The sequence below is a fragment of the Arachis ipaensis genome, chromosome B3 (assembly GCF_059453495.1).
Source record: "Arachis ipaensis isolate K30076 ecotype BB chromosome B3, ASM5945349v1, whole genome shotgun sequence".
Lineage (NCBI taxonomy): Eukaryota > Viridiplantae > Streptophyta > Magnoliopsida > Fabales > Fabaceae > Arachis > Arachis ipaensis.
In genome coordinates, this window is record NC_142438.1 from 4,132,443 (window position 1) to 4,276,621 (window position 144,179).

Below are 144,179 nucleotides of genomic sequence, written 5' to 3' on the forward strand. Positions count from 1 at the left end.
AAGAGTAAGGTATATTTTGTAACAAAAAAACACCTATAAAGCACAAAAATTTATTTCTTATATAAATTAGGGTTTAGCTAAATGTTAAAACTATTATTAGTGAAAATTTTTATATTTTTTATTTTAATAAATACATTAGAAATTAAATTATAAAAAGTTTTTAATTATTAACTTTAATATGTGTATTAATAATAAGAGTTTTGCTAATAAATACATAACAAAATTTTAACTTATTAAAATTATTATTATTAGTAATTTTTAAATTTGTTTTTTTTAATAAATACATCGAGAATTTTCACTTTATATTTTTTATGGAAAATATTCAATTAATAATCTTAATAAGTATCTTAAAAGCATTGATTAACAAAATCCTGATGATAATAATATACTTTTGTAAAAAAAAAAATAGTCTCTTTTGCTTTTAAAACTTATGTTTGTTTGAATGTATTAATTTTCCAATAATTTAAAAAAAATAAAGACACTTATTTTAAAAACGAATAAATAACTATAATTTTGTAGAAATAAGGTAAAATTGTGGTATGGGTATATACTTCCTCGAAACCTTGCACTCTAGCAACAAAATAGCATTTAACTTTGTGATTATGTGAATATAAATTTGATCAAATAAAGTAATTGGGGGTGGCCACGGGAAATTTCCATTTTGATTAATTAAAACAAAAGTTTAACACACATATGTCCTAAAAAGTATATATTAGTTAAATTCTTAAAGCAAACATTTCACTTGCAATCAGATAATTAATGATTAACTTTTTTTATTTTTTCTAATAGTTCGTCATTCACTTAAGAATAAACTGTTGATCACGGAAATTAATGATTAATATATTGGATGTACTATTTTTATTTTTATATTATTGACAAAATTATATTACCGTAATTTTTGTCTGGTAGGTGAATGACATATTTTCTTTGATTTTTTGAGATAGACTCATAGACATATATTTAATTTCATGAAAAAATTATAATAGATTTAACCAACACAAGTAAATAAATAAATGTGAACACCCAAGACTATTCCATGCAGGATTAAAAAGAATAAAAATTTTATTAAAATCTATGTATAGTGTATAATCAACCTATCTAAAATGTCAACAAAATTCACTTGTTAAAAATTAAAAACCTTAAAAAATCTCATAAATATAAAGTATATTATTTACTACTTTATTCCACTTTCAGTATAAGTTAAATTTCTTTGAAAAACCTAATAAAAATTTTAAATTTTGATACATTAATAATATAAATAATGTTATATAATCATTTAATTAAATGTATATATTTAAATAATTTTTAAATAATAATTTAAAAATTAATTACTTTTACTACTATAATAATATTGATCGATAATATACATAAAATTTTTGGAAAAATTTTAAATATACCGGAAACATCAATGTTCTAGTTATTTTAACCGTTGATTTTAGTTAATATATATTATATATATTTTTTATAATTTAGATCAACAATTAAAATAACCGGAACACTAATATTTTCGATACACTTAAAACTCTTCCAAAATTTTTATACTATCAACACATAAAAATTTAATTCTATAAAAGAAAAGAGAAATCTTATCAACCTTATTATAGCCAGAAGTAACCTATATCATAAATTAAGCAAACCGTTGAATATTTGACTGTTGTTACATGTGTTAGTTGAATCTAAGGCCCAGGGTTGTTAGGAGTAAGTTCATTGGGATAATATTGTGTCACAAGCTTTGTATTAATATGGGGAAATTGTGTCACTAAATTCCATCAACCATGTGAGAAGCAAATCTATAATAATTATGTACCAAATCATTGAAAGTTGTCATGAAACTATTCATCTTAAAAATTTAAATAGAAGACAATATTAATAATTATATCTCTAATAAAAGGTTTTTTTAGTTTGTTTAATTTGTACATAATTTTTTTTTATTTGTCTTATGCTATTTTTTTTTTTTTGAGATTCACCAAAAATCAAAATCTTGAACTTTCAAACACAAATCTAATATTATATTATAAAACTACTCATTCTAAAATATTAAATCGATAAAAAAATGAGGAGTGCTAGGGGCCAGCAACTTTTGTGTTTTGTAACAATCAATTGGCTATCAATAGTATTTTTAATGGTGTGAGATTAAATCCAATTGTGTAAAATCATTCAATTTTCTTTTGATGGTTAAATATTGACCAACTTTTTAAAAAATTACTGGCCCAAAACTTTCCAAAAAAAATAACATTAATAATTATATCTTTAACAAAAATAAAATACCCATCAAAGAATCCAATGACCCACTCCTCTCCACATACTCTACCCTAATTGCCATAGAATATGTTTTTTTTTCCTTCAATTAAACTTATTCAATAACGATATAATATATAATATATTGATATGTTTACATACACTTTATGTATTTATTCATTTTCTATTACATTATTATTATTTTATTTATTATTTTTCAAAATAATAATTTCATGCATTTTTATCACGTATATCAAATCAATACAGATTTGTTAACCAAATTAAAGATAAATGAAAGATGATTTATAGCTCAACATATATGAAATCTGACTATATAAGTTAAATAAAATTGAATACACATACACCTCTACTTGGAATATAACAAGGTTTCAAGTTTGATATAAAACAAGACTTTTATTTTCATTTTAGTTCTCAACTTTTATAAGTTGAAGTTCCAACTTAGTTGTTTCTTTAAATAGTGCTAGGTGAATAAACTATTATTGAACCAAATTTTTAATTTAGTGTAAAAATTCTAAAAAATAGGATCAATATTTTTTGTTTTTTTTTTTTTGTTTCTCTCCTTACTTTTCTCTTCTCAATACGTATTTTTTCCTCTTTCAACACATTTCTTATTATTTCCTTCATATTTTTTTAAATAGCGAATTTCCATATTTTATTGTAAAAATTTATATGGTTTTTTCTCTAAAAAAAATTGTGTTTCTATTATTTAAGTAAAAAATCAATCATTTTTAAACGAATGGTTACAAAGTGGCTAATTTTTTTTATATTAGATTATTATCAATAATTTTTATTAATATTATGATATTTTAGTGTAATACAATGATATAGAAAATTGTAAGATAAAAAATAGTGAGTGACAATTTTAAATAAGACAGAAAATAAAAAAAAAATCAAAAATCGTGAATCACACTTTTAAATTAGACAGAAAAAATCAGAAATCGTGAGTTACAATTTTAATTTTTTAAATTAAAAAAATATAATTTATAAAATTGCGAATTACGATTTTTTTTGTTATACAAATCATGAGTACAAATTTAAGTTATTACACCAATTTAAACTCATATCAATGTATTACACAATTTTATCTATCCTATAAAAAATAATTAGCATTGCAGAGTGTTAGATCTTTCTCTAGCCTGACATTCACAGATGCCGGGTTCTGATTCTCTTGCAGCTTCAATTTCTTTGAAAATATACTCTTGTAGTCTTATATTATAAGAAAAGTTTTAAGTGTACTGAAAATATAGAAAAGTTTTAAGTGTACTGAAAATATTGGTGTTTCAATTATTTTAATCATTGATCTAAATTATAAAAAATACATATAATATATATTAATTAAAATCAATGACTAAAACACCAATATTTTTTGGTACACTTAAAATTTTTCCTATATATTCTATTCTACTAAGTACTATCCACTTGCCCTTTTTTCACACTAATAATAATAATTTTAACAAAACAACAAATTGCTCCCCTAAAGGTTGCAAACCATGCAGACACCAAAGCCTACACGATGTCATTAGGATATATTAATTAGGATACATATTAATAGATATTATTGTTTACTAATTTATATTTTTATTAATAAAATGTATATAACAGTAGCAAATATGATGACATTAATTAAGATGGTAACTATTTTAAGTTTAAACTAAAAAAATTATGGATTTAAATTTTAGACATTATAATATATATTTTATAGATTATATATAATAAAAAATTTTAAAATTAAAGATATTATACATCAAACCTCTCTCATATTTTTATTATATGTCATGATGCTATTTTTTTTAGTTTAAGTCGATAGTATCATGATAAAGTATCAAAACTCTATATTCAAATGATTTAGAATTCAATCCTCTGTGAACCTTAAAAAAAAAAAAATAGCATAAAATGAAAAAAAAAAGGAAGCAAATCTAAATCGCTTGTTTGAGAATGAGTATTAAATGTATAATCATTTATATTGTTTTCTTCTATTATCTTAAACTTTTGAAAGAAGTAACAGTATATGACATTATGTGTGCGTCTGTGCCTTCGTGCGTGCGTGCCTGTGTCTGTGCGTGTGTCTGTTAGGGGGTTCGAATCCTACGCATGTAACGATTCATTGGCTAACAATAAACTTTTAAATGGACGGTTGAGAGATACTGTGAGAAACCAATATATATTCAGAGAGAGAGAGAAAGAGAAGTACCCAAGTAAATAATATGTTCAACTAAAAGATGTTAGTGTGTGAAAATTTTCCTTTCAACTTTTATATATCACACGTGGGAAGTAAAATAAATAATATAGCACATTACTATTTTATTTTATTCAACAAACTATATTTTTTTTAGGGTTGTACATTGTTCGACTCGATTCGAAGGTCTAATTCCGAATATTTTAGAGGCTAATTTAGTATGATTTTATCGGGTCTAAAGTCTGATAATTACCTCAAAAATAGATCCAATAATTATTTATGGTCGGATCCGGGTCAATGTGAATCCGGCTTTATTTGACCCATGTGCATTCTAGGAGGATTAAAAAATGTATATATGTTTTAAATTAATTCTAATATGATGTTATATTAATTATGGCTTATTATTTTATTTTTAATCACACTTAATTGAATTAGAAAATAGATCAAAAAAGCACGAAATTAGAATTTATAGACAAATTCAAGTTCAAATATGGATATCAATTTCTCGATAATAATTTGTTGACATCAAGGTTATTAAGACCCGAACTTTATCAATTTCGATCCGGTTTTAGTATGATCCAAGAGTTGTATGATTTTATCATATTTAAGGTCGAGTAACGATCTTAAAAATAGACCCGATCATTATTTAAGACCGGATTCAGATCAATATGAATCCGGATTCATCCGGTCATGTACACCCGTATTTTCTTTAATCATTCTCGTAAAAAAAAAAAAAAAAAACCCTAATTTCAGTGACAACAATGATGGTAATGTTGATCATATATATAGGATAAGATGGGTTGTGATTAGGCCTCCAAATTAATTATAACATGATAGTTAATTATTGTTATAGTCTTGTAAATTAATTGCCATGTGGAAAAAGTAAAGATACTAAGCAAAAATGTTCATAGTACAAAAATGGAGATTTTGGTAATATTTTGCTTTCAAGGTAGTGGCTATGTATATAGCTGAAGCATTAAGGCTACTAAATTTTCCATATCATAGAAAATGGTCAAATTTATGTGATGGACAATAATAACCCCTAACGTTCAAAGTATAGCATCTAGATTCTAGCTAGCTAGAACAATAATGCCATGTGCTAACATACTTTAATGTTGTATAATGTTGTTCTCTTAATTACTGATTGTGTTTTGTCCATTGTCTTCAAGCCATAGAATGAATGAACGAAGCAGATTAATTAAGTATGGACCTAAATTCTAAGGTAATAAAAAAAGAAAAGTACTAAAGAAGGCCAAAGGAATGATTCTGAAAACTCTTGCTTTATGTTCTAAAATCAATCTCTTAACTTTGACATTTTAACAAGTCCTCATTGACAAAGATGTGATAGTAAACCTAATTTTCTCTTCAATTTTTTCCCACCTAATGTCAAGTGATAAAATAACACTTTGGAAGCTACCAAAAAGGATGCATCCCTAAGTATTATAAACTATTTTTTTCTCCCATTTTCAAGTCTAATACTGGTGAATTAGACAACAACCAAATTAAATATGTTGAATTCCACCTTAATAAATATTATCATAATAAATATTATCAAGGAATTTTCAGGTAAAACTAAAGTTTATCATTTTTGTGTTTTGAAATAAGAAGACATGAAATAAAATTTAATTTATTTAAAATAAATGCATATATTAACCTTTTAACAAAATATATATTATGTATTTCTCAAGATTGAAGTTTTTTTTTTTACGGTATCTCCCAACCCATTAGGTTAAGGACTAATCCGTCGCGAATCGAAACTTCATTTAAGGGTTTGTCGCTGGTCAAAGAATTGCTACATGCACAAGGTAGAATTTAAATTCTCAACACTTATTTAAACAGACTAATAAACTAACTATTAGACCAACTTAACTTGATTTAAGATTGAAATAAATATTGAAGTATTCTACGTAACTATTTATTTATTCAAGTATTTTATATATTTCGTTGGACTAATGAGGAAATATGAGTAATGGGTTGGGCCGATATGGGCCTAAGTGTTTTATTGCTGCTCATATTGAAGTTACTTTCTCACCACCTTTTACCATATATATGATTCCTCCTAAGTACTAAATATAGATGTTACCGTTAGAAGTGTATATGGGTCGGATAAAATCGAGTTTATTCTAATTTAGATTTGGTTTTAAATTTATACCGAGTCTATTTTTTAGATCTTAGTCCAACTCTAGATCCGATGAAATTTATATACATTCGGACCACAGTTATACAAGGTAAAAACTAGATAAAAATCGAGCCTTTAATTATAATTCTATATATCTTTGTATCTCTTTTCTAGTTATTAAACTACTCTTCCACCTTAACCCATGATAACAATAAAGAAGTCTCGTGGCCCACAAATTCAGCCTAACAGAATACATAAATTCAATTACAATTTTAGTCTTTATTATCTTATCTTATCTTTTCTTTATCTTATCTTTAGTTGTTCTTATCTTATCTTTATTTGCTTTTATCTTTCTTAGACCAATGCTCTATATATATTTAGTTTTACCTTCATATACAATTCAATTCAATACAATTCAATCAACAATTAATAAAAGTTTGCATTCTTTTCTTTTCCTATTCTTTTACAATTTTATCATGGTATCAGAGCCTGGTTCAGGTATAGGATCTACCATTTCACTTTGAAGAATACCAGGTGGGTTACCATCTCTATCCACTGCATAGTTGTAACAGCATCCAAATTGGATAGTTTGACGTCCCTTCCCCCTCATCCACTTTTGAGGAGCCGAAAATGTCCGATCTTTCAGTTCCCCTTTCCTTCCCATCTCCTGCAGGGAAGCAACATAATTGACTATCCTTTTTTGTTCAGCAGCACTAAAAATACCCGTGTGGAGTTCGAGCCCTTCAAGGATGTTAACAAACTTTCCATTAACTCTCTTAAAGCACATGAAATCCTTCTTACGCCTCACATTCATGAACTTAATGTATTCTCTTTGCTCCCTAGGCAAAGTAGGCTTCTCCGGGGTAGCTTTAGCCACTTCTTCAAGGTTTGAGTTAGAAGTTGGCACAGCTGTACTGCCATTGATGGTTTCATGCTCTTCTTCACCAAACTCATCTTCTTGAGCCATATCAGCCCTCTAAAGATCAATCTTGTTGCATTTTACACGCTTATTTTTTTTATTTTTTATTTTTTATTTATTTTTTATTTTTTGAATATCGCTGCTCAAGTGCAGCATCTCCCTTTATATTTTTGTCGTTGGCAGCTCAAGCTTACCGCACGATTTTTTGAAGATCGTTGCTCAAGCGCAGCATCTCCTTTTATATTTTTGCCGCCGGCAGCTCAAGCTCCGCCGCACGCATCTTCCTCTGCGTCACCACGTCAAACGCGCTTTTCTCAACAATTTTATCGGAACTTATCCACGGGGGCGTATTAAACTACTCTTTCACCTTAACCCATGACAACAATAAAGAAGTCTCGTGACCCACAAATTCAGCCTAACAGAATACATAAATTCAATTACAATTTTAGTCTTGCTTTTATCTTTCTTAGGCCAATGCTCTATATATATTTAGTTTTACCTTCATATACAATTCAATTCAATACAATTCAATCAATAATTAATAAAAATTTGCATTCTTTTCTTTTTCTATTCTTTTACAATTTTATCACTAGTTTCACAATTATTTTTTATTAAAAATAAATAGATTAATTTATAATTAATATTACACAATATTAGTTAGAAAATACAAATTCAAGACAAAACGTATTATCTTCTTAAATGCTAGTATGAAAAAAAGCTCCAAATCTCCAACAAATTATTTCATATAATGAAATTCATTTAGAAAAATATAATAAATACTAATCAAATTTTAAAATTAAAGCATAATCATAAATCAATACTAATAACACCAAATATGTAAGTCATATACAAATAATACAAATATTATGTATTAGTCTAAAATATTGACTTCTTAAACACAAAACAATAATTTTAAAATATGTATCCTCACCGGACCATGCTGAGTAATCCGAACTATGGTCCGATTAGATTGAAGTATTTTTTTCGAGCATTATTTTTGTTTTTAAATCAAACCCAAACCACTTCGAATTTAGACTAATATGTACAAAAATAATTCAGACTCAAACCAAATTTTCAGACTGAACCGAACCGTATACACCCCTAATTACCACTAATAACTAGCCTTTTTCATTTTGCCACATTTTCAAGTTACTTCATTATCCCTACTTACAGCAAGAAGGTTAATTCATGATTGAGACTCTCTGCCTTCCAAGACAATTAACTTGGATAATGCGATGAGTGCCTTCCGTCCCCAACCAACACCATAAAATCCGTATTATATTTGGTAACAATCCAATAATTAGGATCAATTATTTTTCCGTAATTTTTTTTAAAATTATTACTTTACTCTTATATTCATTATCATTTTTTCTCCTTTCCAACACCACAATTTCACTTTTGACCACCATCGACCATTCTAAATACTAAATCTTAAATTTTAGATATTAAATTCTAAACTCTAAATTTTAAATTCTCTAAAAAATGAAGATTAAAAAAAAATAATTTTACAATAAAAAATCAACTAATAGTAGTATCAAAAATTCATTCCCATATATTTTGTTTATAAAATATGGGAATAATAAAAGCCATATAACTTAAATATCATGCAAGATTAGTTTATACTTGTATGTATATTATTAATGTATGTAATGTAATATCACCTAAGTTCGTGAGAGTACAGTGTAATTTTCCCTAAAATTTATATTTAGACATCTAATGATATTATATATATATATTGGTTGCCCACGGTATTCCCCAACCCGACAGGTCAATAACTAATCCGTCGCGGATTTGAGTTCCATTTAAGGGTCTGCTGCTGGCCAATGGGTTGTTGCATGCACAAGACGGGATTCAAAATCCCGACACTTGCTTAAGCGGACGAGTAAGCTGACCACTCGACCAACCCAAGTTGGTTATCTAATGATTTTATTTTTGGTATACTAAATGGGGCTGGATGCCCAAAATTACATTACAGAAATATATCATATCATATCATCACTAATTTTTTGTTTTAATTATTTGTTGGCCCATCTATCTGTTCTTCCTGGTTGAAAGCCCATCGATATTGTTGGGTCCAAATATTTGACACCAGACTTACTGTATAGAACGGCCCTATTTTCTGACCCGTTGGGTCGCTTCTGTAGGTTCGCTCGACAAAAGAGAAATCAAAAGTCATGGCCAAAAAAAAAAAAGGACATGTTAAAAAATGTCAAAGTGATTGTTTTTTTAAGGCAAAAAATTCTTCATTCTACCGTAGAGATGAAGATAATTAACAAATGGGTATTTAATAACTAATTTTTTATATATATGCACAACATTTTTTTTTTCTTAGTTCTCACCATACAAAATTATCTTAGACTCTCGTCGTGACTGATAATAGTGATTTAAAAAAATGTTAGAAGGTTAAGATTTTAATTGGGAATTAATTAGTAATTGATCGTATCTTGAGCTTTTAGATGAATGAAATGAGTTGTAACACTTTATTTGTAGTTAGGGACGGACATACGGGGGCGAGTGGAGGCCTCAGCCCCCAACTTTTTTAAAAAAAGATTAATAGTAATAAGTTATTAAGTATAATTTAATTTTTTAAAAAATTTATTTAGTATTTAATCTAATATAAATAAAAGTCCAACCTAATCTAAATATTAATGATTTATAATATCTAAAAAAATAAGTAACAATATTAAAAAAATCTGAAAATATATTATTACTAATATTTTTAATTAAATAAATTTTTTTAAATCCCATAAAGTGGATTTTTTTTTCTTCTTGTGAGTGTCCTTGATTCATTTGGTATTAATTCTCTCTATTTCAACTATTACAACTGAGAGATCTTTTTCAGCGATGAATATTGTGAAAAATAACTCATAAACAAAATGAAATATTAATTTCTTGCTAACTGTCTTTTAATTATATTGAAAAAAAAGTTGCTGAAAAATTTGACACAAATTCTATTATCAATAAATTTTATAATACAAAAAATCGACCACTTCGTTAATAAAAAGTACATACATATTTTTTGTACTTTAAAATATATTCTCTATCGATATATTTTTGTAATACATTTTACATTATATAATTTTTTGTATAATTTTTTAATATTATATATATTATTGGTCCTTCCAGAATAATATTTTTTGATCCATCCCTGTTTATAGTGTGTTTCGTTTATTACAATTTTGAAATTTCAATTTTTAATTAATTGACATCTAAATATTGATTTTACAAAATCACTTTTATAATAATTAACCATAAGCATATATTTATACATATCAAATTAAATTTTAATAACTAAATGAATTCTAAAAAAATAGAAGCAAACAGGTAAATAATTGGTGAAACATACATATCATAGAATAATAAGGGCAATATACAATTATTTTGTAAAATGATAGCCCCAATAATCAAAGAAGCATGCATAGAGGTTTAGAGGTTTTGCATGCAACGAATCCTTAGCTGAAAAGCGTGCTTCTGAAATTTTGTGAAGGAAAGTGATAAATAAATATTTAAAAATTTATATTTTGGATAGATTAATTTATAAAAAAATATTAATAAAATCGTTTATGATCATAAATGTGAATAAATTAATTTAAATTAAATTTTTTTATTATAATTATAGAAATTAATTTAAAGATAATATATTCATATCTGTTATTTTAAAAGACTTTATTAGTATTTTTTAAAGACCAATTTATTCAAAATTTGAATTTTTAAGAATTTATTTATCATTTTACTCAATGCGATATGAAGCATATTTTCCATGTCATGTCAGCTGAGGGTGTTTTTGACTCAACATTCCACTTTTCACATGCAATGGTATCTATCTTATGAATGGTAATTTGAAGGCTAACTGTCTCATTGAGAAGATTGACTTGACCCTCATCTCCTTGCATTTAATCTTGAATGTCATAATAACAATGAAATCTGTTTCATTAGGGGAGGGTCATATCTATCTTCTTCTCTTTATTTTACATGAGAAAAAAAAAAGGAGGGGATAGTGTATGTGTTAAATCATAAATGACATGAATTTTTGTATTTTAAAAAAAAATTATATTAGCCGATCCATCATAAAATTTAAGTTATATAATATTCGATTATTTAAGTATTTTATAGAAAATTTAGTACACTGCTAATAAATTATTGAGTGAATACCACATTCGGCCTCTGACAATTATCTCGAAAGGACAACGAGGCCTTCAAGAAAAAAAAAACACCCATTCCGGTTCTTGATTTTTTTTGGACTGATTAGTCCATGTGCAAAAAAAAAATAACATTGACTTTTTTTTTTTTGCACAGAAACCTCGTTATCCTTTCGATGTAATTTTCAGGGACCGGATTGAATTTTTTTTGTCAAGGACCTCGTTGTCTTTCGAAGTAATTGTCAATGGCTATTTTGGATTTTTCTCTAAATTATTTCATAAAATATAACACTAAAACTTTGTTGATCAAAAATCAAAGTTGATATAATAAATAAAAAAATATTATTGTATAATTTATATATTATTTAATAATATTGGAAAAGACAAATATATGGAATTGAACTTATTATTACTTATGAGAAGGAATTGTAATGTGGTAGCTTGTCAAGATGTTGATATCATTATACATCGCATTTACATTTGTGCACATACCACATCTTTGTTCTTCGTAATCATTTCTCAACCGTCCACCAATTATTCATATCTACTACTTACTTTGCTCCACTTTAAATGTTTTCCAACTTAAAACATTCAACCATTAACGTGTCATGGCATATATCATATGGTTAAAACCTAAAAGGGTGAAAAAAAAAAAAAAACAGTTGAAGGGGTTTTGAAGCCCCCAATTAAAAAATGAATTATCAAATTAAACATTTAGACATTTTTTTGGTGAAGAGTAAAATTAGCTGAAAAATATTAGGAGTATAAAATTCAGTTAAAAAGGTTTTTTTTTTTATTAGAAGTTAGTTACAAGTTAGAAGGTTAATTAGGTCCAGTTTAAAAAAATAACTTAATTAAACTACTTTTGAAAAAATAATTTAAGCAATAAATAATTATATTAAAAGTAACTTATAAATAAGTTATTTTGTATTTGGGTTTTTAGTTTTAAAAGTGCTTATTTTATAAAAATGTGATAAAAAAGTAGTAGTATTACGAGAGAAGTCATTTTTCTCCTAAATAGCTTCTTAGAAAGCTGCAGTTTGATTTTAAAAATTGCACAAAATATTAATACTATCACTTTTTATAAGTCAAAAGTTCAAAAAAATTACTTTTGAAGTTTTTCAAACGGGCCCTTAGTCTATTAGAGTAGTTGTTAAACTCAGCAGCATTGATATATAAGAATTATTTAGTTAATAATATTAAGACAATATAACATTCTTTCAATTTTTTTCCTTTCTCTATTTTTATTTTTCTCTCTTTTTTGTATCATCTTCATCACTTTAACAAAAAAAAAATGAAGATTTTTACTAAATTTAGAATAATAAATTTTTATTGGTGAATTTAATTTTTTTTACTGTAAACAAAACAAATAATCTTCGTTCTTCGTCAAATTTTCACTCTTCATGTTAACATTACCCTATAGATAATAGTATACTAAAGAAATCAAACTTAAATAATATGCCACTACAAGAAATTACTATCGAAAACAATTATCAATTTTCAAGCAAAATAGGTTGCTAAATCCTTAACGAGTGATTTAATGTGTTGTTCAAACTTTGATTGTTAAATTACACTTAGCGACTAATTTAGAAACCAATTCGTTAGAGATTGGTTTGTAGGAACCAACCGTTTTTAGCCTAAATTTTATGTTAGTTACTAAATTGGTCATTAAATTTATTATTAATATTCAATTTAACGACTAAAAGTTTTTCAAAATGTCTCCAAAACCTAATTTTTCGTCTTAATCTCTAATTTCTTATTTAACAACTTTAAAAAATGACTTAGCAACAAATTTCATTTTATCGTAAGAAAAAATTGATCGGTCCATATCCAAAAATTTCTTATATTGTGTTATATAATAGAAACATACCTATTAAAGTTAGTGAAATTCACAACAATGCTAGGAACCAAGAGGATACCAATCAAAAACCAACCAAATGTTTTTTGGTGAATCCAAAACCTCTACGTGAATGGTGTTTATGCTAAGCATTAGGATGTTTCTTCTACTAAGTATCAGAATATTTCTTTTCATACTAAATGGACATTTTTTTATATATTTTATAAATTTTTTTATATACTAAGAATCGGGATTGTTGAAAGTTCCGTGATTTCTGCCCCTATTTCTCCAACGTATCATTCAGAATTTTAATTTGGGATGAGAAGCAATTAATATCAAATATTATAAATTAAAAACAAATAAAATTAATTAAATATAATTATAAATTAATTAAATTATTTATTTTTTGGCTAATCACCTCTTGATTCCATATACTTTTCCAAAATAAAATGGTTTTTGTATCCAATTTTCACTTTTCTTTGATCCATCACTTTCTATCCATCTATCTCAATAATTATTGGAATAGACGTTGAATTGAACCTATTAATAGTGACAAAGGTATCTCACTATCTTGTGTTTTATTTTATATGTATCTATCTTATACTACATCATGATATGATGATAACGCATTAATAACTATATATCAAATAAAATATCATCCTATAAGAACTTGACATACATGAATCGTTCATGTGCATCATTATTATTCATTCCACATGGAGAATTTTATAATACGCTTTTACTCTTTCATGTGTGCAATTGATGCTACTGTTTGTTGTTTAAGAAATTTCTGTCCCCACATGAATTGAAAGATTAAAGTTGAAACAATTAGGTCTTGTTTCAAGGTATTTTTTGGGAGGTCAAACATTAATCCGTCGTGTTACTGAACTTCATTTAAAAATTTATCACTAACTAATAAGTTATTGCATACACAAGACTTACTTAAACAGACTAATAAACTAACCACTGTACTAATCTAATTTGGTTATTAGATCTTCTTTCTTTCTTTATATTTTTGGATTTTTTTTTTTCTATTTCTTCATTGGGTAGCGTGTGAAGCGGAAGAGATATGGTATGTAAAAGTACAAAGTGAAGATTCATTCACATTTGTTATTTTATTAGTAGGATTTTTTAATCTAATTGTTAGTAACAAATTTAAAATGTTTAGAACTTAGTATACTAGACATTTGTTAGTAAAAAATTGTTTGTCCTCTAAAATTTGTATAAAATTGTAAATTATACGCTAGTATACGTTAAGTCCTCCATTATGTTACATCCTAAGAGTAATAATGTTAATTAAATTAAAATCAATAAGGTTTTTTTTTTTACGAAAATATTTAATAATAAAAAAATATTATTCAAAAACAGTTAACTTTTATTTTATTTAATATTTATTAATTATTATAATAATTAATAAATACTAAATAAAATAAGTTCTGACTTTTTTTTGTTTCTTTCTATAATATTACTGTTTTTGTGATATCATCATGTGTTGTAATCTATTTCTCTAAATTAAAACACATTATTTTGGTACAAATCAAGACATTGAAGAAGTAAGTTAATATCGTATATATCTAAATGTAATTATGCAAAGATAGTAACCAAATAAATTTTAGAGTCTTGCTAATATATAACTAAATCCTCTATATTAAAGGGGATTTTGCATTAGAATTAATGTTAATTATAGTGGTATTAATGTATATGAAATGACAAGGCATGACACATTCAAATCCCAAATAATTTTGTCAATTAAAGAGGGTAACTCTACGAGGGAATCACGGAATCCTCCATAACCATTTCTTAGCTTCATGACTTCATTATTAGATAATAATAGCACCACCACTCACTTATAGAAGGAGCCTTTTTTTTTTCTTTCGATTTTAGTTTGTCTTATATTAAATTATGTTTTATAATAAAAATTAAATTTTAGATCTTTTAATTATAAAAATTTTGATATTAAGTTATAAACTACTTCAAAGATTAAACTGATATATATATATATATATATATATGAATGATGTTACACTCTCTAAAATTGACAAGTGAGGTGGATAGATAGCATGTTCTTTGTTTTCTCTAAAAGGGTGAGCACCCTCATTTTAATAATAAATATAAATATTTGCTATTATTAAAAAGAGTGCGTATTCACTCTTTGATTTGCTATTTAATAATAAATACAAATAAAAAATTTATTATATGCATATTTATATTTTTTAAATTATAATGTGAAATGATAAATTAAATTTTTTTATTTATGATATTATTTAAATAGTATATACCATTAATTATTTGTTTTGTAATTATTTTTTAGATAAATATTAGTTTTACTATTTGTTTTTATATTCAATGTAAACCGCTATAGCCTCTAACAGTTTACGCACGAAGCCCTATGTACATAAACCGCTACAGGCTCTAGCGGTTTCTGTGCTGCCACATTTGAACGTAATCCGCGATTGACAGTAACGGATTATGTGTTTATGTAAACAGCTACTGACAGTAGCGGTTTCTATAGATATATGAAACAATGTATTTGCGTCTTCATTTTGAAAATAATGTAATTGCGTAATTTTAAATGTGTAACAATTTATTTATGTAAATTGCCCGAATATATATATATATATATATATATATATATATATATATATATATATATTAAAAATAAAAAATTATAGTAAATATTGAATAAAAGAAAATTATACTGTTATCCAACTATATTTTGGCATACTACCAAATATATTTAAGTCTCACATTCGAACTTAAGATAGAGGTCATACAAATAAAAAATATATCTAATTTTTTGGTAATGTAAAAAATAATATAATATATAATATGATACCTTTCCCAAAACAATGCTCCAATTAAATTATCCTCTAATTTTTAACAAGTTAATTAAATATTGAATTTATTTTTTGTCCGTTGACAATATTAAATAATGGATTTGAACATTTTTCTTATTTCATACATTTTATGCATTAGACACAGCTGTGATTTAATCATGCATAAATTTTGGTATGCTTTAAAATAGATTTAATGTGTATGTAAACATGTATGTATATTTTATAACCAATTTAGGTTGGTCAAGTGGTCAGTTCACTCGTCCACTTAAACAAGTGTTAAGGATTTGAATCTCGCTTTGTACATGTAGTATTTTATCATATATTCTTTTAATTTTTATAAAGGTAACTAAATAAATCCCTCTAAAATGTAATAGTATCAACTATCAAGCACACTAGTAGTAGTTTCAAACATAGATCTTTCGGTAAAAAAAAAAATATTTCTATTCTCAAAAAACTCGATCATAAAACTATTAACTAAAGAATCAAAATAATTTTTACATTGATAAATTCCTTTAAGTAACAACATTATTATATGGTGTGTCAATCTATATCAGAGTCCGTGGCCACAGCAAAAAAGGGTCAAAGAATTATGATAACATTGGAGAAACTGTTTGCAACTGCTGAAAAATAAAGAGGCCACAAAGGCACAAACCAATACAAATACATTAAAAAAAAAAAAAAAAAAGAAGAGAGAGAGAGAGAGATGGTTATGGGTTTATTTAGTTGTGTTGATTGCATTGGCATCACTTCAACTTTCCAAACAAGCATAAACCCCACCTCTATTCTTCATTAGTAAAAAGTTCGACTTTCCATGTAAGCATAACCCCACCTCGTTTATCGCATCTTGAGTTGATCCAGTTATTTATCCGCTTAAATAAGTATCAAAAATTCGAATTTCATCTTATACATGTAACAACTCATTCAATAGTGACAGACTCTTAAATAAAATTTAGATTCATAATAAATTAATTATTTGTCTGCTGAATTAAAAAATACCGTAAACAACTACAAACATACCAAATTATTGCATGCACTATTATATATTATTAAATATTAGTGTATTAATAGACACAACAATTCAGCATTTTATTTATTAAATTTGAATCATATCAATAAACGTGACCTTAGGTTATAATTTAAGGTACTTGGATAAAATTATCATCATCATTATTATTAATAAGTTACTATAACTTAAAAAAAAAATGAGTTAGACAGCTTTTAATTCTATATATATATTATAATATTACAATACTCACGCACACTATATTCACACATTCAATGTTAAAAAGTTTTTATTCACTATAGACTTTAACCAAATCTCGAATCATAATGCACCTATTGCAGAGTAAAAATTATAACCACTAAACTACGATGTTGTATAAGTTGCTACAACTCGAACCGTTGTTAACAGATATATCATATATGTGCTTTTTTTTCTATTCAGATTTCTGGCCTTTACAACTTAACACCTTAACTTGAGTCCAATAGGGTTTGGGGGGTTAGACTCTTAAAGATGATTTTGAGATTTTATGTGTATGAAATTAGTTTTGAAGGACGAAAAATGCTTCAAACATGAATATTTATAGGTGAATAACTTGATAAGATTGGATCATATAGATTTTAATACACTATTTAAAATAGAAACTAAATAATTTTAATTCAACTCTGGAAATTAATTCAATACATGAAGATATTTTACATTTATAAATTACCTAGAAGTAATATTCTTAAAAGGTATAAGACTTTAGCTAATGAGGTATAACTCAAATGACATTATAGTCTTTTCATTTTCACCTAAAAGTCTCAAGTTTGAGTTTTACTCTTAATTTAAAAAAAAAATTTAAGACTTTAATATTAAAAAAAAAACTTTTATTGATTATTAATTATTAATTTTACAAGTATTTAAATCCCCCAATATTCATTCAACTAGTACCTTAGAGAATTAGGTGTCCAAAATCATTAATTATCATGATAGTTGCATATCAAAGAAAAAATCTAATATTATATTTATCGTGAGAATATTTTATTAATAAATATACGGTAACCATAACTATTAAAAATTCTCAAAGTGAGTCCGTTCAACAATTATATCTCTATAATTTAATAAAAAAAATCTATTAATCTTCACCCAACAAAAATAATAATAATAATAATAATAATAATAATAATAATAATAATAATAATTATTATTATTATTATTATTATTATTATTATTATTATTATTATTATTATTATTATTATTATTATTATTAATCTATTCAAATCATTACTAATGTCCTAATTTTAATAATTTTACGATTAAGAATAATTTAAATAAAAATATTTAAAAAATATATATCTCATTATTATTACGATCTTTATCGTAATTATTCGTCTTTAATTTTTAATTGAAGACATGATCATAAATTACGAAAATTTATTCTATAATAATAATAATAATAATAATAATAATAATAATAATTTATGATAGTATTTTATGGTACATATACACTTATTTCCGACAAATGCAAGGTCTCTTCCGAATTCCAAATCATTTCTATTATTCTACTATAGCCTATATACTCTATAGTCAAAGTAGTAATATTATTGCCAGCAAACTTTTGAACTAGGTAGCTAGCTATAGAGGATCCAAAATTCAACCTATATAAACTAACTGCATGTTCTTGGGTTGGATCAATTCTTATTATTGACCAACCAAAACAAGGACGTTTCATAACTTAGTTACCTTTTCTTGCTACCAATCTTTGATTCAAGTCCTCTTGTAGCTGTTGATTTTGGTCACTTTCTTCTCATCAACATCACAACGCATGCTACATTTTGAAATGGACAATTCAAATTGAACCTACTATGAAGGAAGATCCTAGGTCCCCACACACCCATGCTTCCTTAAGTCATGTATCTTCTCAATCATCTTGACGAAAAACCTAACATTCAATATGTAAATAATAAAGCTTTGTTTTGGGCATCAATTTGTCGCTTTTTAATTTGAATATGAAGGTAATAATGGGGTTGGACTGGGATATGAAGAACACAGATGTTTCACATCCGTGTGGTGTTAGAGTAACAGAATTCGGATTATGCGAGTTTTTCTATGGTAAACGGACGGTCTGAGTTGTTAAAGACAAAGAACACGGAGGGTCTGATTTCCTTCTTCCGAAATTCAAATTTTCCCAATTTCAAATCGGACCATCCGATTTGTTCTGTAAAATTTTTAAATTAAACAACTCGCAGAGTCCGAATTCTACATCCTGACACTCACAAAAAGCTGTCCCACAGATTTGTCTTGTATCCCATGAATCTATATCCGGGCACATCACATACAAGGCTTCCATAACCATAAAATTGAGCCTCAATTTGTAACAAGATTGAAAAAAAAAAATATAAGACCCTAAATTGTACAAATATTTGGTTATGGTTAGACAACTGTTTTTTGTGTGTCTATGGATGCTTAGACTCATATAGGATCATACATTTGCTCATACCCAAAAAAGAGTGCAAATCCATTTTGTTAATAGAGATACACCCAAAAATAGAAATATTTCACATCACCATTTTTAGTAGCCCAAGTTAAGGTATAATACCAAAACTAGCAAAATAGAGCCCAATAGCTTTTAAGGATAGAAAATAACTCGAGTTGGTCGAATAATTAACCTATTCGTTCACTTAAATTAGTATTAAAAAAATCCTATTTTAAATACAGAATAATTTATCGATTAGACTAATCATTGACTTGTTGAATTAAAAGATACAAAAAAAAAAAAAAGATTAAAGGATAGGAGTTAAAAGCTAAGGTACTTCATTTCTTTATTTATTTTAATTTTTGCTTGTCATGTTTTATGAGGGATAACTCCCAAAGTTTTTATTAATAATAATGAAAGAATGATAATTGCTAGGTATTAAATATTAAGAGGTTAATTAGCCACACGGATTAATTTCATGAAATTTATGTTTGGCAACCATCATCTGTTAAATTTATTTTAGAGCTGAAATGAATTTAAATAAGTCTAATATTTGCATGTAAAAAAATATTTTCCAGTGCACATTATTGCACGTTTTCCTTAAAGGGTAAAAAGAAGGAGATATTTAGATTTTAGGTAAACTACTCTATTCCAATGTTATTTAACTTTAAAACTGAATTATAGGGGCATAAACAATAAAAAGAAACTCTTGATTTCAACTCTCTCTTTATATACAGACACCGCATACTGAATAACTATTATTATAAAAAAAGATGCCAAATAAAAAAAGTTCTATTGATGATATTTGAGATAATTTGCTCAACATTTTATTATCATCACTTGGTCAAACATAGGTATTGAACTAATAATTTATTTTAAGTTTAATTATTTGGTCGGTTTTTATACTTTACTAAATTTTTAATTAAATTTTTATATTTTTTAATTAGGTTCATATACTATATTAGATTTCATAATTAAGTCTTTATTTTAATAAAAATGTTAAAACTAATAGAATATTCTTTTAAATTATATAAAATATTCAATCAAATGTTAGATATATTCGTTTTGTTTAACAGAATATTTTATTAATTTCAACATTTTTATCATGACAAAAGCCTAATTACAAAATCTAATATATATAGTACAGTATAAGAATTCAATTAAATTAAATATATAAATTTAATTAAAAATTTAATAAAATTATAAATACATATAGAAATAATTAAATATTTATGTCACTCACGACACTATAATTATGACCTCAAACATAACAAACATAGGCATTGAACTAAACATATACAATTATATTATATTATATATAATTATATTATTTTATATGATCCTAACTCAGCTTCAATTAGGAATCCACGAAAACAAGCTAGTTAAAAATAATTCGTATCAAGGTAATGATTAAAAGGAGAAAGAAATTACCTGGTTCAATTAATGAAATAATTTTTTCAAATGCAAGTGTGTCTTCTATATTGTCACATGGAGTGTCAGGAGTGGAGAAAGTGGTGGTGGGGTCTTACCACGGTTGGGTTAGATTAGATAACACTTATATATCTTAAAATATTTTAATTTTGTAATTATATTTTTTTCATATAAAAAATATTAAAATTAATAAAATATTTCTTTTAAAAAATATATTATCAAATATTTAATTAAATTTTTAATTATAGATACTTTTAATTTGTAAAAAAATATTTTATTAATTTTAATATTTTTTATATTAACAAAAATTTAATTATAAAATTAAAAATAATTTAAACACATAGCTAAAAAAAATATAAAGATTTAATTATAAATTTGATAAAATTATAAAAATTAACTGATTAATTTTTTTTTCTAAAATACTCTCTTTTTTTCGTCAATTTTCGTCAAATTCATTGAAAAATTAAAAGACAAAAAGAAAAAAACATAAATTTCCACAGATAAATAAATAAGCCAACTATTAGTATTAGAAATACATGACTACTCGCATAAAAATGTTTTGTTTCGAAGATAATGATTAATGTGTTGACATGTATCATAGTAAATAATTTATTGTCTTTATGTAAATACATCTTTACGTAGTCACCAAAAAAAAAAAATACATCTTTACGTGAATAAATATCTTATAGATTTTTGTATTTTTTAGAGTAAGTCTTGTGATTAAGAGTGTTGAAGAATTTCGACTATATATGTGGCAATATATCTGTATAAAATAATAAACATAGCAAGTAAAAAAAAGCGTTAGAATGGTGGTTTTTATGGTTTACTTTAGGAACTATATTAAAAATAGCATACAAAACTTGAAATTTAAAATTATCACAAAATTAAAATATAAAAAAGAAAATAAACAAACATGTTTGAATTCAATAAAATCCCCTTAAAATTCGAAAAGACGTCTAAACTCTTTTGAAAATTTTCGGAAAATAATTACAAATTGCACTACCAACAATGATATATCATGAGTGTAAAAACAGGACGAGTAAAGTATATTTTTTATCTTTAAAATTTGTTAAAAATTTTAAAAATATTTTTAAATTTTATTTTATTTTAATTTTATTTTAAAAATTTTCGATTTGCATCAAATATATCTTGATATTTAAATTTTAAAAAATTTAAAATTAATTCAATAATAACTTTATAAAAATAATTTTTAATATAAATAAATCAGACATAATTATTATATATTATTGTTAGATTTATTTAAATTTTTTTTTTAAATTTAACTATTAAAAATAATATATTTAATGTAAATCGAAATTTTTTTAAAATATCCGATCGGATTCAATATATAGCCGGGTTTTAAGCTGGATTTCCATATGCATTACCGACTAATACTACTGTTTACAAACTGTACTTACCATTTTTTAAATAAAACCAAACTATGACAAACTGAAATGGGAAATTATTCTTTCTTAATTTGTCGTTTCTGTTTTCTGTATACATATTATATATAGTGGTCGCTAGAACTATTCCAGTCACAATTTCACAAAAGACAAAATGATGCAAATGAAAAATCCCCTTTATGCTTATATATCTTTGACCATTTTTGGGGAAATTATTTCATTAAAAAAAATTAGAGATAATATTTTTTATTGATATTAATATTTTAATTTAATATTATATTTTTATATTATTAGAATTTAAAATTTAAAATTAATATTTATGATTCAAAATTGATTAATGCCATAATGTTTTTAATATTATGTATAAAAATATATTTATTGACTAAATATTAGTCTCAAATAATAAATTTTATTAGTTAGATAGCATTGCACCTGCTTGAATTAAATCTCGTGATTATATATTTTTGATCTTTTAATCATGTTTGTATTTTTTTCTCACGGTATTTTTAAGATTGACAGGTTCAAAAATAATTCACTGCGGATCAAAATTTTATTTAAAGATTTATCGTTGTTGAATGAGTTATTGCATACACATAAAATTCAAACTTTTGACACTAGACCAACTCAATGTTATCATGTTTATATTTGTATATAAAGGGTATATTATATATAGCCTAATGTAAATTAAAACCCATATATAAACACAAAAGAAATTAACATAATTAGATAGTGTTTACAACTTATATATATATATATATATATATATATATATATATATATATATGTGTGCAAATATTTGATAAACAAAATTAGTCAAAAGTAGTAAAATTTATTTTATTTAATATTTATTAATTATTACAATAATTAATGAATGTTAAATAAGATAAGTTATAATTTTTTTTGTTTTTCTAATAGTATCGATACATATAATGCAAGAAACAAAAAAATTGAATTTGTCTTATTTACTATTCATCAATTATAGTAATAATTAATAAATATTAAATAAGACAAATTCTAACTATTTTTTATCTTTTTCTATTATCAAATATTTTTGTTATTATACGTAAAGAAAAACATAATAAATTAATTTTTTGTTATCATCCCAGTTCCTATTTATGGTCCACCTGTCATAAAAAGTAACTCCATATCAGCTTTTGCGTTATAAACAGTAAATAGGAACTCAAAGCATCTCTCTCTTCTCTATTAGGAGGAACTAACTTTAGTCCCTGTTGTGGTCCCACTTAATTAATTAATTAAAATAATTAAAAGTAATGTAATTAATTTTTTTGAATAATGTAATTTAAATTTATAAATTTAAAAATAATTCATTATTAAAAATATTAATATTAAATAAATTCATATATAACAATAATACACAATATATAGAGGGGTTAAATATGGAAGAAAATGGAAAATATGGTGTTTGTGAATTTTGATTTTGCCGTTGGAATATAGGAAATTGATTATTATAAGGAGCTTGAAAATTGAAATTAGAAAGATTTTGTGGATTTGGATTTTGAAATGTATTCGGTAGTGTGAAGTTTTGATTTGGAACTTTGAGAGTTTGAGGTTTGAGATGGTTGGGTATTTGGAATTTGAGAAAAGTTTTGTAAGTAATTGAAGAAAGAGTTGAGTTGGTTTGGATCCATTTTTTCGAACAAAAAATAATATTAGCAGAACTTTGATTTCGTAAATTTGGAAGAAGATGAAGAAGAGTAGTAGAAAGTGTGAGAATAGAAGTGTATCTAACTGGTATATATAGAGTAACAAAATATTAATTTATTAATAATAACAGTAACATAGTAACAGCTAGTTTCCAACGACTAATTTTGTAATGGCTAGTTTTACAACGGCTAATTTAATATAATAATATAAATAATATTCAATATTAATTATAACATAAATAATTAATATAAATCATTAATTAAATAAAAATTCAATTATTTAATTTAATTAATTATTATAATTATTAATAAATTAACTACCATTTAATTATTATTTAAATAATTAATATAAATTATTAACTAAATAAAAATATAATTATTTAATATAATTAATTAAAATTTTATATAATTATTTATTTAAATAATAACTTGCCAAATGACAAGTTATTATTTGTTACTTCCAGTTTCTATTAAGAGAGACTTTACTCTATTGAGCTTTGTGCAAGGACCTATTTCATTTTGCTCCAAAGGGAAGAACTCAGAAAAAATTGCATAGGCACTCCCCATTGGAGTTGCTCTAAGCAAACGGATGGTCGTGGAAGCCAAATAAGATATCATCATTATTCTATTTCTACTAACAAGTTGATTATACATGGCTATTATTTCCCAATTATATTAAGCATCATTCCAAATCATAGCTATAAAAATAAAAGAGAATCAGTTTGACTCGAACAGAATTATAAACTTTGTGAAAATCAATGAATCGACCGGTTCGATACAAACCGCATAAAAAAAACCGGCGAGTTCAAGATGCATCTACACAGTTTAATTTTGTGTGTCTATGGGTTAGTTTACTTTAATTAACACTTTACGCGTAACTCATTCACATGCATGCAATATTTGGATGACCTACACAACTGTGTACATTAATTCTTCGTATAATTATTTTTATGTAAAGTTATTAATTAAAATTATTAAATAATAATTTAATTAAACATATCAAATCATCTAATAATTCTTAATTAAAAACAACCTTAAAACAATCTAAAATTCTAACCTAGTTTTTATATATGACTGGAAATCTGGAATAGTGTGAAGCACCGGAATACACAAAAGACAAATTAGCAAAGCAGTAACATATATCAGAGGAGTCATCTCCCATTTCCCATTTCAATTTGTCTTAATTTGTTTTTATTTAAGTCATGGATACGCCTTGCAAAACAGAATTTGTCGGTAAATCCCGTAATTAAGCCCACTTTGAAAACAAAATTCTGATTATTAACAATAGTGACGGTGATTACATAGGGTCTAAAATGTGATATCTGATTAAGGGAAATTAAAATGGTTAAAGGTAGTGTATGTTTATTTTTAGGTGAAATATAAAAATAAGGTGAAAACTCAGGTGCATTGAATTTTACATGAAGTTGATAGTTGAAAGCTGTTAGATGATTTGATTGATTTGACTAAATTTTTATCTCTCAGTTATCAACTTCACGTGAAATCGATTAGACCTGAGTTTTCATCTTAATTTTTATATTTCTGTAAATCATATATATATATATATATATAACCAAAAAGAGTCCGAGTCCGACAGATGAAACAAGAGAGAAGGAAGGAAGCTAAGTCAACTCTTCAATTTTGCTATAAAGAAGATGACGTCATGTTCCACGTTCCTTACCCCACACCTCTTTCTCCCCTTTTCCCTCAATAATAAATAATTTTTAGAAAATTTTTATTTTTGTTTGTTTCTGCATCTATTATGCACTACACTACTATACACTGAGCACTGAATATGTAGCGAGTACTCATATATAATAGCTTTCATATTCATTCACTCACTCACTCTTCTTTCTCTTTCCTTTCTAATTTGGAGTAATAATCAATCATTGAATCCCCCACGCGCCATGTATACACACAATAATAACTGTAACGGCACATTCTGTTACGCCAATAACGACGACCATTTCCATCACATGATAACGGCAATGCATTCGTCGCCGTCGAGCGGAGCCGCATCTCATCAATGGCAATTGATGATGACGAACCAGTCGGAAGCGAGCATGAGCGCAAGCAGCGGGTGTAGCACGCCGAGTTCGTTGGCGAGTTGCGGTGACACCACTAGTCAGCGCGTGAGCGCCACGAAGATGCACAAGAGCGTGAGTAGCCACTCGCTGTTCTTGCAGAATAACAATAGCAGTGGGGTCCACCAAAACCGTAATCAGTTGTATCCATCCTTCTCTGCTCTTTTCTGCGAGTTTCTTAATTCCGATGACGCTCCCGTTCGCAGGGTTTACAGCACCGGTGATCTTCAGGTACTTTCATCTTAATTCTCAACTCATTCAAACACTATAGCTAATGCGTGAACATGTGTTGTGTTAAGCAGGATAAATAATTTAATTATTTTTAATTATTATCTTTATGTCTTTGTATTATTACTATTGTATTAAAGAGTTCAGATTTGATAAACTGTGGAAACTCAGTCACCTGAAATTACCAATTGAGAATTGTTAGATAATAATTTAGTTAAATCTATTTAATTATTCAACAATTCTCAATTATTATTTGAGGAATGTTAGGGGACCAGTAATTTGTGTGATTTGTAGCCATCAAATAGCCATCAAGATAGTTTTAATAGTGTGAGATTGGTGTAAGATTTTATCCAATGATTCACTTTTCTTTACTGGTTACATGATAGCCAGAATTTAACAAAGTTGCTGGCCCCTAGACTATTTTTATATGAAGTTAATTGTATCTAAATTTTTATCTTAATATATTTATAACATAAATTTTTTTACACAATCATCCAATTATATTCATTCTCTTAATGAAATCTCGTTATATAATTGGATGCACATCTCTGTCATTTTATTAAAAGTTAAATTCTTATATTAATAGATCTTTTGTGTAATAATAATAATATAAATTTAGTGTTAGTTAAGATGATAAATAGTATATGCATAACTAAATTCTATTTATTTGTTTGAACATTTTGAAGAAATTAATTAATGGAAAAAAAATGCAACATTATTGTTATATGATGAGCAGGAAGATACTTCACTATCAAGTGAGAGTAGTATGATAATAGAAGCAATGAGCAGAGCCAGTCCCTATAGTCCTGAAGAGAAGAAGATAAGAATTGAGAGATACAGAATCAAGAGAAACCAGAGGAACTTCAACAAGAAAATCAAGGTTATTATTACCTTAATTAACACTTTAATTTATTACTATTATTGATGAGTCTCAAAAACATAAATATATATGTTCCATCAGAATCTATCAATGACTTTACTAAAAAACCAAAATAATTAAAATTTGAGACTGACTTGGACTAATTTAATATAAACAGGGTTTTTGTGGGGCTAACTTATCATTAGTATTTTTCTACAATAACATAAACTCCAATTTGATTATTTTTTCTTCCATCATATCATGCTAAAATCATAAGAGAATTGAAATGGAAGGAAAACAGTGAAAGTTTGAAAAATTTTCATATTCATAATGCACAGTAGAGCCATCTATCCCTGCCGCCAAAAACATATCTTAAGATTACAGATACATGGTTCTGATTTAATTTAATTCAAAGTGTTAGTGACTCATATATAGTGCATTGGTATTACAGCAAAACCTTAAATTTGTCACATTTGAAGCATCATACTTTTCTGGCAAATTATTTGTCTTCTTCTATGATATCATAGCATTACTATTAAATCAGTGGAAATTAAGGATCAATTCACCATATTGCACAAATTACTGTACCACTATAACACCACTAGGTAGAAATGTGTTACATATTTTGCAATTTTTGTTTTATTTTATTTCGTATACTGAGTCGACACACACTTCATTTAAATTGTTCTTTTCTGGAAATCGAATCAAGTATGCTTGTAGAAAAACATTGGCGGATAGCCGGCCGCGAATCAGAGGACGATTTGCGAAGAATGATGAAATTGTGAGAAACCCTCCATCACTTGAATGGTGCCAATTTGGTGCTGCTGGGGAGGAAAAAGATGAAGAAGATGAGAATAATTGGGTCAATTTATTTGATTCCTTAGACCCTGCAAATGTTGCTGCTCATCATCATCAAGAGCAACAAGATAGTTCCCCTTTCAGTGTATTCTACTAAAATATTTGAATTTGCATGTCAATGAAGAATCACTATAATTATTTGTTTTCTATTTCCTCCCTTTTTTTTCTTTCTTTCTTTGTTAAAGAGTGTTATTGTTGTGGTGTGAGCCTATAAACAAATTAGGTAATGTAAATATGGTTTATTTGAATCATGATGTGACCATGTGCAATTCTAGACTTGATATAATGTAGGATGAAGTTTTAATTTTCAATGCTTTTTGTTATATCTCTTTATAGATGACTAGCTAGGCCTCCATCATGATCATCATCAGTAGCAATGTTATTGTAATATTATTGGATTAAAGAAATTTAACAACATTGTTTGCCTCTTGGGGGTTTAATTTTATATGTGAAGTATTTATAATGTTATCTTATCGACTTATCCTATTTATTTTGTTCAATGAATTTGTGGGAGCTGAATAGGGGCGGAGCCTCTCACAAAGAAAGGGGGTAATGACTCCTCCCAAATCTCAATTTTTTTTTTTATAATTATATATAAATTTTAATTTAGTCTCTTTTAAAATATTTATTTTACTTATTTATATGTAGGTATAAAAAGGTTTAGAGGGATAGGAGTAAGGTAATTGGGGATTGGTGATCATCACTTGATTTAGGGTAGATGCTACCTTTTTTGAAGTGAAATTGGATATGATTTTATTCACCACTAGACCTAGATCATTTGGGTTAAAAGCATGTGATAGAGCTTCTTTATTTTATTTATCATTTAATTTTACTACTAACTAACATGAGATATAAAAGAGAGTTTTGTATATACATGGTGCATGCTATCATGGAAAGAAAATAGTAAGAAAAAAAAAATAATTTGTGTTTATCAGTAGTTGGATAATTATTACGTAAGGTGTGTCATTTTATTTTTTTTAATATTTTAAAATAAAATTAAATATTTTTTATTTTTTGCACATCAATTTTTTTATCGTAGAAATATATATATATATATATATATATATATATATATAATATTTTTCTTTATCTTTTAGTTTAGACACATTAAATGGGTGAATTCACCTTATTTATTGTATCTAATTTCACTTAAATTTTGTAATAAAATGGACAAATTAAAGTGTGTGAAATAGTGAATATTTCAAAACAATTTCCTTATTCTAAAAGCAAATTATTATTTAAGATGGTGAATGCCCACTTTCCTAATAAATCAATCAAGTCAAGAATCAAAATTAAGTCATTTCTTAACAATATATAATAATATTTGACATTATAAAGAATGCCAACTTTTTATCAGAAATAAATACATAGTGCAGAAAAGAGTGAGGTGGAGAAAGCTAAGCCAAGTAGTCCTTCCAGATTTTTTGAGCTTGAGAGATAAATGTAAAATTTTATGGTATTAGCGAGTAAAGAAAAATTCTCACTATTATATGGTCAATAATATTTATCATTTCACAATTTGGTTTGTGATTATATTATTTTTCATATTTATTAATTTATTATTAATTTGTAAAATAGTTAATATTTAAATGTTAAATGATTTGTCATGTTTACATATAATTTAGATGGATTTGACATTGGCCAATTTATCAACATCGAAATTTATTTAAACGTTTAATTTCATAAAAAATATTTTAATAGAATGAAGTAATATAAATGATTATATTTTTAATATTGTATCTAAAATCTTTCAAGTTTCCAGAAATATCTCAAATCTATTGGTTGCTTTTTTGTTATAGCGGGTAGGGCAACCTGTGAAATATTTTATTGCAAACTTTATAGTTTGCTTTCTTTATAAATGATTAATTTAAATTCAAAAGCCGCTATGTTTTCAACTTTTCAATAATCATTGAATATGGAGACATTGATTGGCGCTAAGGTTTTGAACCCTTTGTTCTTTAAAGGTTATAAATATAACAATATTAATTTAATTACTAAATAATATAATATAGGGTCTAAGCCTCTAAGATAAGAAACATACATACAAATAAAGGTGGGGTGAGGCTCTATTAATCTTTGTCAGCCGGCGCTGTGTTAGCCACTATAGGTTTATGGGAGCCATTTTAAAATCGGAAAATGAAAAATAATGGGACAAACCACTGAAATAAGTCAAGGTGATCAAAAAATTATACGAATAAGTCAAATAAAAAATTAGTTCATGAATCAACTAGTTCACATTTTTATATAGTTCGAATCACCCTAATTCAAATTTCATTTACATGTACTGATTCGAATTACCTACACATGTACACACCCACTAATTCGAATCACGATGATTCGAATTACACACAGATACGTGCACATAATAATTCGAAACACACACATAATAATTATTACTCGAGAAATATATCTGTCCAATTCGAATTACTATGTGCACGTGTCTGTGTGTAATTCGAATCACTCTAATTCGAATTAGTGTGGGTGTAATTCGAATCAAGTTGATTCAAATTAGTGGATATGTGCGTGTGTAGGTAATTCGAATCAGTATGATTCGAATTGCATGTGGATGGAGTTCGAATTAGAGTGATTCAAACTATATAAAAATGTGAATTGGTTGATTCATGAACTAATTTTTGATTTGGCTTATTCGTATAATTTTTTTATTCTCTTGGCTTAAATAAGTGATTTGTCCAAAATAATGGCTAAATTAAATTAACCAAATATCTCATTACATATTTTTTAAGACAAACTTTTTTAAATGTTTGTTTATATAAGAATCTTTTTAAATAATTGATAATATAAAGTTCAAATTTAAAGGTGCTGATAAACATAATTATGATTTGGATCCTTTAATTTTGGTTTATATAGCAATAATATAAATATTGCACATTAAGATTGTGTTTGTGAATTTTGGTATATATAAACAATCACTTTGCTCCTCGAAAGATTTAATTTTTTGATAAAATGACCTAGAAAAAAATACTTTGACCTTTCAAAAATTATCTTATAGTGTGATAAAATGTACAATTATTTTATTTATAAGTGAGAAACAACTCATACATTATGATCATATTTTTAGGAAGATTTGATTAATCATTTAAAAGTTATTTAGAAAAATTGAGAAAAAAAAAATCGATTTTTAGATCCATTTAATTTTCAGTTTTATTCTCTTTACCATTTTTGTAAAAAAGATCAACTAAAAAAAGTTATCTAATATAAAATTATAAAAATTAGAAGATGGAAGAATCTATTTTTTGTGGTCAAATTTGTAAAATACCTTATCAGAATTTGATATCTAATTTTTTTTTTACAGCATGTCATTCTATATTTCATATATTTTGTAGAGCAAAAATTTTTGAAAACCAATATGTCATTTGTTTCATTCGATGTATATGTGATAAAAAAAAAGTTTTTTTAGGTCAAAATAGTAATTTATTAAAGTTTATAATATAATTCATTTTCTCTTTTCTTCATTTTTTCTCTTTCAAAACTCTATTGCACAAAAGAGCTAGCAAAATCTCTCATTAGTGACAAAATTTGAAGTTTATTAGAACTCACTTTTACCACTCACCACAAAAACTTATTCACTCATATATGTCTGAAGATGATCATTCTCAAGGAATATCCTTATTCCTTCCCCACACTGTTAATTCTAAATCTTGGAACCCCACATTCTCAACTAGCAACAATAAATAAATATTATATTATATTATATTATACAACTATGTCATATATATATACAAAAAATTAGTTATCATAATCTGTCATTAGTATAAAATATATATTAAAATATAAATATATATTAAAAATAAATTAAATTATATATATATATTTATACACAAATATATTAATGACTAATTTTAGTAGTTGATTTTAGTATATAAATAATATTTTTTAATTTTATATGTGTCTGCAGATAATGGATACCATGATACTCAGCTGCAATTTATGAATAATAATGCAACGCCTAGAATGTTGGAAAAGGCTTTATTTCTCAGTCATCATGATGATGAACATCCAAGATAGAGTTGTTAATTAACGCAATAACAAATGCTAATAAATAAATAATAAAAGATTGATAGGAAGAATTAGACTAGAGAGGGACCGCTTCCAAAAGTAGAACAAAGAATTACATGCCTAGCTGCTACTACTACTAATAATAAAGCACAAATTAATGTTATATATGTTGTATAAGCAAAAAGGATGAAAGTGAGATGATATGGTGATAACAATAATAATAACAAAGAATTTCATAGGCACATGGCAAGCAGTACCATTACATTATTATTCTTCTTCTTATATAAAAATGTTAGACAATTAAATTTTTTTTCTAATCGAATTTAACAGGTCAAATTTATATATGTGTATTTTTTTTTTATATTTTTTTATTTTAATTGTCATTATTATAATTATGGTTATTATCACTATTTCTTTTTTTTTATCTTTTTTTTTTCTCTTTTTTTTATCATTTTTTTTGTTTGATTTTTTTTTACTCTTTTATTATCATCATCATCATTATCGTTATTATCATCTTTTTCTTTTTAGTTAAATATCACACAATTAGTTTAACAATAACAAAAAGTATACTATACACAAATTTTTGGTTAATAACACAAAAAATCTGTTAAAAATGACATTGAAATTTTAATAAATAGTACAAGAAATCTTTAAACAACCATAGATCTAAATTCTTAATTCACTCAACCAATAAAATACATTCAAATGTGTTTTAAAACAAAAAATACAATAATTTGTTACAAATGACATAGGAATGACTATAATCTTATATATGAATTCAATACCACTTAATTAGTTCAATGATAAAAAAAATTGATTATAAAATGTTTTATGTTATAGTTAAAAAATTTCAATGTTAAAATTAAGAAATTTATTGTGCCATATTAAAAAATAAATTATACAAATTCAAAACTCTCTTCTTCTTGATCGTGATCTTTTTTTTGTTGTTTCACATTCTCATAATTCTTTTTTTTTATTCTCTTAACAATAACCTGTGTCATGGTCGGTGTCAAAATTAAGAAACTTCATGTATCGCAGTTTAAAAGTTTCGGCATTATTTATAATAAATTTTACACAATTCAAAACTCTTCTTCAAGAATCTTCTTCTTCTAATCTTCTTCTTCTTATACATTCTCGTGATTTTTCTTATTTTACCCGTTTAACAAGAATCTATGTAAAAGTTAAAAAATTTTGGTATCAAAATTAAGAAATCTTATGTGTCACATTAAACAAATTTCGGTGCTACTTTTCTAGATTACTTATGCTCAATTTAAAATTTTTCATCCTCTTCGTCCTCTTCTTCTTCATTATTATTATTATCATATTATTCTTCTTATTCTTTTTATGTTACCGATTCATAATTATTCTTGTTTTATCCACTTAATAAGAATTAAAAAATATAAAAAAATACTGTGCAATAATCAGAAGAGGAGGAGAAAAAAAAAAAGAACTGTTGTAACAAAAGAACGATAATGAAAAAGAATCATACAAAAAAAAGAATATAAAAAATAAGAAGTGCGTGATTCACATACACGTTGTATGAATAATTTTGGTTAAATTTGCTAATTTAATTGACAAAAATACTTAAATATATAGCAGGACTATTTTTTATAATTTTCCAATACAACAATTTTTTTTCATTTTATATCTAGATGAAAAATTAGCCCCATTTTTTTTGTAAAAATATCAACTAATTATATGTATAAAAAAATCAACTACCTTAGAGAAATATAAACTTGGCGTTAATTTTTTGTTTCGCTATGCTACTATAAAAGAATAGTTGATTCGACTCTGGCAAATTTGATCAATTTTTGTGATTGAAAAATGTGTGTAATAATATGTATAAATATATATAAATATCGATTATAATATGTATATATTAAAACTAGTCATCAAAATTTGCCACAAATATAAAATATATGTTAAAATATAAATATATATTAAATAAATTAAAACACATATATATTCATATATAAATACATTAGTAACTGATTTTAATGATTAATTTTAATATACGAATAATATTTTTGTATAAATATATAATGATTGGGTAATTAATTTTTGTATTCGTTAATAATTTTTTTACAACAAATATAACATCCTAACAATATATGTCCGTATCTTCTTAAATAATAAATTCTCTTAAGCATCCTCATCACTACTATGAAAAATAAGCAAGTATGAAATCTAGAGGAATGACTGTTTTTGGGTCAACAATAACAGGGGAATGCTAGCTAGGCATGTTTTTTTTTTTCCTTGGAATGCTAAGCATGCTATGCTGGAGAACAATCACGGAGTTTGTTCAATATTGTTTTGGGCTGTTATTTTTGTTGACTGATTGTGTTCCGAAACATGTTTTTGGACCACTATTCGGTTGTTCTACGATCATTTTTTCCTAGTATATACATATATAAATTTTTTCTTTACCTTGTATATACATATACATACATAAATTTGATAGAAATACCATCACTTTTTATTAAGAAAAAATATAGGGTACTAATATATTATTTGTCAACTTATTACTAACAATAATTAATTATTATATTTTAAATATATGTATAAAGAGACACATTCAGAAAATACATATATAAAGACACTTTCATTAAACACAGTCATAAAAAAAATATTTTTATTAGACACATCGACAAAAACACTCTCATTAAACACAATCATAAACAAGAGTTGGCAGAAGTTGGCGGCAGAATGCTATTGGTAACATAGGAGAATTGTTTTATTAATATTAGCCAACTTTTTGTACCAATATTTTATTTCAATCTCGTCAAATATAACAATAAAAGATACGAACGGCATGAACAACATTTTGAAAATCAGAATTATATCTAGAGAAAGTTTAGGGGACAACACTTTTGTTAAAATCTGACCAGCACTTAACCATTAAGGGAAAAATAATTAATCCTACACTATTAGATCTCATCTCACACCATTAAAAATATTGATGATGGCTAATTGATGGCTAAACATCACAAATTCTGCTGTCTCTTATCACTCCTCATATATCTAATTAATTCAAAAGTTAGGTTTTTAAATTAAAATTAATTTTTCTATTTTAACTTATTGTTTAGATTTCAAAAAACCATTGTTTTCTTATATTTTTTCATTTTCTTTTTATACTATTATAATTTAGAATTTAAAATTTTAAAAATATTTAGGAGACAATAAAAATCAATCCAAAGTTATTTGATTTTGTATTGATTAACTGTAATAAATGAATAACATTAAATGTAATACATGTGTGATTATAAATGTTGCATATATATATATAGATGTTAAATTAAATTAAATAATTTATTATTATTATTTGCTTAACATTACCATATGATTTAGGATTTATAATTGAATATTTAGAATTTATATTCAATTAAGTATTGATAAAAAAATAATAAATTTTATTGGTTATGTATCATTGTTAATAAGCATTTTGGTTGGTTTCCTTTCTTAACTTCATTTGAATTGTAAATTTATTTAACAAAGAAGTAACTTGACAATTAATAGCTGAAGAATGAATTAACAGCATTTTTCTTAATAATTGCTGTATCCCAATAATAAAATGGAATATGAGGCATTTCATATTTGATTAGGAACATTCAACTCATATAAGAGTGGATTATTAGGAAATGTAAGAAAGTGTAAGGAAGTACATGTATTATCAAGATTTAGACCAAGTCAAAATCTATTTAAGTTGTTGTGAATTAGTTTGTTACATGTATTTTGAAGAGGAAGTACAAAAATTGTTTTTATGAAAAGTATATGGCTATATGCTAAGTCAAGACGTTTACACAAGTCATATACATAATTATTTATAGGAAAAGTATGTGGAACCAAAAGGGAATCAGCCAAAAACTAAACAAAATCATGTTAATTTAAATTAATAATTAATTTTAAATTTTTTAAATTCAAAATTAAAAAAATTTAAAATTAATTAAGTAAACCTAATTAAAATCTATAAAGCCTTTCTCTTCTCTCACATTAACCTACCCACCTCCACACACAAACCTCTCTCTCTCTCACCAATGTTGCTGGAGGTGCCGCCACGTCCAGGCCTGATCTCATCTGGCTCTCCCATGAATCCTCCTGATCTCATCTGGCTCTCCCATGAATCCTCGTTGAGATGCCTTAACCTTTTCGGCGAAAGTGTCCCAGTCCATCTGATGCCGCTCCACGAACAAAGTGCTAAGCCTCTTGGCATTTGGTCTGATAGTTCTTTTGTGACCCATATACCTCCTTCGACCGGCAAGAATCTTGGCCATGTTGCCATTGTTGTTAGTGACAAATACATTGCTTTCATCGCACACAATGTAGTCAATAGCAAGGCGGGTTTTTTTTTTTTTAAATGAAATAAGACTTTGTTGATGTTGAATAAAACAAAGGATACAAAATTAAACAATTTTATTTTCTGCAAATTATACGATTATAGAATTATAAAAAAACATCCATTTAATATGGAAAAAAAACATCCTAATACTTAACAAAAGAAACATCCAATTATATTTTAGCAAAAATAATTAAATATCTATAAAATTAAAAAAATATGAAATTTTTATCCCATTTGCAATACAAAAAAATTCGAAAAATATATAAAATAACATCCATTTAGCATGAAAAAGAAACATTCTGATACTTAGCAGAAGAAACATCCATATATATTAATTCGTAAAGATTTTGAATTCACCCAAAGTTATTTGGCTGATTTTTGGCTAATACCCTTTTGGTTCCCTAGCATTGCTCTTATTTATAGGGAGAATTAACACATGCAAAGTGTCATGTACTCCCAATAAAAAACCAATATTCACTCTAATTAAAAAACACCTTTAACACATTTGCTCGAACATTACCAAAACATAATCACTCAAAAGTAGCTGCTAATCCTGAGTTCGTTGTTTACCTTCCAACATGAGAATTAGGTGATGATCTTCTGCAACTACTACTTTCTCTCTGTTCGTTTTTCTTATTTTTTGTGTTCTTTCTTGGTTCCCAGGTAGTTAGGATCTGAGGTTTCTCTCGCTCGAAACCTTACAGTAGGAGTGAGCGCTAGTATTCCCATTCCGATAGCAAGACATTTCTTCATCTCTGTTAGTTTGAACCCCTTGGTGTTTCATATTGATTCAGCGTTAGATGTTGACTTGGTCTAAATCTTGATAATACATGTATTCTCTTGCAGGAAACAAGTACCACTGACGATTTTCTTAGTTATTATTTATTAATTAGTTCTTAGCACCCAAATGATTTAGAGAAATTTAACTTTAGCTTATCTTGCTTATGGTAATTTTTTTTGGATTTCTCAATTTCCCATAATTTACTTCACAAAAAGTATAGTTGAAGGCATAAGAGAAATACGGTAACACAACTTTGCTTTCATTATCAACATAATCCACTCCAAAGCCCCACAAAACCATATACATAAACATAGTAAGGATGTGTTGTTAACTTGTTACTAATTGAGCAAAATATGCTTGGTAGACTTGGTCTTTTTTTACTTTATAAATCTACGAAGTGCCTCAATTCCAAAAAACATACTAAGAAATGCAGGAAATGCAAAACTTATAAAGACGTGTAGAATATATATTTGAAAGTCATCGCCCTTCAGATTTCACCAGCTGTGAGAACACCTTACTCATAGAAACACCAGAAAGATCATTAAGGCTTGGAAATTCAAATTGAGCGGCCGAAACGCTTTCTTCGCGGCTAAAATTGTTGATCTGGGGCGAGAGATCGCCGATCATGTTGGTGCTATTTTCTTCCGGATCACCTTGAAAAACAGCCTCCTGAAGTTGGAGAGCATACTCTAGATTCCACAAGACATCTCCTATAGAAGGCCTATCAACACCGAATTCAGCTAGGCATTTCTCGGCTGTTTCGCCAAACTTCCTGAGAGAATCCGGTCTTATTTTCCCGGTCAATGTAGGATCTATGATCTGTTCCAACTGACCTTTTTTCTGCCACTTCAACGCCCATTCTGCCAAGTTCACCATTTCCCTCGATAGGGAAGGGTCTATGACCGGTCTTGCACAAAGAACTTCAAAGAGTACCACCCCAAATGAATATACATCTGACTTCTCAGTTAGTTGTTGTCTTCGGAAATACTCCGGATCAAGGTATCCAAAGCTCCCCTTGACAGCTGTGCTAACATGAGTCTGGTCAATTTCCGGACCAGTTTTTGATAGCCCGAAATCAGCTACTTTCGCCATAAGGTTCTCATCAAGTAGGATGTTTGCAGACTTCACATCGCGGTGAATTACCGCCTTTGCATAGCCGGTATGAAGATAATGAAGTCCCCGAGCAGCTCCTATGCATATCTCAAGCCTCTCTTTCCAACTCAAGCTTGGAAGACCGGAACCATACAAATGACTCTTAAGAGTTCCCTTCTCCATATATTCATAAATCAATATCATTTCATTCATTTCATCACAATATCCAATCAGTGACACCAAATGTCGATGCCTGAATTGAGACAACATTTCGATTTCAGTCCTAAACTCGGCTACACCCTGTTGCGACCGAGGATTCCCTCTCTTAACTGCAACTTTAGTTCCATCACTCAATTCTCCCTTGTATACTTTGCCAAAACCACCTATGCCGATAACCAAATTCTCATCAAAACTGTTTGTAGCTTCCTGAACAGCCAAGAAAGGAATGCGGTAGCCACAATTTGTGGCCGCACTTGCTGTTGTGCCATTAGAATATTTACTTCCTATGGTGTGAGAAGTTCCATCATTGACAGATATTGGAATCCATGTTTTTGAATGTCTTTGCTGTGCCAACTTCCTCCTTTTCATGTATATTACAAATAAAACTCCAATCAAGACAATCACACTACATGCCCCGAGAATCGAACCAACTATCACCCCAACTTTCTTAGAATTCGAACCAGAACCACTTGTTACAGGCACCATTGTAGCTGTACTAAGACTGTTCATAGAGTTGTTCATTTTCATGATTTCCAGCCCATTCAATATGGCATTAGGATACTCTGTATTTGTCAGTGATGGACCGATACTCACACGAATTCGGTTGCTAACAGTTGGGAGAGTAACCAAATCCTTAAAATATGGAGCAGCCAAAACATTATTAGTTTCTGTACTGAGATCAAGATCCTTGGCAGCATAAGAAGAGTCAATGTAAACATTGAAATAGAGTTCATTAAGACTTCTACTGATTACATCACAGAAATGAAGCCTAAGAAAGTACTCAAATCCAGGATCCACATCAAACTGCCATGTCACATTGAAAATAAACCGGGGATCGTACATCGAATTCATCTGTCTAAGAGTACCATAGACAACTGGTGGAGCAGTGTTTTCGGTTGGCCCACCTTCTGTGTACTTAACAGCAGCAATGTTTGAATTACTAGTTGCAAGGTTTGAGTTTATAAGGAAGCTCTGATCCGGAACCCAAATTCGTTGAAGGGTGTCATTGTCGGCAGAGACTTTGGGACCACCCATGTTAACCCTGTAAACAGTCTCTAATGCTTGTGAATACAACCCATAATAAGGTGCTAATGATGGTTTTAAGGTGTAAGCATCATCAACAATGAGGTCATCTGGAACTGAAACAACTTCAATTGCATTGACAAAGGCTATTGAGTTGTTTGATGGCATGAAAGTGATCACAAATGTGTCTGAGCTCACATTCAAAGAGAACTCCTTCATAACAGGATTCTTCTGGACACTGAAGTTACCAAGAAGTATAGTATCTTGTCCGATAACAGCAAAATTTGCAGTACTCAATTTGTACTTTCCAAAATCAAATGGAAAGAAATAAAGCCTGATCCAATGTCTCCCCTTTTGGTTAATAGGGAACGTGTACTCAGAGGATCCGACGAAAATCCTCGCCGTCCTATAGAGAGGGGAATCACCATTTAAATTCAAGGTATTAGCAAGAATGTCTTGATTGGTGGAAACCAAATTCTTAAAAAAGCTATCTGCTGCGAAATTTCGACTACCTACTGTAGTATTGGAAGGTGATCCACAGTCTATAAGGTAATTATCTATAGGCACAAACTTTCCAGCAGAACAAAATAAGGGCAAGATTGACAAGGCACATGTTAATAAACCAAGTTCTCTAAAACTCCACATCATAGTATCCAGTTAGGAATTCAAACAAAACCCCAGTTTTTCAAGTTGCAGCCTTGTAATTTAATCCTAGGAAGAACACTTCATTCACACTGGTACATGCAATAATAGAAACAAATGAAAAAGAATAATAAGGTTCTAGTTTCTAAACTACTAAACTAATCTGAAACTGCAATAGTAAGTAGAGTGAAAGATGGCACCTTTAAATTTAACGGCTTTCAGCTCCTCCATGGTGATGATGATGATGAACACAAGGCAGATAGCACAGAAGGCACAAATCTGGAGTACTCTTTTGTTATTTATTTTGAAAAGGATTGAAAGTGGAAATGGTAAAGAGAGAAGATCACGATCACAATCACAATCACAATCACAAGCATGTTCAACAAGAATCTATATATGAGAGGACAAGCTGGTATGGAAAAAGAAACTTAACACTGACAACCTTAACTTTTCCCTTTCATAAATATGGTACTAGTACTAGATTCTTCTATGCACTCAATTTATTTATTATTTTATTTTTAAACAAGCAGAGGGGAAAAAAAAAAACAAAAAGCAAAACTGCAAGAGAGTTCTGAAGAACATGGTCAAAGGGTTGGTGGTACAAAATTGAAATCAAATACTACCAGCTAAGACTACTTCTGAGGTGATTTTGTGTGAAGAAATATCAACAAATTAAATAAAATAAAAGAAGAGGAAAGAGAGAGAAATGCAATAAGGTAAGATAGGTGAGTTGGTAATAATGATATCTGGCTGGGAAAGCAATAAAAGATGTGTTACTGCTAAGTTTTGTAACTTGTTATACAATGAACATATATAAACGTTTCATTTTCATATCTTCGGTTGTTTTTGGACTTTGGTTTACAGTTTTGCACTTTGCAGCCTTTGACCAGAAAAAAGAAAATAAAATAAAAATACAAATCCTAATTTAAAATTTAACCTTTTAAACTTTTTATTTTAATTTTAAAAATTTTAAATAGGTTCAATATTATTTTACAGTTAAATTTAATACGAACAATTAACATATTTAAGAGTCAATATAACATTCGATTTTAGTATATAAAGAAAATCAGATTATTAATTATCACTAATATAAAAGTTATTTCGTTAATTATTCGAATTAAATTTAACGATAAGACAATATTAAATTTATTTAAAAAATTTTAAAACTAAAATAAAATATTTAAAATATTAAAAACCAAATTAAAATTTAATCGAAATATTGAACCACCAAAATATTACTTTACTCTTTATTTATAAAGGAGGTTGGTAAGTAAAATATTAACATTCTTCAGATGTTGTAAAAGAATGAATCCAATGAAGTTACCATATAATTATAAATGAATGTGTAACTAATGTTTAAAATAATGCATATATAAAAATATATAAATATTCTTTAAGACTTATGATCATTATTATAAAAGTGAATTTCATCAGTATGTCTGGTTGAGATGCATATATAAGTATTACTAAAAAATTAAAGTTATATTTTTTTATATTTTAAATAATAAAAAAATTAAAAATTATTATATGCAATGTGTACTAAGATTAATTATTATATATATTTATGTATAAATATATATATGTATTTTAATTTATTTTTAATATATATTTTATATTAATAACTAATTTTAATAATTAATATAAATATATACACCTAATATAATTAAAAAACATTAACTTTGGTAATATTTTTTGGAACGCCATAACACATACTAAAATGCACGTATTGTAAAAGTCGAAGATTACAAAGATAAGCAATTCTTATTCGAAGGAGATAAGGTAAGGTGATATTTTTATTGGAAAATGTCGTGGCATGCAACAATTATATTATATGTCGTATAGGGAAAGCAACATTTTTTTTAAAATAATTGGATTGCATATGGTTTTCTGAAGCGCAATTAATTTTTTCCCTTTAATTCTGAACCAAACATTCGTAAATATATATTTTTTAACAAATTTGTTCTGAATTCTGATCATTCCACTATCACTATTATGAGAAAGCTAATGGAAATAGTTTCTACCCAGTTTTTTTAACACTTGACAAAATTCAGTGTGATTTCTTATTTTTTATTTTATTTTTTATCTTTAATTTTATAAGTGAGATCAAAAATAAATAAAAAAGATAATAATAAATAGTTAAATTAAACATTACACACTATCCAGTTTTTTTTTCACTGAAAAGGATCTACCCCGAAAACTAATAAACAAATAAATAAAAATATTGGTTGCAATGCCATTGGTGAGTAGTGGACCATAGTAGAAGCATGCATGCTATAATAATGCCATTTGTTCAGGGCAAAGAAATAACGAAAGATAAGCATGAGATTCTAAGATAGTGATGACACTTTTTAATTAAATATCGTATGGCCACTTTCATGCATTTTCCAAATATATAATTGATAATTAATCTGTCTTCACTCCACATCAGTTCTCACATTGTTTTAATGTTTTCAGTAGCCTGGAAAAAAAATTGTTTTTTTTTTTTTTTTTTCATTAAGATTAGATCACATCGGATCAGATAACATGTGTGTTTCGACTTTTATAGACTTTAGGCCAATAGTTATTATGTTAAGGGTTTGGTTAATAATGAATTTTTTGAGAGTTATTAAAAAAAATACTAAAAAATAATTCTATGATGAAAAAGTTGTGTGAAAAGAATAAAGAAGAGTATGTAAATTAATTTTAAAAATTAATAAAAAAATATTTTTTTAGTTAAATATATATCTATCTATTTATGAAAATAATTTTTTATCTGTTCATAATTTTTTCTCTTCATCATAACATACACCAACGCTAAAAGCCTAAAAGTTAAAAATAATTGAAATATTTTCATTCGTTATTGCAGAACATAAAAAATGAGGTGTATGCTTGGCAAGAGCTAAAAGTAGATTGTGGATTACCCTACAATGCTATACCTTCTTGGACAAATTGTTATTTTATTTCTGAAAATTTTGAAATCGTTATTGGGTATTATAATCAAAATAAAGGAAATATTTCTCATCATTATGTATAATCTTAAATATATCGTATGTTATTGTATATACACTGCAGTTATTGTAAACAAAATAAATGTATTGAAAATTTAATTTTTTTGTGTTTCTAATAAAAATGTTTTTAATTTATAACTTTAACATATTTATAGGATACAAGATAAATATTTTTGTTCGTTTTGTATAAATAGGTTAATGACTAATCTGTTATAAAATTCATGAGTTATTATATATATAAGATAATATTCAAACTTCCTAATAATTGTTTGAAGGTGAAAACTCAGGTGCAGTCGACTTCACGTGAAGTTGATAGCCGAAAGGCGATGCATTGAAGATGCTCCTGGTCGAGTTAGTTTTTTTTTTGGTCAGGTTCCAGGCTAACAAAAAGTCCAGACCACAGAAAACCAGAACTCCCAACCCTATGCACGACCCAATTTTGGACCCGGCGCTGGATGCATCCTCCTTCCCCAAACTTTTGAATCTTATCTTCATGCCATTCGTTCCCTGTATCTACTCGCCGGAGCTTTCACTTGGGTCTTCAACATCGTCACTACTATTGAGTCTTCACTATCATCACTACTACTATGTCCCCCTCGAACTCGCGCTGTTTGAAATGCCAAGCCAAAGACGGGAAGCGCGCCTTCACTTGGACTTCGGCAGATGTCATCCTCTCCGGGTAAGTTGCCGCCGGCTCAGTAAGAGTTAGTTTCCTGGTTGTGTTGTCCTGATAGCTGGTATGTTGTAATTCATATGTGGCAGTCACTCTTATTCATCTCTGATTAGCGACACTAGGGGAGGTGTAGCTGGATCTCCATCTTCTTCAGCCGTTTAAAGGACCTCCAGCCAGCAGAGGAATCGTGTCCTCAATAATGACGCCTTCATCGCACCAAGACAGCAAACCAAAAAAATTCTGAAGTTGATTCACAGCTCTAATCCATCTTCTCCCGCAAGTCTGATTCTTGCTACTTCCAAGGATGCCATGATGCAAGATTGGTTCAGAGTCTTTAGATATTTAGTGCCGACACTTCAGGTGTCATATTACTATCTTCTCACTATCTGCAGAGCTTGAAAATTGTGTTGAAAATGTTGCTGCTCAGTCATGGCCTGTTTATAAGTAATACGTGCTTCTCTTCTTGCAATCCCTCTTATTTCCACCGGTTGGTCCCAGGTCCAATTTCGATTCAGTCTGCCATTTATTGCAAGGCTTGCCACTTGGTGTGCTAGTTGATTGCTCTCCCTATGTGTCCACGTAAAACCGCTATTTGATATACCCTCCATCAGGACATAGATATCCCTCAAAATCGGATCTATCTCACCGATAGTTTCTTTCACTTTCACTGCTTGGATGAGAGGTAAACTATCCGATTCAAATAGGATATTTTTCAATTGTAAATTTTTTGCTAGAATAAGAGCACTCCTTAATGCCATTGATTCCACTGATAGACTTGATGTTGCTCTAACTATTTCAGCTGATCCTGCTACCACCTTTCCTTCATTATCTCTAATTACAACAGCTATTGCACCCTTTCCGGATTCCTTCCTGAAAGCTCCATCAACATTTGCTTTGAGCCTGTCTCCTATTGGCGGCCTCCAGGTAACCCTTCTTCTATACAGATTTCTATTTTCAATGCTATTTCTTTTGTTTGTGAATGGCTGCTTCTGTTCATCTATTTTATTTGCCTCTACAAATTTTGTTTCCGAAATTCTCGCCTTTGTAATCGTTGCCATTGGTTCTATGTTGCTATTCCAAAAAATTGCACAGTTTCTAGATTTCCAAATTTCCCAGCTTAGGTATCCCAATTTGCTTATCATAGTTTCTTTCGATTCTTTACCTTCCTTGTTAATTTGCCTCATGTTCTCTAGTAACCATTCTCCATATGAAGTAACATTTTTCTGGTGTTGGGATACATTGACTTTGAGCTCCAAACCACACAGCCCTCATCCAGGGACATAGTAATAGTGCATGCTCCGTTGTTTCTACTTCAGTTCCACAAATTTGACATATAGGGCTTCTTATGATTCTCTTCTTATAAAGGTTGTAGTTTACTGGAATTATATCATGTGTAGTCCTCCAAGCAAACATTTTGATTTTTTTTGGGACTCGCATTCCCCAGATTCCTCTCCAAAGTTCCTTCAAATCTGTACTTGATGATGCTGAACCTGTTTCATGTTCTCTTTTCTCCATCTTAGCCGCATAATAGCCTGTCTTCACTGTGTATGTTCCATCATATCTGTAGGGCCATATTATTCGATCTTCTTTATTGATCAAGCTTATAGGTGTATTCATAATCATATCTCCTATGTTTTGTGGAAAAATTTGTCTGATCTTGTTTTCATTCCATCCTCCACTTTCCTCCATTAAATCATTCACTCTTTCCACCGTTGTGTTTATGGCTGCTTGAATTCTGGTCATTCCCATAATCCAGTTATCCTCCCTTACTTTAATTGATTTGCCTTGTCCGATACTCCATCTTCCTTTCCTTCTTAGAAAGTCTCTTCCTTGTATTATGCTTTTTCAGGCCCAAGATGCTCCTTTCCCCTCCTTCGCTTCCCAAAAATCTATTTCTGAAAAGTATATACTCTTCAGTATTTTAACCCAAGTGGCATCAGGATTCCCGTTAATCTGTTTCTAACTTTGCATATCCCTGAACCCCAAGCCTCCCTCCTCTTTGCTCATGCTGATTTTTGTCCAACTCCTCCAATGCACCCCTTTTTCCTTTTCGGAGCTTGCCCACCAGAATTTTGCTATTCTTGCACAAATCCTCTGACAGAAATTCTTCGGCAACATCACAACATTCATAACATATGCTGGAATGACTTGTATCACAGACTTAATCAAGATTTCTTTACCCGCCTGATTTAGTAATTTTTCTTTCCAGCCTTCTAACTTGTTCATCACCTTCTCCTCTATCCATGTCAGTGCTTTATTTTTGGATCTTCCCCACTGTGCCGGTAGCCCAAGATATTTTTCTGGTTCCTCCCAGGTAGGCATTCCTAATATCTCTTCAATATTTACCCTTGTTTGTATAGGAACTTGGCTTCCGAATATAATCCCCGATTTCTCCAAGTTTATCATCTGTCCCGATGCCTTCGTGTACTGATTCAAAATTTGTATGATTTGATAAAGTTCATCTTCTCTTACTTCAGCCAAAACTATACAATCATCTGCGAACAAAAGGTGTGTAATGGCAGGTGCATTAGGTGCTGCCTTGAAACCTGTAATTTCTCCTTTGCTGTATGCCTCTTCCATGAGAATGGTAAAAACTTCAGCTGCTAATATGAAAAGATACGGAGATAGTGGGTCGCCCTGCCTGAGGCCCCTCTGTGAATTAATGACCTTGCTGAGGTTTCCATTTACTTTAATCATGTAAGAGGCACTTTTTACACATTCCATAGCAATATTGACCCATCTATGATCAAAGCCCAAAGCTTGCAACACCATTTCCAAAAAATCCCACTCTAGTCTATCATATGCCTTATTCATATCTAACTTGACTGCTAGACTTTGTGATCCTCCTTTCCCCTTTTTTCCAAGGCTGTGGAACACTTCTTGCACGATCAAAATATTATCTTGAATGTATCTTCTACCGACAAATGCACTTTGTATTGGAGAGATTATCTTGTCTAGTATCTTTCTCAGCCTAATTACAATTACCTTTGTTATGATCTTGTAGACAAAGTTGCAGCAACTTATTGGTCTCAACTGACCCAAATTTTCAGGCTGTTTGATTTTCGGTATAAGCACAACTGTAGTTTCTCCCATTTCCTTTGGCATTGTTCCGGTTGTAAAAACCTCTTTCACCACGACGATAACTTCCTTATGAATTACATCCCAATGCTTTTGAAAAAAGAGTCCATTTAAACCATCTGGACTTGGAGCCTTTAGGCTACCCATCGAAAATGCCGCTTCTTTAATTTCTGCATCAGTGATGTCCCGTAGTAGCTCCTCGTTCATTTGTTGAGTTACTCTCCTCGGAATCTTCCTTATGATTTCTTCGAAATTCCTTCCACCTGTTGTTGTGAAGAGATTTGTGAAATGTTCTTCAATTAAAGACATTATCTCCTCGTTTCCACAGATCCACTGTCCCTCTTGGTTTTTTAATCTTTCAATTCTGTTACGATCTCTTCTTTGTATTGTTGAAGCATGAAAGAATGAAGTATTTTTATCACCCCACGTCAACCATTTGATTCTGGATCATTGGCCCCATTACTTTTCCTCCCTCCTCCATAAGTCTTCAATTTTTTTCTTCAGTTATAATACATTGCTGAACTTCCTCAGTTAGGTCTCTTTCCTGAAGCTGCTTTAGCTCTTCCTTCAGCCCATTAATCTTCCTATCTGCTCTTCTAAAAGTTTTTTTGCTCCATTTGCTCAATTCAATTTTGTAATTCTTTATTTTGCCTGAAAGATCTTCCCATTTTCCTTGTTGATTTTCATTATTATTCCATCCTTTTTTGATAATTTCCTTGCATTCTTCATGGTTTTCCCAATAAACCTCATACTTGAACTGCTTGGAGCTTTTTCCCTTTGGCTTTAGCTGTAGAAGGATCAGACAATGGTCTGAGCTAATTGCCGGTAGAGCAGTTCACGTAGGATTCTGATATATCATACGCCAAGCCCAGTTTGCCAAGACTCTATCTAACCTCTCTCTGGTGACAAATCCATTCCTCGGGTTGCCGAACCAAATGAATCTACCACCCTTTAAGTCTACATCCATCAGTTCGTTATAATTAATAAACTTTCTAAATTCCTCTATTTGACTTCGAGGCTTTGGGTGCAATCCTATTTTCTCTTCTTGTTCTAAAATATCATTAAAATCTCCTATAAATATTTGTGGATCATCTGTTGACCTATTATGTGCTGACAATTCCTTCCATTAAGCCTTTCTATGTTGAAATTTTGGGTTCCCATACAGAAAACAGCAGCTCCAGTCATAGTTATTATCTTTTTTTATTTTAGCTTTTATATAATAATTAGACCATGCATAAACATTAACATCAATATTTTTATTCCACAAAAGACATAGACCACCGGACAAGCCCTGGGGTTCGATGCAAAAGTGTTTCTCAAAATGTAACTTCCTTTTAAGTTTCATAATTCTACCTTCCATGGCCCTTGTTTCTATCAAGAACAAAATATCTGGTTTAAATTTTCTACAGAGGTTCTGAGCCTCTAAGGTTGTCGCAGGGGCTGCAACCCCGCGACAATTCCAACTTATAACACTCATAGCTCTAGGTGGGGCATGTGTTGGCCCGTCTCCTCAGCCATATCAAAAAAAAAGTTGCTGTGATCACCTCTGATAGTCAGTTCTCTGGTGCTTCTCCCTTCGGTCTTGTACTCAACTTTGCCCCTTTTGCTTCTCGTTATCATGGTCTGCTATTCCATCTCTGTCTCATCTGAATCCAGAATTATGAGCCTCTCTATCGAATCCCTTTTCCTTTTAATGTTTAATTTGTATTGCATCTTGTTTGCCAATTCAATTTCCCAGTTTTCTGTACTCTCCCTACCGTGTTGCTGCTTTTGCTCTTCATCATCTTCACTAGCCAACTCCACCAAGTAGAAGCTTCCCTTACCATCTCTATGGACTTGTGTTTTCCTGGCTTTCTTCTTTCCCATTTCCTCCATATTATGTTTTCTATAATTCCATATGCTTTCACTTTGTGTCTCCTTCCTAGTTCCCGCTACTGTGACTTCCATATGCTCAATCATCCTCTGTTCTATATTGGCTTCATTTCTCTTCCCAAATTTCTCCCTTAATAACTCCCTGATTGTCTTGGCCCCTTTTATTTCGGTAGCTTTTTCTTGTTGCATTATTTCTTTACTCCCATACCCAGTATACGTTGGCAGCCTTGTATTACCCTTGCTTGGGCCTTTAGTGCATGAGTAGCTTTTTTCTTCTTCATAATCTGTATTGCTTGGACATTTTTTAGTGGGCTCTCCTTCTTGAAATAATTTTATGCCTCCTAAGTCTTGTCCTGCCTTCTTTGGGCCAGACCCATTTTTGTCTATACTCCACTTGGCCTCTTTGCCTCTTTGTTGCTGTGTAGCTTTACCCAATATCCCCATCTGTCTCTGATCTTCTTTCCCTTGATTTCCTCCATTAGTCAGCTGATTTTTTGGGATTTCTCCCACCTGCTCCGCTCCTTTCATTCCTACTTTTTCTCTACTTTCCTGACTTCCAGAATTTTTCTCTCCCTTATTCTCAGTATTTTTTGCCTGGTCAATACCTACTCCACTGGCTGCAGACTCCTGTAGCTCTACCACATGCATGTTGTATTCTGTTCTTCCACGCGCCTCCCTTCCTTTCTCTATTTCTCCTTCATTGCACTGTTCCTCCTCCTTCTCCGTTACAACATATATTGCTTTTGCTTGACTGACCCCATTCCTGCTGTGTATTTAGGCATATCTGAGTTCCATGAGGCCGTCACCCTTTCCTTGTTGCACTCTTTTCTTCCATGCCCTAAGACTCCACAGTTCAAGCAGTATGAATCTTGCAATCTTTCGTATTTGAAGTGAATCCTAGCATCAGAAAGATTATCCCTTCTCATCCAAAATTCAGTAGGTAATGCCTTCGTCACTTCCATGGCCACTATCACTCTGAGAAAAGACCTTGCCAAAATATTATTTTTGATCGGATCCTCCACCTCCTCCACTATCCCCATTCTCTCACCTATAAATTTGCCTGTTTCAACATTCATGTATTCCAAAGGCAAGCCATGAATCTGTACCCAGAATTCTAGAAAGCTATGATCCACTTCATGTATTGACTCATTTTGTGTCCACAGTTTTAGATTAATCAGATAGCCCCTTACACTCCATGGCCCCCTTTTAAGATCTGTTGCCCTCTTCTTTTGTCTTCAATGCTTATTAACACTTTATTTCGTGCCACTTCAGAGATGAATAATCCTTTCAGGTTTCTCCATATTCCCATTAAAGCATTCTTGATTGTCTTGAAATTAATCTTTTTATCTGTTATGACTTTTTCAACTATGTTGATGCACTCCGGCTTGAAACCTTTTTGCTCTTCCTGTCTGATTGTTATTATTTTTCCATCTATAGAGTCACTGATGAACAATGCCATACTAGCTGAATTTAACTCTGCTGATGCTCTTGTCTTCGAAGCTGTGCTAAGCTGATGGTCTTGTGTGTGGATGTTGCGGAATGTAGATATATTGTTATGTGTGTAGGTTCTGTATGTGTTGTTTTGTGTTGATAAAACAGGTTCTAGTTCATAATGGTTGTTTTGTGTTTTGTGATACATAATCTCTCTTACAGAGAACTCCTGCTTGTACCAACTCTCTCCAGTTGAGAGAAATTTGCTCTCCAGTTGAGAGAAAAATTTCTGGTCGAGTTAGTTTTGTTGTTGTTGGGAGATAGCTTTATTTTGGGCCAAGTTAGTCAATTGCTGTTTAGTGAACTATCATTTTGCACAAATAAGCCTCCTTTAGTGTGATAAACTGACAATGGATCAAGTTATGGTCTCTCCGTCCTTTCATCATTCCTGAGAGTTCTGAGTGGGCTTTCAACATATGTTGTCATGAAATTATTTATATACAAAAAGAATAGGAAGAAGATATTTTATTATAAGAGCCATGACCCATCACCCATGAGCAAAGCTACAAAGCCTCACGGTCCAAAAATAGAGAAATTGTTAGGTTTGCTATATTCGGTAAGGATTGTCTCCCAAAAAGAAAAAGTATGGATTTTTTTTTTAAGGGAAAGGTTCAAGACCAAAAAAAAAAAGGGCAAAGGTTTTATACCTTAATCATTATGGTTAAACAAATTGTATAGACCACCAAAATATCCAAGAAATATGCTCCACTATATCAGGTACGCTTAGCATTTTTATTTGTGGTAGATTTTTGTTTTTTGAATTTTGTAAAAAAAAAAATAAATAAGAGGTGAAAACAGAATTCATAAAATAAAACAAAAATTTATAAAACAAAAAATACAGAAAATAAAAACAAAAACTAAATACACTCTAATATCTCTTATTTCTTCCACCACTCGTCATTGACTCTGCCACCACCGTAGGTCCGCAGCCATGAACATCGTCTCAACCACCACCACCATCTCGATCTCCTATAATGATAAGTTCTATCTAAAATAAACCCCCAAATCTTTTCTTTCTACAAAGAAAAACACATTTGAAGAAACCGTTTTTTTTTCTCTGGGAAAGCTCTAACTATTGAAAAAATACACTCGTGTAGGTATTTGCATACGTGTATTATAATTTTTTTTTTAAATTAAGAGTGAGACTCGAATTCAAAAAATCTAAGTGAAAATAGAGAGATTATGTCATTTAAATTATGACTCGTTGGCATATTTGTATTATAACTTAGAGATGAGCTCTTTGTATAATATATATTATATGATAATGAGGTAAATATCAAATCGGTATCCGAAAGATTTTAACGCTGACAAAATGGTACTTGACTTTTGTTATTAACAAAATAATCCTTAAAAGATTTTAAAAGTTGACAAGTGTGTCCCCGAGCTCGCCGGAGCAAATCTCCAGCAAGCACAATCTTGACGTGGCCACCGTATTTTGGTGACCTGGCAAACCACCCCCAAAGTCCCCTCCCAACGCACACTCCCTCCCCTTCCCTCTCCCTCCCCGTCGTAACCCCATCCCCAACACACACTTCTCCCCCATCGCAGCCCCCGCCCCATCACAACCCCCCTCCAACGTACACTCTCTCCTTCCTCCCTCAACACCACCATTCGCAGCACCAACAACCTTAACATCAATAGCAATAACAACCTCCACCACTCCCCCTCCCCAATGCACACTACCCCTCCCTCCCTCAACCCCACCACTCACAGCAACAACAATCTCAACATCAACAGCAACAGCAATCTCCACTACTCCACATTTCCCAACGCACACTCCTCTCTCTCTCCTCAACACCATCACTTGCAGCAACAATAACCTCAACATCAATAGAATTGTCCCAGATCATGAATTGTCCCAACTTTTTAGATTAATTTATAATTCAAAAATATTAATAACAATAAAACTCAGAGAAAGCAAACAAATTCATGTACAATAATCAAAATAAAATAAAGCTTAATACAGACACCACCGAAGCAAGAAGTAAATTTAGACAAGGTCAGAAGAAGAACACCAGAAACAGAGGAGGCAGGGCAGCAACTGGGGGCGAGCAGCAAGCAGATACGAGCAGCAACTGGCGGTGAGCAGCGAGCAGAGGTGATGGAGACGAGGCCGACGAAGAAGACAGACGACGCTGGCATACGCAGAAGACTCGACGACGAGATAGCGACAGTGCGGTGTCGGTGACACTAGTTCTGTAAGACTGAGAAGGTTGAGCTCCACTACCGTTTTGGAGGAGAGTGAGTTGAGAGTGTGAGACAATGCATTGGGAATGGGGAATTAGGGTTCAAAGGGGCAAGGGAAGGGAATTAGAGCTTAGAAACTGAGATTTTGGATTAGGGAGGAAAAAAGTGCATTGGAGACGGGAGATTAGGGTTAGGGAGGGAGGAGGGGGAGGAGAAGGATTAGGGTTGGAGAGGATTTTTGTCATGTCATCAAAACGTAGTGGCCATGTCAGCATTGTATTTGTCGGAGATGTACTCCGGCGAACTTGCGGGTACGCTTATCAAATTTTAAAATCTTTCAAGAGCTATTTTGTTAATAACAAAAATCAAGTACTATTTTATTAGTGTCAAAATCTTTCGAATACCGATTTGATATTTACCTCTACGATAATATATGAGTATATGTTTCTTAAAAAATTCAATACTACCATAATGGCACTGAACGACACTATAATTTTAAAGCAAAATTTGACTTTCTAAAAATGGTTCTTCTATAAAATTAAAGGTAAAGTTAATATAGTATTCAACAAACGCTATTAGTATTAACATTTAACAATAACTTAAAACAAAATATTAAGTCATAAACATTTAATATTTCACACAATTTAATACGTAAAATATTTTTAAAACAGTTAAAAATAACGTTAATAGGAATAACAAATACTTGTTTCTTTCACCAAATCATCATACTTTTAAGTAAAAAATAAATCAATACAAATACATTATTTATAATTTTGATTAAATTTTTTAACAATCATTCTAAACGTGTACAAAAAAATAGACACCAAATTAATTCTTACCATAAAAATACATATTAAAAATGAGTTAAATAATATATATTTATGAATCTCGCTAGAGAGCCAATGAAAAATCTTGATAATGTGTACAATGGGTTGATTATTTAGTTTAATAAAAATGAATAATAACTTCAAAAATTCTCATTTAATTATTTCACATCAAATTTCAAATTTCAAATTCTCCAATTTCAAATTTTAAATTTTTAAAAAATTCCGTTAGTCATTTCACCGATAATCATCTCATTTCACCGTCGCTACCACACGCCACTCACCCTTAGTAAAAATAGCCATCCACTTAAGGACCTAATGAATTGAACATCTAACATATTTCAATTATATATAACTAAACCAAATCCAAGCAAAATAATCATCTATATAAAAATTAAAATAACTATCCGCATACCTACTAAAATGACCATCATAAATTGATCATTCAAATAGAAGAAGAAGATGATGAATAAACAGACGAAACAACTATTGGGGTGAAACATAGTTTTAAAAGACTAGGCATGACGAAAGCGGCACTGTTGTGAAGCATAGGGCTCAAATCTCAAAGAAGCTAACCATGCTTGGATCCGAAGAAGAAGAGCATGGTATCATCGATGAGAAGAGGCTTGAAGGAATGGGAGAAAGTGAATTCGGTTCGGAAGAGAGAAGCGCGAAAAAGCGGCAACAACGTTAGGCTGAGCGTCGGAGGGCGAGACGCGTGGAGCTGACCAGCAGAGGTGAGGACAGTGTCGGTGGGAGGATGCGGTGGCGTCGGTATAGCAAGTGATGCGAGGTGAGGATCAGAAAAGATGACTGTGAGTTTTGAACGTGTATATGAAGTTACAGTAAGATTAGGAATAACCGTGAATAGATTTAAATACTAATTCTAATTTTTCAAATTTTAAAATTTAAAATTAAATAATTTATTAATAATTTAATTTTTAATTATAATTTTATCTGTTTTTAATTTATTGTACACATTGTACACAATTAATATTGATTACCAATACTTTTTTTATATTTATACATGAATATATAGTAATTAATTTAATAACAAATTTTTAGTTTGCATATTGTATTTTTGTTTTTTCAATTAGATTAAATTTATTTAGCAATTCTAATTGGATTTAATTGAATTTGAATAACTCCATGGAATCTCACAAGTCTCAACTCTCAAGTGGCATAAACTTTTCAAAAATGAGGCCCAAGGTGTTGGTGACTTGGCGGAGAATCCTCACCAGCAGTTAATACTTAATTATATATATAACTTGAATATATATTATATATTATATATAATTTTATTTTTCCCCCTTCGTTTTTCCACTTATCACAGAAATTCGCAAACGCTTGTCTCTGTCTTCACAAACCCAAACTCAAACCCAAACCCAACCCGAAGCTTTTATCTCTCTATCTTGTTTTCTCTTCTTCCTTTCTCTCTCTTTCTCTCTCGCTCATACCTATCGCTTTCTATCTTTCTCTCTGGTTTTCGATTTAGGGCTCACGAACTCGCTCTTTGACTCAGAACCTTCTTGCAGCTCCGATCTGCTCCTTGAGGTATCGCCGAGTCGACTCGTTCGCAGCTTCGATCTACTGTGCTCTCTCTTACAACTCCTTCATTTCATTCTCTTAGAAGTTAGATCTTCGCGTTTGCGCTACTCATCATTTTTACTGTTTTAGATCTTACGGTTCCAGTGCTTAAGCTTCGAATTTAATTTTCTGCTATTAATGCTAATTCTTGTTCGTGCAACTGAAGCTATTTGTCGTCAATTGAACTGTCGTTTGGTTTATTTTTGTTTTCAATTTAAGATGTGAGATGATAGAGGAATCTGCAATTTGGATGATGTCTGATTAATGTGCATTTGGAAGTGTGTTTTTAGCTTGCGAGCTTGGTTTAAGTGTTTTAGGTTAGGAATCTGGCGGATTTTCTTGGTTTTAATGTGTGTTCATTCAACACTGTCATTTCTTTTATGTATTGTTACTTTTCAGTGTTGCCACGTGTTTGGTTAAGTCATTGTTCTTGATTCTTTATTTTCTAGTATGACAGTCCTGTGTTGATAATTAGTTTTAAGTTTTAACTGTGGTTTCTGCTTCAGTAAGTTATTGGTGTCTCCTATGGACAAATATAGAGTTTGCTCATTCTTACGAGTTATTGTTTTTATCCTCTATAGGTTGTGTTGATTTGTTGCAAGGAAAACGCTCTTCAGGTTGGTGTTCAAGGGGGAGGACTCAGGAAAGGGATGACTTATAGTTTGGCCTGTTGAAATTCGAGCAATGTCAGGGCTACTTAATGTATTCCCTTATACCTTGAAATGCTTCCCATTTTGTTCTTTGTCATTTGGAGAAGATTTTCAATTTTTGTTCTTTCCCTTTTTATTACTTTGCATTGTCATGGCTACCAGATCTTTTTACTATAATTTTCTCGGATAGTTTGAATAACTGCTTGTTTGGTTGCATTAGGAAAACTAGGGTTTTTCTATTAGGAATTGACCAGACAGACTATTAGCTGGCTTATACTGGGGATTAACTTCTGTTACTTAATGAGTGTTAGAACTTAGTCGCTTTCTTGTATGCATGTTGTTTAGCTTGAAGGTGCTTAAATTCCAGTCTAGTACAGTTTCCCTAGGATGTTGGTTCCCATGTCTTGATTTTATTCCTTTTACTACATGTCTATCACAAAAGTAAATTTTAACTGAGATTTCCTTGCAGTCTTCTCTGAACGGTTCTGCTTCAAATCTTCCAGATGGTGCTGGGAGGTCTTTTGCTACTTCATTCTCTGGTCAGTCTGGTGCAGCCTCCCCTGTCTTTCATCATACTGGTGGGGAGCTTTTGCTGGCATTAATTCATTTTCTCGTCCCATTTAGTTGTATAATTGCTAGGTTCTTGGTGCAGGATCCCTTCAAGGACTGCACAATATTCATGGGAGCTTTAATGTACCCAACATGCCTGGTACACTCACATCAAGAAACTCAACAATAAATAGTGTCCCATCCGGTGGTGTTCAGCAACAAACAGGTAGCCTTTCTAGTGGAAGGTTTGGTTCCAACAATCTGCCTGTTGCATTATCTCAGGTATTTGTTATGTCATCTGTTTGTTTCTTTACACTATAGATTGGTAGAGTAGTTAATAGAATATTGTGCATAATATCAACTCTTCTTCCTATCATCCTTTTCCTACTGTTACATAATTTATCAGGGGTTCATTTATCTCAATTAAATTTTGCAGCTATCTCATGGAAGTGCCCATGGACACTCGGGAGTTGCCAATAGAGGAGGTATAAATGTTGTAGGAAACCCTGGATTTAGTAGTAGCACAAATGGAGTTGGAGGTTCTATTCCTGGGATTCTTCCAACATCCGCTGCAATTGGTAACCGAAATGCTGTTCCAGGATTGGGAGTATCCCAAATTTTGGGAAATGCAGGTCCTCGAATCACAAGTTCTGTGGGAAACATGGTTGGAGGGGGGAACCTTGGAAGGACTGGTGGAGGATTGTCTGTACCTGGTCTCACATCCCGTCATTTGAGTGCAAACAGTGGATCTGCTGGCTTAGGAGTACAGGGACAGAATCGATTGATGAGTGGTGTGCTTCCACAAGGTACGTATTTTTATGGATGTCCATTATAATGGTGTTGAAGCAATACTTATCCACAAAGATGTTCTCATGCAGTGACCCCTGTCCCCTAATTGCATTTGCTTTGTGCATGATGAGTGTCCAAGTGCAGCCATATAGAAGATGACTTTATTTTCTGTTTGCATTGGTTCAGCTTGTCCAACTAGTTGGCCTTCTTCTATGCAACCACATTGTTCGCTTCCACATGTTGAAAACTGTTAAAGAACTGCTGGTTGTTTTAGATTTGTATATAATATGCTTGATGAAATCATTTATATTTGTTTTTATGCATGTTGAATGCATAAATATTTTTCCTATGATTGATACTCATTTGAGCTTACCATAGGTTTTGAAGTATTTCTTTAGTGGTGACAAGAGCTTCTTGATTCAGGATCTCCGCAGGTGATTTCAATGCTAGGGAACTCTTATCCCAATGCTGGTGGTCCACTTTCACAAAGCCATGTTATGGGTATGTTGAATGATGTAAACTCGAGTGATAATTCTCCTTTTGACATGAATGACTTCCCTCAACTGACTAGTCGACCTAGTTCTGCTGGAGGGCCTCAAGGACAATTGGGTATGCAAACGAAAATTTTCCTTTGCATTTGAGACATTTGTCCACTTTCTTTTATGATGATTTATTGTACAAACATGTCTCAGGTTCTTTACGGAAGCAGGGTCTTAGTCCCATCGTTCAACAAAACCAAGAGTTTAGTATTCAAAATGAAGATTTCCCAGCTTTGCCAGGATTCAAAGGTGTAGTAACTGGAGAAGATATGTGACCTGATTGGCTGTTGTGCATTTCTTTCTAGCAATTTTGGCTGTTTTATGTTATCAAATAGTTTTTTTGTATAGTTGCATTATGATTTGTTGTTTAAAGAGTCTCTTCTTAGAGAGTTGAGTTATAGACTGAATTATGCACTTTCTCTTTTGAAAAGTTTGATGGATTTACGTGCATATCTACCTTAGTTCCTTTGGTGCTTGGTTTTATTGCTTTGTTTATTATATTCTGACATTATAAGTCGTGTAAGGTGTTAAATAAGCATATGGTTTCCTGGTTTGTATCTCATCAAGTGATTAAATGATCGGTTATAGATCTAGTGAGGATGCTAAAATGTCTCGTAAATGACAACTTAGTGATTCTCCTTAAGACGAATTCGTGATGCCACACTGTTGGAGCTTTGATTGCTTTGATTAAATGACAACTTAGTGATTCTCCTTATTTTTGGTTACCTTAGTTCGCAGATCTTTAATTCAGTAACCATATTATATTATTTATTTTTACAGGTGGCAATGCTGATTATGCTATGGATATGCACCAGAAAGAACAGCTTCATGACAATGCTGTACCAATGATGCAATCTCAACATTTCCCGGTGAGTTGCATGTTTAAAGACTAAGAAATCTTTATATATATATATATATATTCCTCACTTATTATTCTATCCTTGTAATATGCAGATGGGGAGGTCTGCTGGTTTTAGCTTGGGGGGAACATATTCATCACATCGTACACAACAGCAACAACAACATGCTCCTTCGGTGAGTAGTGGTGGTGTCTCATTTTCATCTGTAAACAACCAGGATCTTCTCCATCTACATGGATCAGATATTTTTCCATCTACACATTCAACTTATCATTCGCAGGTCTGCATGCTCTCTAAATTGCTGTTGTAATGAATAAGCCTCGTTCTTTCTCTAGTTTGCTTGACTTTAATATTCATTCTGAAGCAAGATTTCAGCCATCCTAACCACTTCTGGATTGGTTCTAGGCAAGTGGACCTCCTGGGATTGGATTAAGGCCACTAAATTCTCCAAATACAGTCTCTAGTATGGGTCAGTATGACCAGATCCTCCAGCAGTATCAACAGCACCAGAATCAGTCGCAGTTCCGCCTTCAAATGTCAGCCGTAAATCAGTCGTTTCGGGATCAGGGCATGAAAGCTATGCAAACTGCACAATCCACACCAGATCCATTTGGTTTGCTTGGCTTGTTAAGTGTGATCAGGATGAGTGATCCAGACTTGACATCTCTTGCACTTGGAATTGATCTTACTACACTTGGATTAAATTTGAATTCATCGGAAAATCTACACAAGACGTTTGGGTCTCCATGGTCTGATGAACCTGCAAAGGGTGATCCAGAGTTTAATGTGCCACAATGTTATTACGCAAAGCAGCCCCCTGCTTTACATGTGAGGTTTTTAAATTATGCTATTGAATCGATTTCTTTATTTGCAAATCCTTCATTAGGCTTACTGCTTATTGCATGATGCAGCAAGGTTACTTTTCAAAGTTTTCGGTGGAAACATTGTTTTACATATTCTACAGGTTTGCAATTACATCTTACTCGGTTTCTAATTGGCTTGCTTAGTATTATAATTAACCACTTTTTTTTCTTGGTTGCAGCATGCCCAAAGACGAAGCACAATTATATGCTGCAAATGAGCTGTATGCACATACCCTCCAATTCATCCTTTTTTTGTTATTTATATTTTATTTTCTGTGGTTAGGGCTTATTTCCCAATTATGTTGGGATTGTTACAATTTGGGAGCAATTAATGGTTAATTCAGTCAATACTTGCTAACCTTTCTTTGTTAATCAGTCACGGAGTTTGAGTATTCCTACTGCAAAACGTATATTGGCAGGAACTCCTGAATTAAAATCTAAATTGTTTTCCTCTGATCAATAATTTCTAACAAGGTAGGTGGTTGTTGCTTTCAGGCACAATAGAGGTTGGTATTATCACAAAGAGAATCGTTTCTGGTTTATAAGAGTTCCCAACATGGAGCCCCTTGTTAAAACGAACACATACGAGAGAGGATCTTATCACTGTTTCGATCCAAACACATTTGAAACTGTTCGCAAGGTTAGCTTTATACATAATAGTATTCGTAGTGTTCTTAAAACTATTTCTCGTGTTCCAATGTTTAATTGTTTTCCTTTTATCCCTGGCCTCTAATGAAAAAAAAATCCTTGCAGGATAACTTTGTTCTACATTATGAAATGTTGGAAAAGAGACCGCCTCTACCACAGCATTGAGTAGGAATCAGAACCTTTATTGTAGAGTTTCAACTGTAAATTTTCATTCTGGATTTTAATTCCTCAGAAAGTCATTAGCATAAGTATTCCTTTAGTTTGGGCTTTCTCGTACTATATGTCGCTTGAGTGATCCAAGCATTTCATCTTTAACTGCCCCAATTTGAACAAAAGAATTATGATACATAGGTATTTCGATAACCTAGTTATCTGACGGATTTTGTCTGCCCCCTAGCTCCAATGCACAGAAAAGAAAAGCACCTTTGTCAATATTTGATATGGTTCCTAGGAATTATGCTTCAGAGTTCACAGCTAGCTGAATAATGATTTAATTAATCTTAACTTGTTAGGATATCTCAATCTGACCAGTCAAAGACTAATCTGTTGCGAATTAGAATTTCATTTAAGAGTTTGTTTTTGGCCAATGATTTGTGTGTACAAAGTGGAAGTTGATTATAGGATTGTTTAATTTTGCAAATTTACGCTCCCATTGCATGACATAATTTGCCCTTTCCCCTGTTCGATTGTAGTTGGGTTTACATCATACTCATCGGAGTGGTAAAAGTATTTATTTCATTTCGGATTATATAGCTCTTTCGGCTTTCATATTAAATCAATTAGAATATTGCTTGATATTTTAAGTGATCTAATCCATAACAAATGGGTATGAAAAATTGTCTTTAGGTTCCAAATTATTTGGTAGTATATCAATGAGGCTCTGGCTCAGAATATCTAAAGTTTGTTAAGCAGAAATTTAAGTATGGAAAACACCCGAGTATCGAACTTTATGCGGGATGAATTAGTAAAAATGATCTTTGTACTGTCTAAAATAAAATTGTAAAAATTCTCTAGTCTACACAATTGTCATAAGCTTTCACTTAAGGAACTAGACATCACTGAATAATTGTTGTGTGAAATGCATCCCTGCTTGATTGAGGTGTGATATGTTATTTATGAAGATTGTTGTGTGTTGGTCAAAACTAAGCTTTTGAGATCCCACATTTGACTCTCCAGAAGTTCCCTTTTACTCAAAATTCTATCAGATGCACAATCGTCTTCCTATAAAACATGGGGGCGAAAACATGGTAATTTACAATGTATACATTTTCCAATTATTCAGTGATATTGAAATTAGGTGATCATAATATTAAAAGAAAAACGAATATTTTGCTTCTTCATGATTGCCGGCATGGTCGGCTTTTCAGAGTAAAGTTAACTGAGTAAGTGGTTTCTGTTTCTACTTTTTAAAGATAAAAGATTCTATTAAAAACGTTTGTGCAAAGAGTTCATTAAAAGGATGAAAACTAGAATTCTTATCTAGCTTTTTTGAAATGTCGATGAAAATTTAAGTTTTTTCCTAACAAGCAGGACATTTGTTAAGAAACCAAGAATGCAAAGGTTTTTACTTATTACAGATAAAAATTTATATACATATATTATTCTACGAAATTTAAAATCTTAACCTTTTCAATAAAAAAAATTTCCTCCCTTAGTTTACTTACTAATTTGAACTAAGTTCATTTAGTGGGGACAACTATTTTAAATGAACTCAGCCAATAGATGTACAAAATGCAACATGCAAGCAAGCTTGATAAGTAATACTCACATCACCAGGTGCAGCTGATAACAGTGCTAAGAGAGTCACTGTAGCAGCTTGATAATCCGTCAATACCTTGTGTGCTGACTCATCGAGCTTATCCTGAAAGGTTTTAAGACGTGAAAAAATAAATCTCCGAAGACTTTTGAAATATGATAATGTAAAATATTATATGATTGCATGAAATACAGTCCTGCCAAAGGTGCCAAAATTTGTCTATATTACCATCATAGATACAATCATACAATCTAAATAAGCCTAAAATATTCATATTCAGTGTGATGTTAACCCACAGAGAGAGAACATACCTTCAATTGGGAAATAGCAACAGAGATCGCCCTTCCAGGGGCTTGAAGAGCTTTATGGTAAACCTGTACAAAAGTGGAAGAAAACAGTAAGGAGATGGGAGGCTTCAGAAAGAGAGAGGGGGTGTGGAAGCAACCAAAGTTACCTGGATATAAAGTAATGACACAACTTTTGGCAGAAGGGATACAGGGTCAGTCTCAGCAGAAACTTGGGATGTTAATTCCTGATATTCAATAACAAAAGTTAATGGTAGGCCAACTCTGATAAATATTTTCCCCTGATTGGAAATTTGTTCCTCAGGACTTAAATTAGAATTTTCCTTTGAGCTGAAAAGAACTTATTCATAAATATTTTGGGTAATTTTCAGTTGATCTACCAATCTGATATTTAATACATTACCAGTGTTATTGACAGTATATTTGTGAATCTAGTAGCTTCAAACAAATTCTGATAAAGCTTTATGCGGGTGAAAGCATAAATACCTTACGATATGAATGTAAAAGTGTTCTTTCGAGTTTCTTGTCGAGTCTTTTCAAAGGCAATGCACTGAGGGAAAAAAAGAATATTCAAGATCAAATCACATTGCAAGGCTTGAATCACTACAGAAGCACTGGAGGTCAAATCATTCCTGAAGCTCAACAAAATAATAGACACATTACCTCTCTTCAGTTACTGCTCTAAATGCGTCCATGAATACTTCAACATTCTGTTTTGAACATTCAAATTCAACTTCTAATTATACTGTTCACAAATCAGAGAGGATAATAGTTTTGATGCTTAAGAAAAACGATATTTTCACCCAACTGGTTGCAACTGTAAATTGAAAAATGGTTGACAATGAATTACATAAACCTTAACAACAAGATTTGTTGCAAAATTAGAAATGCCAACCTTTCCCTCCAATGCTTCTACAACAGCAAGAGCCTTATTTGCAAGAGGTCTAGGAAAACTCTTGGACTACAAAAGGAAATAATAAACAAAATGTAAGTACTCATTCTATGGCTCCTGCTAATGCTCAGCAGCAAACACAATACCAATACAGACGTTGATGCAAATAACATCTTATTCTTACAATTGCAACTCTGTCTCCAGGACTAACTGAAATAGATTCAGAACTTGGAGCCTCCTGAACCTCAACACCATTCTTCAATTTGTTGTGTTCATCCTGCAGATGATGAATCTATTGCTTTAGACCATATTAAACCCTCAAGATATATATTACGTTTACAAACAGTTCATTGTGTAGAATTACCAGATCATGAAGAAGCATATCCACCATAGGAGCTGCTACTGTTCTTAGTAAATGCCTATGTAAAACAACCTGCCATCATTTACATGTCAATTTGCACATTTCAACAATGAAAACAGAAGAATTGAACTTCTAAAAAACATAACAGAACTTACAGAAGTTGATTGATCATCTTCAAACAATTCCAAGGCTTTTTCATAGAGCTGCATGTTTAAGAAAGACTGCCACCAGGGAAACACAGAAAAAACAATTAAGATAGTAAACTGTATGTATAAAAGACCACAGAAGTTGTGTTTGTGCCACTTTAGCAAACCTCATCAAGTTTCTTCTGCAAATTATCAAGCAATCGTTTCATTCTGTCTGCATTTTCTGTTAGTAATGCCTTCCTTTTCTCCATCCAAGAACTGATTATTGTAGGCCTTAATTTGTTAGCCAAAGGCTCAAGAATTGTTTCAGGATCATCTAGACCTGTCAAATTTATAGCACTGCATTTGAGAATACAGAATAACTTGTATAGGAAGAAAGGAAAGATTTGAAGTCAGAATCAACAGACCTTGTTCTTCAAACTCGGGAAACAGGGTAGTAATTTTCTGCACGATCCATTCTTCTGAGGGACTACTAAGATGGTCGTCCTTCATTTTAACTGATTCTTTCCTTGAACCTGACTTTGAATCTGATGTTTGTGACGATGTATCCTTGCTCTTTCTCTGGTTTTTCTTAGATTTTGTGGATGCCTGTTCCTGGTTATCTGGACCACTTTCAGATAGATTTGCTGCTGCATTTCCAGTGGCTTTCCCCTTTTTTTTCTTGGACCCTTTATCAGAATGCTTGTTGGCCCCAGCATCACTTGCCATTTCATTGGACTCGTTCAACCTTCCTGAATCGTATCCTTTTGCTTCATTGGTTACTTGTAGATCATCAGACATCTTAGAGCCAAAAGACCCTGAAACGCCTAATGTCTCCAACTCTTTCACCACGCGATCACATATGTCCTATAGAAAGGAAAAAATGGCACCAGGAAACCAATGAGAAAAATAGCAGCAGATAGTGATCTTTTATTCATCAGTACCTTTTTATTACTTATATTAATCACCATACCTTCATAAAGCTGCTGCTTAATACATAAAATTCTCCAAAAATGTGCGCTTTATTAGACTGCAAGGTAAATTATGTTTATCAACAGATGAGGGGAGCATAAATTTTACGATGTAGATTGTAATCAAACTCAAATATTACCTTGAGAGCCAATTGAACAGATTGACAGAGGGACAGCATTTTAGCTGCATCTTGAGGTGTGAAAGATGAGGGCAACAAGGAAAGAGAATCACTCCTGCGACACTGTTATGTCAGGACACAAGGAACAAACATGACTTGCTATAAAGGTACACAAGGAACATAATAAGGACCTTACCAACTACCACGTTCAATAGCATCCTCAGTAGCAGCATCTAACATGTCAATCATAGATTGGTGAACAAATGTTGTGACTAGAGGTTTTCCTTCAGGATATCTGGACTAAATTGGATTGCACAAACTTAGACTTCATCACATAAGCTAGGCAAACAAATGGTATAATATAAGATATTCATGTAACATATGTTATATCCTATACACTGCATGGTATTTTTAGATTCAGATAAAATCTTTAAAAATACGAAAACAAAAATATTTTCATAAATAAAATAAAATAACAAACTACGAGCAACATGATAATTAATTCAAAAGAACTTCAATTTGTGAAGATAAATAAAGAATGACATGTGTCAGTCTTTAAGGGACAGCAGACTAAGAGATTAAGGCACTATAAAGAGTGTATACTTTAACTCAATAAACAGGAGTGGGTGCATGATCATTGTATTCTTTATTTGGAAAAAAGAATTGAAATGGTGACAAGTTGCTTACCTGCAAGAACTGAATGGGCTGTGGGATTCCAAGTTTGTGCAGAACCTCATAGCTGATAAAAGAATTCTAAAGCATGCAATGAAAGGCAGCACAACATGAACGATAAAGACAAAGAATACAACTGGAAAAGATTATACAGCCATCTAGCTCAGATGATGTACTATAAATATAAAAAAGATTGAATATGGTCAACAAAACAGAGTAATGAGAAGTGAGTCATACCTGTGAAAAAAATGAATCCACAGATTCCTTCTGAGCAATGGCAAACACCTGTAATGTGATGTAAGAAGTGAAAACCATAATAAATTCCCTTAACGTTTGAAAGAGGAACTAAGTTATTAGCACCAACGTAGATAGCAGAGCAATTTAATACTACCACGTTGGACACTGTCAATCAGAGGATTAAGAGTAAAAACTGGAAATGCAATACATCAAAAGAATTTAAAAATGCTTCCAATTGTTGCCAACCAAACATTGAGAGAAGGATCATCAAGGGTTCAACCAAAACAAAGGCCCAAGAAAGAAACCATAAAACCTTAATCTAGACATCACTTTGACAATGCATAATCGATTGAAACATGTCACTTACAGCTGGTGTCCAATGTACTCCTGCACGAACTGATCCTTGAATCTCGCCTTCCTTCACAAGTCCATTAAACAAAGATTGGAAGAAAGATCCATCAACCGCCACACCACCGGTTCCGCCCATTTCCTGCAGTAACTGCTGCAATGAGCTCCACAACACCGTCAAATTTGTTGGCACTGTGATTCCCCTTGCTGCCCCCCGAACCATTGCATTCATGCGGGCCACATAGGCGGGAGTATACAATTGCCCTCCCTCAAGCCTTCCTTTCACCTGTCCCAAAGATCAACAACACTCATAAAATATAACTCCGATGTCATTCCAAAGGTTACATAACACATGAGAAACACTAGGGGAACTTGTCAAAACAGCTCCAATGCCATTCCAATTTCCAAAGTTAACACAACATGAAACACTCACTGATCTAATCAAAACAGCTCCAATGCAGTTTAAAGTTGACAGAACAGACACAAGATATTCAATGAACATATCAACATCTATCGCCATTCCGAAGCTAACAAAACACTCAGTGAACTCACCATAGTGCCGAGTCGCGGCTCCAACATGGACGCAACCAAGTCCAATCCAACATTAAGCTGTGCAGCGAGTTCCGTGAGCGCGATCTGGCTGCATTCTTGAAGCCTTTCGTTAACCTCTTCGGCGACCGAATCCCAGTACGATTCGGACATGATTTCCCCCTGATTCAGCATGAACTCAGCGTGATCCGCCACAATGCGCTGAGCCTGCTTCTCAACATAGTACAAGTCAACACCAGTAGTGTCCGCAAGGTCAATCACCGAAACGCGCCCTAATTTTCTAACCTCAGAAACCATTTCGTTCCTCAATTGATCCTGATAACATTTCGCGATCGCATAAAATCAATTGAATTCGATTAACATCACTTATAACATCACAGTGCATCAAAATAAACAAAAGAGTAGTATTAATTTGAAATTAAGAAGAAAAAAATGCTGAAAAATGGAAACTAATCGGTGTTTTGTTTCTTCGTGAATAACTGTGAAGCTTACGAGAGTGATGTATTCTTTGCCAGAAACGGTGTGAAGGAGCTCGAAATCGATGATTTGGAGTTGTTGAAGCTTTTGGATCAACTCGACGACGTTTCGCTCAGATAATCGAATGCTGGACTTGGCTTGCTGAGCGAATTGGAATTGTCGCTGAAGCTCAAGCAATTCTTCGTCCATGGCTGTTCTCAATTACACGCACAAACTGCTTTCGATTTTCGAATTTTAAGCTTTCAAATTCAGTTCGGCGTGTTGATGATCCCCCGAATAATGGAGATTGGGGCTTTGGTGCCAAAGTTTGCTTTTCTTCTCTCTTTTGGAGAGTTTTCAAAAGGTTATTCTTATGTTTAGAAAAATATTATATTAATAATTACTTTTAGATAACTCATTATTTAATATTCTTTACATAGGGCTTGTTTGGGTAAGCTTTTAAGAAAAGATCTTTTTTCGAGTTATCTTTTCTTAAAAGATCTTATAAAGAAGTAAAAGTAATTTTATGTTTGGATATGTTATGTAAAAAGGTCTTTTTATCTATCAATTATGTTTGGGTATAACAATATAAAAGTACTTTTTTATTCATTTATTACATGAAAAACAATTTTTTTTAAGGAAAAAAGATCTTTTAAAAAAAGATGTAAATTACAGCTTCTCAAAAAAGATCTTTTTTTGATTTTACTAGTGCTTTTACTTTTACTACTAGAAATTTGCCAAACACGTTAAAAAATAAAAAAAGATCTTTTTTCATTGAAAAAAGATCTTTTCTTAACAAAATAATGGCGCCCAAACATGCACATAATCAATAATCAATAAAATATTCTAAATATTTTTACTAAAACACTAATAATGTTCATAGTTTACAATAGTATTCAATATTTGAATATAAATTTAATTTTACTAAGATATAAAATATTTAATTTAAGCTAAAATAGTATTTTTGTAGTGTGTGTGTATATATTAGTTTAATTAATAATATAAGGTTAGATTGTCTTTTAAAAAATTATAAAGATAAATTTAAGAAAGCATTTATTGTAAGCATTAACCATAACAAATCTTTAAATTATCTCCCTTTTCAACTACTTTTGTCAAAAATAGAAGCAAGCCTCTACTTACTTCTAAAAAATGCAAAAAAAAAAAATGTTTATTTTCTTTTTATTCTGGGAAACACAAACAAATAATTCAGAAAATGAAATAAATAATTATTTTTATAAAACAAGTACTAGAAGAAAAAGAAATGAGCCCATTATATTGAGAGACAGAAATAGATATGGATGAGCAAAGTGATATATATACATTAAGAAGGCTTCACTTTGTATTTGATATATAGCTCCAACTAGCCATGGAAAAAAAGAGAACATGACTTAGCAGCTCTCTATAAAATAATTCTAAATCGCATACATTTTTTTATACTCATTGTTTAGTATCTCAGTATCTGACATAACAGAAACTGAAAATGATCTTGACCTGCTTCCCATTGAAGACTTCCTTATGCTTCTCAAATTTGATGCCTCAATTCTGTGCCTAATGACCCAGTAACACATTAATCCTAATGTTGTAGCCATTATAGTTGTTCCTATAACTGTGACTCCAATTGCAAGCCACTTTTGATCTTTTCCAACAACTATGAATGAAAGTGCCAAGAATGCCACAGTGATAAGCACACAAGCCAGCCACATTAGCTTGTTAATGATAGCCATCATCTGCTTCTTAGCTTTGCTCTCTATGACCACGATCGAGGTCTGCACCACCACGACGGCTAGGGAGATGAACAGCGCAATGGAATCGAAGACAATGAAAATGATGAATGCAGCCGTAGGGGCTATGTTTGCTTCCCCAAGGGACATCCCTTTAGGAATGTTTTTTGGATCATCAACAAATTGGCCAGGAACTGTGAAGATAGCTGCAAAGGCAACTGTGGCAATGAGGACAGCAACCACAGTGGTTGAGTTGATTGCATTGTTGAGTCCTTCAGCATGCATCTTGTTGATGCGCTTGGCGATTCCCTGGACGCGCTTTCTGGTCTGGCGCGTGTGTTCTAATTGATAATGGACTTCATGCTTTATGTCACTCACTGTTTGTTTCAACTCTCTAGCTGCTGTTGTTGGCTTTGGCTTCATGGCTTTGGCACTTTGAACACCGTGTTCCGAAAGTATGGCTTTGATTTCGGAGTTCCCAGTTTTCTCAGCAGTGTCTAATGCACTTTCGCCGGATTTATTAACTGCTGTGGTGTCTGTTTCTTTTTGTCCAAGAAGCAACTTCACAATCTGCACAAACAAAAACTCATAGTTCAGACCCTGCCTTTAACTAGAACTGCATTATTTTTACTTTTATTTCTTAGTAACCCCCAATCCGACAGACCAAGAACTAATATGCTGCGGATCTGAACTCCATTTAAGGTTTGCCAACACTTGCTTAAGCGGACGAGTGAGCTAACCCCTCGACCAACCCAAGTTGATCATGATTCTGTCTTAAAAATTTTCGCTTCTCTTAAAATCAATTCTAGTTGATCATGAGGGTCAGAGATCAAACAACATTAAAACCAACAAATTCAATTTAACTTCCTCAATTCTCAGTTCCTCCTAAAATCAATTCTAGGCCTCCCAATGAATTTCCAAACATGCAAGGACATATAAGGGAGATGATGATATAAACCACAATCTATTTATTGTCATCCCAATTCAGAACAATCCATATGAACTATTTGTATAAAATTTAGAACAACAATGGCAAGGATAATCTTAATTTACCTGAGCTCTACCCTTCCGGGTTGCAATATGCAAAGCCGTATTACCCTTATTATCAATCATGTTTACTGATGAGGGATCCCCTTTTATCAACTCCTCCACCACCTCAAGATTCTGCCCTTTCACCGCCATGTGAAGTGCGGTCTGGCCCTTCTTATCGGTCCGTGTCACAACCCCAGGCTCCTTCTCTAAAAGTGCCTTTACAACAGCCAAATGTCCGTTTCTTGCTGCAGAATGCAGAGCTGTTTTCCCATTGCTTCTAGCTATGGTTGCCAAGCTACTACCTGCCTCTAATAGAAACTTCACTATCTCAGTATGCCCTTGTGTCGAGGCTGTGTGCAAAGCCGTGGTGTTCGAGGGATCCACGGTCATTGATAATTCAGGATGAGCCTCCATAAGGATCTTCAACACATCTGCAAAATCAATCAAGAAAAAGGTTCAAAACAAGGTCTCATGTAAACCAAATTGAACACAAAAACAACAAACAACAAAGAAATATACCTAGATCCCCTTGTTTAGCAGCAATGTGGAGTGCATCAAAACCATTCCTAGCCTTGATTCCGGCATCAGCGAGATCATAATACCGAATCATCTCCTTAACCAAATCAACATAACCATACTCAGCAGCAACATAAAGGGCTGTTTCCCCAGCTTGGTTCTGCTTTGCCAACAACTCATGAAGTTGACCCTCTTCAGCACCACTAAGTGTGTCCTTTATGAGAGCCAAGTTCCCTGCTCTCGCTGCCGAGTGCAGGGTCGTGTCGTCGCGCTTCCCGGTCAATTGCTTGGTCATTTTCTTCCTTGGAGTAGCGGCCACAGCCGCAGCTTCCTGCTGCACTGTTGGTGTAGCCATTGAATTCAACAACCTTAATGAATCCCTTTCTAAATTGAACCCTAACTAATTCTAGTGTTATAGAATTTCAGAACCTTCTTTTCTTCCTACCAGCAAAAACCCAGATCAAAACTACCATCTTTCATCCCAGATAGCAAGAATCATCTCCTTGAAGCAACTCAAAGGAGAGATTATAATCCCAACCATCACCAAAACCAAATAAGTAATCAAAATGCTCCACAGATCAATTCTTAGCTCTCATAATATGTTCCAGAAACTGTTGATTAATTGATACTTCTTCCTGCATCCAGAATCATAAAAAAACCTGGGTTCAGAACTACTCACACCAAACATTGTATATATAAAAGGAACCATAAAGCTGCATAACTTATACAAAAGGAAAATTTATAAAAAAATAATAATAATAATAAAGAAAGAATCTAACCTCGTTGTGCTTCTTCTTTTTCTTCTTCTTCTTCTTGTTCTTGTTCTAGCACCATGATTGATGGTTGAAATTAGAGGGTGGCATGGTGGGGAGGTTGGTCATACACCCTGTAACGAACATTCGGGAATTGAAAGGAAGAGATTGTATTTATATATACAAAGGTTTGAAGCAAAAGAAAGAAAAAAGGTAATGTCTGAAAGAAGAACCAATAATAATAAATAATTATGAGAGGTTTATATAATAAGATTAGTAAGAATTAAGACACATGTAAGCAACAACAACTACTTTATATGTGAATCTAAATCAAAATCAAAGGGAAATTAAAAGCTGGTGATGATGAAAGGAGAGAGTATATGATATGATGAAAATTATTTAGAGAGAGAGAATCAGAGAAAGTGGTGGGCAAAGACAAGAACATACATAAGGTTGTGTTGTTATTATGTAATGGACTAAAAACGAGTGTGTCCAATGAATGAGAAAAAAAACTGAAAATAACAGATCCACGCGCACACTTACGCGCGTGGCTTCTATTTCCTTCTCTCTTTCGCTTGACCGAACAGTTATATGCCGTTGACTCTGTAACTGAACCTCTTCTTCTGTTATCTTCCTTATCCAAATCTTTATCTTTTTTTACTTTACTTTTGTTATTTTCGTAGATTTAGAACAAACAATTTTACGCGAAATTTTGTTAATCATATATATTGTGATATCAATAAATATATTAGAATTTTTTAGGGCAGTAATTTTTAGTATATTTTTGTTAGATCAGTATAAATATTAAATTATTTTTAATATGTAAATTTTATTAATTTATGTGTATAAATTTTAAAAGAGTTCTGTTAGGGAGTCAATAGATTATTTGTACAATGGACTATTGAGTTACAAAATGAACATCCCCATACTATCTAGAATAATCATTCATTAAACTTATTTTGGGGTGAACTCTGACCTTTCGGATCCAAAACTCTAATACCATGTTATGATATCACTCATCCCAAAAGTTTCAATTGATGGCAAAAGGTGACACTAATGGTTATATCTCTAATACTCCTTAATCCTCCATTGTGTACATTGTACAAATATTTCATTGGCTCCTCATACTTTTCCATTTTAAAAATATATAATACAAATTATATTAATTCATATGTACAAAAATTTAGTAAATATAATTACAAATTATATATTTTTTGTGTGCAAATTTTTTGTAAATATAAGTATTGACCATGTAACATTGCTCATGCATAAATACAACTAAATTTCATATTTATTAATTAAACAGTCATCCATGATAATGATGAAATAACACTTTTTATGTTATTAGTAAATAATTAAAATTAACAAAAAAAAATTAATATATAAAAAATCAATTACCAAATTAGTTATTATATATTTGTATATATTTATAATTTTATATATGTTGATTTATATATTTTTTTAAAATAAATAATCAAATTTGTTTACAATGGATAAAATATTTTTTATATATGTATTTTTGTGCATAATGAATAATTGTAGCTATTCTTTTTTTACAATTGAAATCTCGAATATATGTATTTTTGAAATTAAAACATTGTTAACATATTTGTTAGATTATGTTTAGACACCAAAAAATTATTTCTTACATTATAATCTTAAAATGTTTAACATCGTATGAGAATTGAGAAAAAATACCGTCGATTACTTTAATATTTCTTGTGCAATTTTCATATTTTAATATAAATATGTTAAGACTTACTTTTAAAATGTCAACCTTATTAGTAATTTAGCACAATGTAATGCAAGTAGCTAAAGGTGCACTTCATATTATGACATGTTGATAGCGATCCAATTATATAATTAAACTCGATAAAAAAGGGAGCCCATTGCATTGACGTGATTTCCTATGAAGCACAGATATTTCGCTGAATTGTCGTGTCCGCGTGTTGGACACATTTTGGACACGACACTCATTGATATTTGTCCGACACACGTGTCTATTGTGTCCAATCGTATCTCAATAAAAAAATAAAAAATTCTTCTTCGGACACACTTGGACACATTTAAATACCATCACGTGTCAGCGTGTCCAGTCTTATTCTTAACATATATTCTTAAAATAAATTTAGATATAGTATATATTATTATTTATTAAAATAAAAAGATATTTTAAATACTTGATATAATTAAAATAAGACATTAAAAATTATTAAAAAATTAATTTATATTTTAATATCAATAAATATTAAAATATCATTATGATTTATATAAAAAAATACTTTATATTTTATATGTATGCGTATCCCCATGTCTTATAAAATTTTAAAATGTGCATGTCGACGTGTCCCGTGTCGTGTCGTGTCCTGTTTCCGTGCATCATAGCTGATTACAAACTTTAACAACATTATATTTTTCCTCAATTTTTTTTAAGAGTTTTTCATGGTATTTTATAATCTAACTAATCTGTTACGAATTTAAATTTTATTTAAAAATTTATTATTAATCAATTAATTTACATGTATAAAATGAAATTTAAATCTAACATTTATTTAAATAAATGAATAAATTAATCAGACCAAGATAAATTAATTGTCTCATTTTTTTTTTCTTTCTAGGGTGGTAATTTCAATCTCGGTTGATAATCTTTAACTTTGCTTGACAATGTCATTGAATGGGCCATTGTGACAATGAAGGATAAGCAGAATTAGTGAAAGTAAATGTGAATGTGAAAGGAAAAGAGAAGTGACGTCACAAATATGGCCCACTCAATTGAACTTCCAATGGTCGTTTTTGGACGGTCGTGGCAGCCCACATCCAATAAATTAATATGCAATTATTAAAAAAATATTTGATTAACTTAGTTAAGATTTAAAAATTTACCAAGAAAGGGGTTATGATTTAATTTGTACATAGTTTTATCATAAAAATAATAAAAATAATTTATTACACTAAAAATTAATCACTAAAATATTTATTATGCACTAATATATACTTATGCACATTAATTTATATATTTTTAAATTAAATAATTAATTATCATAATAATTAAATATTTAATAAATAATTAATTAAATTTATTTACATTAATATAATAATATTTTTTTATAAAATGTCAAATATATATTTTTATATGCAATAAATGATTAATAATTATTTTTTTATGATAGCATAATTATAGAAATAAAACTTATGAGTTATGACAAAAATTTAATAATAGTGGCATGAAGATTGAGATGAAAGAAATTCATGGAGATGAATATTTTAAGTTTACAAAATCCGGAGTGATAAATTGAATGGCAGTATCAACCGAAAGAAAAAAATTGGAATTTGAATATTTTAAAAGAAAAGTAAAATGTTATTATTTTTGTCCTTAAAATATTATCATCTAGAAATATTAACTGAATATTAATTCGGGTCAATAATAATGGCCTTGATAGTGACAATTGACACACATAGAACTCGTTATCCGCGTGAAGCACACGCGCGACTTGATTTATAGTACTACCAAGCATTAAGCAATGGTGGTTGAGAAATTAAGATGCTCCACTACTCCATTTTTGTGACCTTACCCGACAAACACTGAAAAAAAAAAAGTATACTATATAGTTAAACTCCCATGTGATGCTAAGTTTGTGTTACTAATATACTACTACATAGCATAGCATAACATAACATAGCATTATCCTAAGTAATAACCAATTTAGGTCGATCAAATGATCAATTCATTCGTTCGTTTAAACAAATGTCAGATATTCGAATCTTTTTTTGTATATGCAGTAATTTATTAGTTAACACAAACTCTCAAAAAGAACTCAAATTTACAATAAATTAATCTTTGACTTATCGAATTAGAGAATACCATAGACAACTTAAAAAACATAATCCTAAGTAATATTATAGCATGTCCTTGATTTGTTCATCTAAGAGAATAATTGCCATAATTTACGGCTATAAATTATAATCTCTACATCACAATTTGCATATAAGAAATCTATGTGTATATTCTTGTAGTCATGCCCATCAAATTAAATTCCTTCAATAATGCATGCCACCCCCATGTATATAAGAGCTTATAAGATAATTCAACTTGTCGATTTTGGTAGTAGAATTTTGTTGATTATGAACTATATTTTGGATAGAAAAAGATTAATTAAATACACATTATAAAGTCCCTATTATTGGTTTCTTTTTTGCATCTTGATGTGGCTCAATTCCGCTTTATAACACATTTTGAATGGTTTTCCAACTCATTAATGTTAGTTCCTTATTATAATCTCTTTTTATGAGAAATTGTATTTATATACAACAATTTAAATAATATAGTAATGATATATTTGATATAAGAGAATTAAGAGAGAATATATATATATATGACTCTAATATTTACTAATTAAAAATCTTAATACATTTGCTTAGATAATTGTGTAATTTTTTTACAGCATTAATTAGTAACTACAAATTAAAAAGGGGAAAGAGAAAATTAGGAAATTAAAAAAATACATTTCTAGAATGAGTTTAATAGGGTAGTAAGTAACCTAGTTGAATGATAAAGAGATATATGCAGCCGTTACAGAGAGGTAGTTGAATGTGATTTAGATATATAACCAAGACTTTCATATATATAAAGTATCTACTACACTTGAAGACTTTCTGTGGTTGCTGCATCTCATTGACTTCAATTATGCATTGTAAAATAAGGTGGGGATATTGTCATTTGTCAAGGCCTCATCGTCATCATCATCAATTCATCATCATCATCATCATATTCAATTTTAATAATCATTTACGCCAATCTATTAAGATATGGGGCACTTGACTGTTAAAAATATTCAACATGGACTATGTTACTCAAAATAATAAGAAAATAATAGTTATGAATTATCTACTATTTTACGTGTTAATGTTCAAATTTGTTCCTGAAAGATCACGCGATCTTCATTTTCATCCCTGAATGATTTTTTTAATCAAATTAGTCCTGAAAGATAAACTGTTAGTCAAATTAGTCATTCCGTCAATTGGATAATGACGTGTCACGTTAAGTGCCACGTGGCACGCCACGTGACAGGTAGTGACACGTGGCATAACACGTGTCACTTGACATATAAAAAAGTTTTTTATTAGTCAAAATAGTCTTTGAAAGTCCAGACATAAGTCATTTTTATCCCTCAAATTTTAAAAATTAGTCAAACTAGTCCTTATATAATTTTTTTTATTTTTTCTTCATAAAATTATCTCTCTCCTTTAATTCTTCTCAAAATCTCTCTTATTCTTTTCTATTCTAAAATATTTTTCTTACATTACTACATTTTGCTGGAATATATATATATGCTCAAAATTGAAATGTATATATTTATTAACCTAAACAAAGTTATATGCTCAAAATCAAAATTTATGTACGTTAACCTAAACAAAGTTATTCCACTATTTTTTTTCTACTACATTTTTTTTTCTATTACGATATTACTTATATATAGGATGTAATGGTAGTGATACTTAGAGTCAAAATTCAAGAAAATCCACAAATTTTGCTTCAATTCCAAACTTTACAAAATATTGAAAATTTGTTGGTTAATTATTATTATTATTATAAACGAATTGCTTCTTAAGCGTAATACGTGCAAACATCATAATAAATTTTTGTGTTTCATATGTTTGAGATAGATTATATAATTTTTCTTTTAATTTTACAAATCAATGAGATAGATTATATACCTATGCATAACACAGGCTACTCCGCACTAGTACATTATATAAATAGATATGTTTCGTATTAAAATAAAATTCTTTTTGTTTTAAATGAAATATTTAAAAAATTATATTAGAATATTAAGATTCAAAAAGTGATATCATAAACCAGTTTTTCAATTATTGAGTTTTACTGTATAAATTAAATAATAATAAAGTTATAATTTTAAAAAATTTAAAAGATTTAAAATTTAAAATAATTACTATATTATTTAGTAAAATTTAAAATATTAAATTTTTAAATATATAATCAACAATAATTTGATAAACTCATTTAAATAAAAAAAATTCACATAAAAAATTACAATTTGAAAATGTAAAATTTTAAAATACAAATGACAAAATAACTTTATAAAAATTTAATTATTTTTATTATTTTATGTAAAGATAATTTTGTTTATTAAGGTTTAAAAAATAATATTAAAATTAGTAGTATAAAAAAATATTATAAATTTAATATTATAAAAAAATTATATAAGGATTAGTTTGACTAATTTTTAAAATTTTAGAGGATGAAAATGACTTACGTCTGGACTTTCAAGGACTATTTTGACTAATAAAAAACTTTTTTATATGTCAAGTGACACGTGGCATGCCACGTGTTACTGACCTGCCACGTGGCATGTCACGTCATTATGCCACGTGGCACTTAACGTGACATGTCATCATCCAATTGACGGAAGAACTAATTTAACTAACAGTTTATCTTTCAGGAACTAATTTGATTAAAAAAATCATTCGGAGACGAAAATGAAGATCACGTGATCTTTCAGGGACGAATTTAAACATTAACCCACTATTTTACATTTCAAAATCAATAGAAATACTCATATCGGAATATCCTGTTATGTTTATTATATAATGAAATAAATAAATAAAGAGGAACAAAACTAAAAAATAAAAAAATTGTTATATTGGAGATATGAGTAACAGTTAGTAAAACTGTTAGTTAGCTATAATTGATTTAGTTAGAGGTTGTTAACTTTTTAGAAATAAGGTCCTCTAACAAATTCTGCTGTATAAATAGAAGGTTATGATTCTGTTGTAAAGAACTGAAAAATAGTACAATAATTATTCTATTTCAATTTTCAATTCAAATCTCTTGTTAATCTCTCTCTTCTTTGTATTCTTCCATTTCTATTATGGTATCAGAGCTAATTAACAACCTCTAGCTAAATTAGTTATAGCTAACTAACAATTTTACTAATTGGTGCTCATATGTCCAATAAATTATTATTATTATTATTATTATTATTATTATTATTATTATTATTATTATTATTATTATTATGTGAATGGGGAATCCAATTTTTTTTAATTAGTGGATTAATAATCACATTTAGTGCCTATTAATTCTTTTTTCCTTTAATAATAATAATAATAATAATAATAATAATTAGCCAGGTGGATAACATATGCGTTTTGTGTAAAAAAGACGTTGAATATATTCACCACTTGTTTCTGGGCTGTGAGTTTACTTGGCAGGTGTGGTGTTATTGGCTATGTGACTTTGGGAGATTGTGTCATTGTGATGGTCCTTTCTGGTCTCGCTAAAAGAACACTTTGAGAGCTGAACAGGTGTTGCTAATAGGAAGGGAGAGCGCAATAAGTGGCTCATATGTTTTTTTTTCGGTTATTTGGAACGTTTGGCTAGAAAGAAATGTGTGGCTTTTCAATAAGAAGGAAGGGAGTATGAAGGAGGTGTTCCAAAAATCTTTAATCAATTTTAGAGAGTGGAGTAGCTTGAATCCCTTTTGTTGTTGATGGTAATGTCGGAGATGACACTAGAGATAGTTATCTTTTTATAGTCTCTACAAATTTTTCTGTTTGTTTGATCTCTCGTTCCATTTTTTTGTGTTGAGCTCCTTTGTTCAAAAATAATAATAATAATAATAATAATAATTTGCTTGAGATAGTCAAGTAGTAAATAATTTGGCTATCAATATTAAGCTTAAAAGTAGTAAATAGAGGGTTTAGCTATTTTTTAACACCTTTTAATTGTTCTAAGTTTGGATATATATATATATATATATATATATATATATATATATATATATATATATATATATATATATATATATATATATATATATATATATATGGGCTTGTGCTGTTAGTAATAACCGTAATTTTTTAAGTGGTATATAATGAATAAATAAAATCATCAGTATGAAACCACCAATACGTGTGGCTACCACCAACCAATGATAAGATACAAACATCCAAAGCTGTAAATGGTTGATGAACAAGCTAAGGGTCAAAACCAATTAGTAATTTAGTATTATTATTTTCATTTGCTTTCTAGTGGTTTTGTGCGCGTAACTGAAATTACTAGCATTTTAAATATTACAAATATCAAATTAAATAGTCTTAATAAGCACTACCCCACAATGAGATAAGATGCAAAATTAAAACACACAAAATTACATATAAGCCAAACTCTGTCATTTTCATCTAAGAAATTTTCCACCATTCTTTTGTGCCATCAATTTATGTTCATAAACAAATTTCAACACTCCAATTATAATAGTTGACATTTCAATTAGATTTAAAACAAAGGGAGAATAGTGGTCAATTATTTCAGTGACGAAGTACATGGTAAACGTGTATCACAGCCCCGGGCTTGTTAATTTCTTAAGTTTAATTATAAACACAAGGAAATTCTTTCAAAAAGGGTAATCGTGTTGAATAATATCATCGTGTAAATGTAATAATATTAGGCTAATTATATTATTGCCAATAAAGAGGAGAAATTAAGTCAAATAAAATCCAACTTTAGAGACTTTCACACACTAGTATTTCAATTCACTCGCAAATATGCAAAACAATAGTACTAATTAGTAATTACTAATGATGTCATCATTGTATTACTGTATAAATTAAAAATTATTAGATAATTTAATATATTTATTTTAATTATTAATATAATATATGTTAATATTTTAATTATTAATTTTAAATAAAAACATTTTTGTATAAGTTCCATTTTTTTTTGTAAACAACCACGTTGTTAAAATAACATCGATCATTGTGTGAAAAATAAAAATAATTAGTTTTACCTATTTGGATCTTACTTTGTAATAATAGCTGAAATATTGATTTCATGTAAAGAAAAAATAATTCATGAAAATAAAATTATATATAATTATATAGAAATGTTAATTTTAACTATATAATCTTCATGTCATTTCATACTTTTTTATATTTGTAGAAATAAATTTTTATTTATATTTAAAAAAGTGAAAATAATGTTGTTTATTTTCTGTTTCTATTTTTTAAGAATATAAATAAAAAATTTAAAAGTATTTGTTTAAAAGTGTGAAAAAATAAAAAAAATTAACATTTGTATGTATTATATATAATATTTTAAACAAAATACATGTTCATAAATATTTGAATAAAAAATTATATTATAAAATAATATATTTTAAAAAATTAACTATTACAATATTTTTAATCTTTTTTAACAATGATTTAATTATTTTCAAATAATATAAAATGATTAAAAATAATATTACATAACAATTAATCTTAGTAAATAAAAATATTTTTTGATATATTTACATGTTTTATTATTCTTAACAAAAATGACCAATGAGGTTCAATATATAAACGACATTTTAGGAGCATGCAATGGACAAAAAGGGAAAGAAATTTAAGATGACCAAGTTGTATATTTTGCTTTGGGCGGCGAAGACAACTATGTATATTATTGGTTACTTAATAGTAAATAATTACTATAAAATTATTTAGCCAAAAGAACAAAAAAGAGCACAATAAGAGCTAAGTAAGCCCACATGGACATGACATGCTGCACAAGAAGCATCCAAACGAAATCGCCGAATAAACACTTTTATTATTATTATTATTCTGTGGAAATTGGAAAACTTAGTTAAAAAATAATGAATAATGCATAAAACACTAAAACAAGCAAAAAACAACTAAATGCAAGACAAACAACTGGTGGGTAAGAGAAAAATTCTTGTTACAGATTTTGTTTGTTTTTATCTTTAATTATCACTATTGTTTAAAACATGGATGAAAAATTTAATTGAAATGTGTGGCCATATAAGACTAAATAAAAATATAATTTAATTTTGGTCATTATTAGTATAAAAAAATTTTACACCCGCATCTAATTATGAATTTTTACGTCAATAAAAATAATTATTTTTTATTGATCGCATTAATAATCATAAAAAAAAAATTGATGTCATTAAACAATTCTATAAAATATTTTTACACTCTCAAACCATCAAATTAAACTTATAAAAATATAAAAAGTTTATTACAGATATGCTCATCAAATAATTAAAATCCTGTAAATGTAAAAACAAGTGTAGTCAATAATACGCCAATGAGTTATACTTCAAATGGCATAGTCTCCCCATACTCAATTAAGAGGTTGCGGATTTGAGTCTCCTATCTTGGTAAAAAATAATACAATGTAATCAGTGCACGTGCAACATGGATTGCGCGTTATGATTCAACTACTTTCTAATTTATATGCTCATCCATTGGTCTTTGGGGCCTGAATAAAGTTTAGAGAATGCTGTCACTCACTCACTCACTCCCATTTCACATTTCAGAAATAGCATTCTGATTTCTGCAATCTGCATATTATAGAATACAAAGCAGTGTGCATTAATTAGTTAGCTAATATATCTTATTAAGATTATTATTATTATTATTATTAGTAAAAAAATGAATTTTTTATTTTAATAAATATATAACAAAAAGGCTAAAAATTTAAAGTTTATATCCTTTCTTATAGAAACTTTTATAACTAATGATTTTAACATGTGTAAAGTACATGTTAATTAAACCCTAATTACTATGAGATAATTATATGTATTCCAAAGACAATATATAATTGTCCACTTTATTTATGTTTCCGGTTGTTGACCATTGACTCCAACAATTATTGAGCAGGTACTGAATATGAATTAATAATAGTGTTACGATGGGTAACCGGAGATTAGTGGGCCAAATGACGTTGGTTGACCTAAACGTGTGAGGGAGGTGGCCAGCTGGTGCACCTGAAACTCAGTGTTCCTCCGTTCGACTTGCGCGTCTGGGAGAATGGGGGTGGTACCTGCAATGACACTCCGATGCCTAAGTTAGCAAGAGTGTGAGCAAGTTGAGGATGTATTGGGACTTAGTGATACCTGAGGGATGTCAGGGTATTTATGGAGGTGAACCAATAACCACCGCTGAAGTAGTGCCACCTTTTTAGGTGGATAACCGTTCCCATATCTTAGGGAGGTTAAGATATGGCTCTATGAAGTGGTTAGAGAGTTTCTAGGGGCGGTTACTCATTCGAATGAGTGTTATCTGCCAGCTAACCCTCGTATCCGACTTCTTTGGAGTAGGTCGTGTTCAGTACCGACTTCTGAGGATGAAGGCCGGTACTGGGGGAGGGCCAACCCCTTTGGGTTGGGCTTCTTTGCTTGGATCCTGGGTCCTATTTATTGGGCCAGGGTATGAACAGTGCCCCTACTCGAGCCCAATTTATTTTTAAGAGTTGGGTTCGAGTATTCAACTCGGGGTCGTAGCCGATTTGTGAGAGGACCGATGTGATGGTTTGAAAACCGACGTGATTTTTCGTGACCTTTTGGTTCTGACAGTTACGTCTAATCAAGCGTCGTGTCCGTTAGGGGTGTGCGTAGGGATTTAATAGCCTTGGTAACGGTGCATCCTTATTAATGATTGCCCCGATTTTACCGTTATGCCCCTAACGTTCTTATAAATATTTTCCCTCTCTTTCGTTGTTTCGTTTCTGCGATCTTTCAAATTTTCCTTGCCTTCGTTCGTGCTGCGTTCTTGCGTCTTCAAAGGCTTTTTGCTTCCAACCCTTATTTCCGGATAAAGGTTAGTTCTTTAATATGCCTTTGTAGATAAATTTGATTTGTAGACTTTAGTTTCGCATCCTCCTCCCTTTAGAGACCGTGTTGGTGACATTTCTTTTCCCCTTGTAGGTTTGTTACCCCCCTTTTTTATAAAAAGAAATGGCTTTTGTAGATGCTCTCTCTCATTGGGTTGATGTCACGGTCTTAGGGGAGGAGCCCTCAGTCGATTCTGAGTTCATTACCAACCTTCGCACTCATCACAGAATTTGTACTTCTGAGGATGACGAACCAAAATACGAATTGGTAGTCCCGGGTCCTGAAGACCGGGTTTGTTTTGGAAGAGTCGATGAGGCGGCCCCTCATTTTTTCTTTATGTACGAGTGCATGATCACCCGTTTGGGTGTTTTTCTTCCTTTTTCGAATTTTGAGATATCTGTTTTGCGTCACTGTCGAGTCGCTCCCACCCAGCTTCACCCCAACTCTTGGGGTTTTTTGAAAATTTATCAATTTATCAGCCAGGCTTTAGAGTTCCCGACTTCTTTAAAGATTTTCTTCCATCTTTTCCATATGACAAAACCCTTCAGTGGGCTAAACAATAAACAACAGTGGGTGTCGTTCCGAGCCATACAAGGTCGGAGACTTTTTACCCTTTTTGACGAGTCCTTTCATGACTTCAAGAACTACTTTTTCAAAGTGCAAGCTGTAGAGGGTCACCACCCCTTTTTCCTGGATGATCATTCTTCTCCCCGATTTCCTTTATATTGGCTGGAGGCCTCCCCTTGCGAGAAATATGGTCTGGATGATTTAACTGAGGTAGAAGCAGCCATTGTGGGGTTCCTCCGAGAAGCGTGGGGGAGGGCCCCATACTTGGATACTAAAAAATTTCTCCAGGGGTCGCCGTCCTTTGTCCAGTCACAATTAGGTAGCTTTTTGTGTTTCTTGCTTATTTCCGACTTGCAATTTCTTTTACCGACTTTGTCTGATTTCGGCTACCAATTTGTTTTTTTGTAGAGATGGCAAAGAAAAACGCTCAAGAGTCTTACCAGAGGGTTCAGGAAGCCAAGGCAAAGTCTCGAGCCAGGTCTGGGGGTGTTAGGATGGTTGTCTCTCCTCCTCCTCCTCCTCGGAACGTTGGGACTCCTTCTCAGCCTATCGTAATTTCTTCCTCTACTTCCTCTCTGCCACCCCCTTCCGTCCGATCTACTCCCGAACCAGAGCCAAAGAAGCGCAAGACCTTAGAGTCTGGCGCTTCTGGTGAGGCGGACGCTCTTGCGTTCGTCCGAAAGAACATCTATCCTCATGCTCGTATGAGTATGGATGATGTTTCTGTTCGGCACTACCTCACTACTGTGGTTGAGGAGAGTCTCAAGACGGCGGGGTTTTGTGGCAAACTCTTGGATATATTTGAGAAGACTCCCATCAGCTCTTTAGGGACGACCTCGAGGGTCGAGGAGCTGGAGGGTAGGCTCCGTATATATCAGGAGCATGAGAAGGAGTTGGAGGGGAAAGTCGCCAAACTGGAGGTGGAGAGGAACAGCCTCCGAGAGAAGGGGCAGAAGTTGCAAGCCCAATGCAACATGGAGGTGGAGTTGAGGAAGGCAGCGCAAGCCAGCTACAATAGTTTATTTGCTGATCTTGTGTCTGTAAAGAACGACTTACTGAACGCTCGGAAGGCCTACACCGAGTTGGAGGACTCTATTGCGGATGGTGCTGATGAAGCCTGGAGGATTTTCAAGGAACAGGTCGGGGTTATTGCTCCTGACTTGGACCTTTCTCCTTTGGACCCTGATAAGGTTGTTATTGATGGTGCCATCGTGGATCCTCCTGTCCCCATAGTGGAATCTGAGTCTGATTTAAAGACTCGGGGGCAGAGGATCGTAGAGTCCCCTCCTCGCTCTAAGGACGCTCCGAGTTCTTCTACCGTTCCTCCGACTTCCTCTTCAACTCCTACCCCTGGCGTTCCCCCTGATCCTGCTGGTGGTGATCTAAAAAAGTGATTTTTGGCTATCGGGGCCCGGCTTGTGGGCCCCTCTTTTTTTTTTTTTTTTGAACTCTCTATATTTATTTGTTTGGTGTTTTGAACAATTTTGGCCTTTTAAGGCCGTAAACAAAACAGTGATGCCCCCTTTTAACAGGGGTTTAATTTAGCGTTAAATAAATGCCCTTTTTGGATAAGGGTTTTGAGTTACCTTATGCGCGCATGCTTTTCGTGGTTTATTTGACTCTTTGATCTTTTGTGGAGAAAATCTTTTCTTTGGGACCTGCTTGCTTTTCTGAATTCCCTTGATTCTTAAAGCAGCCTTTTTTCTTAGTTTTTCCTTATCTCTTTTGGTATTCCTAGTACTCAATTTTGTTTTATTGAGTTTTTCGTGACTTAGGCTACTTTTGCGATTCATTTTAATTGTACTCGGTTTCGCATTCCGCCCTGTCAGTCGGACCGATCCCGAGTTTATCATGATCGACTTCTATAGCCTCTTTACACCGACTTGTACCTCGTCGTTTTATCCTGACGACCATCTAGGTCGGTTCATGGGATTTTTACGTTTTGTCGAGCTTAAATCGGCGCGTTTCGTAGAAAGAAAATTTAAAAGGGAATTTTGAAAGAGATTTTTAAAATGGAAGAGTTCTTTATTAATTGAGGAGGTACCTTATTGCTACTAAGGGCTTTTGCTAATTTATTTCCCTTAGCCCCTACTGTGATGCCTCGTTAAAAACCCTTCTTCAGAAAAAACCCTTTGATTCTGGGAAAAAATCATGAAGCTGGGAAAAGAGTACATCAGGGAGTAGGGTTTGCTTTTAACTGTAGTACCTTTTCATATTACAAGCATGCCATGACCTTGGTAACTCGGTGCCGCCTAAGTCGGTCACCTTATAATAGCCTTTTCCTAAGACCTCCTTGATTTTGTATGGTCCTTTCCAATTGGCGGCGAGCTTTCCCTCCCCAGATTTGTTGACCCCAATGTCGTTTCTGATTAAGACTAAGTCATCTGGGGTGAAACTCCTTCGAATGACTTTTTTGTTGTACCTTGTAGTCATCCTTTGTTTCAATGCTGCTTCTCTTATCTGAGCTTCTTCTCGGACTTCAGGGAGCAAGTCGAGTTCTTCTTTATGTCCCTGTATATTCTTGATCTCATCGTGAAAAATCACTCTTGGGCTTTGCTCATTGACCTCTATTGGGATCATGGCTTCTACGCCATAGACTAGTCGGAAGGGTGTTTCTCCAGTGGCGGATTGGGGAGTTGTTCTGTAAGCCCATAGTACTTGTTGGAGCTCTTCAGCCCAAGCCCCTTTCGCGTCTTGTAACCTTTTCTTCAGTCCTGCCAGAATGACTTTGTTGGCTGCTTCGGCTTGCCCATTGGCTTATGGGTGTTCCACCGAGGTGAACTGGTGTTTAATTTTCATACTGGCTACCAGGCTTCTAAAGGTGGAGTCGGTGAACTGGGTTCCGTTATCTGTGGTAATGGAATAAGGTATCCCATACCTTGTGATTATATTTTTGTAGAGGAACCTCCGACTCCTCTGTGCAGTGATGGTGGCCAGTGGTTCTGCTTCTATCCACTTTGTGAAGTAATCTATTCCCACGATTAGGTATTTAACTTGTCCTGGCGCTTGGGGAAAAGGACCTAACAAATCCATTCCCCATTTTGCAAAGGGCCATGGAGAAGTGATACTAATGAGCTCTTCTGGGGGAGCCACGTGGAAATTTGCATGCATTTGGCATGGCTGGCACTTTTTCACAAATTCTGTGGCATCTTTCTGTAAGGCTGGCCAGTAGAATCCAGCTCGGATTACTTTCCTGGCCAATGACCTGGCTCCGAGATGGTTCCCGCAGATTCCGCTATGTACCTCTTCCAACACCTCGGTGATTTTTAAGGTCGGTACACACTTTAACAATGGCGTTGATATCCCCCTTCTGTAGAGAACATTTTTCACCAAAGTATAATGTTGTGCTTCCCTTCGGATTTTCTGGGCTTCTTTTTCCTCCTTAGGGAGGATGTCGAATTTTAGGTATTCGACTAAGGGGTTCATCCATCCGAGGTTTAATCCGACCACTTCAAAGACTTCTAGTGTATCTTCTGTTTTTAACACTGAGGGTTCCTGGAGGGTCTCTTGGATCAAGCTTCTGTTATTGCCTCCGGGCTTGGTACTTGATAGCTTGGATAGGGCGTCTGCTCTGCTGTTTAGATCCCGAGTTATGTGCTTCACCTCGGTTTCTGCAAAGCGCCCCAAGAGCTCCGAGGCTTTCTCCAAGTACCTTTTCATAGTTGGGTCTTTTGCCTGGTACTCCCCACTTATTTGAGAGGTCACCACCTGGGAGTCACTGTATACCATCACTTTCGTAGCACCGACTTCTTCAGCGAGCTTCAATCCTGCGATCAAGGCTTCGTATTCTGCCTGATTATTTGAAGCTGGGAATTCGAACTTGAGGGAAACTTCTATCTGGGTTCCCCTTTCATCTACCAATATTATGCCTGCGCCGCTTCCTGTTTTATTGGAGGATCCATCCACGTAGAGTTCCCAGGTGGTTGGTTTATCCTCTTGATCCCCTGCATATTCTGCAATGAAGTCGGCGAGGCATTGGGCTTTAATCGCCGCCCGAGTTTCGTACTTCAAGTCGAACTCGGAGAGCTCTATTGCCCATTGAACCATTCTTCCTGCAACATCCGTCTTTTGGAGGATTTGCTTCATGGGTTGGTTCGTGCGGACTCTTATTGTGTGAGCTTGGAAGTAAGGCCGTAGCCTTCGAGAGGCTATTACTAAGGAGTAGGCAAACTTTTCTAATTTGTGATACCTTAGCTCAGGGCCCTGTAGAACTTTACTGATGAAGTAGATTGGGTGTTGACCGACCTCGTCTTCCCTTATCAAGGCTGCTGAGACAGCTTTGTCTGCCACGGATAGGTAGAGGACGAGGTCGTTTCCGGCTATAGGTCGGGTCAAAATAGGAGGTTGGCTCAAAAACTTTTTGAACTCCTGGAACGCCTCCTCGCATTCGGGAGTCCATTCAAATTGGTGTCCCTTTCTCAATAGGGAGAACAGTGGAAGGGATCTTAGTGCTGATCCTGCCAAAAATCTGGAGAGAGCTGCTAGTCGGCCATTCAGCTGTTGGACCTCTCTCAAACAAGTCGGGCTTCTCATTTCTAGGATAGCTCTACACTTGTCGGGGTTGGCTTCGATCCCTCTTTGTGTTAGCATGAATCCTAGAAATTTTCCTGCCTCCACCGCGAAGGCGCACTTTGCAGGATTTAGTCTCATCCCGTGCAACCTTATGGTATCAAAGACTTGTGAGAGGTCGGATAGGAGGTCCACTTCTTCCTTGGTTTTTACCAGCATATCGTCGACATAGGCTTCCATTAAGCTCCCTAAGTGGGGGGCAAACACCTTATTCATCAGCCTCTGGTATGTGGCCCCTGCATTTTTCAATCCAAATGGCATGACCACGTAGCAATAGTTGGCCCTGGGCGTGATGAATGATGTTTTTTCCTGGTCTGGTTCGTACATCGGGATTTGGTTATATCCTGAGTAGGCGTCCATGAATGACAGGTATTGATACCCCGAACTAGAGTCCACTAGGGCGTCAATGCTTGGTAGTGGATAGGGGTCCTTGGGACATGCCTTATTTAAGTCGGTGTAGTCGACGCACATTCTCCATTTACCATTTTGTTTTTTGACTAGCACTACATTGGCTAGCCATGTTGGGTATTTGACTTCTCTAATGAAGCCGGCTTCTAGGAGCGCCTGCACTTGTTCTTCTACTACTAGGGCTCGCTCTGGGCCGAGCTTGCGTCTTCTTTGCTGTACAGGTCGAGACCCTGAGTTGACCGAGAGCTTGTGAGACATGAGCTCGGGATCTATCCCAGGCATGTCGGAGGCCTTCCAGGCGAAGAGATCGGAGTTATCTCTTAGGAGCCTAGTCAACCCTTGTCTTAGGGTTTCCCCTAGGTTGGCTCCTATGTGAGTGTTTTTTCCTTCCTCTTCGCCAACCTGAATTTCCTCAGTTTTTTCCCCGGGCTGTGGTCGTAGCTCTTCTTTAACCCTTGCTCCCCCGAGTTCTATTGTGTGGACTTCTCTGCCTTTTCCTCTCAGGTTTAGGCTTTCATTGTAGCACTTCCTTGCCAGCTTCTGATCTCCCCTCACCGTCGCTATTCCCGACGAGGTCGGGAACTTCATGCACAGGTGGGGCGTCGATACCACCGCTCCAAGTCGGTTAAGGGTAGCCCTGCCGATTAAAGCATTATAAGCCGACCCCACATCGATGACTATGAAGTCTATGCTCAGAGTCTTTGACTTTTCCCCCTTTCCAAAGGTGGTGTGGAGGGGTAAAAACCCTAGTGGCTTTATCGGTGTGTCGCCTAATCCGTATAAGGTGTCGGGGTAGGCTCTTAACTCTTTCTCATCTAAACCTAGCTTGTCGAAAGCGGGCTTAAAGAGGATGTCTGCTGAGCTTCCTTGGTCTACTAGGGTTCTGTGTAGATGGGCATTTGCCAGGATCATAGTAATTACCACTGGGTCATCGTGCCCAGGGATTACTCCTCGCCCGTCTTCCTTTGTGAATGAAATGGTCGGAAGATCGGGGGACCCCTCTTCGACCTGGTAGACTCTCTTGAGGTGTCTTTTTCGGGAGGATTTTGTGAGTCCCCCTCCCGCGAATCCTCCTGAGATCATATGGATATGTCTCTCCGGAGTTTGTGGCGGTGGGTCTCTTCTATCCGCATCTTCTCGCTTTCTTTTTCCATGACCATCCGACCTTTCTATGAGATATCTGTCAAGCCGACCTTCTCTGGCTAGCTTTTCTATCACATTTTTAAGGTCGTAACAGTCGTTTGTGGAGTGTCCATATATCTTATGGTACTCGCAGTAATCACTGCGGCTCCCCCCTTTTTTATTCTTGATGGGTCTGGGGGGAGGCAGTCTTTCAGTATTGCAAATTTCTCTGTATACGTCTACTACAGGAACTTTCAATGGAGTATAAGAGTGATATTTTCTTGGCCTATCAAGGCCGAGCTCTTCCTTTTTCTTCGCTTCCCTCTCCCTTTCTTTCGTTGAGGGAGGGGGTCCGATTCGCAAACTCGGGTCTCTTAGCCTAGCGTTTTCTTCCATATTGATGTACTTTTCAGCTCTTTCCTGTACATCATTTAAAGAGGCGGGGTGTCTTTTTGATATGGACTGTGAGAAGGGACCTTCTCTAAGACCATTGACTAGCCCCATGATGACCGCTTCGGTGGGCAGGTCTTGAATCTCCAAACATGCTTTGTTGAATCTTTCCATATAGGCCCGTAAGGACTCCCCGACCTCCTGTTTTATTCCCAGGAGGCTTGGTGCATGTTTTACTTTGTCCTTCTGGATGGAGAACCTCATCAAGAATTTTCTTGAGAGGTCTTCAAAACTGGTAATTGACCTCGGAGGGAGACTGTCGAACCACTTCATCGCTGCTTTGGACAAAGTTGTCGGGAAAGCTTTGCATCGCGTAGCGTCTGAAGCGTCGGTCAGATACATCCGACTTTTAAAGTTGCTCAGATGATGCTTTGGATCGGTGGTTCCATCGTAGAGGTCCATATCGGGGCTTCTAAAGTTTCTCGGAACTTTTGCCCTCATTATGTCCTCGCTAAACGGATCTTTCTCTCCTATGGGAGAATCTTCTCTATCGCCTTGGGAATTCCGACCCTTGAGGGAGGATTCTAACTTTAAGAGTTTTCTTTCTAACTCTTTTCGTCGCTCCATCTCCTCTTTTAGGTTCTTTTCAGCTTCCCTTTGTCGTTCCCGCTCCTGCTCTAGCTGCTCGAGGCGGCTGTGAATTAGCCCCATAAGCTCACTAGCGAGAGGGGGTCCTTCTTTTTCTGACTCGCGCCCCTCCGAGGAGTTTGCCTTCGGATTTTTGATTCCGGAAGTACCTTCCTTATTTTGATCATTAGCTTCCTGGTGGAGGTTCTGATCTGCTTCATTGTTTCCGGTGTTCAAATTCTCTTGATCAGAATCTGTCTCCACATGACCTTCTTCAGGGAATCTTTCCGCCATCACTGGTCGATCTCTCGGGTCCCCGGCAACGGCGCCAATGTTACGATGGGTAACCGGAGATTAGTGGGCCAAATGACGTTGGTTGACCCAAACGTGTGAGGGAGGTGGCCAACTGGTGCACCTGAAACTCAATGTTCCTCCGTTCGACTTGCGCGTCTGGGAGAATGGGGGTGGTACCTGCAATGACACTCCGATGCCTAAGTTAGCAAGAGTGTGAGCAAGTTGAGGATGTATTGGGACTTAGTGATACCTGAGGGATGTCAGGGTATTTATGGAGGTGAACCAATAACCACCGCTGAAGTAGTGCCACCTTTTTAGGTGGATAACCGTTCCCATATCTTAGGGAGGTTAAGATATGGCTCTATGAAGTGGTTAGAGAGTTTCTAGGGGCGGTTACTCATTCGAATGAGTGTTATCTGCCAGCTAACCCTCGTATCCGACTTCTTTGGAGTAGGTCGTGTTCAGTACCGACTTCTGAGGATGAAGGCCGGTACTGGGGGAGGGCCAACCCCTTTGGGTTGGGCTTCTTTGCTTGGATCCTGGGTCCTATTTATTGGGCCAGGGTATGAACAAATAGTATATGGTTTAAGTTAACAAAAATATTTGGTAACAAAAAAATATTAGCAAAAAACGATTAAAATTTATTATTTTTGACTTTATTTAATACATTTTATAATAAATAAATATTATATAAGACAAATTTAAATTATTTGAATTAATTGTTTTTTGTCTTTCTAACATTACCGCTAAATTAATCCGGTGCCAGAAGAATGCTATTTCAAATTATGTTTACTTCATAGGTGAAGTGGTATATAGTATATACAGCATCCAGCCATCCACGTGAAAGAAACACTGGTTTTGCAGTGAAAATAATGCTGAGAATCTTACAATATTTAGCATACCTATTCATAAGAATCAATGTTCATATCACGGGGAGAATTTATCCGAGGCATAATTACAAAATTATTAGGTGAGATACATAATAAATTTAAGAGAGACATTTGAACTCTTGTGAAAAGTGAACTTTGTTGGATTTGAGAAGCCACATCCACCCTAGCCTAGTTCCATATGTAGGTTCTTCCTTACACCAAGTGAAAATCTATAAAATACTTGTGTATGTTTTTAAAGAACATTTTATATGTATTCTATAAACTTATGCAACTATTTTGTTTGTTTTTTTTTTTTATATATAACTTTTAAGCATTATAAATTATACATTTTTTTCAAAATGCATATTAAATATGCTCCAAATTGAGATATGAGAAGTCATGTATTAAATATTATTTTCAAATACATTGATGTCACTCAGTGGTGATGAAGGCAAGGATTATTACAGTATTCTCAATCAAAATTTTAGGTATATACACTGGGATATGAACACAGCATTTTTGTATTCGGTGTACATAGATACAAAATTAGATTGGCTTTTATTATTTCGGCAAGAATACAAAATCTGTATAAAATTATGCTGAACGAATTGAGCTTGGTTAAATTATGCAGTTTTTCTTTTTGGGGTGCACTACTGCACTAGGGTAGCTTTAACTCAGCAATACCAACTTCAACTTACTCAAGAAATACACTTGAGAAGCCATCTTGATTCAACCACATGCTTTATAAACTGTAAGTGCTCAAAAACTTTGAAGAAGTAGTGTTGGCAGCTTCAACCATCAATTTGTAGAGAGCAAATCCGCCGCGATGACAGCCAGGCATCCTAGAAGTCATGCTTTCTAACTCAACCTAACAAATACAATAATAATCAGTGAATGAATGCTAGCTTCAAGGTTAAGCAAGAAACTAGAATTAATTAACTATCCATCAAAACAAGTCAAGAGTAATGAATTTGGCTTCAAGGTTGGTTGTAAAGTGTTGAAGTTTTCAAATGTTAAAAATTTAGCAACAATAATTTAAATGGTAAGCTTTGAAATATCATTTGAGTATTCAATTCAACACCAATCAAGTAGCTGTGTCATAGTTTTCAATGCATTAGACTAAATGCTCTTAAAGTTAAATGGCAACACCGAAATTGTGAAAAAGAGAAGTCACATAATTATCATGAGTGGAATTCATGGCAAAACAGTTTAAAACAAGCTTTAGATTTACCACTGAGACAGCATAAAGCTGAGTTGATTCATAGCCATCTTGTGCATTAGAATAAAGCTTCTGAACTTCTTCTGAATCAAGATTGCATCTGATAAAGAAAAATGCAGCCGGTCTCACATTCAAGTCCCTGCGAGATATGCCAATAAAAGCTGGAATGCTCTACATGGCAGTCGAAAGATATAAATTGGATACTTAGTCTTTCAAGCTATTCAATCCCTAAAGTTCACTCACTCAAAAGGAAAAAGCTATATATTTGTGTTCATAATTATATCGAAGTACATATGAAACTTACAAGGGATGAGGCTGGCACTCCAATTTCTTCAACAACTTCCCGAACTATGCTGTCAAACATCTCCCGTGAAACTTCATTGTTGACTGATTCCTTGCCATGTTGATGGGAAGTTATACCAATTTCTTGAGGCTGTGGATCATTAAGAAAGAGAACCATGTAAAGCCATGTGCACCAAGGACTGATGTTTCTGAATTTTTCATAATTTAGGATAAGTTATTGGCTCCTAATCAGTAATGATTACATACTAATAAAATGATTACATGAACAAAAGGAATACATCGTGCATATAATATGAGAAACAAATCAAAAACTAGTTTCATAACTAACTTCTGGTTTCATAATTATCGCTGAGAAGAAATTTACCACTGCTCTACCAGTTAGAAGCAACTTTCACTACTATATACCTCAGGATGGCCTCCGGGAAACACAAAATGTCCAGGAAATTCACCAACATTGTTACTCCGTTGTAAAACAATTATCTTCTTGTCTATTGTCTCCACCACTGCACCATTTCCTAGCGGACTGGAGGTATGCTGACAACGAATAGGATCATCTGATGGAAAAGAAAGATGTGACGACTTAGGTCAAGACAAATTGATTAATTTTGATTTAAAAGATAAGAAGTGAAGAAGGAAGAGGCACAGAGGAAAATAAAGCCTTTGATTACATCTAATCTAATCCTTAGACAGAGACAACATGTTTGAACACTAATTGTAAGGAATTCTGGCTAACTAGGGAGAGATCATATTTTCAAACACTAACTCAACCTTCATCTCCTTGCTTCCTTCCCTATAAATTACTGGACATTAACGTGATGAATCTTCAGCACGGAAGTTAGATATAGCAGCGTCTCCATGATAAACTAGTACTAACTGTAATGATTTACCTTCTGATGGAACCAGAAACCTTTCCCACAGAGGACTTAAGTTTGTTCCCACAAAAGTCCTGAAAGCAGTTTAGCCAATAGTTACAAGAAAAGGGGGAAAGTAGAGTTGAAATAGAAATACAAAGAAACAATAGCATTAAGATTAAACTCCGCTTGAAGTGGTGTCAAACAAACACAGAATGCATTGTATTTGCTGGAAATACATCATTCACATGCTTTTTCAGTTCAATACCGCTTTTATGCCCTTGCACAACTAATTCACCACATTCACACATCATTTGTTTACTCTTCTATAACAATCTATGAAGATTGAATCAGGCTAGTTAAAAAGGTAATGTTAATATGATCACTGAAACAAATGCAGATCAACATCAAGAAAGTTACAGAACTATTTAGTTTCTTAATCACTAACCATGCTAATTAAGAATGTAACATACAAAAGAGGGGGCATTGAGAAGAGACCTATAATCTGTCAAACCTAGATGGAGGCACAAATGAGGTTCATGATTGGATCCACCTCCATCTTTCAATTCATACCCTCCATACTGCAATTCACACTCTGTTAGGAACAGTCCAGGAAAAAAAACCACAAACCACATAGATAAGTCCTCAAAATCATAGTTACATAAAACACAATACGTTTCAATACGGATACGCAGCAAGCCAAAATGTAAAATAATTTATATGAAAAGTATAGTTATGGCGTTCTAGTACACATATAAATTATGAATTAGTATGTAATATGTCAGCTAATTGGCGAATTCATGTAACTATATGCTCAAAATTACTACACTTAACAATTAACATAGCATCCATTCCGACGTGTGACCTGATCTATAGTCTATACCCTAAAACATACCCTGAACTTGTTTCCATTGAAGAGTGACTTGTTATTCTGAGCTCTCTGCTCCCATATCTACACAACCGAAAAGCGATAACAATTAAACAAGGAATCAAATCAAAATAAAGAAGAGTGTGTGATGGACCTGAGAGATGGAGTTCTCCAAGATGGTGTCAGGGTGAGGGACCCGGTCGTAATCGGCGCTGAATGAAGCAGAAACCTTAATGAGAAAAGGATCCAAGTGAGGCACATTGCTTTAGAGTTTCAATGGTTTGTTTCAGAGAGAGAGAGAGAGAGAGAGAGAGAGAGAGAACCTGTGATGGTGAGAGAGGAGAGGGACACGAAACTAGGAGCTTGAAGGAAAGAGGATCCACGATGCTGCTGCTGCTGCTACTCGTTGTTTCGTTGCTGTTCTCATTCTCCATGGCAAGTACAACGGTTAACGATTCCGAACGAACGAACTCAGTGAGTCACAGAGTTCAAGTTAGAGTTTCTGTTGGTGTCGTTTTTCTGATTTATTTTTCAGTTTCCGTTTCTGTGTCACTCTGCTCTTCGTTGAAACTTGAAAGATATTGGCTTTCACGTTTTTTTTTTTTGGACATGTGGCTGGCACATTCAGAATGCGACTGACGTTGATTGGGCTTTTGCGCTTGCGCCTCATGTATACAATGGGCTTCCTATTGGGCCTCTATTACTGGGCTTCCTATTTGCTAATTGGGCTTAATGAAGGAGCTTCTATGTTAGATGGAAAGGCCATGAAAATAAGTTTGTCCATTTTTTTTTTAAAATACATATGATTATAAGTGTAATATGTTATTATTTGATATATGTTTTAATTTTTGCGGTGGATTACTCCTTGTCCGTCGGATAAACGGATATTGTAAAGGAAAAAAAAAATTATATCACGTATACACTAAAATCAGCCACCAAAATTAGCTACTATAAAATACATGTTAGAATACAAATAAACATTAAAAATAAATTAAATCACATATATATTTATATACAAATACATTGATAGTTAATTTTAGTGTACAAATAATTTTTTTTAAATAAATGTTTTGATTTTATCGAATCAACGATTTTAACTATCAAATATTTAAGAATATGGACAAAAATATATATATATATATATACTTAAGAATATAAACAATTATTTTAATTTGCACTTTCTTTTAGTAATATAATCATACGAAAAGAATTTTTTTAACTAATATTATTCAAACAAAATATATTTCTCTTTTTTATTTTTTATTTAAAATATAATTAAATACCATATAAATGGAACTATTTTGATAATTAAGTAATTAAATGGTTGACGTCAAAATGAGTTTGGAATCTTCTTACTATGCTCTTTACACATCTATAGAAACCCTCATACATTAACATATGCTGCACTTTTTAGATAAATGAAAACATCACCCACTTAAATGATACTATCGATGAACAAGAACATGGTTTTTAATGCCACATGCAAATAGATCACCATGAAAGTGATATACGAGTTTGAAAATTAGATTCTATTATATAATATGTATACTCATCATAATCATGAATAGAGTGTAATTAAGCTTTGGTTAGGTATAGAATAACTATTTATTCGAGTGATAATGCATGAGCGAGTATAAATGGTGATTACTCAATCATTTTACATAACAAAAATAATGCATGCATTAAATCGATTGACCTTTATTCTGGCAACAAGAGGCGCTTAATTAAACAATGCAAGTTTGTGTGATACATTTTGATTGTCATTGTCGTCCTTTCATTGTTTTAATATCATTGACTTTAATTTCTTTGGGAACAGCCTTTCATTTTCTTGAGTTGTGAAGATGTGTATTGATGTTAACATAACTGTTGATATTATTGTAGCATATCCTTAATCCTTAATACGCCCACAAAGTAGCATGGGTTTTTCCGTGATTATCTTGGATAGCTGCATTTTGAAGTCTACCCACATTATTCATTATTGATTGATATATACCAAAGCAAACAAAAATGGATTAAGTGCATGCCTAACAATATGCTAATAAGGTTTAATTACTCTGTTGGTACCTATAGTTTCGTGAAATTTTCAATTAGGTCTTTATATTTTTTTTTTCTTTTAATTAAGTCCATACACCAAATTTTTTTTTCAATTAGGTCCCTCTTGGTAGTAATTGGCTTAATTGTATAGGGACCCAACTAAAAAAAAAAAAATTGGTGTAGGGATTCAAATAAAAGAAAACAAAAATGTAGGAACTCAATTGAAAAACTTAATTAAAAAAAAAATATAGAAACCTAATTAAAAATTCAGCAAAACTGTAGGAATCAATAAAATAATTAAACATGCTAATAATAATAGCTAGAAAGTCTAAAGAACCAATTATATATATATATATATAGTTAAGCAGTTAATTTTAAAAAAAAATTTGATTTTTAAATTTGAAAAATTAATTTTATGCTAAAAAAACACGCGTCTTTACTATTCCCTTCATCTCTCTTCTTTTTCTTTGCTTTAGAAGTTTTTATACAATAATTTTAGATTTTTTTTGGGTTAAATTTTGGATGTTCGATCTTTTCAACGAGTTTGATGAGTTTGGATTTTTTATTAGGTTTCCGATATATTTTTTCAACGAATTAGTTGGTATTCTAGTTGATAATAATAATAATAATAATAATAATAATAATAATATAGGTTAGAACTACTAATATGGACTTTTATATAATTAATATATGTTCAGTTAGAATTGTTGTACAATAATGAAGATGTGGTCTATTTTCCAGGTTGAGCATTGTGTTAGTTGTTTAATTAGTGATTTTTCTGAAAAATAAAAAATGAATAATAATATAGTTGAACGTACAATTTATTAACAATTGTTTCTTCATGTTCCCTTAATTTGACTATAACTCTATAAGGTAGTTTTCTGTTTGACTTTTACCATTCTCCAAATGTTTTTGAAATGAATTCATTCATAATTTATAGCTTTACTTCCAATATATATATATGATAGCAAAGCTTGACTAGCTAGTGGCTAGTTCTTTAATTTTCAGCTGTATGTTTTTCACATGATGTTTGACTCTTGTAATTGTATATGCGTTTGTTTTCAGATACAATAAATTATATTTGACTATTATAATTATTGTATATGGATATACACATTAGGTTTGACAAGATATAAGCAGAAATATTAGGTTCTGAAACATTAAATTAATGTATTTTTTATTTTTTATAAAAAATATTAACAAAAGTTACAAAACCTAATATTCATTTTTCATAATTACTTTTTATTATTACATTTTGTATTATTATAAATAAAATAAATTAAATTTTTATAAATAATTTATCATCAAACAATATAAAAATCAAACACAACAACCAATAATGGAAGGAGGAGGAGTAGAATCGTTGAAGTAGTACTCTCTCAGCTAAACATTCGGCGAATAATTCAGGAACAATATATTAGTAATAATAATTATGGAGGCATGTGTATGATATGAATTGGATGTTAATATTATATTATATATATGTGATATATGTTTAATATATTTAGGATGGTCACGATTACGGGTAATTGAAACGATAAACTAGCCCGAACCAATTATATTGGTTATATATTTAATAGCTAATGAAGTGTAATTGGATGATATATATTCGATTAAATTTGACTTTAATTAGATTTATATTAATTTAAAAAATATATAATAATATATATACAAATTTATTTTTCTCAAATACAAATTATAATATTTATTTAAGTATAATTTTTATGATGTATTTATTTTTTATTTTATTTATTATTATTATATATTATTTACATATTTTTTTAATTTTATTTTAATGAGGTACTTGATTATTGTTTTGGTTTCTGACTATATCTCTTAATCCAACAGGTCAAAGAGGAATCTGTTGTGGTGATAAAGAAATAATAGAATAAACAAGATAATAATTAAAATTGAATAAAAAAAAGATAAATTATAATTGAAATATAAACAAAAAAGATAGATTAAAATTGAGTACAAGGAAAATCACTATATTTCTACCCAATTTTTTGACGCAACAAAAAAGGGACTTCTCAACCTAACTTGTCAACGCCATAGTTTGGGAATTGAATCGAAGGGACTCCTCAACCTTCTACCCAATTCCCCGATGCAACAAGAGAGGGACTCCTCAACCTCAATTGTCCACACCATAGTTTCATCACGAAACTAAAAAAAAGGGGGTTTTCAAACCTCTAAATCATTCTATGCTATGACTACAATAGCTGAGGAGATATTTATAACATCTTATTAGATTAAAACAAAGAAAAAACTTAAAATCCATAAATATAAGACCCAATCTAGTAATTAAATAAACAAAATACAAATATATTAAATAAAATATTCTAAAAATATAAACTAAAATATATTCTAAATAACTCTTGAACTCTCCATGTCACAAGCATTTGAAGCACTTATCACGCGGTACTGAACTCTATTCAAAAGTTTGCTGTTTAAAAAAATATGTAATCAGATACTTGACTATTCAGACCGATTTCAACCCAAATTTAATCAATTCGGGTTTATTCACAAAAAATTTCAATTTCAAACCAACAAAACCAATTAAAATTTAATCGGTTTAAATTTCATTCTTCTATCTCCAAACTAAAACCAACCGTAGTAGTAAATACCTATCCTCACCAAATTCCCATAGACCCCTTTAATTAGCATCACATTCACTTTAATTAGTCTGTGTTGTGTTTGGCCAACTAACTCCCCTGAGAGCTTTCTTTTGCATACATTTATTGTGGCCTTTGTTTCCATCTGCAGATGCTGAATCATTTCATTTAGGCAACTCATCATGCCTCATCTTTCATCTTCCTCTTCATTGCTCTCTACTTTAATGATTAACACTTTTTAACAGTACTACTGCTGCTACTATTCTTCATTATTGTGCTTCTTTTTCTTTATTATTTCCCTTTTCTTCACGCTTTGTGCGTGTACCTGTTGTGATATACATACCACAAATATATATGTATCATTCATCCTTCATTCAAACTTTAATACCTTACATTTACTTTTTCTACCTTTTTATTTATAAGCTTTGTTTGTTTAGAACAATCAGCAAAAGATACTGAGATACAAATTGATAAATAAAAATAATATATTTTAATAAAATATTAAATTATATATTTTATATTTTTATTCATAATAAAAAAATAAAGACGCTAACAAATTTTTTTTATTATATTCAATTTTTTATAATTATATTTTTTATTTAAATTTGTATGAGAAAGAAAATAAAAAAAAAATTAGATATTTTATAATTTATTTTAGATTATATTTAGCATATTACTAATAAAATATAAAAATATTAATTTTTATGTTTCTGATTTTAATTATGTTATATATACACAAAAAATAATTACTAAACTAATTATTAGTATAAAATATATATTAAAAATAAATTAAAAAATATATTTATATACAAATATATAATAAATAATTTGGTAATTATTTTTAGTGTATATATAATATTTTTATTTTACTTTTTATATCATTTTTTAGGTAGCATATCTTATTTTGTCTTTGAAACTGTAAATTAAATCGTAGATAAAAATAGAAGATATTACTATGGTAAGTGAGAGACTGACAATCTCTTAATAGTTTCCACTTTTAATCAGGCCAACAATAATAACCATAATTATTCATCACTGTACCCCCCAACTAATTTAACAAATTGTATTAATTTATGAAGTTCTGCCATTTCACTAAGTTACTATATTTACGTGTCACACATATTTTAAAATAACATTTATTGATATTTGTTCGATACATGTGTTTGTTGAGTTCAATTATGTTGTAATAAAAAATAAAAAATTATTCGTCAGATATCTTTAAATACACTTAAATATCATTACGTATCATGTTCAACTTTATTTTTAATATGTATTTTTAAAATAAATTTAGAAATAATATATATTATAAAAAATATTTAAATATTTTATATAATTAAAAAAAATTAAAAATTATTATAAAATTATTTTATATTTTAAAATTAATAAATTATTAAAATATTATTATAATTTATTTAAAAAATATTTTATATTATATATATATATATCTTGTGTCTCCATATCTTATAAAATTTTGTGTGTCTATATTTTATATCGTGTCAGATTTCGTGTCTGTTTGAACGTCCATGCATCATATTTAATCCGATCTTTATATATATGCTGTTCCAATGTGCCAGTAATGTTCTACAATATAATATGCATTCCCTGCTTTACAAAGCTAGCTGGATCAATGAGTTTGAGAAAGCCAATATCGTGTTAATGCTACGTACCTAACTGCTCTGATTAACTAACTATTCATCACGTCATAAAAACTATAAAAATAAAAATAAAAAACAAAAAATAAACTTAACTACTAATTTATTATCTAATAATTTTAATTATTAATTTTTCATAAAAATAAATACATCAATTTTTTTATTTATGTTTTCCTTCATATTTTTTTTCTTTTTTCAGGATAAATCATAATATTTTTTTAAGGAAAAACACAGTACATACCTTTCGAACATTTAGGGAAAAAAAAAAAGTTTAAGGATCAACAAATTTAATTTATATCGGCTAACATTTTTTGTCAAGAAATCACCATTTTTAGTCGAAGAGTCTAGCATTATGTTTTTAACCAATACTTTTAAATACTGCTAGTTAATGACTGATTAAAAAATAATAAATTATACTAATTCTATAATATTGATGTTAATGAAAATAGTTATAGATCTTCTAGAAAGAATCCTTTACAACAATTACGAATAACTATTCACTTGTTTCGAACGAACATTTAACCACCTGTGCTAACTTTCATTAATTAGCGATAATATTCTTTCATACTAATTAGTAGGACTGTAGAACTACTTTATATATAGGGGTAAGTATGGTTTTGATCCCAAAAGTTTAGTGTTAGAATCAAAATCGTTTCTCATCTAATTTTCGATTTAAAATCGTCCTTAACATTTTTTTTCGTATTAAAATCATCATTTTTATTTAAATTTTTAATTTAATTCCTAAACTACCCCTGCTTTAAAAAAAGGGGTAAGTATTGTTTTGGTCTCTAACGTTGAGGCTGAAAATCGAAACCGTTCCTCATCTAATTTTCGATTTAGAATTGTCTTTAACGTTTTTTTCGTATTAAAATCGTTCTTTTTAATTTTTTTAGACAAAAATACTACCCTCACCACTACCAACAATTACCTCCTCTAAATCAGTATTCTAGTTTTGACGCTAAACTTTTGGGAGCAAAACCATACTTACCCTTATATATATATATGTAATTGAGAAAAGATTATCAACTTTTTTTAGTTAATATTTTTTTTTTGTAACTATTTTCACCATTACTGTTTGACAAGTTTACTACTTTGTTGATTGAATGTTGTTTTTTTTTTTTTTAAAGTAGGTTTTCTAAAAAAATCGAATGTCATTGATATAGTATAGTATTTACTATTTAATTTGTTCACGCATAATTAATTAGGCTCACCTATACATGTTATTTACGCAATACGTACTTTGATGTAAAATTGTCTGCTTCTATAAAATATCGCGTGTTCGGTCATGCTATATCCACTTTAAAGTCAACAAATTTCCATCACCACCAACAACATTAACTGAAAAAATATACAGTAAAAGCTCAGGTGAAGTCGACTCTATGTGAAGTTGATATTTTAGAGCCATTAGATGAAAATTTAGTCAAATCAGATAAATCATCTAACGGCTCTCAGGTATCAACTTCACGTGAAGTCGACTGCACCTGAGTTTCCACCAAAATATACATATAAAAATAAAAAATTATTATGTACACACAAAATAAATCATCGTGTATTTATAAATATATGTGGTGTTTGATTATTTATTTTCGATATATATTTTATTTTTTAATATATATTTTATATGAATAATTTTTTTATATACTTAATATACTTTTAAAAAAATTTTGGAAAATAACTTTTAAAATAAAAAAATTATAAAGTAAAAAATTGATTATAATTAACTTTATAATATCTATCGTGTGAATCGCATCTCAGTGTCTTGGTCTAAGAATAATTAATCTCTTTTTTTTTTTTTCACTTTAAAAGAGTTTAGTCCAAAAATTTATGAGAGATACCTTTCAATTGTATCTTCCAGTTAAAAAAAGTTGATTTCTAAAAACTTTATTGATTCAATTTTAATATGAGATGAAATTTCTTCAAATTGAACTATAGTACATTAGTACTATACATTTGAATTTTTTTTTTTTAAAAAGATAATAATTATAAGAGTAGTACACGGTAAAATTAATTATGAGACAGTGTTAGAAATTGAATGCTTGTCTAGTGCTGAGGCCTGTTTTGGCGCTGAAGGTGGTGGTGGTCCATTTATATGTTTATGTATATGTGTTCTTGTCACATGTATGTGAATCTTTCATAACCCCTCTGATGGTGCTTGTGAATAAAAGGCAAATTCATCATCAACCCTGTGGCCCAATTCTCTCCAACTCCATCTCCTCTCTGCCCATTCTTCAATTCACTCACCATAATTTCATATCTTAGAAATTTAATCCTTATTCATATATATGTAGGATGGTAGAAACTTATTTAATTTTGATGCCCTTTTAATTTAAAACAAATTTATATATATTAAATTATGTAATGTCATGTTAGTAAAAATAATTATTTTTTTTATTAAATATGTAAATCATCATCTAATAAATAAATGTGATTAAAAGATTATATAAAATATTTTAATGATTTAATTTTTTTATTATTATTTGACTAAATAGACAAATATGTCTATCACGAAGATAAATAAATCATCGATTAATTAAAAATACAAAAACAGTTTTCACTTTTTAAAACGTAAGATATCTAAATCCATTTAATAGACCGATTTATTTTTGTATATTTTATATAGAAAAACTTAGATATTTTGTATTTTAAAAAGTGAAAAATATTTTTATATTTTTTATTAATTAAAAACAAATGTCATTGAAAGATTATATAAAATATTCTAATGATTTAATTTTTTTTATTATTATTTGACTAAATAAATAAATATGTCTATCACATTTTATCTCGAACATAAATAAGTCATCGATTAATTAAAAATACAAAAAGGTTTTTCACTTTCTAAAACGCAAGACATCTAAATCCATCTGATAGACTGATTTGTTCTTGTATATTTTAGATGAAAAAACTTAAATATATTGTATTTTAAAAAGTGAAAAATATTTTCATACTTTTGATTAATTAAAAATTTATGTATTTTTAAATTAAAAAATAAAAAATTTATTTATCTTTTTTTTCTTATTATTTTTTCTTTTTCTCTTTCTTCCTTTTGTTGTTGTCACATTGCCCAAAACAAACACATTAAATACTAACAAACAAAAGCTACATAAAGAAAAGGGAGGGAGGGAAGGAGAGGGGGAGAGGAATACATATATAGTATATACCCTTCTAATGTATATATAGAAGCAACACAACACCACTTTCCTTCTTCTGGATTTATAACCACCATTCCTTGAGAGAGAAATATATAATTAAACAATAGCAAGTATATAGTTTACATAAAAATTTACTAAAAAATACACATTAACATCAATGCTTGTGAAAAAATAATCTAAAGTAAACAAAAAAATAAGCGCCTCCCCTTCGCCCCATCCTTTAATTTGTCCTTTCTTTAAAAATACATCGAAAAATTAAATATATAAAATATTCATTTTGTATCATACATCGAATCCACTCACATATTTACCAATATGCACGTTGGAAGTGTTAACAAGAGTCAGACGATGTATGATACAAAATAAATACACCTATGCTTACAATTCTAACCGAATATGAAAATAAATTAATAAAACCTTGTAATGATTGACGAGCTTACTTGAGAAAATCAGGGATCTCAGCGGTGCTTTCATCCTCAACATCATTGATCCAACTATACTTCTCCATGAAAGGGTTAGACAATGATTTTGGTGGGTAGTTATCAATGCAATCGGCCCACACATTCTCTTGATCACCTTTGAGATCTCTCATCACTTCCCACAAACAGCTATTGCATTTAAAGCCAGCACCAAAGCTTATCATGAACACCCTCTCACCTTTTCTCAGCCTCTTCTTTGCCTCCATGTACCCTAGAACATACCAAAGGCTACTGGCTGAGGTGTTCCCGAACCGGTGCAGAGTCATTCGCGCCGGTTCGAGGTCATACTCAGCCAAATCTAAACTTATTCCTATTCCGTCTATAACTGCTTTACCTCCGGTGTGGATACAGAAATGATCCACGCCGGTTTTAAAATTTAACGGCGATTTCGTCGTTGTGATAACTCCAGAACTAGCCTTGAGAGTGTTATAATTGTTATTTTTTCCCAACATTGTGATTTTCTTTATTAGGTATACAACAAAGAATCTTAGTAATTCCCTTGTTGGAAGAATCTTGGGTGAAATCACCCTCAAATTGTCAATGAAAGCTCTTGTTGCTGCTTTTGGGAGGGTTTTCCCAAGGTGAAAACCAAGTCTACCTTGTTCATCTTCCTTTTGAATGCAACAACCATAAGCTTCATCTCTAGCTCCATGATGAGTTCTCACCAAACACTTCAATATGAACATTGATTTGTGCTTCAATGTCCTCTTGTTCGTCAACAAAATCGCGCAACCGCCGCAGCGAAACAAGCAATTAGCGAGAATCATTGATCTCTCGTTACCTGAATACCAATTTGGACTCAAGCTCTCTGAAGTTACCAAGAGTGCTAGCTTATTCCTTTGCGACTTGAAAATGTTCTTTACAATGTCCAAAGAAATAAGACTAGCACTACACCCCATACCGGTGAGGTTGTAGACCTTGATGTCATGCCTTAGCTTGTATTTGTTGATGATTCTGGACGACAAAGAAGGAAGAACCGCCAGCATTGAAATATTAACAACCAACACATCAATCTCCGATGGGTTTACACCTGTCCTCGACAACAATTTTTCAATGCTATCGTTGAAAAACTCCTCCATTTCCACAATACCTGTACGTACCATAGACTCAATTGTAATTAGTTAGTCACTTTAATATACGTCAATTATAATAAAAATTAGTTTAACTTGTTAGTTATTTAATAATCTAAGTGACAGGAGACGTCTTTATGTAAAGATGATATTACAGATAGTCTGATAGTGTGTCTGTACCGTCGATAAGGGTAGGGTTTGATTCGCGGCCGTCGAAGACGTTTCTTGGAGCATAAGTTTGCTCACCAATGCCGGAGCTAACAATGGCTTTGAGGAGGAACTTGTACTCATCAAGGCCTAAGGATTGGGATCTTTTGATGACTTTCCCGCAGAACTCTGTGCCTAGCTTTCTATCATCAGAAGGTTTGTAACATTGGTAGTCCAATATGTAGCACTCTTGGTCCCTTTTCTGATCGAACAAGTTCCAGATCAGGAAACACAAGTACAATGCTGGAAGGAGGGTTAGTAAAGTGATGAGATCCATGTATAAAGAGAGAAAGAAAGAGAGAGTGTGTTTGTGTTTTGGGATTAGAACTTTGATTTGGGGGAGTGTCATTTATAAGAAGGGATGGGTGCAGTGTGAGATAATGAAGGAAAGTTCGTACGTGCTTCTGGCTAAGCATCAAAAGTGGTTGCTTTGTCTCATTTAATGCCATAATCCTTCACTATTCAAATTCTAGACAAGAGTGTGTAAAAAAATCAACTTGGGTTGGTCGAGTGCTCAGCTCACTCGTCCGCTTAAATAAGTGTCGGGGGTTCGAATTTCGTTTTGTGCATCCAGCAACCCATTGGCCAACAACAGACTCTTAAATGGAACTCCAATCTGCAATGAATTAGTCCTTAGCCTATAGGATTGGAAGATACCGTGGGCAACAAAAAAAAAGACAAGAATGTGTAAATCTTCTAATAAACTCTTGTTAATACATGCTATAATCTCTTTCTATATATATATAAAACAAAAATTTTTGGACTAGTGATTTTTAATATTTTTTTTATTATTTAATTAGTATAAATATTAAATTATTTTTAATAAATAAATTTTATTAATTTATATGTATAAATTCTGATATATATATAAATATAAATTATATATTTTTTATGTACAAAATTTATATAAATATAGATATTAGTAATATTTGCTCCATGTAAAATTGCTCATTATAAAACTCGGAGAAATTAAATGCTAGTGCTACTGTTCCTGTCTCTATATATAAAAAAACACATGTAAGGAAACTACTTCTAAGATAAGTGGTTGATTTGATAAGATATGGTATCACATGAGAAAATGCTTAGGATTTATTTTTTGTTGTTCCAAAAAATATTAGAATAAAATAAATTAAAAAAATAAAAAAATCCATATAAAATTCACGCAAATAATTTCTATATGTAAAGAACGTATTAGATAAATAATTATATTATTGCACTTTTATTTATATAACTACTTAAATTTTTAAAATAAATAATTTCATAACATACTAGATTATACTTAACAAATATCAAAACAATCTTAATATAATTATTTTTTAATTAAAAATGCTATTTGCAACTAAAAATCGATCACTATATATTTGTGTATATATTTTAATATATATTATTTTATATAAATAGTTGATTTAATTGTTGATTATTTATAATATACATGTAACATAATTATTATTCATCACATTATAAGGGAGGTATGAATTGATGGCGGTTTTTTTTATTAGCGGCGATTTTAAACCGCCACAAAATCAAATATCGACGATTAACCGGACCGCCATGAATATGGGCGTCGGGATTGGATTTGGCGCAGTATATATTATTAGAGTTACAAATTTTTTTGGAATATCTTATCTGAATTATATATTATCAATAAAGAGGTGCCCCCATCACAAGACGTTACCTAATTATATTAGCCTATTTATATTAGGGTCATCAAGTTATATTCGAAAAAAGAAAGTACATAGAGTTCTAAAATAAAATAAAGAATTGGAGAAAGAAATAATTAAAAGCCAGCAGTGTTCTGGGAGCAACATTATCTGTGGCGAAATCAATGTAGCTATCAAAGTCCCATATATATAGATTTCTTGCTTAAATTACATAAGCACACACAATGGACTCATGATTTCTTTACCCAAAACAAAAAGTTAATTCTCATATTTAGTTATGTGTGATCTTCTACACCTTCCGAAGAAAGGGAAAGGAACCAAGCCTCTTTGTATGGTTGTACTTCTCCATTATTAATGAAACTTTTGGTTTGGCAAACATCATATTCTCTATGAGTGCCTAATAAAATTAAGAAGCGCCTGAAATTGTAGATTTATCGTTTCATATATACAATTTTTGTCTTGAAGCTAAAAGAGTCAATTTTCAATAGATGTTTGTTATTATTTTTATATTTTATAACAAAATATGGTCACAAATCAATAAAAATGTTATAAATGGAAAGCTATTTTTATATTTAGATTAGGGGATGTATTTAAAAAAATTTAAGTAATTTTTTATAATAATGCTAGGTTTTATTTAATTTAACATCTATAATTTTAGGGGCGGAGCTAGAAGAAATATTAGAGGGGGTTAAAAATATTTAAACAATAAAATAATATTAAAATAAATTTTTGAGGGAGACTAAACTAAAATTTACATATAATTTACATGTAAAAAATTAAAATTAGGAGAGACTGTCGCCCCCTTTCGCAATATATAGCTCCACCCCTGTATAATTTTATGTATATAATATTTATAATTACACACTTATTATATCTAATATTATTTATTTATTTCAGAGATAATTAATGAATGACAAATAAAATAATTTTTGGCTGATGTTTATTTGTTTTTCAAATATTTTTTTAATAGGTTTAACAAAAATTCAGTGTTTGCAAAGTTTTGTCAACAGAGCATATTTTTTTATAGGTAAGTGTAAAAATAGACTAATCTAGGCTAAGCTTCATCTTTAATAGGTTAGATATGTAAAATAGTTAAATAACTTGGGCTTGGCCTATAGTTGGCTATATAATTTTTTTTAGGGTTAAGTAAGATTTTGGTCCCTAACGTAGGGGGCCAAAAATTAATTTCGTCCCTAATCTTTTTTTGACAACAAAATGGTCCCAAAAGTTCTAGTTTATTTTAAAATCGTCCTTTACGCCCAAAAATAAATTTTTAAGACAAAAATTTTTCTGCTGGTTGCTATTCCTTCGCGCGAAATCATTTCGCCTTCCCCAAGCAACCCATTGTTTGAGAAAAGGATTGCAGAGTAAAACGTGTGTGTGAAACCCTTCGAAGGCCTTCCCAGGACTGTCCGACGTTGGTAGCTCGAGCGAGGTTGCCGAAAAACTTCCTGCATTGTTGACTTGCCTTCGTTTCTACAGAAAGCTCTTGGCGAGGTAAGCATTTTTTGAATGCAATTTCTCCTTTGTTGATGGACGTAACGGTTGTGGGGTTTAATGTGGATCGTGGGAAGCTGTGTGGAAGGCTAGGGTTTGCACTGATTGTAGTTGTTGTTGTTTTTAGTTGGTTTACTAACGCCCTGTGTTGATTAATAGGGTTGTACGGGAAGGAGATGGCGCTCTTTAATATGCGGGTGCACCATGGTGGGGCATTCGGATATGAGAACGGTGTGCTCAAGTACTTGAAGGGTCAAGCTACAGTCGTTGAAGACATTGACGGCGATCTGTGGAGTGTGTTTGAGGCATACGAGGAGCTGAGGCAGCTTGGATACTTGAAGTCGACCATCGCCGCGTTATGGTACAAAGACCCAGCTGCGGATGATTATGAGAGTCAGTTGAAGCTGTTGAAAGGTGACACAGAGGCAATTAAAATGTGTACCATAGCAGGGAAGAGAAGGCTTTGTTGATCTGTTTGTGGTGCATGAGGTTGGGGATGCCGAGGAGTTTCCGGAAGTCGATTTTCTGGACGTAGGGGGAGAAACTGGAGGCGGCGAGAGTGAGGAACCTTTATGTGGTGGTTTGGAGTTAGTGGTGTTTGAAGGGAACGTACAAAAGACTAATAGAGTTGGGATTGCGGCTGAAGCCGAATGCCAGAATAAGGACGGTGGAATGGAATTAGGCCAAGAGGGATAGGAGGGGGATAGTGACCATGATAGTAGTGGCGAAGACAGTGATGACCCAACATACTTGCCATCTAATGAAGAGGAAAATAGTGTCGAAGACATCCACTTCACTGGCAGTGAGGAGGTCTATGACTATAAAAGTGGATTTGGTGAAGATAATGCTGTGCCGAAGGACTCAAATGCGGAGAAGGGCAAAAAGGTTGTGACAAGTGATTTGGATGATAAGGATGCAGTTGACAATGATGAATTGGAGCAGGACCATATAATTGGAGGACAAGCAGAAGCTGAGGTTGATGGCCAAATTACCTCCATTTCAGTGGAGAAATCTTTAGGATTTGCATGTAACTCTTTTGTTAATCATGTGTTAGTACTTTGTAAGCAGTGTTTTATTTTGGTATTGGCTATTTAGTCTCAGAACATTACCTTAATTACATTGCTTTCATTACTGTATTTTGGTATTAAGTGTCTGAGGACACTTTTGTTGAGTGTTGCTTCTCTGTATTTTGGTATTAGGCCTGTGGAAGAAAACAGTTAACTTGTGTTTGTTATAACTGCTCATCAAATGAAATATGCCATTAGTTAATTACTGAATTTTTAGGTCGTGTATTTAATGCTTTTGTGCTTTACTTATGAACTACATTTAGATTACAAAATAACACAACTTCACCATTAAACAAGGTGACATTTTGGGCAACACTAAACAATACTTTCCTTCATTAATTCAAACAGCTTCAAACATGCTACACACCTAAACCATTGTAACATCACAAAATACCCTCAAATTCTACCCCTACAACACAACAAATCTCATAACATTCCCTACCAAATCATCTATAACCTAGATGAATTCCATTTGAGTGCTTTAAGTTATATTGATTCTGCACCAATAAGAACAAAAATGCCACCCAGCCAGCAATACATAGAGCAGCAACAACCCAAAGCTTCCTCTCCACATCCTTCAATCTTGTCTTTAATTTCGTTATCTTCCTCCTATTTCTTGCAATTTCAACCTCTTGCTGAGCACCTCTAGGTTCCGGATCTGTCCATTTGAAGAAATCTCAGCCATTTTGAACCTGATAGAAACCACAGAGACATATGAACAAACTCCAAATTCTCAGATCCACAATGACAAAATAGGAAGGACACCTTACCTCATAGTATACGCAACCCCAAAATCTTCGTCCCGAGTTATCTTTCGTGGATGAAGTTTGCAAAATTGGCCTCTCACTAGGCCGCAGAGCAACTCCTTTGCAACTAAACGAAAACGTGAGGCTCTTGAGCTCTGGGAAGCCATGGACGATGTCTCCTGAACCCTAGCACTGCTACTCTTCCTCGAGCTTCAGCAGAAGCCGCCGCCGTTCATCCGCCCCTGCACTTCACATTCATTCACTTTCATTATTTTCTTTACTGCTTTTATTATTCTTTATATTAATTAACATTATCAATATCTGTTAAAACGGTCATAATGGAAGCTAACGACCACAAGGGTAAAATCGTCCGAGGGACGATTTTAAAACAAACTGAAACCTTTGAGACCATTTTGTTGCGAAAAAAAGGCTAGGGACAAAATTAATTTTTGGCCCTTACGTTAGAGACCAAAATCATACTTAACAATTTTTTTTAAGTACTAAGTTTAGTTTGTTATTATATTTGGACCGACTTAAAATTTGTAAAAAGGTTTTGATATTTATATTTACAAAAAAAATATTTAAAATATTATTAAAAAAATTATTTTTAATAAAATATTATTTATATATAAAATACCAAATTTAATATTTATAAGAATATCTAAATTTTTATTATATTTAAAATATGCAAAAATATTTATAATAAATTTAAAATACTTAATAAAATTTATAATTATAAAAGATATTTATATCTATTTATGTTTTAACAAACCTAAATAAACCTAACGGATCAATAAAATTAATTTATAAATTTTGATTTTATTTATTAATAAATTTAGATTTTTAAAATACTTTAAGTTTGAACTCATTTTGTAACAGAGTGTAGATCTCTTATAGATCTATTTCCACTTTCTATTTATGGGTATGTCTTTAGTTTTATTTTTTTATTTATAGATTTGTTATTATTCAAAAAAATTATGGGTAGAAATTAAATAACCGTTTATTCTAGAAAAATGTATTGAAAATTTAACTATTAATATTCTTTTTTATTTTTGTAAACTCCACTTTTAACTTTTTAAGAGTTAAGACATTAAAAAAGTCAATACTCAAATAGTCAAGTCATAGTATGACTCAATTAACAAGCTTTAATTTCAACCATGAATGATATGAAGAAGTCAACCTTTGGAATTTTTTGTTCGTTCATTACCTAAGAATAGGTAAGATAATTAAGAGGGGGTGATGGAGCGTTATTTGATTTGAATGCTACAGATAGGGGTAGAAATGGGTAGGCTAGGGTAGGGTTTGAAGTCAATTCTAAATTTATCTGTGGGTTATAAAAAAAAGATGCAATATTATTATATAATTTGATGATAATTTAAAATAGAACTGACTTTTATGTAAAAAAATATTAAATTATCAATTAATGATCTTTTTTTAATGACTAAGAATTTTTTGCATTTAGTGAAAGGTCTTTGGTTCAACATCCACTTCAAATATATTTTTATATAAGTATATAACTTATACATATATAGGGTGCGGGTTAGTCGGGTAGGATTGAGGCAACCCGCACCCTACCCGACCTGCACGATAATCCTACCCGCACCCTACTTTACCTGTTGTGGATCAAGTTGACAACCTTATCCGCCGACTGGGTGGGGTTGAATTGAGTACCCGCGAGTAGGGTACATATTGCCATCCTTAGCACAGATCAGAGTTTATTAATTATCTGCATTGATATTGATATTTGGAGGAATTAGTAAGAGTTAATCTTTAATTTGCTCCTCAAATTTTAAAGGTCAATTTGAGATTCAAATCAAATTTTAGAGATTAATTTAAATATTAACTAAAATTAATAGGTATTATTATTTTTATATATTTTTAATTGAAATAATATTTTAATATAATTTATATAGCTAGGACTACTATATTTTCTTTTTTCTTAAAAAAATTGTCCGAATATAGCATTGAATTTTCAACATGTATATGTATCATTGTTTTTGTTTTAGTTATCCAATTGATTTTTTTTTTTCATAATCAATTGTTCATTTCAGAAAGAGTGAAATATAGAGATAATATTAATTATTTTTCTTCCTACTTATTCACCTTAGTAAACGAAGAAGATCAAATAAGTAGGGAAAAATAAATGATCGATAGCGAATTCACAATCTTCCATTGCTTCCACCTACATACACACCTAATTAATAAGGTCAATCTTTTCCAATGGTATGAGTGATAAATTTGATTAAGAGAATATGAATTTAATTAGAGAGTTAATTTTTTTCACTGGTATTAGTTATTTTTTTGAAATTATTTTTTAGTTTTAAATTTTTCAAAAATAAAAAAATTAAAAAAAATATCTTATGATAAAAGAATTGATTAATATTAATTAATTAAAAATTAAATTATTATACTTTTTTATATATTTGGCAATATAAGTAATAGAAGATCCAATATATATATATTTTTTTCAAACGTTGGTTAAAGCTCTTGATCATAAAATGAGAGAAGAGTTTAAGAACTCGATTATATAAAATAGTCAAGCTTACAAGTTACAACACGACAACGACAACTTATCACAGAGAAATTAATTTGAAGCACTATTTTTATTTCTAAAGTACTTTAATCCTAGGTCTACAGATTAAGATATAATTATTAATATTATTTTTTTTATTAGTTTAAATTTTTAGAATGAGTAGTTTTATGATACTTATTTTTTGTAAAAATATTTCTAAAAAATGTTGTGTTATTTTGAGTTAAGTATCCATGAATTTTTTAAACTTTCTTTTCAAAAAAAGAAAAAAAATAGTTATTTATTATGAAAAGAATAATATTACACATCTAAATTTTTTTATGAAATATAAACTAAGTTCAATCAAATTAAATAATAAAATTTAAAATAATATTAATCATAATTAATTTTTATTATATTAAACTAATTTAGTTAAATTTAATTTAAAAAAATGGATATATAACATTATTATATGAAAAAAGAAAAAAAAAAAAACTTGTCTTGCTTGGCCTCGAAAAAAATTAAGGCTCCTAACACAAGATTAATTGTGCGACCTACTTTATCTAACTAATTAGAAGGAGAGTCTTCTAAAAGTCTACCCATCTAATGAACACTTCCACTTGCACGGAACCTTATCATCAACTCTATCTAAATTAAACCCCCAACCGATTCTGGTTAGTTGATAATTAATACAATACATATATATATTAGATATTTATTTTTGAACACTTTAATTATAATTTCCAATTGGTTAATTATTAAGAAAATGATGATTTTTCCAATGATTTATTCTAGGGTGTTCAAGACCCGCTGCGTATTAGATTGAACGCATATTTTGTCGATTCGAATTTATTATTTTATCTGATATATTTTTTGGGCCAGATTCAGTATATCTGATCTGATTTAAAGTTATTTTTAATGGTTAAAATATATTTTTTACGATAAAATTAATAATAAAATATTATATTAATTTTAATTATTAATATTTTTTATATTGGTGTTTTTTATTTAAAATAATTTATTTTATTACAAATAATGCGAATTATTAAAATTAAATATTGAGATTAGATTGGAATTTAATTAAATTCGGTTCAATCTTAGTCGCATACACTTTTATTACGTTATACAATATTCGTGACTTAACTTATATGATCAAGTTTAATTAACTGTCTAACTGTTTCTTTTTTTTTCTCTCTTTTAGTATGACTTGTAACTATTCCAACATGTGAGAACTAATTGCTAGTTTCTCTAACTGAATTAGTTCAGGCTAACCATAACTTAATCTTCTAGGTGGTAGCTCTGTCCAATGTATATATACCTGCAGTGTAAGATTAACAAAGATTATTGATCAACTAATTTTATTTTCTCTATGTCTTCTCTGTCAAAGTAAGAAAAAACTGCAGAAAGTTTCTCTCTTTCAATATTCACTCTTGAGTCACTCCCTTGTTCTACAACCAGTTCGACCACTTTTCACATGGTACGGTGAGCGTGGTGCTGGGAATCAAGGTCGAGAGATTTATGTAATCAAGAGAGTAGGTTAATCTAAAAATTCTCAAAGTTATGAATTTTTTCTTTTCTTTCACAAATTCTTCACTCAATCGTTCTTCTTCTTCCTTTTTCTTCCCTCTTCTCCCGAACTCACGCGATAGAGTTTTGATGAGAACTTGATCGCTTCGCCGATTCCACATCAAGGTCGAAGTGAAAGTTCCGATCAAACGAGATCGTAGAGAAAAAGATATGGATCTTCGACACCGAGATCCATAGATAACTCCCTAAACTCAAGAAAAATTTGTGAGATTCACGTCCAGTCATGGAGCCAGAACAGAATCAAACATTCACAAACATAGACTTGCGAACTATCGCAAATCTGATTAATCAAATCAGCACTATGCAAGCACAGGCGGCAAGAAACAATGGCAATCCCCTCAGCGATCCGAATGATACGTATTACTTGCATCCTGGTAATTGTCGAAGAACACCATTAATCTTCATCATGAGTTTTAACAACTACCACAGCTGAAAAAGAGCAATCTAGAAAGCATTAACATCCAACAATAAAGAAAAATTTGTGGATGGAACAATTGTGAAACCAGCTCCTGGTGATCCTCTAAGCAAAGCATGGAATCGTTGCAACAATTATGTAGTTTCTTGGATCAATTTGGCATTGAGTCCATAAATTGCACAGAGTGTAATGTGGCACAATGTAGCTTTCAATTTATGGCAAGATCTCAAGCGCCGGTACTGTCAGGGAGATATTTTCAAAATTGCTGAGCTTGATGATGAACTCTCATCAATCAAGCAAGGAGACCTTACAATAACTGCATACTTCACAAGATTAAAGGTGATTTGGGAGTAACTTGAAAACCTAAGGCCAATTCCTTAATGCGTAGTGTGTGACTCAAACAATTGCTTATGTGGACTGATGAAGGTCAAAAAATATCAAGATGATGCATATGTAGTAAGGTTCTTGAAGGGATTGAATGAAGCATACTCAAACGTGTGATCACAAGTCATGATGATGGAGCCATTTCCAAAAATTCATCAAGTCCTCTTAATGATGCTCCAACAAGAGAGGCAACTACATACACTAGAACCAATAAATAACAGCAAAGCACTGATCAGTGCTTCAAATAACTCCAGCTACCCAAATAGAGAAAGGAGAAGAGGCAGAGCACTAAGAAGAAGCCATGGAAGGGACAGAGGAGCTATAAAGCAGTGTTCATTTTGTGGCAAACTAGGTCATTTAGTGGATGTGTGCTACAAAAAGCATGGGATGCCTCATCATCTCAAGCAAGGTAGTCAGAGCCTGATCAATAACATTATTGCTGAAGAGAATAATGAAAAATTCAGCAACACCCAAGGAGAGGCCAGTAAGGGTGAGTTAGAATTCACTCTAGAGCAAAAATGCGCATTGATATCATTACTGCAGCAGCCAGATATGCAATAGAATCAAACAAACCAAATAGTTGCACTTCCATCTAATTAAGGTATAGCTTATGTGATGTCTCTAAATGTTTTCAAATCTAACTCCTGGGTCATCGATTCAGGAGCAACAGAGCATGTTTCTTTTTCTCTAGAGTCATATTAATCGTATCATCAAATCAAACCTATAATTGTAAAATTGCCTGATGGTACTACACTTCTACTTTCATTGCAAGGACTATAGTTTTCTCAAAACAATTTCTTTTCTTCGATGTCTTGTTCATACCGCAATTTAAATTCAATTTAATATCTGTTTCAAAACTAATCAAATCTCTTCACTGTGGATTGGTATTTGATGATATGACTTGCAAGATTCAAGATTGCTTTTCTTAGAAGATAATTGGTCAAGCTGAGTAAAGAAATGGACTTTATGCATTTGAGGATCTAAACCTAGTTGGCACATCGAGCACAGCACCAGCAAAGGTTTTATGCATGCACAACACAAGTTCACACAACATACATGAATTAGGCACATTATGGCACAATAGGCTAGGGCATCTACCTAAAAAAATAGAATTGATGTAATAAAAAAATCATACTCATTCATAGACAACTCTGTTTATAATAATCCATGTGACTCGTGTCATTCTTCAAAACAAAAAAGATTAGTATTTGGTTATAGTTTGTCAAAGACAAATGATATATTCGATCTAATTCATTTAGACATATGGGACCAATAAACCATGTATCAACTGCTGGACATAATTACTTTCTCACAATCGTTGATGACAAGAGTAGATACACATGGCTGTTTTTTATGAAAGCAAAATCTGAAGTGGCAGAATTGATCAAGAATTTTGTAAAACTAGTTCAAACACAATTTTACAAAACTGTAAAAAAAAAAAAATAAATCTGATAATGGATTAGAATTCAAAATGCCACAATTTTATGCAGCCATGGGTATTGTACACCAAACAAGTTGTGTTGCTTCCCCTCAACAAAATGGCATTGTTGAGCGAAAGAACCAACACATTCTTGGCGTCACTAGAGCACTTATGTTCCAAGCAAATGTACCCCAGTGCTATTGGAATTATGCTGTTGCACATTCCATTCACATCATAAATAGGATTCCAAGACCAATTTTAAAAGAAAAATTCCCATATCAAATCCTATTTGACAAATTGCCTTCTATTGACTACTTTGAAGTGTTCGGATGCCTTGCCTATGTTGCTTACACTTTCTACAAATAGAAGAAAGTTAGATCATAGAGCAAGAAAATGTGTTTTCTTAGGTCACAAGGATGGAGTGAAGGGTCACATCATGTATGGTATCAATACTAGAGAATTCTTCATCTCTAGAGATGTACACTTCTATGAATCAGTTTTTCCTTTCAAAATACAAAATAAAAATCAACATACTTATCATACATCTGATATTCAACATTCACAGCATACCTATCATGCATCAGTCTTTAAAAATTCGCAGCATGCATTCTTAGATCCTTTTGAAAATGAGCAGACTGCACAATACACTTTGCAACAACCAGTAACTCAAAATGGTAATCAGCCACATACAGACAGACCCACCACATCACCACAACCATCACTCATAGGCATTCTTGCCCTTCACACACAAGATACTAAAACTGACATTACAACACAACATGCATCACAAACACAAACTAGACACAATGCTGATGTTCCTACTAGAAGGTCAACTCGGGAGAGGAGACCTCCCTCTTATCTTAAGGATTTTTACTGCTCACTGATGAATAAAATCTCAACTCTCCAATTTTCTTCAAATCCTGAAATTCATTATAAGTATCCATTGTCCAGTGTCATTAGCTATAATTCTCTGTCATGTCCACAAAGGAACCTATCACTAGCCTTGTTAGCCTTAGTTGAACAAAATACATATGAAGAGGCTGTTACATATTCCTGCTGACAGCAAACTATCAATACAAAATTAGAAGCTCTAAAGCAGAACAACACTTGGTTTCTTACTACTCTACCAAAGGGGAAGAAAGCTACAGGGTCTAAATGGGTATTCAAAACAAAATTAAAGGCTGATGGCACGATAGAAAGGTATAAGGCGAGATTGGTTGCTAAGGGCTTCACACAAGTGCCTGGCCAAGATTACTTTGACACATTTAGTCATGTGATCAAAATGAACACCCTGAATTTCTCTTGGCAATTGCTGCTGCAAAATGCTGGATTGTACACCAGCTTAATGTAAATACGGCGTTTCTCCACGGTGACCTCTCTAAAGATGTGTACATGCGCGTTCCACCTGGCCTTCATGTCTCGGATCCTTCCTTAGTTTGCAAACTTACGCGTTCTCTTTATGGTCTCAAGCAAGCCAGTCGCCAATGGCACACAAAATTGGCATCCACTGTCACAGCCAATGAATACTCACAGTATAGACATGATGATTGTCTTTTCACTAAAGGTACAACTTATTCATTCACTGCCATATTAGTTTACGTCGACGATCTTGTGCTAGCAGGAAATAACATGAATGAGATAAAGTCTGTGAAGAAGCAACTTCATCAACTATTTCATATTAAAGACATTGGTAAATTAAAATATTTTCTTGGCATCAAATTTGCAAGAAGTAGGGAGGACATTACCATGTATCAACGAAAGTATTGTTTGAAACTTTTAGAGAACTATAGAATGCTAGCAGCAAAAGGGGCTACAACACCCATGGATTACTCAACACAACTCTCTAAATCAACGAGAACACTACTTGCCAACAACACTGAGTATAGAAGGCTGATAGGGAGATTACTCTACTTAGCAAATACAAGACTAGAAATAAGCTACGCAGTAGGAAAGCTAAGCCAATTCCTTGAATGCCCCACCGACAAGTATTTTGATGCAGGATTAAGAGTGCTGCATTACCTGAAATCTGCACTAGCTCAAGGACTATTTTTCTCTACAAAGTCAGACCTTGAAGTGACAGGGTACTCAGTATCTGGTTACTATTTCTTTTTAGGAACAAGCTTGATCACATGAAAAAGCAAGAAACAAAGCGTGGTAGCACGCTCTTCAGCAGAAGCAGAGTATAGAGCCTTGGCAGCGGCTACTTGTGAAGCTCAGTGGATAACCTTCATGACAAAGGAATTGAAACTAAACTTGGCAAAACCAATAGCCATATACTGTGATAGTCAAGCAGCTCTGCATATCGCAGCTAACTCTGTCTTTCACGAAAGAACGAAGCACATAGAGGCAGATTGCCACATTGTGCACAACAAATCGAAGGAGAATGTAACAAAATTATTGCCTATTAGAACTACAGAGCAAACAACATATATTCTTACAAAAGCTTTGGCTCTTGGACATTCACACGCCCAGCTTGAGAGAGGGTGTGACTTAACCCATATGATCAAGCTTAATTAGTTGGCTAACTGTTTCTTTTTTCTTCTCTCTTCTGGTATGACTTGCAACTAACCTAACACGTGAGAACTGATTGCTAGTTTTCCTAACTGAATTAGTTTAGGCTAACCATAACTTAATCCTCTAGGTGGTAGCTCTATCCAATGTATATATAGCTGTAGTGTAAGATCAACAAAGATTATTGATCAATCAATTTTATTTTCTCTATGTCTTCTCTGCCAAAGTAAGAAAAGACTGCAGAAAATTTCTCTCCTCCAATATTCATTCTTGAGTCACTCCCTTATTCTACAACCAGCTCGACCACTTTTCACAACACTTCCATGCAAGCGTGAGAAAACACTTTTGGATTAAAAAATATAAAAATAAAAAATAAAAATAGAGAATCGAAAAATAATAAATGTGTCTAACTTTTTAATTCAAAAACAAATAAATCTTTTACTAATAAAAAATATAAAATATCATTCATCTTCTAAAGTGCGAGATATTTAAATTTTTTAAAAAAATCTCACATTTTAAAAATAAAAAATATTTTTATATTTTTAATTAGTTAAAAATTTAGTGCTCATTAAATTAAAAAGTCAAATATCTTTTTATCTTTTTCTTTCCAAAAATATTATATATTTACGCAATCAAAAATTTACGCAATATATATAAATTTCCTTTATATATATATATGCCAAAAGAACAATTAGTTGAGACTTGAGACGTACAATCCGACATTATTTAAGATGTTGTTTAAAGCAGCAATAATACTTTTCAAAACGAGTGTATATTAAAATTAATTATCAGTGTCGAATATATATATATATATAAAATATGGTGAATGTTATCTAACTCCTCTAAAATAACATGTAAGTTACCATTCATTATGTGTCACATTGTAACTGGTCTTTATCTTAACCATAGTTGGGGCGCCAACGTCATCGCCATCTACTGCCCTCCCACACAACCTCTCTTTTCAGTATAGCCAGCGCCTCTTTTTGCTATGGATCACTTCTTACCCACATAATTAATGGTTAATTTGGTTATTAAATTTTTTTATTAAAAAAACATATCTTTATTTAATTACGTGATGGAACATATATTTATATGTAAAATATAATTAAATAATAAAGTACGAATAAATTAAAAATTAAAAGAATAAAAATACTATAAAAAATACTTGTAAGAAAGTTAGATTTTATCATTTTAAACTTGTGTTATTAATTTTAACAATTTTTTTTTAAAAATAATTTATGTACGATAAAAAATATATTTTTTCTGATTTTAATTATACTTTTAAGTACTCTAAATAGAGTTATTATATTATATTTTACATATGAATATATGTTCTATCGTGTAATTAAATAAAGATTTGTTTTAATAAAAAAATTTAATAACCAAACTAAACATTACTTAGGTATGTATTTCATATTTATCTCTTAAATATTTATACAATTTATTTTTTAAACTGTTATATTGGCCTCTTCTCTAATATAATACAAAAAATAAATTTTCATAAAAATAATTTGTTTAATTATTAATTAAATAATAAAGTACTAATAAATTAAAAATTAAAAAATAAAAATACTATAAAAAATACGGTAAAAAGTTAAATTTTATCATTTTAAATTTATGTTATTAATTTTAATAATATATTTATTTTTTAAATAATATATGTATGATAAAAAAATATATTTATTTGTTTGGAGTACAAATTTTATTATTATATTTGTATGTTCATGATTTTAATTATACTTTTAAATATTTTGAATAGATTTATTTTATTATATTATATTTTACATATAAATATATGTTCCATCACGTAATTAAATAAAGATATATTTTTTTAAAAAAAAAATTAATAACCAAATTAACCCATTAATTATGTGGGTAAGAAGTGATCCATAGCAAAAAGAAGCGCTGGCTATACTGGGAAGAGAGGTTGTGTGGGAGGGAGGAAATTTAACAGTGTTGGTAGAGTTTTTTAGAGTATTTTAGAATGCTCTAGATGGTTCCGGAACTTTCTAGAATGTTCTAGAAGGTTCCGAAATACTCTAGAAGGTTCTAGAATACTCTGGAAGACCATAGAGTATTCTAGAAGAGTGTGGATGTATATAAGAGTATAAAAAGTAGTATGGAAGAATCTATAAGTATTTAGAAAGTTGTGGTATGATGGATATTTGTAAAGAAGATTCTAGATGATTAATCTAGGCCGTTGATTAGATTTAATGCTAACCATCCATTGAGGAGGTGGATGGCTATAAATAGGAGGTGAGAGTTAGTGTAAGGGTGTGTGAATCATTTGTAACCACATTTGAGTGATAAAGTTTTCTTTCCACCAAAACTTCATTTCTCTTGTGTTCTCTTGCATTCTTAGCTTTCTTGCTAAGTATTGAGGGTTTGACTGATTTGGTCTCAACTCAAGAAGTTGAGTAAGTCCGAGTGTCGACACAGTAGCATTGGAGTGTATCCAAGGCCGTGACATATAGCTGAGATAATTATACACTATATATAGCAAGTTAGTGTCATGTTTTGTTCACCCATACAACTAACTTCTCTTTATGATTATTACTATGATGTTTAACTAGGATTCAGTTTAGGTTTTATTATTTTATTATTCAATAAGATATGAGTGTAATTATTTTCAATTAAAATTGTAATCAATTTATTTATATATAATAAATTCTGGCGTAATTTATTTTTGATGAGTATCAACCAAGTCATTTAAAAGATTTACATCATTAAAATATTTTGAATGAAAAATTGACTGAATTTAAATTAAATATGATGAATTATTATACTTAGAGTTTGAATATTTATTTTTAAGTTTTTAGAATAAATAATTTTGTTATAGTAAATATTAATCTTATATATTATTGAGAGTTTCCCTATTGCGTGAATCTACAATAAATTTAAAAGATGAATGTAGTAGGGGATATATATAGTACATGAGATTTTCTAATATAAGCGTATATTCCTTATCAATGAGCATTTCTAATAAACGAAAGAAAAGTCAATTTTGTTTTTGGACACAAAAGAAAAGTCAAATTAAAAACATAATAATTAATACATATGACCAATTAATAATAGTATAGTGACTGATGAGGCGGAAATATATCTATTCTCTGAATGACTCATCATCCGAGGGTGACTAATAATAATGTTAGGAAAATTAAAAAAAATTATTTTATTTAATATTTATTAATTTTAATAATAATTTTAAATAAAATAAATTTTGTTTATTTTTAAATAATATTTTTTTATTAAATATTTTGGAATAATAATTAGCCAATAGCTAATGCTTGTTAAGCAACTTGCCAAATTGGCTGGATGGATGTGAATTGGGAGTGTGCCCTATTTATGGATATGTCGGCTAAATACATATATTCTACATATACACCTAGAAAGTTCATATATAGTGACTTACAACGACATGCATGCATTCAAACTAGTCTTTTCCATCATAATCCTTGTTAAACATATACATTATTGTATTATTTAATAGTGATTGAGTGATATTATTATTATTATTATTATTATTATTATTATTATTATTAGAAAATATCAATAAAAGTTGCAAACATGTATTTGAAAACAAAAAAAATAGGTGTGCACTAAATTTAATTATTATATATATATATATATATATATATATATATATATGTGTGTGTGAATACTACCTAACCCCCTCTAAAATAACATGTAAGTTAACTTTCATTATGTGTTACATTGTAATTGGTCCTTATCTTAACGATAGTTGGGGCGCCAACGTCATCGCCATCTACTGCCCTCGATAACCATCCCACCGCAGCCCTGCCGACTGACACCGCGTCTCCTGCATCACCTTTCAGCCCCTGATCCACCCCATTCTCAACCGAACATCCAGCCCCCATCAAAGTGTAGATTCTGCCGCAATCAACCGGCCTCTCTTACATGCGCGTTTCAGCCTGTGGAACACGCCTCTCCTCCCTCACGTCGGCCTTCTTCCCATCACAGGTTTCAATCTCATCTGTCGGTGTCGCAGTTCAATTCCCGCTGTCGTCGTTTTGGTCGCGCGTTCTGGTGAGTGGCTCGACCCTCTCTCCCACGGCAGCAACCATCCTTGTGATTCCGTTCTGCCTCCATCTCATCCTTGAGGTTAACGGTGAACAGCTCGACCCTGTTTGCTGCAACGGCACCATCTCCCACTGCTGATAAGGTTGGTTAATGAATATGCTTATCTGATGAATTTTATTTTGCTCGTAACTCGATGTTCATGCGTAGAATTTGTAGCTGGGTTTGATCAAGTTGTTTTTCTAAATTAGAACACCATGGTAGGGATTTGAATTTTTTGGAAACGTATTGTTCAAGTTGATGCTCTTGATGGCTTCGTTAGTGTTTTCTTTAGCGCGAAAAATTTTGTTCATGCTCGAATAAGTAAGGACAGTGGTCCTGGTTTTCAAGCCATTGATTTGTGTTTGTTTTGATTTTTCTTGGCTTGTTTGAATCATGTAGATTTTGTTAATTATGATTTTGTTAGGTAAGATTTTGTTTGAATCATAGTTAGGAATAGTTACTAATTGTAACGCTCTATGATCACTTTTAATTAATTTTGATTTTTTTAATGTTTATCAAGTTAAATGTATGACATTTCTTATGGTAGTTTGTGACAATTCATCTAATAAGTTTAATAAGTGAACGTGCTTGTATTGCTTGTAGAAGTAAATGGCTTGTGCTTATTTGATTTGAGTAATATGATTTTCATATGCTTGTATGTCATTTATATGGTTGTGCTGGATTGTATTTTTTTTTTTACTTTTTTCATTGTTTGATGACTTAATAGTTCATATTTGTTTTGTTGTTTAGTGTTATTTCATTTGTTTTTTTTTCCCTAAAAAACAAATTTGCAGATTGGTATTTGAGTTCCTTTAAAGCCTTTATTTAGTTCAATTATGTATTTTTGTATTATTACTTTCATTTGAGAATTCGGTAATTTTTTTATGAACCACATAATTTAAGTAGTTTTCTAGGTGTTTGTAACGACCTACGATTGCTAATGGATGACTATGACGCTTTGTGCGCTTGTGGTTATCTTGATGCGTCCCTATTTGAGCTTATTTAATTAGTGCACATAAGACATATAGTTACTTTAAAATGTATCCGGATGGTTGTTTTTGTCTCAAGTGATCGTTTTTATTTTTTTTTATTTTTTTTTGGATTTTTAGAAACATAGTTTTTCTATATACCTGTTAATAGCAATTGGGCATATTGATTTTTTGTGTCATTTAAAGCTCCAATTAAGCTAGTGTTTTGTGTATGCCTTTTTTAGATTCTTTAATGAACTCGTAGTTTTGTCATGAATTACGCGAATTTAGGAGTCTTGTTGGTGTTTGCAGTGGACAATTTGTGTTGCTGGTCGATTGTGACATATTGTGCGCTTGTTGATATTGTGATGCACCCTGAATTGAGCTGATCAGGTGATTTCGATTTTGGAAGACAAAGTTGAACCTGGATGCCGCAACATACCACGAAACAAGCGTAAGAAAGTGACTTCACCATTCACAGCACCCAGCACGAAAACACTGAGACAACGGGCCGAAGGATTACTACATGTTAAAAATGTCTACAGGAGAAAAAGTAGCATATTTAATTTTATTTATTACAATAGAATTGCTTATTGAATTTATTTACTGGTTGGAGTCTTGAGGTTTTGTTTTAGGAAATTGGTGAGGAGTAACATGTGGTTGCTCATTCATTTTCTGAACTTGACTGAATGTGTTGGTAGAATATCTTTCAATAATGACTTGCTTATCAGGCATAAAAAATAACCATCTATTTTGTCTAAGAAAGTGACCATCCGATTCCATATTTAAATAACCATCCAATATATTATGTCTATATATAGGAATTTTATTTTTCCAATGCAAAATGTTTATTGAACTAATTCACCAATTGGAGTACTAGTCTTGATATTTTGTTTATGAGAGTTGATAAGGACTAACATGTGGTTGTTCATTCATTTTATGAACCTGAGTGAGTGTGTTGGTAGAATATCTTTCAATCATGACATACTTGCCAGACGAAAAAAATAACCATCAATTATCAGTTGAAAACAAAATTTAAATTAATTCATGGATATAAATATTGCGAGCTATTGTTCATCTTAAATTTCCAAAAACTTGTGCTTCTGATTATGAGCTGAAGAGTTAGTGCTATACATCCTCAAGATCTGATGCTCCTTCTTTTAAAACACAGACAAAATTATTAATAAAAACTTCCTTGGATAAAAACATTAGCAACATATGATCTAATTATTGGATGAAAACTTTCTTAAAATGAAGATGGTCTTTTCATCAAATCAAGCAAAAGAGCAATGGTATAATCCAAATATACATCCACTTTTCATATGAATGAACCATTCGCATACATAGTAAAATAAACATTCTCTTTAGTTAATAAGAAATAACTACCAAATTGATCAAAATACCTCCCACGCACTATGTTTAAATGATTTAACTCGATGGCAGTGAGGGAGGCATGACGGCATGACAGCATGTTGCTGGTGAGGGAGTGGGCGTCGTCGATGGGAGGGTTGGGTAAAGAAGAAACGATGGCGCGGTGGCATGACGGCATGTTGCTACCCTTCGCACCCCTTCCTGCGTCAATGGTAGTGGTTGTGGCGGCGGTCAAATTGTTAAGAGTAGGACGGCACGACGTTTAGAGTTTGACGGAGAGGAATTAGGATTTGAAAGGGAGGGATTGAGTAATAAACAAAAAGAATAGATTTCTTTCATATAATAGGTTTTTATGTATGTATAATTGAAGACAATCTTAATTTGTTTTAAATTTTAAATTTAAAATGATTTAAAATTAATTAATTAACTATAATTTAATTTTAATTTTAATTTAATTCTCATTATATATATTGTGCACTATATACATTGCCTCCTAATACTTTATCAAATAATAATGTATATGTTGTTCGGTAGGTCGGGTACCGGACGGTTCGGGTTAGGATCCCGAGGTCAATGCTTCGGATGGTGGAGGAGCTCGTCTGGCCGTGGTTTCCTGGTTCCGGGTGAGCGAGGTCCCGAGCACTTCTGATGAGAAAAAGGGGGGGTGCCACCTGCAAAGACACTCCGACGCCCTTGTCAGAATATGTGCAGGCGGAGAGGGAATGATGTGTGAATGTCACGTACCTTGGGGGGAGAGCCAGTCTCCCCTTATATACATGTCAGTAGTGGGCCCTTCCAGTGGGCAGGCCCACACTCTCGAGGGTGTTGTCACACGGCTGTGCACAAGCCGTACGGGACACGTGTTCGGGTCGGGTGGAGGGCGAGCCATCGGGCTGGCGAAAACTCTGGTCGGGTCGACCCGTGCGAGTTTTGGGCCAGGCCGTAACAGTGCCCCCGACGCGTCAGCGATGGTCGTGAGGGCCATGGGTGGCGCGTGACGTTTACCTTCGTGTGTTGTCGCTGGGTCGTCTGGTCGTAAGAGGGACGCGTCTCTTGTGCGCGTGTCCCTTGATTTGCTGTGGCATTTGTTTGCCGTTTCGTTTTCCGCGCTGGGCATTTAATGCTCATAATGATTTGAAAAAACCCGTGCGTAAAGACTATCTTACCCCTGCTTCCTTTCGCGCTTCTTTGGGGGTGGTTTTTAAGTGGTTTTCGCCCTATCCACCCCCCACTCTTATCATTTCCAACTTCTTCTCTCCCTAACATCCAAAGTTTCTTGCGCGAACTCCTTCCTGCTCCAACTTCCAGCCCAGATTTCTTTCATCGTTCCAGGTAATCTTCTGATTTCTCTATTCTGTTGTCTGCGTTATGCTCTGTTATTGTGTGATTTTTGTTTGCATCTATTGCATGGCTGGTTTTATTTTTGTTAAGAGGTTTTTTCAGTGTTGGGATAGGTGGGTTAGGAGAGGGGGTACCATTCCAGGGTAGGCTTTTTGGGTGGTTTGTGAAGTAGGTGCAGTCTTTAGCCGTATCTGGTTGTGATTGAGTTGGAAAGATGTAGTTTCTGAGTTTTTTCGAGCTTCCGACCTCATAGACTAACGGAGTGGTACCCCGCTGTAGGTATGCCTCGTGTTGTCTCCCGGTCTTCCGGATCTGCTGCGGCTTACGACCCGTATGCTTGGGTAACTGATGATATAAGGAGTTCACCCAACCAGATGGACTTAGAGGAATTGACGGAGTTCCGGCAAGCCGGTTACCTATGTGGGGGGACTGACGAGGAGGCCAACTACGAGGCCATTGTCCCGCTTCCTCGTGAGCGTATTTATGAGCTCAATTTCCATTCTCCTCGCGTTCCCGATTGGATTTGGTTTTACAAGTCCATGTTCACACAAGTCGGTGTTCGGATACCGTTCTCCGATTTCCAAATGGCGCTGCTGAACCGGATATCCGTCTGTCCGTCTCAACTTCATCCGAACAGCTGGGCTTCGATCCGCTGCTTCGAGATGGTCTGCGAGTACTTGGAGCTACCGGCTTCGGTGGACGTTTTTCTCTATTATTTCAACCTTACCAATCCTTCCAAGCAGGGGAAAGCAAGAAAGGGGTTTCTTTCTTTCCGTGCTGCTCAGGGTAGGAAGATTTTTAGCCTCTTTGAGGATTCCTACCATGGCTTCAAAGATAAGTATTTCAAGGTTCGTCCCGTTAAGGGTCGCCATCCGTTCTGGTTGTCGTTAGAGGGGGAGCGCCTTATCCAGACTTACTGGAGCTTTGGCGCGGGGTCGAATCCTTTTGTGAAAGTGTCGTACAAGAGGTTGTCGGCTGTAGATAGGCAGATAGCGGACGTTCTTCTTGCTATCTTTGAAAAGAATCCCGTGAACCCCCACCTTCTCATGGGTGAACGGGAGGCCGGTCGGAGCTATATTCGTGAGTTCCTTTTCTTGTTTGTGTATGTTTCTTGCTTTATTTGTTTGTCGGCTTGACGGCTAACGTTTTTGTTGTTTATCGCAATGGAAATGTCTGCTACCGTGACTGGTCTTGAGAACCTGATGAAGACCTTTTTTGATGCTAGTGATGATGAGAATGCCGAAGGGAAAGACGCCGGCAAGTCGGAGGGTCCATCGGGGGAAAAAACGGGCCAAGCTTCCCCTGCTCAGGATGCCGAAGAGTCGGGAAAGCAGGGCTTGGGGGATCAGGCTTCCCCTCTTCATGAGGAGGGACCTGCTGACGAGCAGGTGACTCGCACCCCTCAACCGGATAGCGATGTGGAGCTTATCCATACTCCTAGGAAGCGAAAGATGTCTTCCAGCCCGGAAGGGGTCCTTACCGTGATGGAGAGGAATTTTGATGCCTCCAAGTTCATTGACTCCCAGTTGATACCCGGGACGGAAGAGCATTTTCATTCGACCGAGCTGTCCGGACAGGCGAGGTGGATGTATCGCACCTTGCTTCGTGGGGCCGTGATAGCTCGGAAGGCTGAGTTTGAGCTATCTGGTATGGAGGCGCTTCGGAGGAAGCTTGAGTCTTCTGTTAAGGCGAATAATGACTTTAAGGCTCAAGTTGAGCTCCTCCAGGGTCAGCTGTCCGAGATGGGGGGAAAGCTTAATGCCACCGAGGAGAAGTCGTCGTTTGTTGCGGAGAGGCTGAAGGCGTCTGATGAGACCGTGGCTCGGCTTCTTGAGCGTGAGATGACACTAGAAAATCAACTGAACGCCGCTCAGGGTCGAGTTGTCGCTTTGGAAAAGGAACGGGAGCAGGCCATTTCGGAAGCGAAGGCCGCTAAGGCAGAGGCCGTTGATCTTAAGAAGAAGCTTAAGGTGGCCAAGGAGCAAGGGAAGAGTGCCATCTTGATGACCGAGGATGCCCTGAAGGCCCAGCTGAAGATTGCTGCTCCCGATTTCGAGATCTCGTCAATTGGTGTTTTTAAGACTATCCAGGACGGGAAAATTGTCGATATGCCGAGGAAGTGAGGTCTTATAACTTAGGATATTTTGTAATGTATTTGTCGAACAACCTGTTGATGCTTTGTCGTTTTGTTTGCTTTGAACAATTTTACGTGTTCGTTGCACGTTTTGATGCTTTGTTAGTTATCATCGTTTCATTATTTTGTCGTGTTGTCGTTTTCGTGCTACCGTTTAATCTGGGCGGGCTTAGTCTTGTGCCCGTCTTGCCGTTTTCGTATTTGGTAGTAGTTCGGACCGGTTCGGTCGCGTAGTCGTTGAGTTGGTTGAGGCCCATGAGCCGTCTGGCTCCCGGGGTGATCAGTCCCGGGGTGCCGTTTTAGATTTTGGTCACGAGGAACAGATATCAAGTAAGAGAGTTTTAACGAAAGATAAAAAATTTGAACAAGTAAAAATTACTCGACAGTTGGGTAAGTATTTGACAAGGTAAGTAAACAAGTTGAATTAACATGTGGATAGGGCGAATACTAACTCTCCGGCTAGGCTCTCTGGTCGTTGAGCCGGTGGGTCAGGAGTAGAACCTCTTTAGGTTGCTTGCGTTCCATGTTCTGGGTATTTCCTTGCCGTCCAGTTTTTCAAGTTTGTAAGCGCCCTTGCCGAGTACCTCCCTTACCCTGTAGGGGCCTTCCCAATTTACCGCCAGCTTTCCTTCTCCTGGGGTCGGGACGCCGATGTCGTTGCGTCGTAGGACGAGGTCCCCTTCTTCGAAGTCTCGTTTGAGGACTTTTGCGTTGTAACGCAGGGCCATTCTTTGTTTCAGCGCCGTTTCTGTTAGGTGAGCCATCTCCCTTGTTTCTTCGATTAAGTCTTTTTCAACCGCTTCGCTCATGCCCGCGAGTAGTAGTCGGGGGCTTGGTTCGCCGATTTCAACTGGTATTACCGCGTCGACCCCATAGGTTAGGCGGAAGGGGGTTTCCCCCGTGGCGCTTTGCTCGGTTGTCCGGTAGGACCATAAGACGGAGGGGAGTTCGTCGGCCCAGTTTCCCTTCTTGCTGTCTAGGCGCTTCTTTAGACCAAGAAGGATGACTTTGTTTGCGGCCTCTACCTGCCCGTTTGTTTGGGGATGTTCTACTGAGGAGAACTTTTGCCTTATCCCCAGGCCAGAGAGGAATTCCATGAACTTCTTGTCGGTGAACTGGGTTCCATTGTCCGAGATAACGACCTCTGGGATGCCGAAACGGGTTATCACCTGCCTCCACATGAACTTCTGGCAGTTGGAGGACGATATGGTGGCTAGTGGTTCGGCCTCTACCCATTTGGTGTAGTAGTCAATGGCTACAATGAGGTATTTGACTTGTCCTGGGCCGACCGGGAAGGGTCCCAGGAGGTCGACTCCCCATTGTGAAAAAGGACGCGTAGTCGTTAGCGAGCTTAGCTCGGAGGCTGGTGCTTTGTGAAAGTTGGCGTTTTGTTGACACCTTGTGCATTTTGTGACAAATTCCTTCGCGTCCTTCATCATTGTTGGCCAGTAGTATCCTGCTCGGACGAGCTTCCTTGCTAGGGCTTTGCCCCCGATGTGATGTCCGCAACACCCTTCGTGGACTTCTCTAAGCACGTAGTCCGTTTGGTCGGGGTGCAAACACTTCAATAAGGGCTGGCTGAGTCCCTTTTTGAATAGTTGTCCTTGTATGATTGCGTATCTGGCCGCCTCCCTTCTTAAAGCTTTGGCCTCCTTCTCATCTTCGGGTAACTTGCCGAGTTCCAGGAAGGTGGTAATGGGGTCCAGCCATGAGGGGCTCGCCCCCGTCAGGTGGAGGGCGACCGTTGGTTCCTTCACCATGCCCTGGATGAGCGACCGGTTACCCGATCCTGGCTTTGTGCTCGCTAGCTTCGACAAAAGGTCTGCTCGTGTGTTCTTTTCTCTTGGAACGTGCTGGATGACGACCTCCTGGAACTGGCTCATCATTTCCTTAACCTTTTCCAAGTATTTTTGGAGGAGGGGGTCCCGGGCTTGGTAGCTTCCGTTTACCTGCGAGGTGACGACTTGGGAGTCGCTGCATACTTCGACCCTTGTCGCCCCGACTTCCCGAGCCAGTACTAATCCGCCTAGGAGAGCCTCATATTCAGCTTGGTTGTTTGACACTGGGAACTCGAACTTGGTCGATTGCTCATAGATGACCCCTGCTGGGCTTTCCAAGATGACCCCTGCTCCTCCGAACGTTTGGTTGGAGGCTCCGTCCACATGAAGCCTCCACCGTGTGCCCGTTTCCTCGGAAGGATCGCCCGTTACCTCCACTAAGAAGTCAGCCATTGCCTGTGCCTTGATTGCGTGTCGAGGCTCATACTGCAGGTCGTATTGTGAGAGCTCGATGGCCCAGGTCATCATCCTTCCAGCCAAATCAGGTTTTTGCAATATTTGCCGAATCGCCTGATCTGTCCTTACAACTATACGGTGACTTTGGAAGTATTGTCTTAACCTTCGGGAGGATACCAGGAGTGCCAGCGCCATTCTCTCCAGTTTGCTGTACCTCAGCTCTGGTCCCTGGAATGCCCTGCTCACGAAGTAGACGGGCTGTTGTGTCCTCGCTTCTTCTGTGACGAGGACCGCGGCAAGCGCTTCCTCGGTTACTGATAGATAGAGGTAGAGTGGTTCTCCGGCTCTGGGTTTCCCGAGGACCGGTGGTGCCGCCAAGATTTGCTTGAAGTGGTTGAATGCTTCTTCGCATGCTGGTGTCCATTCGAACGTCACTCCCTTTCTCATTAAGTTGAAGAAAGGTATGGCCTTTGCCGCCGATGCGCCGAGGAAACGGGACAAAGCTGTCAATTTCCCAGCGAGTCTTTGGACGTCTTTGATGCAACCCGGACTCTTCATTTGAAGGATAGCCTGGCATTTTTCGGGATTGGCTTCCACTCCTCTTTGAGTGATCATGAAGCCCAGGAACTTTCCGGCCTCCATGGCGAACGCGCATTTGAGTGGATTAAGCCTCATGCCGTGTTGTCGTAGGGACGAGAAAACATCGTTAAGGTCCCTCAGAAGATCGTCAGGTCGGGCGGTTTTTGCGAGTATGTCATCTACGTAAACTTCCACTGTTTTGCCCAGGAGTTCGCTGAATATCTTATTCATCAACCTTTGGTATGTGGCTCCTGCGTTTTTTAGGCCAAATGGCATGACCTTGTAACAATAGATGCCTCCTGGCGTTATGAATGCCGTTTTTTCCTCGTCAGGTCGGTGCATCGGTATCTGATTATACCCTGAATAGGCGTCCATGAAACTCAGATATCTGTACCCTGCCGCTGCGTCAACGAGCGTATCAATATTAGGTAGGGGGTAGCAGTCCTTGGGACAAGCCTTGTTAAGGTCAGAGTAGTCTACGCACATTCTCCACCTCCCGTTGTGTTTTTTAACCAGAACCACATTCGACAACCAAGTCGAGTAATCCAATTCCCGGATGAATCCCGCTTCTAAGAGGCTGGCCGTTTGCTTGGCTACCTCGTCCGCCCTTTCCTGCGACATTTTCCTCCTTCTCTGGGCCACTGGTTTGGCTCCTGTTTTTACGGCCAGGTGGTGTGACATGAGCTGGGGGTCTATTCCTGGCATGTCGGCAGGCGTCCAGGCAAAGAGGTCGGCGTTAGCCCTGATCATCTCCATCAAAGGCTCCTTTATTTCGTGCGGGAGGTTCCTGTTTATGAATGTAAACTTATCGTGCTCCTCGCCGACTCTGAACTTCTCCAAGTCTCCTTCTGGCTCTGGTCTGGGTTTGTCGTCTACCCTGGCGTCCAGGTCGGCCAGGAAAACTCCTGACGCCTCCTTTGATTTTTTTCTGAGAGAAAGGCTGGCATGGTCGCAAGCGACTGCCGTTTCCAAGTCGCCCCGGAGGGATCCCACGGATCCGTCATCGGTGATGAACTTCATCACCAGTAGTTTCGTACTGATAGCTGCCCCCAGGTCGTTAATCGTCTTTCTCCCCAGGATGATGTTATAGGCCGTTGAATCTCGTAATATTACAAAGTCTGCCATGATTGTCCTTCGTCTTTGCCCTTGTCCCACAGAGGTCGGGAGTGTGATGATTCCGTCCGGCTTTATGAAGTGGTCTCCTAACCCTACCACACCGTGTTGGTGGGTCGTCAGGTCGGAATCTCTCAATCCCAGGGCATCGAAAACGTTCCGGAACATGATGTTTGAGTCCGCCCCCGTGTCTACCAGGATTCGTTTGACGAGGCCAGTTCCGACCCTAGCCGTGATGACCATGGGCGGACTTTCCGGCGCTTCGTCGAACCATTGGTCCTTCGGGCCGAAAGAGATAGGTGGGAGACCCTTAAGACCTCTACCAGGTGGGGCGGAGATCGCTAAGACCTTGGCATCTTTCTTCTGCGCCGATTTCGACCTCGGGGCGGTATTCCTGGCCGTCACCACGTTTACCACCGTGAGGCCGTGGTCGTCACCCTCTGGCTCCTGGCGCCGTCTTGTTGGTCGGGATCTGTCCTCGTTGTCGTTGTCCCGGTTGCGTCTCCTTGGTTCTCTTATAAGGTGGGAGAAGTCGGCGAGTTTGCCGTCCCTGATAGCTTGCTCGAGGGCGTCCTTTAGGTCAAAGCAGTCTTGGGTCTTGTGCCCGTAACCCTTGTGGTACTCGCAGTAGAGGTTCTTGTTTCCTCCCGTCCTGTCCTTCAGTGGTCGGGGCTTCGACAGTATCCCCTTTTCTGCTATCTGTTGGTAAACTTCAGTGATCGATGCCGTAAGGGGGGTGTAGTTGGTGAACCTCCCAACTCGGGGGAACGGTTTGGATGGTTTGCTCGGACCGCCGTCCTTGGCGTGTTCCTTTGGTCTTTCTCTGGCTTCGAAGTGCCGGGATTGGTTGTAGGCGGGCTGCCGCTTATTGGCAGCCACGACCCGGCTGACTTCCTCGTCATTAATGTATTCTTTGGCCACGCACTGGATCTCTTGCATCGTCCAGACGGGCTTCGTGGTGAGGTGTTTCCTGAAATCCTCATTTGACAGCCCGTTCGTTAAGCACAAACTTGCCACTGAGTCCGTCAGACCGTCAATTTCCAAGCACTTGTCATTAAAACGGTCCAGGTATTTCCTGGTCGGCTCTCCGGGTCTCTGTGTCACCCCCAGCAAATTGATTGGGTGTTTGGCTTTGACAATCCTAGTTGTGAACTGAGCCAAGAAGGCGCGGCTGATGTCGGTAAATTGGGTCACCAAGCCTTGCGGGAGGTTGTTAAACCACCGTATTGCCGGGCCCGCTAAGGTGACCGGGAAAGCGCGACATCTGACCTCGTCTCCCACCCCTTCTAGGTTCATCCTGGCCTCGAAGGCCGTCAAGTGTTCTAGAGGGTCTTGTGTTCCGTCATACTTCATGTCTGTCGGTTTGTCAAAATGTTTTGGTAATCGGACCTCGAGTACTGAGCGGTGGAAAGGGGTCGCTCCTATTATGACAGGTCCTCGGGCAGTTCTTCTCGACTCATTGTTCTCGCGGTGACGTTCCTCGTCGCCTCTGTTCGACGCGCGCCGCCTTTCGTGTCGGGCGTAGATAATGGGGTCGCGGCTTCTTCTTCTGGAGCGTATCCGTTCCTCAGTGCTCTCCGACTCGCAATGGGGGCTCGGCGTGCGCCTCGAGCGGCTTCTCGAACGGGAACGGGTGGGGCTCCGCTCTGGGGAGCGTTGGTCGCGCTCTCTTTCTGCTAATCTGCGCTCTAAGTCTTGCATTCTGTGGCGTAGTTCTTGCATTATCCTGGCGTGGTTGTCACCCGTCCCCCCGAAGGGGCGTCTCTCGTGAGTCTGCGTCGCATCCCTCGTGGGCGATCGTTGCTGCTGCCGGGATTCCATCGCGACGGCGCCTCCCCCGAGTATGGGAGGCGCTACCTCGGAACCGGTCCCAGTCTGGACCAGTACGAAATCCATGAACGTCAGGTCCCCACAGACGGCGCCAATGTTCGGTAGGTCGGGTACCGGACGGTTCGGGTTAGGATCCCGAGGTCAATGCTTCGGATGGTGGAGGAGCTCGTCTGGCCGTGGTTTCCTGGTTCCGGGTGAGCGAGGTCCCGAGCACTTCTGATGAGAAAAAGGGGGGGTGCCACCTGCAAAGACACTCCGACGCCCTTGTCAGAATATGTGCAGGCGGAGAGGGAATGATGTGTGAATGTCACGTACCTTGGGGGGAGAGCCAGTCTCCCCTTATATACATGTCAGTAGTGGGCCCTTCCAGTGGGCAGGCCCACACTCTCGAGGGTGTTGTCACACGGCTGTGCACAAGCCGTACAGGACACGTGTTCGGGTCGGGTGGAGGGCGAGCCATCGGGCCGGCGAAAACTCGGGTCGGGTCGACCCGTGCGAGTTTTGGGCCAGGCCGTAACATATGTTAACAACGATTATGATTGAAAAGACTAGCTTGAATGCATGCATGCATGCATGCATGTCGTTGTAAGTCACTATATATGAAGTTCCTAATTCCTAGGTATATATGGTATATATGTATTAAGACGACATGGCCATAAATAGGGCACTCACAACTCACACATCCATCCAACCAAGTTGGCAACTCGCTTAACAAGCCTTAGCTATTGCCTAATTAATATTAGTCACCCTCCCAAGTTGTCATTTAGAGAATAGATATATTTTCGCCTCATTAGTCACTATACTATTATTAATTGGTCATATGTATTAATTATTATGGTTTAATTTGACTTTTCTTTTGTGTCAAAAAAATTTTTCACTTTTCTTTAGTTTATTAGAAATGCTCATCGATAAGGAATATATAGGTATGACACTTATTTGAAACGATCTCCCTTTAAAATCTTATGTACTATATATATCCCCTCGTTCCATTCTTTATAAAAACAAATATTAGATTATCTTCAACTCGTTATTAATATTTAAAAATATAAAATAAAATATATTGTTAAATTATTAAATTAAAAAAATAAATTAATAATTAAATAATAACAATTAAAAACAATAAATTTTAATAATTTTTTAATATTTTTTTAATAAATAATATCATTTGTACTACACTGATCTTTTAGCAATAGGGAAACTCTCAATACGTTTGTCCAAAATTAATTATGTATGTCAATATTTATATTATATATAAGATTAATATTTACTATTATAAAATTATTTATTTCAAAAACTTAAAAATAAATATTTAAACTCTAAGTATATAATTCATCATATAGAGAATAGAATTGATTAGTAAGAAAAATAGAGAATTGATTAGTATTGATGCGGATAAGAATGGAATTGCATCCCGTTTTTTAATTAATAATGTTCAACGATAGTCTAATTAACACTACTCCTTTTTGAGCTTTACATTACATATATAAACTTTGAAAAAATTATCGATCATATATATATATATTAACGTTTGCATGTTGATTACTATAGCCAGCAGTCATCTTATGTTCAACTCCAATAGGCAAATACATATACTAATTATTTAATAAATAAAGTTTTATAATTAAAGTAAATGTAACAAATATATATGTACACTTTTAAGAAGTGTGAATTAATATCCATTACTTCTATTATGCAGAAGGATTCATCGGACGTGAAAATTCAGGTGCAGTCGACTTCACGTGAAGTTAATAGTTGAGAGTCGTTAGATAAAAATTTAGTCAAATCAGTTAAATCATTTAATGACTTTTAATTATATATCAACTTCACGTGAAGTCGAGTGCACCTGAGTTTGCACCTTCATCGAAAGATATTATAGGAGATTTTATAATTACAACTATCTATTATGGGAAAAAGGGTGGTGATTTATTTTCATATACACATCAATCAACATCGAATTATCCCACGCATATATAGAGAGAGAGCTATCATCATAAAGCTTGTTTTTGACAAATATCTCACTCCAAACCTAAACAAATATCTCTCATTCGATGCGTTTGTGGAAGGCTCATAACTCATAATATGAGTCCTTTTAATAACATATATATGTGATTTTGAACAAAAAGAAAAAAACGTAAAATCTATAAAATTTTCTGGGAGGGATAATATATAATATTAACACGGTAATGTTAACTCCTAAAAATTTCTCTTGAGAAAAAGCTAGCAAGGAATCCGTGACTATAAAAGGGTTACCAAAGCTAGCAAGTTAAAAATTATTTTTTTGAGTTTTTGATTTATAAAAAATAATAGTATTAATATTTAGTATAATTTTTAAAATTAAATTGTATCTTTTTAAAAAATTATTTAAATATTTATAAAAAATTAAAAAAATAACTTTTTATAATAAATAAAATTTTTTATTATATTTTTTTTAAATAAATATTTTTATAACTAAAAAATCAAATATAAAATAATTTATTTATAAAATATTTTTAATATAAATATTTATTATTTGAATTATTTCTTTAAAAAAATTTAATTAAACTATTTACTCAAAGTGGTCTAATATTCTTGTTAGAGTAATAAGTCCAAACCATCTTTTAGTTAATGAATGAAGGAGTCATCTATGTATACTAGTAGCATGTTCTTCTGAACCTTTCCCTTTATTTGACGTAGGATTTTTATTTCATGTGATCACCCATATTTAATGCCAACAACTACTACGTACTATACCTTTCTTTTTTTATACAAAAATCTATAATATATATGCCTCTCTTATATGCGTCTCTAGCTTTATGGAAAGTCTACCATTACAAGTTATTATTATAGCCGAATTATTAGATAGAATCTTTCTAGAGACATCATTATATATAATTACCCTTTTAAAAATTAAATCTTAATGTGTGAGTTAATTCGTGCCCGATAAATATTTGTATATATATTCTTATTACAACACATTTAAATATTTAATACATATATTAATACATATATACATATATACATACATACACGTATATTTCCACAAATATATATGTATATATATAATAAGCTTTTTTTTCTCAAATATACACAGAAAAATATGAATTTAAATATTATTTAATAATTTATATTTTCTCTTAAACACCATTCTATCCAATATGTGTTTCGCACACTGATGTTATACAATATCAAAATAAAAAATTTACTTTCTGAAAAATAATAGTAATTAAATTCTATTTTTTTTAATTATAAAAATTTTAGTATCATATCATAATATTATTTTTTTCAAAAGGTTAAATAATAAATAAATAAATAATTATATTTCTACTAATATTGTATCTTAAACTTTGGTATACACATACTATTATTATTATTTTTTCTTGAAGTGAATTCAATGGGTTAATAGTTAAATTAGTTTCTAAAAGATGGGTCCTTTTTTAAATTTCGTCTTTAAAATATTTTATCAATCAAATTAATTCTTCAAAAATTATAAATTAATTAATTTTGTCCTTTCATCACTCAATTAATAGTTTCCGTCAATGATTAATGATATAAACATTAACTGATAGCATATATAATACCTAACATGTCGAATTGGACGCTGAAGAAATATGTTTATAAAAAACTATCAATTTAGTAACCATTTTTCCAATTATATAAATCCTAATTCTAATATAACCTAACGACACTAAATTAATAAATTTTATAAATATATTTGTTCGGTGTCTAATTAGATATGCTAAGTTAGGTGTCATGTATAATGTGAGTTAATATTTTATATCATCAATTGTTTATGAAAATTATTAGTTGAGTAACTGAAGGACGAAAATGATTAATTCATAATTTTTGAAGAATTAATTCAATTGATAAAATCTTTTAAAAACAAATTTAAAGAACAAATCATATTTTAAAGGACGAATTTGACTATTAATCTCGAATACAATTGACACATTGTGACAGCTGTGGCCTATGCCTGTTGCGTGAATTGAAGGAGATGGGAAAAGAGACAGCTTTTGGTTTTAATAAGAAAGCTACGTAACTATGGTAGTATAGTGGTCCATGGCTCTAGATTAGAGATCTTTAATATTTCTTATATGTCTATGGTCTTATAACATTATAAACTCTCTTTTCGTCATTACCAAATCATATATACATAGGATTGTATTGGGTTTTAATTTCGTTTATGAATTAGCCCCTTTTATTATTATGTTACTTTTAATTTCTCTAATCTTATGTAACGCATAACTTATTTTATCGAGTAACTTTGTTGTATATATTTTGTCAAATTTATTTTTAAGCTATTGCTAACAATTTCTACAAACTCTTTTTAATAGTATATATATAACATTATTGAAACGTTTTGATTATCATAGTAATTATTACTTCATGAGAAAGTAGTTTCTTTAATGAAATCATATTTATTAAGGATATAAGTAATTCTTGTGTAACCGGCTAGATTTGATCAAATAATTATTTTATTTGTCTGTTTAATTAAATATCGATATTTAAATTTTATTTTGTTTATGCATCAATTTATTAGTTACAGACTTTTAAATAGAACTTATCAGACTTGGTAACAAATTAGTCGTTAACCCCCGATGATACAATAAGAAACAAAAACCATGTAATGGTGTAAGAAAAATAAAGAAGATGAAAATGCATCCCAAATATATATAAAGCGAAAATGTTTGGTAAATAAAGAAAATTAGCTAAAAACAGCCATAACTTACTTTATTTAGCATTTATTAATTGTTGCAACAATTAATAAAGACTAAATAAAATAAATTCTGGCTGTATTTTTTGTCTCCCTAGCATTACCCATATAAAGTGGATTTTCGTTTTCAAGTCTGTGGTTTGGTTTCTTCCGAGGGAACTACTTACTTGTTTGGGGTTACCTTGTCATAGCAAAACATTCAAGGGGTTCATGTGATGACTGATGAGAGTAAGAGTTTAAGATTACATTTCATGTGGCCAAAATTTGTGCCAACTTTTGTGGCCAAATCGTACATGAAGTTGGGGATGGATGTGGAAGTTAATTATTAAGGTTATAAATGATGTTTCTTGAAAAATAAAAATGTTTATGTAAGCCATACCGTAGCCAATCTATTAAATAAATCATAATACTTCTTCCTGTTCACTATTTCAATTTAGAGAATTTTCTTGGTTCAATTGGAGTTTATTCTCAAAATTGGATCTTCTCATACGGTTTCTTTTCTTTTTTGGGAATTTTTCTTAATGTCATTTAAATCTTGTAGTTGTAAGGTAGGATATCATATTTTATAAGATCAATTGAAAAGAAATAAGAAAATCAATTTCAATCGGTTTTTTTATTAAAGTCCATAAATAAAAAGTGCTGGGCCACGAAAACATTTAAAAATAGACAACAATATATTTTGGAAAACTAGAACTAACCACTGTTCAGACAAAGAACAGAAGGACCCAAATTCTTTTTTTTTTTTTGGTCAACAGTATTTTCAATCCAACAGACTAATGACTAATTCGCTGTAGATCTGAATTTCAGGATCTATTGTTAGCCAATGAATTACTGCATACACAAGTTATCCAAAAAGAAGAACTATACAAACTAAATAGGATAAGGAAATCCCTTGTTTATCATTAACTAATAATCTAATGACCTTCATTGGAAGTACATCCCAAAAGTGAAATTCTGGTTTAAAATTCAGATTTTTTCGAACTAGGCAATCATAGCATCTATTGTCTTTTATATATATATTTAGAAAATAAATTTTCCAGTTTTTCTTTTTTCAAAATACCATGTCCCTTATCAAAGCATTGGGGTGTTTACCTAGGTTGAGCCAAATCTATTACTGGCAAATCCTAGTGTTTTAATTTATTTTAGTCTGGCTCCACCGCCATTAAAATTTTTCTTTTGGGCCGACAATTTAGATTTAAATCTGACAATGGCTATTACATGTTAGCTACAACTTTTGGGCCTTTTGTAGAAAATTTCTACTAAGACTGCTATACTTTTCCTATACTACCTTAGTTCCTTTTAGCCTCTGGCTTCTGGGTTCCAACTTCCAATCCCTTGTGGCTTCTTTTTTAATATCCAAGCTTTTAACTCTTCTTTTCTCGTGACCAAAAAAAAAAAAAAAGTTCACATCCGTCACCTCTCGTTCATTTATACAAGTATTTATAAGTGTATCTTCTTTTTTTTCTTACGCACGTTCTTCTTCCTCTTCCTAGTTCTTCTTCTTCTTATTTTCTTTCGTTTTTTACCTTCTCATTCTTCAACTATTACTGTACGTTTTCACTGTACCTTCTTCTTCTTCTTGCTGCACGTTCTTCTTCCTCTTCTTCTTCTTCTTTTCTTTCGTTTCTTGCCTTCTCTTTCTCCTTCTTCAACCGTTACTGTACGTTTTCACTGCACCTTCTTCTTCTTGCTGCACGTTCTTCTTCCTCTTCTTCTTCTTCTTCTTCTTTTTTTCTTTCGTTTCTTGCTTTCTCTTTCTCCTTCTTCATTTACGTGCTTTTCTCTCTGTTTTCTTTCTTCATTATTCTCGATTTCCATTGTTTTTTGACATCAAGCTCTGAAATCGTTTTTGAAAAAGAAGAAGCAGCAGAAGATGAGGAGGAGAAAGAGAAAGAGTTCTGAATTATGCATAAGGTGTACTTCAACGAATTTTGGGTGTATTTCTTAAATCCTTTAGGTGAAATTTTTGTAATCCTTTGGGTATATTTTTGTAATCCTTTTGGTGTATTTCTATAATCGTTTGGGTGAATTTCTGTAACCGTTTGGGTGTATTTATGTAATTCTTTGGATGTATTTTTGTAATCGTTTGAGTGTATTTCTGTAATCGTTTGGGTGTATTTATGAAGTTTCATTATCTTCAAATTTGGCAAGAAACTCGTTTTCACGGAGGAAGAAGAAGAAGAGTCGTTTATAATGCATGGTGAGTAACGCGCTTTGGAAATAGAAAGTGGTTGAATAACGTGCGTTTATTTACTCTTGAATGTGGGAGTGTAATGCGTGTTTTTTGTTGGGCTTGTGCCAACTTGTAAGACTTGTAAACCAAAAAAACTTGTATTTGTAGCAGGCCTCTTATTTTTTATATTAATTAATTATTATTAATTAGTAATTATTTAAATTTTATTTTTTTTAAATATAAAATTAATAATTATTAGTTATAATTATTTAAAGTTTACTGGTTAAAATTGTTTATTTATACTTTTCTTCATGAGATATTACATTGGATCCTGTTTTTCGACTAAATCCGATTCTTTTTATAATTGGAATATCCGGTTTCGGGTCTCGTCGGCAACTTTCGGACCAACTCGATTACATATTTAGATTAGAGAGATGCTTGGGTATTGTTTGTGACAGACTTCCTCTAAAATCTTCATATATACACCTGTGACCTGTCCAAAGAAATCTTTTACTAGACATTTTTTTTTATAGAATATATCATCGATTTCCTTTGAAAAATTAATAGTTTAATGCAAAGACCAAACACAATGGTATATATACAGCAATGAACATATTGAAATATGAGAAAAGTTTGGCAACTAAAATATTTCAGTATAATTAGTCAATTTTTTTTAATTAATATTATTTAAATAAATTAATTATATTTTGATTTTTTATCTTTTTCTTATCATTTTTTATTATTTTACTTATTACATTCTTAATAATTCTCACATATTAATCATATTAATTATAATAATATATCTCTAATTATTAAGTATTAACTAAATCATATATTAATGTTTTTTTTATAACTTAATATTTATATTTACAATTGTCATAAAGACTAATAATAATAATAACAAGAAATTATAATAATAATAGTCCTTAATTGACGTTAATTATAATGATTGTCATAACCACTAATTTATTGTATCACTTCGTTATTATTAAAAGCAATTTATGTAACGTATAAGACCTCTACGTTTAAGAGGAAAAAAGCATGATTTTAATATATCTGACAATCAGAAACTTCAATATTTAAGAGCAAAAATTACGAGTTTAGTGCAATTGAAAGTTTGAAACTTTTTTGGTTTAATTTTGGTCGGGATAGGCTAAAGAAATTCACAATCAGTCGTAATTATCATTTTAAATAGTATGACATTTAAATTTGATCTTAACACACACGATGTTTATGCTAAAATTTTTAACATAGTTTAAGAATATGAAAAATCACAACAGAGACAATGAGATATAGAATATCATTTGTAGATTTGTGATTATGTCATTCATAAATACACATAATATTTATAATTATATGTAACTAACATCCAAAAATTAAATTAATGTTTATTAGTTATTATATTCATACACATATTATTTTTTAGTTATTGCATAAATAAAACATAACATTCATAATTTCATATTAATAACATTTATAATTTCGTACTCATAACATTCATAATTTATATATATGATGTTCATAATTAATAAATTTTTATAATTAATATTACCAAATTTTAAATTATGTGTCTTATTGTATTCTTCAAATTATCTTGTATGTGCACTACTAATGAATCATGACTTTAATTATTTTAATATTTTTTATTTAATATTTATATGTATGCTTATTTACTGATTTTAATATGATGAGTTAATAATTATTTTAAAAAAAATATTTTTTAATTTTTGTTTATATTTTATATTTTATATTTTATTTTTTAATTGTTAGAATATATTAGGATCAATTAGCATTGATTATAATTATTTAGCATATCTAAATATTTATTATAGGATATTACGTCTTTATTATTTCGATTCTCTTAACACCTATAAATACCCTTTTATATTGTATCCATAGTTGTCAGAACCAAACCGGTGATCGAACCGGTCAGGTTACTAGATCACTAGGTCACTGGTTCAATCGGTGGGTCACTGGTTCAACCGGTGAGTTACTGATTGAACCGGTTAGCCCAGTCCCATATAAGTAAAACATATAAAATAGCTAAAAACTTAAAAATTAACAATTAAAAAAATATATCTCCAATAACATTTTAATAAACATTAAGTCTCAAATCATAAAAATAAGTAATACGAAAATAAACATAAAATTTATTAGTA

The 144,179-nt window shown here is 32.4% G+C and overlaps 9 protein-coding genes, 1 non-coding gene and 2 pseudogenes across 19 annotated transcripts; 4 read left to right on the plus strand and 8 right to left on the minus strand.

Moving 5' to 3' along the window:
• Nucleotides 1–6,194: 6,194 nt before the first annotated feature.
• LOC148569674 (RNA demethylase ALKBH9B pseudogene) lies at nucleotides 6,195–7,521 on the minus strand (annotated as a pseudogene).
• Nucleotides 7,522–26,085: 18,564 nt separating this feature from the next.
• Nucleotides 26,086–28,711, plus strand: LOC107632357 (uncharacterized). Its single transcript, XM_016336046.3, has 3 exons — nucleotides 26,086–26,554; nucleotides 27,288–27,431; nucleotides 28,120–28,711. Exons 1-3 carry the CDS (start codon nucleotides 26,147–26,149, stop codon nucleotides 28,363–28,365), a joined length of 798 nt encoding a protein of 265 aa, XP_016191532.1. The 5' UTR covers nucleotides 26,086–26,146; the 3' UTR covers nucleotides 28,366–28,711.
• An 8,932-nt stretch (nucleotides 28,712–37,643) lies between these two features.
• On the minus strand, nucleotides 37,644–41,153 carry HERK1 (hercules receptor kinase 1). 2 transcript variants are annotated; one of them, XM_016331864.3, is made up of 2 exons: nucleotides 40,579–41,153; nucleotides 37,644–40,470 (listed from the first exon to the last, which is right to left on the minus strand). In XM_016331864.3, exon 2 carries the CDS (start codon nucleotides 40,382–40,384, stop codon nucleotides 37,880–37,882), a length of 2,505 nt encoding a protein of 834 aa, XP_016187350.1. In that variant the 5' UTR covers nucleotides 40,385–40,470; nucleotides 40,579–41,153; the 3' UTR covers nucleotides 37,644–37,879. The 2 variants fall into 2 exon arrangements, with proteins under 2 accessions (XP_016187350.1, XP_020973476.1); XM_021117817.2 differs by having other exon boundaries at nucleotides 37,644–40,142; nucleotides 40,579–40,823.
• A 3,256-nt stretch (nucleotides 41,154–44,409) lies between these two features.
• LOC107632356 (uncharacterized) lies at nucleotides 44,410–45,787 on the minus strand. Its single transcript, XM_088509955.1, has 2 exons — nucleotides 45,297–45,787; nucleotides 44,410–45,109 (listed from the first exon to the last, which is right to left on the minus strand). Exons 1-2 carry the CDS (start codon nucleotides 45,785–45,787, stop codon nucleotides 44,410–44,412), a joined length of 1,191 nt encoding a protein of 396 aa, XP_088366081.1.
• A 9,012-nt stretch (nucleotides 45,788–54,799) lies between these two features.
• On the plus strand, nucleotides 54,800–60,409 carry LOC107629153 (NOT2 / NOT3 / NOT5 family). Of its 9 annotated transcripts, none has more exons than XM_016331862.3 (15): nucleotides 54,800–55,044; nucleotides 55,659–55,779; nucleotides 56,197–56,305; nucleotides 56,380–56,558; nucleotides 56,713–56,761; nucleotides 56,876–57,082; nucleotides 57,489–57,674; nucleotides 57,758–57,853; nucleotides 58,385–58,473; nucleotides 58,559–58,744; nucleotides 58,870–59,292; nucleotides 59,376–59,428; nucleotides 59,507–59,548; nucleotides 59,823–59,967; nucleotides 60,081–60,409. In XM_016331862.3, the coding sequence occupies exons 2-15, from the start codon at nucleotides 55,762–55,764 to the stop codon at nucleotides 60,138–60,140; spliced, it is 1,842 nt and encodes a 613-aa protein (XP_016187348.1). In that variant the 5' UTR covers nucleotides 54,800–55,044; nucleotides 55,659–55,761; the 3' UTR covers nucleotides 60,141–60,409. The 9 variants fall into 9 exon arrangements, with proteins under 9 accessions (XP_016187348.1, XP_016187344.1, XP_016187349.1 ...); XM_016331863.3 differs by having other exon boundaries at nucleotides 54,802–55,044; nucleotides 56,197–56,266; XM_088508594.1 differs by having other exon boundaries at nucleotides 54,846–55,122; nucleotides 56,197–56,266.
• On the minus strand, nucleotides 56,225–56,305 carry LOC148569675 (small nucleolar RNA snoR35). Its single transcript, XR_015908970.1, has one exon. It is a non-coding gene; the product is annotated as a small nucleolar RNA snoR35 (small nucleolar RNA).
• A 454-nt stretch (nucleotides 60,410–60,863) lies between the features above and the next one.
• LOC107629152 (E3 UFM1-protein ligase-like protein) lies at nucleotides 60,864–67,161 on the minus strand. The gene is made up of 20 exons (XM_016331857.3): nucleotides 66,803–67,161; nucleotides 66,314–66,625; nucleotides 65,781–66,047; nucleotides 65,414–65,461; nucleotides 65,192–65,257; nucleotides 64,701–64,804; nucleotides 64,526–64,619; nucleotides 64,388–64,444; nucleotides 63,843–64,281; nucleotides 63,603–63,757; nucleotides 63,445–63,510; nucleotides 63,293–63,361; nucleotides 63,113–63,205; nucleotides 62,932–62,997; nucleotides 62,700–62,746; nucleotides 62,523–62,586; nucleotides 62,186–62,263; nucleotides 62,043–62,105; nucleotides 61,744–61,836; nucleotides 60,864–61,196 (listed from the first exon to the last, which is right to left on the minus strand). Exons 1-20 carry the CDS (start codon nucleotides 66,974–66,976, stop codon nucleotides 61,089–61,091), a joined length of 2,463 nt encoding a protein of 820 aa, XP_016187343.1. The 5' UTR covers nucleotides 66,977–67,161; the 3' UTR covers nucleotides 60,864–61,088.
• Nucleotides 67,162–68,013: 852 nt separating this feature from the next.
• LOC107629150 (ankyrin repeat-containing protein At5g02620) lies at nucleotides 68,014–71,275 on the minus strand. Its single transcript, XM_016331856.3, has 4 exons — nucleotides 70,815–71,275; nucleotides 70,039–70,670; nucleotides 69,541–69,950; nucleotides 68,014–69,057 (listed from the first exon to the last, which is right to left on the minus strand). Exons 2-4 carry the CDS (start codon nucleotides 70,388–70,390, stop codon nucleotides 68,179–68,181), a joined length of 1,641 nt encoding a protein of 546 aa, XP_016187342.1. The 5' UTR covers nucleotides 70,391–70,670; nucleotides 70,815–71,275; the 3' UTR covers nucleotides 68,014–68,178.
• Nucleotides 71,276–83,397: 12,122 nt separating this feature from the next.
• LOC148569676 (uncharacterized) lies at nucleotides 83,398–84,381 on the plus strand. The gene has a single exon (XM_088506495.1). It carries the CDS (start codon nucleotides 83,398–83,400, stop codon nucleotides 84,379–84,381), a length of 984 nt encoding a protein of 327 aa, XP_088362621.1.
• A 7,290-nt stretch (nucleotides 84,382–91,671) lies between these two features.
• On the minus strand, nucleotides 91,672–95,075 carry NUDT9 (nudix hydrolase homolog 9). Its single transcript, XM_088509747.1, has 9 exons — nucleotides 94,831–95,075; nucleotides 94,662–94,736; nucleotides 94,535–94,591; nucleotides 94,138–94,220; nucleotides 93,676–93,734; nucleotides 93,194–93,342; nucleotides 92,790–92,918; nucleotides 92,498–92,656; nucleotides 91,672–92,134 (listed from the first exon to the last, which is right to left on the minus strand). Exons 1-9 carry the CDS (start codon nucleotides 94,939–94,941, stop codon nucleotides 92,009–92,011), a joined length of 948 nt encoding a protein of 315 aa, XP_088365873.1. The 5' UTR covers nucleotides 94,942–95,075; the 3' UTR covers nucleotides 91,672–92,008.
• Nucleotides 95,076–104,010: 8,935 nt separating this feature from the next.
• LOC107629148 (3-ketoacyl-CoA synthase 12) lies at nucleotides 104,011–106,056 on the minus strand. Its single transcript, XM_016331854.3, has 2 exons — nucleotides 105,684–106,056; nucleotides 104,011–105,523 (listed from the first exon to the last, which is right to left on the minus strand). Exons 1-2 carry the CDS (start codon nucleotides 105,985–105,987, stop codon nucleotides 104,391–104,393), a joined length of 1,437 nt encoding a protein of 478 aa, XP_016187340.2. The 5' UTR covers nucleotides 105,988–106,056; the 3' UTR covers nucleotides 104,011–104,390.
• A 2,988-nt stretch (nucleotides 106,057–109,044) lies between these two features.
• On the plus strand, nucleotides 109,045–109,963 carry LOC148569677 (uncharacterized; annotated as a pseudogene).
• The last annotated feature ends 34,216 nt before the right edge of the window (nucleotides 109,964–144,179 follow it).

What these genes read in the sequence shown, in the direction of transcription:
- LOC107632357 (XM_016336046.3), top strand. Translation starts at nt 26,147, where the DNA reads ATGTATACACACAATAATAACTGTAACGGCACATTCTGTTACGCCAAT. An exon ending in ACAGCACCGGTGATCTTCAG is followed by an intron (nt 26,555 to 27,287) that starts GTACTTTCATCT and finishes TATGATGAGCAG; the next exon opens with GAAGATACTTCACTATCAAG. An exon ending in ACTTCAACAAGAAAATCAAG is followed by an intron (nt 27,432 to 28,119) that starts GTTATTATTACC and finishes AATCGAATCAAG; the next exon opens with TATGCTTGTAGAAAAACATT.
- HERK1 (XM_016331864.3), bottom strand. Translation starts at nt 40,384, where the DNA reads ATGATGTGGAGTTTTAGAGAACTTGGTTTATTAACATGTGCCTTGTCA.
- LOC107632356 (XM_088509955.1), bottom strand. Translation starts at nt 45,787, where the DNA reads ATGGGAATGACCAGAATTCAAGCAGCCATAAACACAACGGTGGAAAGA. An exon ending in CCCTGGATGAGGGCTGTGTG is followed by an intron (nt 45,110 to 45,296) that starts GTTTGGAGCTCA and finishes TTTTTGGAATAG; the next exon opens with CAACATAGAACCAATGGCAA.
- LOC107629153 (XM_016331858.3), top strand. An exon ending in TGCAATCTCAACATTTCCCG is followed by an intron (nt 58,474 to 58,558) that starts GTGAGTTGCATG and finishes TGTAATATGCAG; the next exon opens with ATGGGGAGGTCTGCTGGTTT. An exon ending in CATTTGAAACTGTTCGCAAG is followed by an intron (nt 59,968 to 60,080) that starts GTTAGCTTTATA and finishes AAATCCTTGCAG; the next exon opens with GATAACTTTGTTCTACATTA.
- LOC107629152 (XM_016331857.3), bottom strand. Translation starts at nt 66,976, where the DNA reads ATGGACGAAGAATTGCTTGAGCTTCAGCGACAATTCCAATTCGCTCAG. An exon ending in GCAAAGAATACATCACTCTC is followed by an intron (nt 66,626 to 66,802) that starts GTAAGCTTCACA and finishes AAATGTTATCAG; the next exon opens with GATCAATTGAGGAACGAAAT. An exon ending in TTGCTATTTCCCAATTGAAG is followed by an intron (nt 61,837 to 62,042) that starts GTATGTTCTCTC and finishes AAAACCTTTCAG; the next exon opens with GATAAGCTCGATGAGTCAGC.
- LOC107629150 (XM_016331856.3), bottom strand. Translation starts at nt 70,390, where the DNA reads ATGGCTACACCAACAGTGCAGCAGGAAGCTGCGGCTGTGGCCGCTACT. An exon ending in TGCTAAACAAGGGGATCTAG is followed by an intron (nt 69,951 to 70,038) that starts GTATATTTCTTT and finishes TTGATTTTGCAG; the next exon opens with ATGTGTTGAAGATCCTTATG. An exon ending in CCCGGAAGGGTAGAGCTCAG is followed by an intron (nt 69,058 to 69,540) that starts GTAAATTAAGAT and finishes TTGTTTGTGCAG; the next exon opens with ATTGTGAAGTTGCTTCTTGG.
- LOC148569676 (XM_088506495.1), top strand. Translation starts at nt 83,398, where the DNA reads ATGGCAAAGAAAAACGCTCAAGAGTCTTACCAGAGGGTTCAGGAAGCC.
- NUDT9 (XM_088509747.1), bottom strand. Translation starts at nt 94,941, where the DNA reads ATGGAGAATGAGAACAGCAACGAAACAACGAGTAGCAGCAGCAGCAGC. An exon ending in TGGAGAACTCCATCTCTCAG is followed by an intron (nt 94,592 to 94,661) that starts GTCCATCACACA and finishes TCGGTTGTGTAG; the next exon opens with ATATGGGAGCAGAGAGCTCA. An exon ending in TTCCCGGAGGCCATCCTGAG is followed by an intron (nt 92,919 to 93,193) that starts GTATATAGTAGT and finishes AATGATCCACAG; the next exon opens with CCTCAAGAAATTGGTATAAC.
- LOC107629148 (XM_016331854.3), bottom strand. Translation starts at nt 105,987, where the DNA reads ATGGATCTCATCACTTTACTAACCCTCCTTCCAGCATTGTACTTGTGT. An exon ending in AAACCCTACCCTTATCGACG is followed by an intron (nt 105,524 to 105,683) that starts GTACAGACACAC and finishes TGGTACGTACAG; the next exon opens with GTATTGTGGAAATGGAGGAG.